This window comes from Nyctibius grandis, chromosome Z (genome assembly GCF_013368605.1).
Source record: "Nyctibius grandis isolate bNycGra1 chromosome Z, bNycGra1.pri, whole genome shotgun sequence".
NCBI lineage: Eukaryota > Metazoa > Chordata > Aves > Nyctibiiformes > Nyctibiidae > Nyctibius > Nyctibius grandis.
Window position 1 is genome coordinate 65,281,009 of NC_090695.1, and position 144,179 is coordinate 65,425,187.

Below are 144,179 nucleotides of genomic sequence, written 5' to 3' on the forward strand. Positions count from 1 at the left end.
AGGAAATTTGAGAATTGATTGGTGCTAGTGTGCTGTAAGTGGGTGGATGGTTTTTTTTCTTCTTTTTTTTTTTTTTTTTTTTTTTTTTTGCTACAGGAAGTGATTTGCAGTGTTCACTGAGCCTTTTGTTGAAAAGGGTCCTTCTCATTTGTGTGAGTCATGCTTTTGCTGTGAGCGAGTTGGCAGCTCTAAGCAGGACTGGGATCTCTGTCACAGAAAACTCTTACTTCACCCAACCTTAACGGGGAACCATAAGAAATTTCTTAAAAATATATATTTTTTTGTTCTTCCTTATACTGTCTTCTTTTTTACCCCAAAATCTTGTTATCCGTCCATGTTGTTGTGAATCGCCTGCTATGTTAGCACAGGCATCTCCTGCGTTGGCATCAGATTTGCCAGAACGTATGCAGGAAACCAGATAGAAGGGCATGCTTCAACGTACCAAGTATAACCGCTTCAGGAATGATTCGGTGACATCAGTTGATGATCTTATTCACAATTTGTCCATAAACAGCAAGGTCTCAGCAGTTGCTACGACTTCAACAGCACCTTCGTACCTGGTCTCACCAGAGGTTCTCCGCAAGGACCAAGAAGATGGACCCACCACCCTGTGTACCCTCATCCATAAAGTGTCCCACTTGAAACTGTCTAACACGAGCAGCCTTTTGGGTATCAAAAACCTCTCCTCTGCAGTAAAGGAGCTTGCTGCCTCCAAGTTGCAGGGAAGCTCGAGTGCTTCTAGCTCAGCAGCAGGGGCTTCAGACAACACATGTAACGTTGTCTCTGCCACTTCGTGTTCTCAGCAGGACGTGAGCAAGATGAGTATGGGGAAAAAACCACGGTCAGAGGAAATGCACCCAGGAGGTGAAGACTGGAATCAAAGCAGCAGCTTTGTCAATAAACCCTCTCGACGATGGCTTCACTCAAGTGAGAAGATCCTGGGACCTGGTGTGACGTACATTGTGAAGGTTGGTCCGATTTCTTCCATTCTCTGTTTTTATCAATGAAAAATTCTCTACTGATTTTGATGACGGGCTAGACAGGCTGAAAGGATCTCTATTTATGTATTCCTTTTTTTTGTGCATAATGCATGGTATGTAAATGCAGGAAGGCAGTGTTAGGAAACTGTGTTAATGTGTTAAATTAGAGCATACCTGCAAATAGGTTCTTTGTCAGACAATGTTCTACAGCTGTGTAAAAATACTGTTCCTAAACTAAAAGCTGGTTTTCTTACTTTTTGTTTTGGGGTTTTTTACCTTCTTCTGAATTTAGGTTTTCAGTCTTACCTAGCATACTGTGTATATCTTGGATACATAGGCTTTCAATATGTCTGGTGCAATATACAGGAGGAAAGAAAGACTCCTTGATGTGTGAAGAACTGTTAATCTTGCATGATATTCCAATTTGAAAACACCTCTAAAGACATGTGTGTTTTTAAAGTGAAATTATAATTGAAATCTTATAGCAGTAAGGCACAGAGCGCAATTCTTATCATGTTCCACAAATAGAAATACTGTTGTGGGTAGAGCAGGAAAATGCAGCTTGTTTTACATAATGAGAATGCAGCCACCTTAAATGTTATTGCTCTTTTCAGTTCATTGATACAGCATGTCAAGAGCAGAGAATCCTAGGTTTACAGGGTAATGTTTCTGTATGCTTTGTAAGTATTTTGAAATGATCTATTAAATTAGAGCCTTTGAGAGAAGGGTATGTGCAATGTTTTTGCAGTCAGGTAAGATTCTGGTTACACCTTCCAGCACAGTGTGCAGAAAGTGTAAAAATAACGTTGTTTTCCAGAATTTGTTCTTCAATCACCATGTTTTATTTGCCGAGTGGCTTCTGTATCTTAAGTGTTAAACTGTTTTGTAGCAGACTATTAATACGATTGCAGGTCTACTTTTAATCTCATCTTATTATGGGTGTAAAAGTCACAGTGTGACTTTATATCAGGAGGCTTTAAAACTGAGTGACAGCCTTGTTGCTTAACTCTCATCAGTTTTTCTCATCTCATTATCAAAAGCAGAGTGCATATTTAACAGTTGGAGCACCAGCGAGCAGTTTTCATTTCTTTCTGTTAGTGGTGGTGGTAGATTTTGCAAGTGGTAGTAGATTGAGTAAGTTGGCCGATTCAGAGCACTATTGAAATTGTACTGTCTTTTTTTACCGCTCTGAAATTTACTGGAACTGCAAAAGAGACAGTGCTGCCTTTCAGAACACAAATTGCTGCTCTGTTACTGTTCGAGAAGTGTCTCGATAAAAATAACCCACTGATGCTAGATATAGTGGCATTGAGACTCTATCGTTCTTTTGCATGGAAATATTCTGTTTGATGGAAGGTCATTTACCATTTTCCCATTAGCTCAGGGAACTCGACTGGTTTATTTGTTATTTTGCTTAGGATATTGTAAGTAGGCAGATGATGACTGTGAGAATTCACTGCTGCTGTTTGTTTTACCTGAAGTGATCATTATGAAGCAGAACAAACACAGTATTCATTTTCTTAATTTTTTCAGTGATTGACCTTCTGCATGCTAGAAGCAGCTGATATCCTTGAATTGAAAAGCAAATTAAAATTATATACAAGTGGACTTACATTTAAAGTTAATAATTAACCCATATCTAACACTGATAGTAGAACAAATATTTTAATTAGAGCAGCTGGTGTCAAATGTATGAAAGTGTATTTATACACATTATGTATATTAGAATTTTCAAAATAAATCGTTAGCACTATACAACTTACCTTTTAGGTGTTTGTTAATTTCATTAAAATGTATGCAATCTAGATTATTGTTTCTGTTAAAAAAATAGGGTAATATCATTAACTTCATGCTCTCCAGCATGTAGAGTCACAGAACAGTGCTCTAAATGTAAAAACAAAGGTTAAAAATAAATATAAAAATCACTGGTGAATGAATGAATGAAAATACACCTGTCCTGGTTAGTTCATAATTTGCCTATTCATTAACTACCTCAGAATTTTGCTCATCAACTGCAGCATTCATATAAATAAGAATAGAAGTGCAGTTCCTACATCATTAAACATTGTTAGTTCCCAGGACTTTTACACATTCAGACCATCAAATCAATAAATGGATAATGTACACTGAAGGGAAACATTCCTTGGATACTTCATGGCTATATTGACGAACTGAGGGACTCGTACCATGTTTAATTAGTACCATATGCCTTGCAGAAAATTCCATATGCCATTAGTTAAATGAGACAAAAATTAGATTTATTGTTAACCAGCAAAGCTTTTATCATTTTGTGTGTAAATGTGCACTGAGTTATTATTGTCTCATTACTTCACATTCAAAACATGAAAATTATGTATGGGACAGGGTAAATTGTAAGTACTGGGCAGTTTGATAACTTACATTGCAATCTTCTGAAGTAAGAGACACAAAGTTCCTATGTGCAGTGTATGACAAATCTGTAACCTTACTGCTGTCCCCACGTTTTCACGTATTACCCATTTTTAAAATGGGCAGTGTAACTCTAATGTTTAAAAATGAGTGTAGGATTATGGTAAACAGGAACTGTGTTCTGATCTTCATGGCCTGCTGCGATGGAATTCTTTTCAGCCATAAAAATACTGGCATTTCCTGTATTTTTTTCTCTCCCTGTACATTTCATGTTGCATTTTTATATATAATTTTAGTGGGAATATTTTCACAAAAATAAAAAATATTTGCGTAACAAATTAGACAATGACTATAGCCATACTATAGGACATAAATTGGTGAGGTACTGATATTTCATCTAACACTACTGCTGAAAGCAGTTTAACAAATTATGGATTAATGAAAAAAGAAAAAGAAATATTTTGCTGTGATGGAAGTCATTGAAGAGCTCAGTGTTTTCCCTATAGAGGTACTGATTACTATAGAGAATGATTATAAATGTTCATGTTGTCAGAAAAACAAATACATATGATAAAAAAGTGTAAAACTGTGTACTGTAACAGTAGTTAAATGTTTCAATGAAATCTGTTTGTTTCCAATGATAAATGTCTACTGATGAGTTTAATTGGGTAATGGCATAGACGTTTTGGGTTTTGTTACATTTAATTAAGAGCACAATCAACAGTCAAGAGGCATGTGTATGTCTGTCTTTAGGTAACTCGTGGCTGGGTTTTGTAAAAAGCGTTGGTGAGCTTAAAATGCTATTTCTCAGCAGTTCAAAACTAAATAAACTGAAAATACTATAGCATAATTTTATATCTCTATATACAGTATATCCAAAAGAGCTAACGAGCCATAGACCAGGACAGTGGTATAGAACAGACACGGGTAAATCTAGTGTTAAAAATCAGTTATAAAGCTAGTGTCTGAGAGATGGGAAGGAAAAAGAACTTCATCTAAAAGAAGCACCACAAGCCAGGCAAATAATATTTCAGTGAAAAACATATTACATTATTAATATTATAGCAAAGTATCTAAAGAGTATAATCCTAACTATAATTATTTCTTTAACATTTTAACACTTTCATGTCTTGGGAGGGGATAACAGTGATTTACATCTGGTGAGGAAAACCAGCATCTTTTGTGAAGCTGTTCAAACACATTACCAAGTAAAGGCTTCAGTTCTGCAAACATTTTGCACGACACTGTTTACAGGAACATTCTCATTGAAATAATTGAGGCTACTCCTATATGCTGAAAGTTAAGTATGTGCTTAAGGATGAACTGAATTGATGTGTTGCATGCCCTTACTGCATCCTTTTACTCTGTGTATTCCCTTCAGTGTATATGCAGAGCAGCTGTGATTTTAGCACATCTCTGCAAGTAAATGCAGAATTTACAAAATTACTTTTCTCTTTAGTGGCTAACCCAGACTGCAAAGCGTAGCCTCAAATGGAACTAACATGGTAGAAACTGCAACATACGCGGCCTTCCCCTGGAAGACTTCAGGGCTCTTCGGAAGAATGTTTCTCTTTTATTTTTCTTTCTGTTGTAACCAGAACTGATTTTCTGCTGGTTTAAAGTAGGAGCAATATACCACAGCTTTGTGGTGGTACTCTTTGCCCACCTGTTTGAAAGGTATCCAGCATAGCCTGTAAGAAAAAAAGAAGAGGGTTCTTGCTTCTTTCTTACTCCTTTAAATAGACATAAAGACAATTCACAATCTACTTGTTTGGTTTTTTTTTTTTAAAAAAAAGAATATTACATTACAGCAAGACTTTTTAGTTTCTCTTTTTGGTTGATATTAAATTTATGTTCCTTCATTATAGAAAAATTTGTGAAATTTGTACAAGGTTTTTTTGTTTCGTTTTTTTTTTTTTAAACAGATTTAAATTCTGCTTCTATCAGTCAAGTTGCAGTAGTGTTAATGGTTAATCACTGATGGATTGACATGGCCTGAGTAAAAACATACTCAGTAGGATTTTGTGCATGTGATTCTAATAATAAGGAACACAGTCCCAAAGCATCCTGTTTGTAATGAGGTTTACATGTTTAAGAAGTGGGTTGTGTGTTTCAGCCATATGGTGATAATAGGACTGAACACTGATCCTTTAGTTCAGAGTCTGCTATCCTTAACCCCAGTACCCGAACAGTGTTAGCCAGAGCTCGAAGACTTATGAAACTGGCTTATCATCAGGGATTTTAAAGCTGCATGCATGCAGGTTAGGGGAGAGAGAAGTAAGTGACAAAAGACAGCATTGGTTTTAGCAACTAATCCCTCCAAGTATGCCATATTCCTTTGCAATCAGTTAGTATCCTTTGCACTTTGTTTCACTGGTATTTAGGCTATGAAAGTACGATATTGATGCCTGTTGGATCTGTCGAAAACCTATTTTTTTGAGCTCCATGGATCTGGAACACCGTGGGTCTGTTGTACAGCCCACTGATATGAAAAGACCATTTCTCACAGAAATTAAATCACATCCTATGAGCAGAAATCATACAGTATAGTCTTTAATTATAATATTATTCTAATTACATGAATCGAGTACTATTACTGTACATTTGCACACCTTTCATAGAAAGCAAAGCACGTAATGATTTTGGTACTGAAGGATTCAACTCTCAATGTGAATGTCTGCTCTGCAGTACATTTGGAGTGTTTGCAAAATGCCTTGGAAGCTTTGGCATAATTTCCACACCTAGGGTTATTTCATGAGTGACACAATTTGGGCACTGTTAATATTGATTTGAATAGTTAAAGTCAGAACTGTATTTATTTAAAGCAAAATTTATACAGTCCTGCTAGTTATTTTCCCTTTTTAAAATCCACAGATGAATTTAGCTCGTCGGTTTATGAGGTAAAACTGCATTCAGACAGAATTCCTTCTCTGTTTTTCCTTGGAAATTGAATTGTTTGTTTCTTTACTTGTCTTCAAATAACGATTACAGTAAGAATACCATGTGCCCATGTAAATATCTGCTGCTACAAACATAAAGAAAACACATGGATGAACTGAGATCTTCAGGGAAAACCCATGCCTGCCTTTGCTGCTGGAAACTTTGTGCCTCTGTCCCAGTGACACGGCACTCCTTTGTCCCATAGCCACGTAACCCATTGAGGAACCTTGACTCCACTAACACACTAGCTATACTTGTGCTGCAGCCTGGCTTCATTTTATAGTAGAAAGTTGAAGTGAATGCACAAAGTATCAATCTTAAATTTTCTTGGTGTTTGCAACAGGAAGAAAATGCAGATCTGCCCTGGGATATTGCCAGAGACAACCAGCCTTCCCAGCTACTGACACTCTTTCAGGGTGATTTACTCCCCTAAGCAATGAAACAAATACCATAGTGGTAGAGGAAGAGGAGTTCAGTATTGCTTCTCTGCAGTTCTGCACAGTCATGCAATATTAATATTTCTTTTATTCTATATATTTATGACAAAATGCGATGCAGCTCTTCCTTTGGCTGCTCCAGGCACGTCTGAGGCAGAGCCTGTCCATTTGAGTTGTGATGGGAATAATGATGGGACTCAGTGCAACCACATTTCCGGTCGTCACTTGTTTTCAGAGGGAGATGGGTGCAATTCAATAAGGGTAATCTAGAATGTTTGTTTAATAAGTGATAGATAGTCCTCTAGATTTTTCAAATAAGTTTTCGTAGGGCCAGGAAAGATTTCAGTCTCAAAAGGCTGACTCAGACGATCCAAGTCACAGCTATAAGTTTAAAGACTAAAAAAAATCCCTTTGAAATTAGACAGGAATGGCAAGCAAAAAGATAAAAGGTAAAAATAAGTAGGGTATAGGGAGATGCAAAGAAAATAATGTTCAGTAAACAGAAAAAGGTGTCTATTTGCTGACAGAGGGATTTTTGTCTTTTTCTGTTATCTCAGAACAAATCCTGAAATTAGAGACGTAAGTTGACCCAATACCTTAAATAATAAGGACAAGGCTGAGAGAGAGGTATTTTATCTTAAGATATTGTCTTAACTTGCTCAGCACCACTTCTGTCCTTCTGGATATGTTTTTGTACTAACATGCCTTTATTCCCATTTTTGCTCTTATGAGTGTAGGAATTATACAAGGGAGTGCATGTCTCATTGGACACCAGCGTCCTGACTGACATTTGTCACTGCATACCTCTGATGAAGTAATTATCTGAAACAGAATTGTTTCTCTTCTTATAGAAAAGCTGCTTTAATTAACCACGGTACCCTTATCTTCCCAAGAAATTAGAGTGTTTCAGAAACACCACCTTTGCCACCAAATGTAGGGGCCATGTTTTGTTGCCACATGTCGAGGGCAGATACTACAGCGTCGTTCATTTTTACACTTTTTTCTAAAGTCTGAGCAGGAGGGAAGAGAAAAGGCCAAGCGAATAAACTGTGCAGAGTCTCCTTCTGAAAGGAAATAATTAAGTGTGAAGCTGCACTGCAAACACCCCAATAAACTGTTAAAAACGTATCAGCCAAGTGTTTTGAATCCACCCAAAGACTTTTATTGGTTCAGAGGCAGAAACTATGAAGGCAGTTCCCAGTGTGGTCCTGTTCCTAGATGACTGTTATCCTTAACAACACTCAGGCATGATGAAAACCTTCAGAATTAATGAGTTTTACAAGGGCCTGGTATGAAATCAAGCTGCACTGGCAGATGCATTGAACCTGTTTCTCTTACAGCACTTCTGCAGCGTTAGGAAGGCAACGAAGTCTGGCTCACTCTATTGTAGGTTCAATAATAATATTAATAATACCTAGCTCCTATGGAACACTCATTGTTAATAGATCCTCAAGCTCTACAAAGTGATGTTTGTTTACAAGCTTAATACAAAGTACTCTCTAATGCAAAATATCTTTTGATTTTACTGAAGAGGAAATAAAGATGTAGAGGATTTAAGTCATTTGCTTGAGGGTGTCCAGGAAGTTATTGACAGAGGTGAGACACTTCACCTGCTGTGCTCTTCCACCAGTCCTGTAAAGCTGCTAGAGTGCAGGTCTGGTGCTGTAAAAGGTCTCCAGCTGGGTAGGCAGAATAGGCAAATCAGAAAATATCTTTTGTTTGCAAACTGAGCACGTTTATGACAGGAATTAGAATAGAAATTTTGAAGGGACAGAAAGACAGCTTTGCTCAGGTCAGCAGATGCTGCCTTTGAATCCTGGTCTTCTGTGATGCACTTGCAATAGCTGTCGAAGAAGGTCACCCAGCACACAGTGCATGCCACAGCGGACAGGGAGAACAGAAGATTCCCTATGAAATGCATACCTAAAAATGTTTTGTAAAAAACAATAAATTGTTTATAAGCTGAAAGTTCATGTGATGTATGGATATTTTGCAGGATCAGAGTTGTGGAGAATACCCTCGATACAGTGAGATACAAGATAGGTTTTGTTCGTGTTAGTGACTTTGGTATACGTTGTGAGTTTGACGTGAGCAATATTTATGAATGTATTTGTTAGATCAGCATTATGAATTGCAATTCAGGTTGCTTGATGATACGCAGAAAGAGCAGTAAGTTACGTGGGAGGTGTCTGAAGAAGTAGAATTGATGGGAAGCCCGTAGTTAGGTGCAGCAGACTTTTCAAGTTGAAACAAGATTGAGACTACTTAAAAAACTGTTATTTATGTAGTGTGGATTACCCCTGGATTTGAGACTGTTCTGTAACTATTCATTTGTTACAGCAGTAGTTGTATTGGATAAATAGCCTGCACATGAAGCAGGCCCACTCTGGAAGAGAAAACTTAAAATACTGATTGTTGAAGATGTATCTTTCTGTCATTTTGAGCCTTTTGTACTCATAAAATAAGCAGAGAGCACTAAGTAAATAGAAGTCTCTCTTGCAATATATTTATTTCTGCTAGGGAGCTGGAAGAGCAGGTCTGCTCGGTGCGGGGGCACAGGCTGGGAGCTGCAGGTGCCCATCCTCAGCTGACACTGACCCTGGGCTTTTGGGACGGGGTGGTGGGGAGGGGTCCCAAGCAGGGGTGGTTGGCACCATTAGGGCCTGATGGTGCCCCCAGTCCCCCAGAGCTCCTCTGCTGGCATTATTTGTGGCCTTCATGCTGCAAGAAGACCTTTTAGAGATTTTTTTCACGTTTTAAATCCAGCCTGGGACTCCTCTCACCTTATTCCTCTGTTCTGCACATTGGAGGGCATCTTTTGGGCATTCTTACTGTGAACACAAGTAATTATAGCTTAAGCATATCAAAGTTAAAGATTGATAACGATTCAGAAAAAAGATGTGTTTTAATTGCTGGACTCTTGTGATGAAGATCAGAGGTACATGTAGCATTCATATAAAAAAAGACTCCCTCTCCCTCCATGTTTTGTATTTTCAGTTTTGACAGTGACAAGTCCTTTCTAAATAACACCTGCCAATGTACAATTTTGAAAGCATAGCCATATAGTGTTTCAGATACCTAGCGTAGGTTTATATTCAGCATAGTGGAAAAGCAGCTGTTAGATCTTCCATCTTCTGGGTCTGTGCTTTAATAATACTCCTCATCAAGCAGTTCTACTTAATGACTGAGGTAGTATAAGTTCTTAATAACTAGATATATTTACAGTGTCCATATTTATGGTTTCAAATGTCTAATTATGATTTTCAGCTATTGACACATAACGTTTTGGCTGCAGAAGCTTTTGCGTGTTTGTGTTAAAGGAATTCTGATGCAGAACATAAGCTGCTAGAACTGATTTGCATGGTGCTTTAAAAGGAAATATATCTTAGTGGATATTCAAGGTAGCAAGCAAAACAGTCCTGAAAGTGTTCACTGAATTAAAGTATGTAACTGTGAAAATGAAACAATTCGTCTGTGATACTGCAGTGCATACTCTAAGTGGTTCACACCGATTAATACCACACTGCAATAATTGCATTCGCCCAGTATTATATATTTTAAAAATTAAACCTGAAAAGTATAGAACTAAAGTTTTTTTCCAAATTGAAAGTTTTTTTCCAACATTTTCCAAATGTTTCTTTTTTAAAGAAAACTTTTGGCACATACAAAAAATTGAGGCATAGTGCAGAACATGTTTACATTTAAAATAATAGAATACATCATTGTCCACTGTGTGCACTTCTGATTCTAGCATTTCTGAGTTTTTGCATGCAAAACCATATATCTGTAAAATAAGAATGTAAGAAATACTGTACATGCAAAAATACCTATATGGGATTTTTGTAGAAACTTGCGAAAGCCCAGTCCATTCAGCATCTGTACTGTGTGAATAGTTTTGAGTGCGATGTTAGCAATCTTATTGCATCCACATACAAGTCAGAAATAAGAAAAAGGTATTTTATTTGAAGATGTGATGTTTTCAGCGTCATTTGAGATGGAGATTAGAAAATTGTCAGAAGCAAAATTTTCTTCCCAGTGGTATCTTTCCCCTTGCTAGCAAGAACTGAGACCTTAGAGTTGACTTAAGAAATTGCTTTTCAAGATAAAATAAAATATATTCTTCTTCCCCTAGCTGAATCCTTCACCCTTTTTTTTAAGGGGTTCTGAATCCTTACTGTAGTAATTCAGTCGTGAGATGCTGCCAGAATGCTTTCACAGGGGACAGATGTAAAACCACTATTAGTATCTAGTGAGAATGGTAGACATATCCTGAATAGAATGGGTTCTTCTTTTCTTACGGAGGTTTACGGAATAGACTTTTAAATTGTTTTCTTACTGGTAAGATGCCCCATATTCTCATGTTGTGTGGAAATCTCTACAGCTACTCCTCTCTGCAACTCTGATAGAGTAAAAGTAGAAAAAAATCCAGTTTATTCTAGTAAAATCAAGTGAAAATACATTCTATCAACGGAGGGAAACTATACTGTGAAATATGGTGCAAATATTGCATGTTGTTGCACAGCTTTTCTTCAGGTATCTCCTTTCCCCAGCAACTGATAATATTTAGTAATGTAAAATCTTCATCATACTCCAGAGATGTGTTAACAGACATGGAAAATATTGCCTAGTATTCTTCTACCTTCTGTCCTGGTTTCTTTTGCAAATACTGTGCTCTCTCAGTGCCTTGTTGTCAACAAGATACGGAGGCATTCAACAGGTTTCCATATCTTCTCTAAGACCTCTTTTTTAACATGAATCCTTAGCTCCTGAAGAAGGACTTTACAGGTTTTCTGATCTCTGTGGTAGAAAAAGGAATAGCCTATTTCCAGCTTTTTCAGTGTTGGCAGATCTTGGTATCTTTTTCTATGTAATTGTATTTGTCAGTTTATTAATAGATATATACAGCTGCCCGCCGAAACTTTACAAGTTATAAATATTTATATACTACCATTCAGAAATAATAAAAAAATAAGCATTTCCTTAGACATAAGGATTCTTGATAAATATTCTTAATAACAGTAGCACCGTATATTTGTGCATGCTTGAAGTCAATATATATAGGATTTGAAGGTCTGTGTATACATTAAAAAATACATGCATATACATAATGTATATAAAATAAAAGTAGGTATGCATAAATGAAAATTATTTTTTTGTCATGTTAAGGTGGATTGATTATTTTTTATCATTTAAGAACTCCGTGCAAGAAGGGTGTGTGAAATAGAACAATATAGTTGCCTTGCTTTGTTTAGAGGCTGATTTTTCTACTGGCAGTGGGTTAGACTTAGGATGAATTTATTTACATGAAAAAGTTTCGCAGCCTTTCAGAATTAATTACTCAATGCTAGGCACTTTGTTTTGTAGTTGATCCCAGAATCCCTCTGGAAGTCAGTCTCACTTTACTTACGATTGAAAGCCTTTATGAAACTCTTCAGGAAATTCACTGTAAAAGGATTTACATGATTAAAGCTAGACATCTAGCAAATATGCAGTGACTCACAGTCATGCAGTGAAAATTTTAAAACGTGACCTTTCTTTTTATTATTTTGTACTGTGGATGCTAAACAAACACTGTTTCTTTTTGGTACAGTGAATCAAAATATATCAAGGCACAGATATATAGAGAAAGTCTTATTTTCATGCATTACGAAAATGTTTTATAAGTCTGCTATGATAATTAAATCAAGAGCTTATGAAGGCTACCTCTTTTACCAAAATAGTTTAATAGCGTAATTTTAGCACATTCCTGCTATTGAAAATCCAAGCATTCAGTTCAAAGTATAAAATAGAGAAGCAATACATTGTAAATATCACAAGTTGCCAAAATAGCATTGAATTATACTAAAAATAATGTGTTAATTAACAAATCAAAGTATATAAATCATAGAAGTAATTTCTGGGAGGTACTGATCTTATGCACAAAATACATGTGTTTGCTTCCTAAATCCCTTTATTATTACAGTTGTGCACATCTGAGCCTAGTGTTCAAATAGGATAAGGAGTTTGTTGAAAGAGTAGGCTAACATTCACCAGTTAAGAATTGTTAAAGTCCACATATATAGGGACATTTAAAATATTTTTATACTACAGAAGCCAGTTATTGTACAAGAGGAAATAGGAAAGAGCTAGGATTCAGACAAAATTTAGACAAAAATGGAGGTATTCTTGGAAGAACTGTGTTCTCCTTTCACTCATTATTGAAGAAGTGAACCACCTATTTCCAAGAGAAATGCAACTGACAGTCATATCCATCATCGTTTGTACTAGTTCAGAAGCTCTGTTGGTTTACTTGTCTCATGGAGCAATTTGTGATGATAAATTTACAGCCGAAGGGTCAAGGCTTATTTGTAGCTGAACCCCGAAGAAGACCTGTTTTTAGATTTTCCGTTCCATTTCCATTCAATCAATCCTTACTTAGAGTTTTCTGTCTAGATTAAAACATGCATTCTTTAATGAGAAAAAACCCTTTGGGGGAAATATTGATTCACTGTAAAGCTCTATACATGATTACTTACTGGTATAAAAATTACCAGCTGCAGAAGTATGAAAGCACAGAAGAGTGCCATTCTGTTTTTCACAGCAGCATATGTTTATGACACATTTTTGGTGTTAGATTCTGACAATGTCTAAATATAGGGCCTTTCCCTCATTCAGAACAAGGCTGCAAGCTTTTCTTTCCTGCAGGATTGCTGCTCCCCCGAGCAGGTGTGCCCTTGTGCAGACACCAGGGAAGCATGGGGCAGAGATACAGAGCAGGTCCCTCAGGATATGCTGGTAGAACACAGTCATCAGGTGACCTCAGAGATCTACCTCTTCAAGTAGTCCTGAAGATGTGGCTTGCCCCAAGGGGAGGGAAGGGCAGGAGACTATGGCACGGCTGGGAGAGTTAACACTCAAGTAAGAGCTCAATATGCTGCTTCTTGATAGCTAAGCAGAGCATTTAAAGACAAATATTTATATCCCAAACTACCAGAGAAACTGAAATCTCTAGCAGCTGACTTAAAGCTCTGTGACTACTGCTCATACAAATTTATTTCACTCTGAATATCCAGTCTTGCTTCTGCCCACAGTTTTTTCTAATATTGTAACTCACCCTACATTAGAAATGTCACAGAACTAATCTTCCATTCCATCCTTCTGCTTAAAATATCTAGGTGCACTGACATAAATCTGAACGGTTGTGTGCATGTAAGACCTTCTTCCCACTGCGCTGCTGTCTGCTCAGTCAGTGGTAGCCAGTATTTGCCAAAGGCTGCCTCTTCTGCCCGACGAGTGCTTTGCATTAGCAGTAACAACTGCAGTGAAAGAGTGTCGTGCAGACTTCTGCAGTGCCAGAGTTTGGGCTGGATGTTGGCCATGGTGATGGCAGGACAACGTACAGTGGTTCTCCACCTATGAGGAAAAGGTTTGCCCAAGGTTTGGCAAACACCTTCTTAGCACTGGGCAGCTATTCAGGTTAAAAAAAAAAACAACAAAGAAAAAGGTTTATTGCACATTAGAGTACAGGCCTTCAGAAAATGCTGACTTTTTGGTGACAGAAAGAAGTACTTCCGTATACTGCTACTTTTTGTCCAGTTTGGCCTCAGAAGTAGTTCCGATGCCCCAGTGGGCTGGCTGACTGTTGAGTCCAGAAAGATTTACCGAACTCCCACCAACATCTATGTCCCAGTCGGGTAGCTGAGCCACATCCTTAGGTCAATGACCAGCATCATATGTATAAAGACCCTTTATATATACTCTTTTTCAGTCTGAATGCAGCACCTCTATATTTAAAAGATCTGAAGTGTAAATTCAGCCTTAGGAGCTTCCCACAGTCTTCAGTCCTCATAACTGCTCATGACATCAGCTTGTGTCCTATCTCTTGTCTGCTGTACTGATGGAGTATGCAAAACAGCTTCAGTCTTTGCTATGTAGAGATGTCTTCAGAGTACCCCTCCTTCTAAAGCGATCTTGTTACTCAGTGTGAATTCAAAACATAGGCTGCCTCCATACTTAGCCTGACTAAGTGAACCATTTACCTGTTTTGAAAAGGTTTGAAAGTCTTTCTGGTAACTGTCGAGAGGATTTATGCTTTTCAAGCTGATGTATAAGCACATCCTATTTTATATCATTACTATTATATATTGTATATTATACATTGTCCAGTTAAGCAACCTGGACATCCATAAATCCATGGGCCCTGATGGGATGCACCCGCGGGTGCTGAGGGAGCTGGCGGAAGTCATTGCTAGGCCGCTCTCCATCATCTTTGCTAAGTCGTGGGCAACGGGAGAGGTGCCTGAGGACTGGAGGAAAGCGAATGTCACTCCAGTCTTCAAAAAGGGCAAGAAGGAAGACCCGGGTAACTATAGATCGGTCAGCCTCACCTCCATCCCTGGAAAGGTGATGGAACAACTTGTCCTTGGTGCTGTCTCTAGGCACATCAAGGATAGGGGGATCATTAGGGGCACTCAACATGGCTTCACCAAGGGGAAGTCATGCTTAACCAACTTGATAGCCTTTTATGAGGACATAATCCGGTGGATAGATGATGGTAAAGCTGTGGATGTGGTCTATCTCGATTTCAGTAAAGCATTTGACAGAGTCTCCCACAGCATCCTCGCAGCTAAACTGAGGAAGTGTGGTCTGGATGATCGGGTAGTGAGGTGGATTGTGAACTGGCTGAAGGAAAGAAGCCAGAGAGTGGTGGTCAATGGGACAGAGTCCAGTTGGAGGCCTGTGTCTAGCAGAGTCTCTCAAGGGTCGGTACTGGGACCAGTTCTATTCAATATATTCATTAATGACTTGGATGAGGGAATAGAGTGCACTGTCAGCAAGTTCGCTGATGACACAAAACTGGGAGGAGTGGCTGATGCACCGGAAGGCTGTGCTGCCATTCAGAGAGACCTAGACAGGCTGGAGAGTTGGGCGGGGAGAAATTTAATGAAATATAACAAGGGCAAGTGTAGAGTCCTGCATCTGGGCAAGAACAACCCCATGTACCAGTACAAGTTGGGGGCAGACCTGTTGGAGAGCAGCGTAGGGGAAAGGGACCTGGGGTCCTAGTGGACAGCAGGATGACCATGAGCCAGCAGTGTGCCCTTGTGGCCAAGAAGGCCAATGACATCGTGAGGTGTATTAGAAGGGGTGTGGTTAGCAGGTTGAGAGAGGTTCTCCTCCCCCTCTACTCTGCCCTGGTGAGGCCGCATCTGGAATATTGTGTCCAGTTCTGGGCCTCTCAGTTCAAGAAGGACAGGGAACTGCTAGAGAGAGTCCAGTGCAGAGCCACAAAGATGATTAAGGGGGTGGAACATCTCCCTTACGAGGAGAGGCTGAGGGAGCTGGGTCTCTTTAGCTTAGAGAAGAGGAGACTGAGGGGTGACCTCATTCATGTTTCTAAATATGTAAAGGGCAAGTGTCATGAGGATGGAGCCAGGCTCTTCTCAGTGACATCCCTTGACAGGACAAGGGGCAATGGGTGCAAGCTGGAACACAGGAGGTTCCACATAAATATGAGGAAAAACTTCTTTACGGTGAGGGTAACTGAACACTGGAACAGGCTGCCCAGAGAGGTTGTGGAATCTCCTTCTCTGGAGACATTTAAAACCCGCCTGGACGCGTTCCTGTGTGACATGATCTAGGTAATCCTGCTCCGGCAGGGGGATTGGACTAGATGATCTTTCGAGGTCCCTTCCAATCCCTAACATTCTGTGATTCTGTGATTCTATTGGAAACATAGTTTTATACAAACTTATGTGAGTGCTGTCAATACTGCTAAGTATTAGCTGTTGTTAAAGACTAAGCATTATTAGCAAATGACTGCAGTTAAAGGTAACCGTGCTTAAGAGGATAGCCCCTGAAGAAGCTTACTGGGTTTGTGGGTAACATGCAATGCATCCCCACTGTTATTTAGCACACTCTCCTTCTTTCCTTTCCTTCTTTCCTTTTAATTTTGCTTTGCTAATGGGAGAATCTGGATGAAGAGGAACTCAGGAAGATCAGTTTTCTCTGTTTGGGCCATTTGTTGTGATCAGGATGAAGAGCCGCTGTTTCATAGTAAAAAGAGGATTCCCACAACTATCTGGGTGCAGAGCCATGCCTCCAGACCTTCTCTGCCTCCCACACAAATCCAATGAGCTAGCCTGGTACAGGGCTGTGCACACTACGTCACATTCAAAGGGTGCAAAACTATTGGTATGGAGTCTGTATGTCCTTATATAGGCTGCGTGAGTAAGGATAGAAGATTTGTCTGAAAAAATGCCAAGCAGTTACCTTTCCTCCTGAAGATCTGGAAGGAAAGCTCCTCCTGCCACATGCCAATATCTTCCCAGCCTTCTGTGGAAGTGCTTTATCATAGGCTAAGGCATCTTGCTATGGGTAACTCAAAGGATAGTTATGTGCATTAAATGCTAGGTATAACTCTGTACCCAGTTTATGTTAAAAAATAGCAAGGACTGTATTGTTACTGTATTTCTTCAGAGAGCTTTTTGTCCATGACTTCTTACTGCCTCTGTTAGCAGATGGGTACTATGAAGTACCATTTGGTGATGGAACAGATCATCCTGAGTGCCATTACACGGCACACGCAGGACAATCGGGGCATCGGGGCCAGCCAACATGGATTCATGAAAGGCAGGTCCTGCTCGACCAACCTGGTCTCCTTCTATGACCAAGTGACCTGCTTAGTAGATGAGGGCAGGGCTGTGGATGTAGTCTATCTAGACTTCAGTAAGGCATTTGACACTGTCTCCCACAGCATCCTCCTAGACAAACTGGCTGCCCGGGGCTTGGACGGGTGGACTCTTCAGTGGGTTAAAAACTGGCTGGATGGCCGAGCCCAGAGAGTGGTGGTGAATGGGGCAAAGTCCAGCTGGCATCCGGTCACTAGCCGTGTTCCCCAGGGCTCAGTTCTGGGGCCGGTGCTGTTCAATATCTTTATAGATGATCTAGACGTAGGGATTGAGTGCACCCTCAGCAAATTTGCAGATGACCCCAAGCTGGGTGGGAGTGTCGATCTGCTGGAGGGTAGGAAGGCCCTACAGAGGGATCTGGACAGGTTAGATAGATGGGCCGAGAGCAACGGCATGAGGTTCAACAAGAACAAGTGCCGGGTCTTACACTTCGGCCACAACAACCCCATGCAGTGCTACAGGCTGGGGGAAGAGTGGTTAGAAAGCGGCCCGGTGGAAAGAGACCTGGGGGTGCTGATGGACAGCCGGCTAAACATGAGCCAGCAGTGTGCCCAGGTGGCCAAGAAGGCCAATGGCATCCTGGCCTCTATTAGGAATAGTGTAGCCAGCCGGTCTAGGGAAGTGATCGTCCCTCTGTACTCGGCACTGGTGAGGCCACATCTTGAGTACTGTGTTCAGTTCTGGGCCCTGCACTTCAAGAAAGATGTTGAGGTGTTGGAGCGAGTCCAGAGGAGGGCGACCAAACTGGTGAAGGGTCTGGAGGGTCTGACCTATGAGGAACGGCTGAGGGAGCTGGGGTTGTTTAGCCTGGAGAAGAGGAGGCTCAGAGGTGACCTTATTGCAGTCTACAACTACCTGAAGGGAGGTTGTAGTGAAGTGGGAGTTGGCCTCTTCTCCCGAGCAACTAGCGATAGGACAAGAGGACATAGCCTCAAGCTTCGCCAGTGGAGGTTCAGGTTGGACATCAGGAAGAATTTCTTTTCAGAAAGGGTTATTAGACATTGGAATGGGCTGCCCAGGGAGGTGGTGGAGTCACCATCTCTGGATGTGTTTAAGAAAAGACTGGACATGGCACTTAGTGCCATGGTCTAGTTGACAGGGTGGTGTCAGGGCAACGGTTGGACTCGATGATCCCAGAGGTCTCTTCCAACCTGATTGATTCTGTGATTCTGTGAAGTACCCGTCAGACTGGCAACCACCAATCAGAGAGTTATTTTATGGATTGGCAAGGATTTTGTATTGCCAGATGTGCCTGAAGTATTTCAGAAAAATGTATTTTTCTCACTTTTTCTCTCAACATAAAAGTTTCATGTTTTCCTGAGTTTATAATGCTTCTAAGATTCCACTGTCTTCACAAAATTTATAAATTTACTGCTACAGGTTACTATGTACTTTAATCAAATACATATCACAGCACTATGATCTCCTTATCAAGTAAAGAAGCAAATGTATGTTGTGCTAAGCTATCTTCTCTTTTTGTGATCTTTTCCTGCTGATTAGCTGAGCTAAGTAATTTGTGGTGCATTTCTCAGTCAAATTAGTAAGGTATTCAGGGCAATAAATGTTCAGTTAAAGCGCAGTTTAAAAAACTAGGAAATATTGTGGCACTTACTATTATTTTTCTTTTACTTATTTTATTTTATTAAAGGGAACACCTTCTGATTACAGTTCCTTGTTCGTTTTGGGTTTTTTTCACTTCAGTGGTTTAGAGAGTGAGTATTGTAAATTCAGTTAAGCTGGGAAATTAATCTAATATGATAGCAAAAGGATTCAGTTTTACTGTTTCATGTTAATTTGCTTAAGAGAAAACTTCATTTTGTAAGATACTTGCAATTATCAATCCTGCAGTTTCTGGCTATGACTTGGGTTGCTTTTGGTTTTTTTTTTTTTCTTCCCCTTTTCATGCATCAATATGGATATTGAAAAACCTGACTGGGTCCACAGTTACATGCGAACAAACTTAACTCTGGAAATCAAGTCCTAGGCTGTTACTATTTTCCTATTCTGTCGTCCTTGTTAGGGTGTATCTGGGCTTGAATCTTAATATGATTGAGGGTAGATGGCAAACTTGGAAGTAAGTTGTAAGTATTGTAGAACATTGCAGAACTCTCAGTGCTCATTTTACAAGCCCCCTTGGCTGTTACAGGTGATATGTGAAATTAGAAGGAACTGTCATTTTGATATATAAATAAATGCATGTTGCAATAGAAGCAATATAATCTGAATTTGAAATAAAAGCTCTTATTTTTAAACAAGGAAGTCCTCAACTGGAATTAACTAGTACTAGTCAATTCATACTACTTATTTACTTTCATGGCATACTTTAATTCTGTACTAGCTCTTTGGCTAACATGAATAAAATGCAAAACAAAAAAAAACCACAAAACCAACCAAACAAATAAACACCCCCCCTCAAAAAGGAATCGGCATATGTAGGCATATGACTTGAGATACACATGAGGAACAGATGTGGCAAGTACAAAGATGCTCATTTTTGCACTTGCCAAGTAAAAGCACAGCTTAAGCACTTGCAGCGAATTGACCAGCTTATTACAGCGTATCTTATGTTTCAGAGATTTCTATATTCAAAAATTCAATCTATACACCACCTAGAGCCCTGGGAATCTGAACCTATTTTTTGAGCCCCCAGGCTGTTATCAGCAGCTATGCAACACTAGTGCAGATTTCAGATACATGGATATTTGAAGGCATGGGCTAATTTTTGGCTGGCACTGCCGCTGCATGCCTGTTTGCTGATGTAACCGTGTTATTTCTTACGTAACTTGCACGAGGCTCTGTGTGTTGCAGGTACAATCTGCAATATTGTGAACTACTCAGATTTGATGACAGTCACCTGGTTACACAGATTAAAAACCAGTCTATCTTAATTTACTAAAAGACCCATGCAGTTTTGGTGAGCTAATGATACTCCAGTAGTTCAGACTCAGAGATTAGGAGTCCTTATTTTGTTTGAGAGTAGGTGACGGGCAGATCTTCATGCTACTCGTGTTCTGGTCAGACACTTGTCTGCTATTAGACATGCACATGCCATTCAAACGTTCAAGCATTCAAGCATTTGTCACTCCTAGGTTGGACTGCTGCAGTGCTGTATGGGGCTGCATCTTGCTACGTTTTTATAAAAATATTTGTTGCTGTTGTTATTACTAGCTTCTGACTCAAACAATGGAACGTTTCTTCCAGTAACTTGGTGTTTTGAAGAGCTTGTTAGGAAATACTGAACAAGGTTGTTCATGTTCATGGAGCAAAAGGCATCTCTGACAGTGACCACCCTTGTTTACCTTTTCTTTTCGCTTCAAGCACATGAATGCATTCAGCGCTCGTGTGTTGAACTGTCTGTTTCTGACAAATGTTGGGAGAACTCAATACCTTTTCTTACACAGGGTACAGTAAAAAATTTTAGTTGTTAAACACAAATTTTCTGACTGAGTCATGGAGAAGACAGAGGTACTTTAGGGAATATGGAAAAAATCTTCACCTATGGGACAAACCAGAAGCATGGGATATATGGCCTTCTCTTACATTTACCTGGAAAATGGTAACTAGTAAGGATGTTGAAAGCTCATGCAATGAGAGCAGTGTGCCAGGAGTATGTGGCACTCTGCTTTTAGATTTACATCAGCGTCCTGCAAGGTACTGTTTAGCATGCAAAGGACTAGTACTAATCTGAAACCTCTGAATGGGAAGGTATTCATTCATATGAAAGACTTTTTTCCTCAGGGCATAGTATCATTCAATGAAGGTATACAAGCTGGGAACTCATTCAAATATCAGAAAGGAGACAGAAGGCAGAACTTTATCTGAGAAAGCTTGGAACTGGTAGTCCCAAATCTTTCTAATTCAAGGTGGGCTGCGTCTCGGTATATTTGTTTCCTGAGCAATGAGAGGGAGGATGCTAGTGGGAACTCATAAATATCACAGTGCACAGGAGCTGATTGGTTGGCATATACTTTAAGTGCTGGGTGAAGAGGAGCTTTTTTAGAAGTAGACTGTTTTATAACTATATTTTAAATGTTTCATGGAATGCCTAAAGCAAAAGATAGCATTTCTTTTTAATCAAGATATTTATTTGTTGAAATAAATGAATAATTTATTTACTTGCTATCTTGGTTGTATGTCTCCTTTCTGTGGATCCTTGTCAGGATGTACTTCAAATGGATATTTTTAGAGAGCAATGTTGGTCTTGGGGAATAATTGAAGCATAGCAGTAGGTGAGTTATATGTCCCTGTAGTTGGCCTTTGGAGCTTTTGAATGTCAGTTTTTATAGTAATTTTGTTACTTGAAAACATGCCGTGGTGATTAAGTGTTCGCATCTTTTATCCCAGAAAATCAGTTGCCATCTTTGCCCTGATCAGTCAGGAATACTGCAAGCCTTACTATGTTGTGTTCAGCTGTCTCCATGCTATATATAAAACAAGTACAGGGTAATTTTTCCGTCTGACCTTCCTTCAGTCTGGTTTTGTCTCTACTTTTGTTAATGCAGATCAGGTAGTATGACTCAAAGGAGTTAAATGCACGCCTTCTAAGTATATTTGTCGAATTATTTGTGTATTTATTTTGACAGTGATGTGTATTCGCATGTGTTTGTGTATTTATTTGCATGTCTGCATGTACTTGTCAAACTGCCTTCCAGAGTTTGCTTCTAAAATGTTGGACCTGGTTCTCAAACTTGTACAATTACTTCACTTTAAAAGACTTGTGGCAAATATAGATAACTGAAGGAGCAAGTGCAATCCAAGAGTGTTTTAGTATTGAGTGGTCTAAATGAACATGTTAATGAAGTAATGAAAACCAAGTATTTCAGTAACAAAAAAATCACAGGGATACCTTTGAATAGTTATACTATTTACAGCATATTTAATTATAAAAGTATCTCATATGAAATAAATATTTGGAAAAATTTATCTATAAAAGCATCCCAGAACTAAATCAAAATGACACAAAAAGAGTACAGGAAAACATCTTTCATTGCTCTATACTGGCATAAGTTACCTGACTTAGTTGATTATCTCAATTGATGTTTAATGAACTTCATCTCCAAGCAAATCAAGTCACCCTCTGAGATACTTAAAAGTAGAGTTGATGGCTTAACTTCCTGCATCAGAGCATGAAAATGTTGTGCTGGATGCTTTAAATACTCAGGCAGAAGTGTATGTAAAAAAGAAATCTACTTGTAATAAGGTACAAGGGTTACCTAATTTTGCACTGATAGTGGAGCGGTGATAATCTGAACAGCTTGTGAGTATGACCCTTAGCTTGAAAGCCCCATGTGCCAAGATCTCTATAGACAAGACATTTTCCACGAGGATTTTACAAGCTTTTCAAAAAACATACGACTGCAGGAGATTTCTAAAGAATTCTAGGAAGTCGATCTTGAAACAACCCTTCCCAGAAACCGTGAGCTATTCTGATCCAAGTTTGAGCAATTTAATGAATAGGAGTCACCTGATAGTCTAGTTTCTTTTATTCAGTGTTGTAATGACTTCATAACATTTGATAGCAATAAATTAAATAATAATGGACATGTGAAAACAAACTAGATACTCCCTCAGCTTGTAAACAGTTTGTGACATACATGTTTCTATAGAAAAAGCATAGCTGAAATTCTAGATATTATGGTTACTGATGTAGTAATTCTCTAATTAAAAGATAATTTTTTCAGTATAAAATTCCCAAACAGACACAAAATGGTGGCCTCACTTGATTTTTTGCACCAGTTTCTTATACAAATAGATATAAAAACTGATATAAAACTGATATAAAAACACAACGCTAGAATAATATTATCAGGCTCATTATGTAAAGAGTCATCCCTGTTTCCCCTGACTTTCAAAAGCCAGGTGTGTGGTTGAATACTTAGCCTACATGCCAAGATGCTGACATGGGATATGCCAGTCATGAGCTGGTTTGTACAAAGCTACTGTCCAAATATCTGACAAGAGCTGTAGCTACATATAGACTTTAGCACATGCAAATTATGCCCACTTTTGGAAGCAAATCTAGAAGATTCACCTGAGTTTTTCTCACTCCTGTGATAGATACGGTTATATTTTAACATATTTTCTGACAGTACTCCCTCTTTTTCATAGAGATGCAGGGCAGAAATCTGGGTCAATAAGTCTGGTCTTTTCCTAATATTAGCTAACCTTCATGTCATTCCTCTCTTGAATGACCCTGTTGAAGCCGTCTCCCAGCATGGTTTATTAGTATATTTTGTTAGCATTTTCCTATATCTTTATACTAGTGTCATTAATGAAAATATTAAGTCCCATCTATTCCTAAGCTGGTTATTATGGAGTCCTCTTTGGATTGCTGGTGCTTTTTTCAGCTTTCCCTGCTATCATTTACCTTTCTTGTTCTAAGTCTTAGTTCTCTCCCTCTTAAATAAGATTTTCCTACTAACCAGTGCTAAATGAATTTGCTTTACTATGCTTCCTTTTTCATGAATGTTGTTTTTTACTTTGATTAGTTTATATCTAAAATGGAAGAAAATTAAAAAGCACATCAGCACATTACGTACTAGGTGTATTACAGTGATTAAATTAAACGTAAAAAGATATGTTGAACCAAACTTGAGACTTAAATGAAATAAAATGTTTATGGAACAAATCTGTGACATACAAGAACATAATCATAAAAAACTACCTGACACATAGTATAAATCAAATGTAAAAATAAGAATTGTACAATGCCTTTTAATGATTATCTGTATTTTCTCCCAGAACTCAAGAATAATTATAATACGCTTTCCAACTGTCTCTTTTTCCTTACAGTACTTGGGGTGTATAGAAGTCTTGCGCTCAATGAGATCTCTTGATTTCAATACTAGAACACAGATTGCAAGGTAAGACATTGTACAAGTATGTTTTTTAAAGTAACTTCTGAATTGTGTTCCCAAAGTGGAAAGGCCAGGAAGATGGCAAAACATGTAGTACACAATTTTTTGATACCGTAAGTCCACTTTTTTATTTTGGTTTTACAGGTAAATCTCTTGCCTGGTATTAAAGTATCTCCAACAGGGCTTAAAGGATATTTCCTTTGTGGTCTTTTGATATGCCAGGAACTACTTTAGAAAATTTTTGCCTGTTTGTTATGCCAAATAAGACTCTCATATGGGTACCAATTTCATGACATTTAAGCCAGTGAGAATTAGAATACACTTAAAATCTACAATACATTTGTCAAAATTAGTCTAGGGATCTGGTTTGAAGCCGTGTGTTCATAGGTTTTAATAGTAATTTCTTACAAAAAGATGTCAGATTACAAACTGGCTGTACAAAGGATATAAATGAAAATATATCACTGCAATGATAGCAGAGACAAATGAAGGAATGTGGTCCTTTCCAGACTATATGTAAGAAGCAAATATACATAAGTATAGCACTATCTTAAGAAGTGTCCATGAATCATTTATTTTCTAGGAGACTATTTTCTGGGAACTATAGGAAATAGTGTTTTGCAGGCATTTTCACTTGAAAAGTGGAACTCATTGATTTCAGAGTACTGTAACACTGACGTCTTCTAGCAACTGGAGACCGAGCTTTCAAATTCTGGCATCGAAATAATAAAGTAATCCTTTCCAAAGGAACACATATAAAGTGATATGACTGGATACAGTGCTTGAATTTCACCTCTTTGAGGTGTCTTACAGTTGCTGAGAGTCTGTCATAAACCATTTGTCACACCATATACAGCTAAGTATTTCTTTCAGTAAATGAGAAAAATTACTTATTTTTAGGCTTGGATGCCAATGCTATGATCTATATGCATTGACTTTGAGTTACACTTGCACACAACAGCTTTGAACTGGACCCTGTAAGTCCTCACAAAATGTTCATCATTAATTTGTCAAGATACTGCACTGATAAGGGCATAAAAGCACAAGGACAGGTAAATGACAGAAATCTGTTTTTTGGGCAATGTAGACTATGGAGGCATTTGAGAATTTTACTACTGCACTTTTTCGAACCCATCGTGTACATTTCTGTGGTATTTACAGCAGTGACCTTTTAAAATGATTTCATGTCTAAGCAGACTTGTAGTTCCAATGCAGGTGGCACATTTGCGTTTACCACTTGGAAGTTAAATGATATTGCTTATGAAACAGTTGTGATAGTTATTGTTTTTGTATTCTATACCTGAAGGTGAACTGAATTCAGATTTATTTTTCTGCAGTCTCTTTCACTATATGTCTTCATTGGAATGGTGTTGCACTTCTCTTATTATCTAGCTTAAAGGCACAACTCTCCCATTAATACTTAAGCATATTTGCTGATATAAAGCAATATGGTCTACACAAAAAATGTATCTTTGTCTTATAGTTCTTTCAATAAAAAAATGATTCTTGGCTTTTACTGTGAAACAGACTTGGAATTGTATTTTTTCTGCTGAAGTTATAGCATATTTGACTACATAGTGAGCATTTTCTTGGCTCATCTTCCTCTGACCACATCTAGAGCACAGGATATTTTTTCAAGCAGGAAGCCATATCTTCCTGTTTTGCTTGTTATTTTGCATTTACAATTTTCTGTTTATTGTAAAACAATGAAGACTCATCATTTTGATCATGTAGTTCCTGATCTAAAACTTTTTGGAAAGCAGGAGTTTTTAGGTGACTTTTGAATCAGGATCTAGCATCTTAATCTGCATTTCATTAATTGATCTGTCTCTAGAAATCCCCATGCTGTGTCTTAAGTACCCACACGAAGCAGTATGTGCCATGCTTTGTCACGTAGCATTTCACATACAAGCCTATTCTGTATTAAGACAATATTATTAAGGAATTATTAAAATTCGCATTTGCTGATGAACTCACATTAAGAAACATAATATAGGCCTCAGGGTATGTACTGAATCGATAAGGCTGGTGTTCTGATATTACAGGCACAAATTCCCTCATAAGAAGACATCTGGCACCAAATGGTCTGTGTAGCCCTTTGATTACAAATAGAATAAAAGCACCGGAAAGTTACATTTATGTCTACTATGTCATATGTTTATATTTATGTATGTCCATTGCTGATTTTTCTGCAGCCTGTCACCAGTGAGAAAACTGTCCTTGTAACCTGACGGCTCGTGATGCAGTGTGACTGAGGCTTGGATCTGTAGATCTAGTAATGTTAGCTGAGACTGCCCCAGCTGAGGAACCTAGATCCATAGCTGCAGTAAAAGCTTCTCTGTGTATGGGGCTGTGTAAACTTCTCTGTGCTGTTTGCCATAACTGGAGAAACAGATATTAAGGCAACTCTGATCCCTTTCTGACCCATAACTCTATAAATTGATCCTACTGCATGCGTCACACCTGTTTAACCTGTTATTTTTTCCAAGTCCTTGCAAAACCAGTCATAGAAGAAAGTGATCTCTCTTGGGCCAATATGACTTCTGGTATTATGCAGTATTTACTAAGTATGATTAAAAAACAGTTAGAAAAGATGAGCCAAGTTACCTGATTTAGTGTGGGAGTCCGGATGCATCTCTTCCTAATAAGCACACATTGTGCTGGACACAAACAAAGCACTTACTCCCTTTCTAGCACTGCATCACATCCCTGTCCCTGCCTGCTTTCTTACTCTTGCTTTTCCTCCACATTGCAGAGCTCAAACATAGGAAGTTAGCCATTAGCAATCCTACATTTGCCTTTATTCTGTCTTCCAGTTATTGCATATGTCACTTTATCTTTCTGCTAGCCTTGAGGAGGAGCAAAACCCCAAAGTAAGACAAGCAGCACCAATTCCTAGAAGAAAAAACTTTTGTGGCTCAGTCATAGGAGGGTGAGGTGTGTAGTCTCTGGCTCTGCTACAAATGTTGGGCATTATTTTGAAGAAACCATTAGCCCCAGTCGCAGACAACTCTGTGATTAAATGAATTAGTGCTTGTAAAGGACACTTAAATTGTTGGGTGAACATTTAGAAATTACTTAAAAATTGGGCTAAGATTTCCAGTTACCTAGTGAATTAGACACCCATTTTAAATAAGAAGTTAATGGGAAAAGGTTGTCCAGATATTTTGAATGGCTTTGAAAATCACAGCTGTTATAATTAATACATTAGGAAAGCATATGCATCAGTGTGTATACATGGACCAGTCTGACAAATGAAGAACTGTGACTTCAACTTCAGGAACTGGCTTGAAGCCCCAGCGTAAACAGTTTGGTCAGTGGTCTTTCCTTTCTTGTCACAGTCATGAAAAATCAACCTGTGCCATCTAACACTGTTGTACCTGGCCTGTAGCTTGTTTTTGTTTTGCTTTCTCGCTTTTTGTGAATTAAAATGCTAAAACTTGCAGCAATACATGTATCTTCTGTGTAAGCAGTGAACAAGCACTTTCATGTGTCATACTCTTCATCAGATCTTAACAACCTTGGTGGTGCCTGACAAAAGGTATTGTTGTCCTAATTTTGGATCTGATTTGAGGAAAAATGAATAGCTATGTATAATTTATAACAGATTTTTCCCTTTATCGTTACACATTTGAAGTCTCAAGATTCTTTCACTACAGGAGAAATAGGAGACCTAGAGTAGTATTAATAGGTTGTATGGTATTTATTCTTTTCTGTAATGAATGTAATGTCATGTGAATTCTTGAGCAAATAAATGGATTTGCAAGCCAAGAGTCAGCACTTATGCATAATGATAAATAAAAGCCAGCTGAATCCACATGTTGCATCATTAATTATCCAGTGATAATTCTTGTAACACATGTGAAGTCAAGATGACTTTCCTAGGCAGCAAGACGGACAGAAGCATTTCATTTTCAACATAGTGGAGGAACAAGAGGACTAGCAGGCAAGACTACTGAGCTAACCGCAGGTGGCAAGTGGACCTAAGTTCATCTGAAACCTACCATCATCATCACAGAAAGAGGCCACTCCTAAGCTTGTGTGGCCAGGGCCTTTGTGCCCTCAGGCTGTTTATTAAAAAAAAATTTAAAATCAGGTAAAATGCTTTGCAACATGTGCAGTGTTTGCAGTTCATATAATATGTTTGTATGCTTATTGTTAAATCTGTTACAGTGTAATGAGTCTTCACTACTGTGTTGTATGCATGAGTGTAGTTATGCACTGTTTGTCATACAGCAGTGTCTGGACAGCAAGGCTGCATGTTCATTGGTATTTAGTTGAACGCAATCAGTTTACTGCATGCAACTTGAGAAAGTCACACCTCCCTGTGCTGAGTAAAACACTATATTGCATGCTGTGTTAACAGCAAGTAGATCAGAGGACTGAAATACTTTGTATCAGCAGTGGACTCAAATCCAAAATCTGATCCCAATCCTCCCCATGAATTCTGTTGGGCTGAACAATTTGAAAGCGATTCCTCTCCAAATCTGGGGCCTGAACTTTATTAATTGTGAAAATCAAACCCATTTATGACAATAACCCAAGCTTCTGGAGGGGAGATGATGGAAATCCAGATTTTAGAGCTGGGTTTGAGTCCAATGCTAAACGGTATGGATGAAGTTCAGTTGATGTAGTGTTTCTTTCAACCGTATCTGTATTCTTTGCAGAAATTCACTGTCAGCAAGCATCACTGAAAAAAAGGATGGAAGACATTGAAAAGGAAGAATGTTTCCCCCGCGATTTTTGAAGGTGGACGGGTAACGTGTTATCTGCAGTGAATTCTGTATTCAGTCTCCTCCTTAACATGCCCTCTTGCTTGGAAGGTGAGTGTGGTTCAACCCTGCTTTCTGCTACGTGGACTCTGGATGAAGGGTAGCGCTTTGGGGATGGCAGAACACGCATACCCACACCGCAGTCTGGATACACAGCTGTGTGCAGGAAGTGGTGTGAATGAGAATCCTGTTTCCTTGTGCACAGTTACTTCAGGGCCAAAGCTCTGGGAAGCACGGGGTGCTGACTACTGCTCAGTTCACCAGGAAGCAGGATTCTCAAAAGTGGACAGGAACATCCTTATAATTCATACAGCACACCTCTAAGTGGGACAACGACAGCTATAGTGCCTGATACTGTCAGAGAATAATTTATATTTGGTAGTTTAGCTGTCATTAGCACAGAAATGGGTTAGAATAAATAGGGTTTTGTATACTTTACATTGAAATATTTAATTTTCAAGGTAGTATTAGCTAGTATTTGGATTAATTCGACTAATACATGGTAATGCAAAGCCTGAGTGAGGGTAATTAATTGAGCTGCCCCGTTCCACTTGCCTTTGTGAGAAAACAAAGAGCCTCTCAGGGGATGGGGAAGGTGGAGGGCTGAAAGCCAAATGGTCAGGGAAGCAGTTACGGGTATAGCTGTACCCTGGGTTTTCAGAAAGCTGGTCACTCCACGGGGTTCCTCAGAAGCAGAAGGACAGAGGCAGAGTGGTCTTAACATGTTTTAAATGCAAATTGCAATGCAAAGTTAACAACTGCCTAGCACCTTGGAGACTTGGACACTTTCAAGTTCTTCTGTTAATAGCACCTAGCAGTTTGATTACACAGTGAAAAAAAAAAACAAAGGAACAAAGTCATAAAGAATATGAGTGTCTTTTGTATATGTCCAGTCACACCAGACAGTTCACCACCACTGGATGGTCCTTTTTGGTAAATACAGCTTGTAAATTTATAAAATGTCATATATCTTATGGGGTTATTCAAAAGGGCAGTGTTAGAACTTTAATCCTCTAATAAAAAAGAGGTTTTGTAAGATATCTATCTCCAAAGCCCTGCTTTGGACATGAAGCCAACTGGGGGTTAGAGAAAAATATTCATTAGACTAAATTTTTTCATTTTACTTGTATAAGGTTTCCTGTGCCTTCCTTTGAAATACTTGCTATGGTCTACTCTTTGAGGGAGAAGATACTATAGTAAATGACCTGAGGCTGGACCCAGTTTGGAGGTTACTATGATCCTGATTTAGCAACAGAAGGCAGTTTTAATTTCTCTCTCTACATCTCCCTGACCACTACTAGGATAAATACCTAGAGACCAGGCTGAGTGGAAAAAAGCCTGAAGGTCATAGAAGAAGTTAAAGAATTGAGCTGCCTAACAGATCTAAACCTCCCAGTACATTTTTCTTTAGTTTTTTGTTGTTATTGATCTTGTTCTTGACAGATGGAGGGTTGTGCAGAAGAAAGGCTTTTGTAGGTGTACATTCGACACCATGGTTTTGTATACCCCCACTTTTGAAAGGTACTCCAAATTTTGTACCAAGATTGTCAGAGTCTAAATAATGGTTAATTGCATATATATGTGACTGTGTTCTCTGCAGTGGAGGAGCAGCTGTATGATTCTTTGGCATGGCCTGTTCATGGCATACCTTTGCCATAGCTATAAGGAAAAAATGAATATATTTGCTCCAGTTTTGCTAAGCACAAATCTGACTGTGTAGGCATGCAGAGTGAAGAGATATACCTAAATAAGGTGTGCTACTGGATAAACAGTTTCACTCTACATTTCTAAAAATAGGACCATTGTTCGGAGCTACTGTATTAGAAAAAGTCATCAAGATGAGGTAGAATTCTCTGTTACTGATGAATGAAACAATTAGTTTGTGAAACTTTCTTGCATGTTATAAAAGAAAGTACAGATTGTACTGAAATTGCCTCAAGTATTCCTTAAAGTTAGATCATCTATAAATACTGAGAACAGAGCTGTCATTGAGCATACCAATGGATAAAAAGTTTCTTTGGCAGTAAAAACAAGAGTCCTCTCAAGTGTATTGGCTTCTGTTAGCAGATTGGTGTAAGTAAGTCTCACACTGAGATGCAGGAGCGTAAGAATAACAACCACTGGACAGATTGCATACTACATACCTAAATAGCATGTGGCACTCCATGTCTAGCCGTTGCCAAAGCCAAGCCTTTTACTGTATAAAGTTTATTCAATAAACCAAAAATGAAGTTGGCCAGCTTCCTTTCATTTTCTGCTTGTAGATTTTCCACATGTGAAAAAACTCCATTTCAAGAAACAAAATGAGGAGCTGAGGGGAAGAAAAGGAGGAGTCGTCATCTCCTTGCTCTATGAGTGACAACAGCTTGCGTGCCACATCTGCCAATATCGCCTTATTGCACAAACCTTTTCTACCAGGCTTTCCGTCACTTGTGCAGTCAGGACAGGCTTCACTTCAGTCAGGCTGGTGTGACAAATGGCATTGACTGGTCTCTGCGCCACTTCCTGGGGGGACTGCCCCGCAGGGTTACTCCCTGCACAATACCCTGAATTCGTGGCAGTAGGCACATCCATGCCACACAGTTAGCCTCCCCTTCCCACCCATGCTCTCTGTTCTGTTTTCCTTAGCTACTTCTCCAGCCTTGCGTCTTCCAGACATGGTCGATTTGCCAGTTGGCATTTAAAGTTCTGTAAACAGTAATATACTGGTTTAGACTCCAGAGCTTGCGAATGTCCCCTGTGGTACTTCAGACAGGACACGCTCATTTTGCCTGTTTTGCAAATGAACAAATAATATTTCAATTATTAAATGGATTTGTAAAAATGTATTTTTGGTGTTCATTTTTTTCTTTTTCAGAAGTAAGTTATTTTTATATTTATTATAGACTCTGTTTCTCCTCAGCAAATACTGGTACAACACTTGGTAATGATTTATAAATTATTTTTAAAAATTGCCAGGAATATAATACTGTTAAGAAATAACTGGGAGCCTTCTGTACAATTCTTCTAGACACATCATGCTTTTATTTAAAACGTCCATCTTTTGATGTCTGTTTTTTTAACCTGTGAAGCCCTATGCTTTGGAGGTGGCAAAGATAAACTTGGGAACTATAGGATACTAGAAGATATTAGCAAGAAAATACTGGTAGGTTTTAAGTCTTGTCATACAAAACATTTCAGACTAAAAACTAGTCACAGTTTCTCATCTCAATATTTGAGATGGCTATACTTTTTCCAAATATGTTGAGAAAATTTGTGCAATTTGTATGTGCCTGTCATTTCCGTGAAGTATGAGTTCCAGAATTCTGTTTTTTAATCAATTAAATCATATTAATTAAAAACAGCAACAACAAAATGTAGCATCACAGCCAAAAAAATCTTTGAAACCACAAGAAGGGAGGGTATTTTCGTGTGATGGTGTTTCATAGAGGAACAGTTGTGAGCTTCCTGAGTGGGCTACTTTGTATAACAGTCAGAGTAAAATATGACTAAAGCTATGAAAAATATCAGGGCATTAGCCTTTTTAATGGAACAAAATGGCAATGTAAAATGTCTTTTTTTTTTCTGTCTCAGATATTAAGTCACTTTAAAGCAGAATAGGTCAGCCTCAGAAAATGCATATTGGTAATTTTTCACTGGATACATTTGTGTGCTGAAATTATATTCAAAATACACAACATGTTTTGTGCCAAGAAAATGACTCCACAGTATGACCATCTGCAAAGCAGAAAATACTTTTGGATAGATTTGGAACTCAGCATGTTGTCCCTACTGCAGACAGTGCAGTAGCTAATTTTACAAGAGATCAAGATAACTCTATACTGGTATTTATCTGAGCCTATCTAATGAAACAGCATGTGGCTTAGAAAGGTGTAATGTGTGTCTGTGTTGAATAACTTTCTTACTGGAAGGGAAGCAAATGTAGTCACATCCAACTTTTCTAAACTCTGTGCAACTGTTTAGCCATGCAGCTATGTCCAGAACTTCTGCTTTTGCCTTCCTTAGACAAGTGTTTGTGTGCACAAGTCGGGTAATGGCACTCTCAACCTAGCAGCAATATCTGTTTCTGGGCTTGATTTGTGGCTCAGGTGTTCGTGCTGCAGAGGCATTTGCAAATTTGATTTGCTGAAAAAAAAAGCTTACGTCTGCCCTGTGCTGTCTGGCAATACAAGCTAGAAGGATGTCTTTAGGATATCTTTTCCACATCACCAGGCTATCTGTGTAAAGACAGATCCAAAAATGATCCCGAGTATTCTGAACAGAGAGATCTGGGAACCTTCCCCTGGAAACAGTGCATGTCAGTGCAGTGGCAGATATTCAGCTGTCCTTTTTCTTCCTGTTTTCATTAGATACTTCTTTAAGACTCCTTAACTCCTGTGTGGGAAAAGTACCGTGCTTTTTGTTGCAGGTACAAAAAGAGTTGCTCCCAGGCTGCTCTGACCTTGCCTAAGCAGAACTGCTCTATGAATACCTTTTCTGAAGTTTCCAGCATTTTCACCAAAAGCATTGTTAACTTAAACGCTACAGTTGCTTGAGTACATTTAATATTCACAGAGTTTCAAAAACAGAAGTTAAAATAATTATCAAATTCAAGTTCAGAAGCCGTGCCTCATCTGGCGTGTATCTCAATAAGCTGTCACCTTTCTCAGGTCCTTCCCCTGACTTTCAGTCTTCCTGCAGACTTTGGGAACACCGAATTTGGTAAAACTGAGTTATTTTACTAAAAGGAAGACAGGTAGTTAGAAAATCTACAGCGCGTTGTTACTGAGTGAGAGGATGCATATCCTAGCTTTTCAGATGCTTAGTGCTTTCCCTGCTCTGCCGAGGCAGAATGTACAAACAGTAACCAAGGCTGCCTTGCTAACCCTCAGCCCTGGGCTTCAGCCTTTTCAGCTGATGCCGATTCCTGTCCTGCACTCAAGTGGCAGTTTTGATCAACAAGGTCCTTGAGTCAGATGGGTCTATTAAGTAACACACTTTATGTCTGATTATCAGGAGCTGGCAGGCAGAAGAAGTAGTAGCAAAACCACTACAAATCCCAGACCTGCACCAGGAAAATAACAAGCTTGTAAATGTTTTTTGTCAGGTGCAGTGCCCTGAAAATTCCCTTTTCTTCCTACCTGCTCCATGTGGCTGCTAGAGAGAGAGGGTGATGGAGGCAAACAGGAACAGAAATGAAGTTACAGGCTGATTTATCTCTCAAGCACAGTTCATATCTCTGAAATACAAATAGTTTTTGTGAGAGGCAGAACCTATGAGGGACCTCAATGTGCTAATCGGACCACTGGAGGAGACAAAGAGGATGAAATGCTGGTGAGAGCTCTGTGTCAGCAACTTCCAGCCAAAATGCCCAGGAAGCTAAGACACACCTGCTGAAGCAAGACGCATGGGTCTGAAAGACAGCGATGGGCTGGGGAGTGCCACAGCCCTGGACTTACCACCTGTTGCCTCCAAAGGATTTGGTTTGGTGCAAGCAAGAGATGGGAAACCACAAATTTTAGCTCAGTAGCAAGACTGAGGGGATGGCTCTGTATAACATAATGTTTGTTTGCTTTTCCTGAGTCAAAGAAAAGCATTTTTGGTGGAGAAGAAGAATATTTCTTTTTCCTGATTACATTTTCAGGATTAACCTATGCCTCAGTATCATGATGATTTCTGGGTGTGATGCTTGCTGTGCTGTATTTCTAAGATGCATCAGGGCTGCTCTTTTAAACCAACTGCTTTTTACTTGCTCTGTAAGAAACGTTAGTAGCTACTTTAACTAAAACACTCATTTGGAGTCAAAGCAGCATTGTGGTAAATGTGGGAACTAAATTCAAGCACTGAGCTGTGAAATGGAGTGCTGTTGTAGCTGTGATGGTCTTCAGGCATGTGCAAGGCAGGGTTTGCAGTGAGAGGCAGTTTTATTAGATGAGCAGATGTAGTTGAGAAAAAAAAAACAGAAAAAGACAAGCTGTGGAACAAACAAGCTCTCCTCTAGACCTGAAGAAAAGATTGTGTGCGTGAAAGATTTTTGACTCTCTCTTGCTATAAATCTAATGCTTCATGAGAATGACAGGCCTTTAAACCTGCTGCAAGGCTTATTCCACCTCCACAACCACCCACCCCGAATAAATTCATGTGATTCCTTCAGGTGACTCGAACTTTGGATTGTGCCCTAGGTACCCAAGGCATAACTATATAGCGATTACTGATTGCAACCAGATAAATCTGTGACATTTGCTGAGCCATTTTATGTTGAATGTTGTTATGTGTATGGCATTTATCTCCTGACTCACTTGTTGATCCTGTGCATTCACCTAATGTGTAGTTGAAATATCATCCTGCATATAGCATAAAATTAAAATAATTTATGTTTTTATCAAGGTGATGTTTCAAAGTTTTGATTATTTTGACTGCTCTTTAGCTTGTAGTTCATTGTTTCCCATTCTGTGGGGTTTTTTTGCATAAAATATGTGGTTTTTGCATGTTTTTAGGTCTAAATATAATGTGTGGTTAGTCTCAATCCATATTTAAAACAGTTAAACAAGGTTTGGAGTCACCTTTGCTTGTCGCTGTGCAACTGTTCTGTCTTACAGTATCAATGGGACAGGTCTATTCTGGCTTTGTAGCTAATGGTCACAGGAAGGTCTCTGTGTGCATGCGAGCAAATTCTAAATAATGACCAGATTGACTACTCAGATAATAAGTTGTTAAATACTGAAAGGATCTGTAAGATTCATTTGTAGCAGTATGATTTCAAGAGTTTTTGTACTATACAGTTGCTCTGCTATGAGAGAGTATGAATTCAAATTCATTTTCAGTGTGCATTTCTTTCATTCAACCTGAGTGTGATGGGAAGAATGAAGCACTATTAGAAAACTGAAGCAAAATGTTAATGGCATTAATTTTGCTTACAATATAACAATAGGGCTACAAGTAAATTATTCAGATCGTACTGAAGAAATACGAATTAAAACTTTGTACATCGTATGCATTGTATAAAACATGCATATTACCAGGAGTATTTTAGGGTTCTGATATTATCTAAAGCCAGATGGTTTTGCTCTGACTGGAAAAGTGCATAGTATAGTAGTGAGAAAAATGATAGTTACTACCCCTTACATTACAAGAAAGGTTTAAAAAAAAGGTGTAAAGCAATGTTGATTAAAGATGTCTTATGATCAGATTCCTCATGGCTTAATAAGGTACAAAAATGAGACTTGAAAGAAGGTATTAAGACAAATATTCTAATTTATGGTGAGAACAGGTCTTTTTAATAGTATGAGAAAACATTTTTATCCTTTGTAGTTCTCAAGATACTCTTCCTTACACTAACATTGACTATTCACTGTCTTCTGCTTCACACTGAAGTAATCTGAATTTGAATGGCATCTGTTTTAGCCTTGAGAAGAGAGCTAACTGACCCGTTCTGAGCCGTTTAACTATCCTCACTTGTGAACAGAAATATGGTCTGAAGCAGTTCTCTCCCAGTGCATTTCAAGTATAAGAAACGCACACATTTGTTTGCCATAAAGCTTTTTTCTGTCTCTTCAGGGAAGCAATCAGTCGTGTTTGTGAAGCCGTGCCTGGTGCCAAAGGAGCCTTCAAGAAACGAAAGGTATTTTTCTTCTCTTGTAGTTCAGTTGACTGTACTTTCTTAGTTCAACACAGAGGAGACCAGGCACAGTAGGCAGGTGACTTCAAAGAAGCTTTGAGAATTGCAGATCATAATCATTCAAGTATTGGTTGTTTTCACCCACTGTATGTTGCCTCTTGCCCTTTTGGTCAGGATCTGCTTTTATAGGCATCTAGAAGTACGAGTACATCTAGGAAAAAGATTGTGACTTGCCTTTATGTGCCTACTGTAGAAACCCCCTCCTTTTTCTTTTTTTCTTTTGTAGATTGCAGGTGGAAGGCTTAAAAAAGACAACAAGTGATGCCTTTTCGTAAAATGCATGAGTAAATTATGGAAATAGGTGCTGGAAGCTATTGCAGAGGCCAAATATATACATAGTTTTGAAAGTGATTAGATCTGTTCTTGGAGCACAGCTCTACTGGTGACAGTTAATGAGTTTGGAAATCACTGATTTCTGGAAATGGAGAGAACATACCAGGTTATCCTCTGTTCCCTATGCTCTTTCCATAAACACCTGTGACCGATGCTCAGTGGCCAGCACTGATGGCGGGTTCAGTGGGCACTGGCCTGACACAGTTATCACCATGCTTTCATTCTTATTTGTGTGGTAGGGGTTATGATCTGCAGGCAAGGAGTGGAGGAAGCCTCATCTCAGCTCTGGCACTGATGGCTCTCAGCAGTCGTGCTCTGCCTGCACTTCCAGGGGCCTGCTACCAAAGCTGGGATTTAATGCCAACTCTAAGGGAAGGAGCATAGAAAGCAGTTAATGATAGCCCTTGTATGTGTGTTGTTGGGCGCAGGAGGAGAACCAGGCACGTGAAGGAAAAGTTCTGCCTGCTTCCCCAGCTGCTCCACCATCTACGCAGAATCGCAGCAGAAAGGGATGGGATTAAATGCCACTTGTTTGCAATGGAGAATCTTTCCCTGGTGAAATGAGGCCTATGTGACAACATATGTCACAGCATAATTGGAAATTGTCTCAGAAATTAAGGTTGTGGTTTCCTCACCACCACCACCAAATTTATCTCATTGGCATTTCCTGGTTCTCTGGCTTTTGTTTTTAAACCTGAAAGTAAAGAGGAAAATATCTTTTTCCTTGGAAAGCAAAATGATGCAAAATTTCATTGAACAAGTAGGTTAAACAGAGTCCCAAGTACCTAGTGAGACACCTTGGGGCTGCTCCTGGTTTTAGAAGCAATGATGCTTATCAGTTATTGACAAGAAATAGCGTTTTTAAAGTAAGGGTACTGGCTGAGAAGAAAATTTGCCCAGCAACAGAATTTCAGATAAATGTTAAAGACAGGTAGTCTTTTGCCAGTCTGTACTTTCATCATGTTTTTGCCACTAGTACCTTATGAATTTGGTTAAGGTGACATGTACTTCTTGAGGCCAAGTTTTCACACTTTACCTACACTGTAGGCAGGTGATCCTTAGGCACAAGCTGTGAATCATGAAGATTTAAGGAAAGAAGAGAAACAAGAATATTCAAAAGGCCTTGTTTTAAAGAGAATTTCATGGAATACTAGCTCTGTAACATGACAAAGTTAAAATAGTGCAGCACAAATGTTACATATGAACAGTATGTAGGTAGCGTATTTTTACTCAATTAAACAGAAGGAAAAGAAGGTAAAACTGAATATATGTAAGCTTTAAGGAGTAAAGAAGCACAAGTGTGTCCCTCCTGCTAGGGACAAAACTTTCCAAGCTTGCAGGCAGCTTAAGACAAATGCAAATACAGTGGTAGAAAAACACTGCCTCCAGTCACAGCTTTGCTTTTATATTCCAATGACCAGCATAAATATGCATCAGTGCAAGTCCAGCAAGTGGAAGGACTTGATCTGTTACTGCTGGGCAGCCTGATTTTATACAGGCTGTGGTTACCTGAATGAGGCTGCTCTCATGCACCTCTGTGGTTCTCCGTAGCTGTCAAGGGTGAGAAGTTTGTAAATTTTGCTTTGGCATCATAACTTGTATTGCTACAAAACATCCTAACAGCTAGTGAAAGGCCTACAAAAGTTATCAATATTATTACAACCCCTTTATTGCATTCCAACGCCTTGTACATATTCTCTGAGTTAGGAGTAATCTTTAGTTGCATGTTATACCCCAGCATACAGAGGTTTTAGCCTATGTCTGGGCTTTTACCTACTGCTAACAAGTCTACAAGCATAATGACACTGTATCCCTTTTTGTGAGCATCCCATCAGTATCACTGGAATCCTGCTTTTCATGTGGGAAGGGGGTAGAGCAGTCAGTAGATGCAGAGCAAACAACAGATTTCTTTTCAGGAGCTGAAGCTGTTTTTACAGAATAAGAACATGCCATTTTAAGATACTGACTTAAGGCATTCATCTTAGTCTGCTCACTTGGTCCCTTGGTGAAGATGAGACTTTGCTGTCTCACAAAACCCATGTTTTGTTAGGTCAAGAGTGGATGAATACCTGCCTAGATATTAGTAGTAGTAGTAGTAGTAGTATCTCCAGACAAGAACAGCTGTTGCAATGAAATGATCTTTGAAGGGTCAGCAACTTTTTAGAAACCTTTGAGATTACAGCTAACTCTGCATACAGTGGTTATCCCAAATAAAAATTGAACAGAAATGTGCTTTTTTCCCCTCCCCTCACAGCCACCAAGCAAAGTTCTTTCTGGCATCTTGGGAAAGAGTAATCTTCAGTTTGCAGGAATGAGCATAATGCTGAATATCTCCACCACCAGCTTAAACCTAATGACTCCTGATACAAAACAGGTGAGTATAACTGCCATATTAACTTGTGAGGCTTTTGATGAATACCCTATTGCACAATTATTTGCTGTCTGACAAAATACTCAGTTGCTCAAAGTTATTATTCCTCAATAATGTCTATAAAATGAATGAAAACAGGATATAAAGCATAGTAGGAGTCATAGTTTATTCCCGTATTCAACACAGCTTTGATGAATTATTTTCTTCTTGCCATGTTTCAGGTAGCTCGGTTTTGCTCTTAAGAGTCCTGCGACATGAAACGGCATTTTTTGGTCGTGGGAGTTCTTGTTGGGTACATTTGCAAGCATTCACAGTGTTAAAAGGGATGCCTTTGGAGTAAGTGAATGCGCATCCCTGATTTTGTTGTCGTTCTTCCCATTTAGAGCCTTGAAGGGCAATCTATTCCTGAGGCACTGCTAAAAGTACAGCCTCAGGGATTTTGCAGTGCAGTGAAATTCCAGTCTTTTAGAGAGACAAGGCAGCCTTTTTCAAGCAGCCCATTTCTTCTTCATTGTGCTGAAGGTACAGACAGACTTTGGGGAATCGCCACAGTGGGTTGTGAATGATGTATGAGATGAGAAAAATCCTTTCTCAGGGTATATATAAAGAGAAAGCAGAAAGACATGCGTAGTCACTTCTGTGCTATTTGCTGTGAGCCACATGCTGCGTTAGGGCATGCAACTTTCCGCCTAGATACAGCTAGAGAGAGAAAAAAAATCCTGCTGTCCTTAGGAGCCTCAGGATTAAAGAATAAGAAAGAGTACAACATTGTCTATTAAAAAGCTTGATGTTTATTATTAAGTTTTCACTGATTTATCTTCATTCTTAGCCTTGTTTAGAAAACATCATAATCTTCTGCTGTGAGCACTGAGACGGTGGGAGCAGCGTTATGGCTGGTTGCAGTCATTTGGAGCCTTATTATGTAATATACACATCAGTGCTTTTCAGTTGCTCCCAGTCAGAAGCATAGGAACTTGATGTTAATTAGATCTACTTAAAAAGTGCCAAACCCCAAAAGTCGCCTTGTCTTCAGCTGACATCAGAGTAGAAATGGAGTTAAACTGATTTATCCCAGGGAAGAATCCTCCCTCAGATGTTTTGCCTTTTCTCTGAGTTGACAAAATGGTTTATCTTTCTCTCACTTCATTCTTTTTGAGATAAACTTGGTCTGGGTGCTGCAGGCCTAGGAAACGTCTGGTTTCTCAGAGATTCCCAGTCTGGCTGTGGTCTCCCTTGTTTCTTGTTTGTGCCAAGCATTTGATTTGAAAATAAGCATGGCCCAGCAGCTTTGCCCTTTGAGGCCCCACCCAAGAAGATGGCTGTGAACTTCTGTAATAGCCTCTTTTTTTCCCAGAGGAGCTGGAAGAAAAGACAAGACTGTGTTGTTGGCCCTTGGAGTAGCAGGAAAGAGATTGCATGGATCCCTGCACAACGGTTTTGTGAACATGTTAAGCAGGGATGTGTGGAATATGATTTTGTTTTGTTTTGTTTATTTGTTTAAAATGCAGTTTTGGGTAGACTGAAATGTTTCTAAACTATGTGCCAACATTAGTGAATCTTCATTTTAAGCAATGAAAGGCATTGGTAATTTGCTATGCCTTGTTTCAATATTTTGGTATGGCGGGGCGGGGAATACCCCACCTCAAACTAAACTAAACTGTCTTGCTGTGGAATTAAAAAAAAAAAAAAGTGACTTGAACTGATGGTTTCAAGCACTTTTCAGTTTTTTTAAAATCTGGAAAAATAAGTTTTGAGGTGGTCTGAAATAATTTTTGTTTTTCATTATGCTGAACTAAAAGATTGGGTTATTTGCACAATTCAAGGTAGTGACAATATTAAATGTGTAACATCTTCATTAGTTAATCTCTGTTGTTAGGATCACTTCTTTATGGGAAAAATAGAAAGAAGCCCTCACTTGATGAGTAAGGGAACGATGGCTCACCACCGAACACTTAAAAATTAACCGCATCTTCAGAGACTGCTGCGAGACAAGCAGGGGTATTCAAAATTAAGCACTCTTTACATGAAAGAAGCACCACAAATAGTTGTCAACTCTCTTTGTCTTAGTGAAGCAGCAAGATCCAGAGAAACCTATGTCAGGCTTTTTGCTTTCCAAGGAAGATAGTTGCTAGTTCAGGTCTTTAAGATGCAGGATGGGAAAAGCAGCCCAGAGAATATCTTTTTAGCCTCATTTTTTTTCCAGAATGGTTTTCTAAAGTATGTGGTACCCTCTCCAAAGTGAGCAATTAAGATCCAAACGACTATTATCACATGCTCTGAGGCACTAAATAAGGGGCCTGTCCTATGCCAGACAAATTCCGTGGCATGGTTTCTGTGACTCAAATGATCAAGTGAAATTTTCTTTCAAATGACCTTTTCTTTAGTGGTTGTTACATGATTTCATTATTAAAAGATTTCATAAGTTAAATCTCAGAATAGCAGTGGAACAGAGCTGTTCTCCTTGTATTAGAGGTTCATGACAATTTGTCCCTTCCCAGAGAAATACCATTTTAGTTCAAATTGTACATAAGCAAATTGAATTTCAAATGCTCTGGAGTATGCCTGAGATTTTGTCCACAATGCTACATTGCAGCTAGATTCAAAATTCTGTTTGCATATTGCAAGCATGTTGGTGTTTGAAACATAAAATGACACAGTAGGTATTGGACGCAGTGCTAGGATCCTTAACTGGTGTGCAGATTGGCATGATTTCATTGATTTCACCAGAGTGGCATCAGCAGAAAAGTATTTTGATGAATAGGACCCTTTGCTCCATTCATCACTATTTGTAATAAAGAAAGTGAGCTTTAGCAGATTAAAATTTCTCCAAAGTTACTGTATGATAGATCTATATGATTTACTGGAGTTCTAAGCACATTTAGCAATTTTGCCATGTCCTGCTAGGCTTTAAAGAACACCAGAATAGATACTTTAATCCTTATGTTTGTTTATATTATCATGCTACTCTTTGCACTCCTTGTAGGTGAAAGGCAGACGTCATTTTGATCTTCGTTTTGGATTTTCACCCCTATACAAACCAAAAAAGAAATCAAAAGGGTGAACTGTAAGAAAACTTACTGACTCACACTTATTCTTTCTGATTCACACAGATCATAGCAAATCACCATATGCAATCTATTTCCTTTGCGTCTGGAGGTGATCCGGTAAGCATTTCTTTGAAGCTTTCCCCCACATAGATATTGCTTTATGAGGACTGTGTGGCAAAATTTATTGCATAGCTTACTGAAAGAAAAATATAACCACAATAGCTCCTGTTTCTTGTTTCATAAATTCTTCTTGATTGGTGCCATCAAACTCTTTTTGAGGGAAACAACTGACAAGCAGTCATAAGTCCTTCTCCTTGAAGGACTGAAACAAAAAGTATCAAAGCGCTGTGAGCATTCATATAATAACTGACAAGCAGGGCTCTGGTTTTCAGATTAATGTAGTGTAGTCATTTGGGTGTTGTGTGAATTTTTGTCCCATTTTTTATTTTGTGCTTTTTAGAGTAATAGACTATGTTGCAATTATATTTATACCAATGCATTTTTTTCTTCTCATCTTTAAGTGTGCATTGAGATGACTGTGCTAAATGCTGCCTTCAGGTATATTAGCTACACTCATGCAACATGAAGACAGGCTTTCAGGAAAAGTCCAGATCTTTCTTTCTCGTTTTGCTAAGCTTTGAGATACACGTACACATTTGGTTCATTTAGATCAAAGGGCAGACTCCTGCTTGTTGCGCTTTTCCCTGTTTTTATAAACAGTCCATCCAAAGGCATATTAAGGGTGCTTAAAAAGTATTTGTCACCCAGGAAGCAATGGGAGAATTATAAAACAGGGACATTGCTCACCTCTTACCTTAGAGGTCTGAAAGCTTCTAAACCTAGATTAATAGAATGAGTCTGCCTTTTCCTCCATCATATGATTGTCTGTCATTTATCAGTCATGTACTACAGGTAAGGCAATTTCTAGCCTGCTTTGTGAGTTAATTCTCTCAGTTCAGCTCTGTTAAGTTGAAGATCCTTGGCACTTTCTCTGTTCATTTCACTGTCCTCAGAGAACATAAGGGTAAACGTCAGTCTTAGTGTAGCTCTGCTGAGCTCAGTTCAGTTCCAGAAGGGAAAAGGACATCATATCATAATAATATGGGGAACAAAAAATGGATCAACAGCAGCTTTGAAATACAACAGATTGCAATGGATGCTGTAAATGAACAATTCCTGAAGTGGGCAGAGGAGTGATTAGCACAGTTCTCTGCCTCCGTAAGAAGATTCTTCGCTCCCCATCTGCCATCCCAAATGCTAAGTCCTGGAGGCACCATTGCACACTGCCCACTGATAGAGTGATTTACCAGGAAAGAGGAGAGGAGCAGCAGTAGAGATTGAATTTGGAGTAAACAAGCTCTTCCAAATGTTTTAGAGAGAGAAAAGTCATGCTACTGAGTCAGTGAGGTACCAGAGAAATAAAATTGCATGGTGTAAGGGAGCCTACAAGAAACAGTGAAATTGTAAAGTTGCATTCCCAATAAGAGCACTGCATGGTGATCTCATTCCGGGGGTGGAGAGGGTAGGTATGAGTACCTAATACGCTCTACAGGCTTGTCTCAGTGGGATAGTACGTGGCACAACTTTAAATCAAAAGCTTGTTCATAAAGCAGGTGGTTCCTTTGTCCTGCATGCACACGGCAGAAGAAAAGATGCAAGGATGTGATTTAAGTCACAGTTTTATTAACCCATCTGAGGGTCATCCAGACATAACTTTCATCAGCCCTTAATGATTTCCACTTGGTGCAGGACTGCCACCACCAAACTGTATCCCCTGAACACAGCTGGGCTCCAGCCCATAAGCTCATCTCCTCACAGGAGATTTAAAGTGGATGAAGAAAGGCCATACTGAACTAGGAACCCAGATCTGTGCCCGTGTTTCTTCAGGAAATACTTCCCTTATTTTGAATTTTGAAGTCCAGATTATTTAGAAGCAAGACTGCCCCCACTTCTCACCCCGTTCACTTTTCTGCTCTGGATTATCTGCCACACTTTCGCGCCAGCAATTAGCTTTGCAACTTTCCTCCCACTTGTTAAGCGTTAATTACCTTCATCATTCAAAATATATCCACTGGAGAAGTGTTCCACAGTCTTGGAGAACAGCTTGAGTACCATATATATTTTTGCAATATTCTGCTTTGCAATGAGTCAGTTTCTGGCTGTGTCAGTACCTGGGAGCTTAAAAATCTCTCCATCCAATCCTTTTACACACCATTTCGGAATAATTTTTAGTTCACTTCCAAGACTGTGTTCTGGATCTGCTTTAACTCTCTTCAGCCCTCCTGATGATACACTAAACAATTTTCATCCATAGTCATTTCAGGTGTCTGTTTCCAGGCTTCTAGACAAGACATCTGTTTTTGGAGATGCCTGCTGAAATTTCAGAGAGGCAGATCTCATAAAGTCTAATAAGGCATGTCTCTCAGAGGTCCCTGAAGGCACTAGTTTTTCAGTTTCAGCCCTGCCTCCAAATTTTAACACCACAATGCAATTTCTTTGAGGTGAAAATTATAGCTCATTCATACTTGTCTGCAATCCTTGAAAGTCAGGGACCACTTTGCTGTGTCAGCTCAGCCCTGTATAGCCTTTTGATGGGAGCCTTCTAATTTAGTCACTGTGAAATGTGCCCACCTTAGGACCTTAATGGTTTGTCATAGTCAGCCTGAATCTAAGAGCTTTAGATGAAATAAAGAGTAGGTGGTTCCAGTCTCTCACACCCATGCTAGCTATGAGATAGGTCTCTGATTTACTCAGTCATAAATGTATCCATTAGCTATGTCTGTACTAGTAAATAAAATCATCTGTAGCCTGTTTTCTGGTCCCAAAACTAAATAGCACAGTGCAATTTGCATTCACACATTCACTCCCTTCCCTCCCAGTGGTCTCTTGGGATTGATGCTCAGCATGTGCTGGTCCCTCAGAAAGTTTCAGAGCGTGGCATGGGAAACCAGCACAGACAGGCAAGGGAGAGTAGCAACAATTAAACAGTATGGACAGCTGTGGGACAGCTCTCAGGCCTTTATGTTGGCTCTGTTTTATTTGCTACTATAGACAAAGCCATTTTTCTCATCCCCTTTCTTGTTGATATGCATCATGACTTCCACTCAAGTCATTGCACAGACACTGTGTCACTGAGTGCTTAAGAAATTATTGGACAAAATGCTAGGGCTATTCTTCTCTGCTCTGCTTTTTTTACAGACCAACATCATTACTGCTGTGTCTGAGTGCCTTCCAATAGTGCATTAAGTGATACGGCTACACATCGGTCAACAGAACCACGAATGTGCTTCATTATTTCCCTTGCTCTCTCCTTATGGCAGAAATTGTATATACATGCAACACAGTGATTTGTTTTGGGTGGGTGGTGGTGGCGTGTGCTTGTGTTACCGGAAAATAGTAACCAAGAAAACTCTCCAAACCAAATGATAGTTGAGAAAGCCGACATTGGTTTATTGCAGCGCTGGGTGCATGGGGGATATCTCCTCCTAGCATGCACACCTAAGAACAAAAGCTTGCCCCTTATATACAATTCCAAGGGAAAAACCCACCCAATTAAAAAACAACTTATACATAGCACATTATGTAATGCATTACGTAATGTCTTTACACATGCGTACTAAATTGGGGAAGGGGTCTTTGGTGGTCTCTGGGGGTTGCTGGTGGTCCCAATCCCCCTTAAATCGTGCTTGTGCGCAAGCGTGGTCGAGGGCTTCTTGTTTACAAGTACATGTGTTCCCAAGAAGAAGATATCGTTTTAGACTTATCTCTCCTCTGACACAAGAGTTTATGAATCAAATTAATGTAGACATCACAAAGTTGTTCTTTACAGTTTTGTTTTGTCTTTTGGCCTTATATAATTAGCAGAGACCTTTGTTTATCTAAGAGCGTAAACAGCATGAATCTTTGTTTACTAGAACCTTGTTATCAATCCCATAAACAAACTTTATCTACAAAACACGTAGATACTTCAGAACCTATTATTATTATTCTATATTATTCTTAGCTAAAAGGAAGATTATTGACAGGAAAGTTTGTTCTGTACAAAGGTAACACAGAGCAAGCCTTTAGAGCCTACTCTGAGGCCTACTCTTGCTAAACTGTTGCTAACTCTGAGGCCTACTCTTGCTAAACTGTTGCTAACTTGAACCGTCTGGTATCAATTCCCCCCTTTGGAAGTGGTTAGATTTATTATCTCACTACTTCCATATATTTTTCTCAATGATTCTCTTAACACAACCTATGCAGACCCCTATAATAACTATAATAACAACTACATAAACTATTCCCTCTAATAATGCGGCTAACCATCCTTTTAGAGACAATCCACCTAATTCTTGCAGGATTTTGTTGAGCCAACTATTTTCTGCTGCATCCCTGATTGCCCTGCTGTCTTCTGCTACTCTCTTCATTTTGTCCAATTGCTCTTGCAGGTTATCAGTGATGTTTGGGATGTGGATGCAGCAGTGCTCTTTGTCTAACTTAAGATATCCACACACTCCTTGTTCTTTGACTAATAGCAAGTCTAAGGCTGGTCTGTTTTGCAGAGTCATTTTAGTATTGGCTTGGATCTGTTTGTTAACAATTTGGAATCCCTTTTGAGTGGCTCTTGATAAAGATTCTACTTGCCACGTTTAGATTTTCTATTAGCATCCGATTTTCTAAAGCCATCAGTCCTGGTAAAAGAAAACTTTGAAATCTCCATTCAAGTTGTGACCCCAGGGGATAGACTGACTAGCTGAATGAGGAATTGGGATACATGCTGTTACACTAGTCAGATTGTTTATTCTATCAAACCCTTGTATCAGAGTTAGAATTAAGTTCTCATTTATGACTGTATTGGCCTCTCCATCTGTATCAATTTCTGCATTTCCGAACATCACTGCAAGGGAGATAACCCAGAACCTTGTGATCCCCGAGTTAATCTTAAACATAAAGGTCCTTGTTTTACAGTCCATTCTGATTCTGGTGATGAAGCTGGTTTGATCCTGCTGTGATGTATCCACAGAGTGACTCCCTCGAGCTTGACAGCTGTGTGGGTGGTGAGCAAAATCTGGAAAGGTCCTTTCCACTTCTCTTTTAGCAGTTCATCTGACCATGTCCTCAGGTACACCCAGTCTCCAGGTTGGTATTGATGCACAGGCACGTCCAGGGATAATGGTGTTCTCACAGTGATGTTCCTGTGGAGGGAGGACAAAACCTTTCCTAGAGAGATAACATATTCTTTCAGATAATGTTTCCCCATGATCTCAGGATCAACTCCTGTTTCTGTCACCTCATAGGGTTTACCATAAATGATTTCAAAAGGACTAACCTTTTCTTTAGTTTTAGGATTCATAGCAAAGCTAAGGGTAAAGCACCGGACCATTTTATCTGAGCCTCTTGGCAAATTTTTACTCGTCTGTTTATTTAAGCTTTGATTCATTCTTTCTACTTTTGTACTTGATTGAGGTCTCCATGGGGTACGGAGGTTCCATTTTACCCCTAACACTTTAGCCAAAATTTGAACAGCTTCTGATACAAAGTGTGGGCCCCTGTCTGAAGATAGTCCCATAGGTACCCCAAATCTTGGTATTATTTCTTTAAGCAATATTTTTGCTACTTCTCTTGCCTTGTTGGTGCGACAGGGGAAAGCTTCCGGCCAGCCTGAAGAAGTACCTATCATTACTAAAAGATACCGATACGCATTTTGCCGCTGTAATTCGGAAAAGTCTATTTGCCAATAGTCTTCTGGATTGTTTCTTCTCTTTGTTGCTCCTGATGAAGGTCTCTGCTGGAGTATGTTCCATTGCCTGCAAACAGTCATGTGTTATTTTTTCCTACCAGGATATGTAGTCAGAAAGGTTGCTGGATTCAGGATGCTGGTTACTTTCAGTTCCACATCATCTTGTTCCAGAAGGACGGCTTGATATTTCAGCATCTGTCCCGGTGACAGCCAGTGTCCTCCTTTTTGTTCTAGAACAGTTGTAACTGCATGGGGCACAAATACAGTTCACTTTTGCCCGAGTGTCAATTTTTGGGCTTCTTGGATCAGTAGTACTGTAGCTGCCACTGCTCGGAGGCATGCTGGCCATCCCTTACTGACATTGTCTCTTTGTTTTGAAAAGTATCCCACAGGTCTTTTCCATGATCCTAGTTTCTGGGCTGACACTCCCAGAGCAGTATGCAGTCTTTCATGTACAAGTACTTCAAATGGTTTTTCTAAGTTCGGGAGGCCCAGAGCTGGAGCACTCTTTAAAGTCTGTTTTAGTTTTGCAAATGCACCTCTGCATTGCTGAGTCCAAACAAGGAGGTTTCCCTCCCCTTGTACAGCTTCGTATAAGGGTTTGGCAATGAGTCCAAAGTTCATTATCCAGAGGCGGCACCGTCCGGTCATCCCTAGAAATGCTCTAAGCTCCTGCTTTGATTTGGGTTCCGGGATTTGGCAGATAGCCTCTTTTCTTTCAGTTCACAGATTACGTTGACCCTGGGAAATTGTGAATCCCAAATACGTTACTTCTTGCTGGGTTATCTGTGCCTTTCTCCGGGAGACCTTGTATCCTGGCAGTCCCAGAAAGTTTAGAAGATCTATTGTTATCTGTATGGAATCCTCCCTGTTACTTGCTGCTACCAGTATGTCATCCACATACTGCAGTAAGGTGATGTTTTCATGCATCCTCTGCCAGTTCTCTAATTCTTTGGCCAATTGATTTCCAAAGATTGTAGGACTATTTTTAAATCCTTGCGGCAACACTGTCCAGCATAGTTGAGTTTTTCTACCAGTCATGGGACTTTCCCATTTGAAAGCAAACAGTTCCTGACTCTCAGCTGCCAGTGGGAGACAAAAGAACGCATCTTTTAGGTCTAATACGGTAAACCATTTATCTGTTTCCTTCAGAGTGGTTAAAAGAGTGTATGGGTTTGCCACTACTGGGTGGACATCCTGCACGATTTGATTTATAGCTCGTAAGTCCTGAACCAATCTATATTCTTCTGAACGAGGTTTCTTAACCGGCAGTATTGGAGTGTTGTATTCTGATTGGCGTTCTCTTAGTAACCGGTCGGGCATCTGGTTTCAGCTGGATGATTACCGGCTCTGCCGCTCAGGATCGTCCCGGTGTTCCTGAGGCCCATATGAAAGGTGACACAGCATCTTCTGGTATCTCCTGTAACTCGGCTTCCTTCTGTAATATAAAAACTTGAGCATCCAAAGCTTTATTTTCAGGGATATGGTTTTGGATTTTTCCTTTTGTAAAAGTAATTTGTGCATTCAATTTACTTAGCATATCTCATCCTAACAGCGGCATGGGGCAATCTGGTATGTAGAGAAATTGATGGGTTAACACCCTTTTCCCAATTCCAAATTTTAAAGGCTGGAAAAACGGCCGATCTTCTTTCTGCCCTGTGGCACCAATAATTGGCATGCTTTGATCACTCAAATTACCCTTGCCTGTATTTAATACTGAATAGATAGTTCACATGTCTACTAAAAATTTTACTTTCTCATTTTTCAATCTTACTATAACCAGGGGTTCTGTTGGGGAGGGTTTCGATTCAACCCCCGGTCCTCCTCAGTCTGAATCCACAGCCATCATGTTAACAGCTTTCCTTGGCATTTCCCAAAGGCCTCGCCGACCTGATTGCGGACACTCCCTTTTCCAGTGCCCTTTCTGCTTGCAGAAAGCACACTGATTTTTTTCTAATTGCTTTGCAGCACCTGGTACTTCATAGGAAGATTTTTCTTCCCTTTGTCTCCCCCGATAATTCCGTTCTCTAACCCTATTATTTTCCTGGACTATAGCTGCTGCCAGTTGCTGGTTGTTTTTAAACACCTCTCTTTCTTTTCTTTTCTTTTCTTTTCTTTTCTTTTCTTTTCTTTTCTTTTCTTTTCTTTTCTTTTCTTTTCTTTTCTTTTCTTTTCTTTTCTTTTCTTTTCTTTTCTTTTCTTTTCTTTTCTTTTCTTTTCTTTTCTTTTCTTTTCTTTTCTTTTCTTTTCTTTTCTTTTCTTTTCTTTTCTTTTCTTTTCTTTTCTTTTCTTTTCTTTTCTTCTCTTTTCTTTTCTTCTCTTTTCTTTTCTTCTCTTTTCTTCTCTTTTCTTCTCTTTTCTTCTCTTTTCTTCTCTTTTCTTCTCTTTTCTTCTTTTCTTTTCTTTTCTTCTCTTTTCTTCTCTTTTCTTCTCTTTTCTTCTCTTTTCTTCTCTTTTCTTCTCTTTTCTTCTCTTTTCTTCTCTTTTCTTCTCTTTTCTTCTCTTTTCTTCTCTTTTCTTCTCTCTTTTCTTCTCTCTTTTCTTTTCTTTTCTTTTCTTTTCTTTTCTTTTCTTTTCTTTTCTTTTCTTTTCTTTTCTTTTCTTTTCTTTTCTTTTCTTTTCTTTTCTTTTCTTTTCTTTTCTTTTCTTTTCTTTTCTTTTCTTTTCTTTTCTTTTCTTTTCTTTTCTTTTCTTTTTTCCCTTTCCTTTCCTTTTCCCTTTTCTTTTCTTTTCTTTTCTTTTCTTTTCTTTTCTTTTCTTTTCTTTTCTTTTCTTTTCTTTTCTTTTCTTTTCTTTTCTTTTCTTTTCTTTTCTTTTCTTTTCTTTTCTTTTCTTTTCTTTTCTTTTCTTTTCCTTCCCTTTCCTTTTCCCTTTCCTTTCCTTTCCTTTCCTTTCCTTTCCTTTCCTTTCCTTTCCTTTCCTTTCCTTTCCTTTCCTTTCCTTTCCTTTCCTTTCCTTTCCTTTCCTTTCCTTTCCTTTCCTTTCCTTTCCTTTCCTTTCCTTTCCTTTCCTTTCCTTTCCTTTCCTTTCCTTTCCTTTTCCTTTTCCTTTTCCTTCTTCTCTTCTCTTCTCTTCTCTTCTCTTCTCTTCTCTTCTCTTCTCTTCTCTTCTCTTCTCTTCTCTTCTCTTCTCTTCTTTCTCTACCTTTTCTCTGTTGTTATACACTTTCCAGGCATTCTCTAACATTTTGTCTAGCTAGTGGGCATCTGCCCCCTCTATTTTCTGCAGTTTCCGTTTTACGTGTGCACTAGATTGTCCCGTAAAATTGTGTATTAACGAGACAGCACATATATCATTTTCCGGATTCAAATCAGTGTATTTTCTTGCAGCCTCTGTTAGTCTTTCAAGGAAAGAGGAGGGATCCTCAGTCTTTCCCTGAACGACCTGATATAATTTAGACCAGTTCTTTGACTTTGGAATAGCATTCCAAACACCATGCAAAATCAATCGTTAGTATTCGGTCAATAACAACCTCTGAGCAGGAACGTTAGGGTCCCAATCAGGATTATTGGGAGGAAAATGTTCATCTAACCGTCCTGCTTGTGCAGCTTGAACATGCACTCGTTCAGCCTCCTCTCTCTTTTCTCCTTATACTTGTTGCACTGCCTGCCGATGCTACATGCTGAACAACAACACTTAGGCACTTTCTTTTTCCCTGCCTCTAACGCCAATACCTCACCTTCACTTACAATCAAACCACATTCCTTACACACATCATAATCATCCTGTAATGCAAAGAACAAATTCACATACGTCATCTCATCCCACTTTTTCTCTCGTCTACAGAACAGCATTAATTGCAGTATTGTGTTGTAATTTATACTCCCGTTCTTTGGATTTTTCTCCTTATCATTTAGGATATACAAAGGCCACCAGTGATTACAATATTCTATAAGCTGCCTCTGGGTGAAAGTGTCTCCCCCCCCCACCTTTTTCCAATGTTTCAATATACATCCTAGAGGAGATTTTTCAGAATGCCCCTTCCACCAAGGGTTTGTTACACATTGCAAAATAATATCAGAACACAAAAGCAATGTTAAAACACAGAGACACAAAAGCAACGATTTAACACAGACACAAAACCAATGACTTAACACAGACACAGACACAAAACCAGCAACTTAACACAAAATAACAAGATGCTGGGGACTCAAACCCCTTATACCATTTTCAGTGGGACTCTAACCCACCCCTTCAGTAGACTGTTTGTTTCCCATTTTACAAAGTTTTAAAATTAGTACGAATACACGAACAAAGTTATACGAGTACCACAATTACCACAATTACAAATAAATCTATCACAGTTCAAAGCCGGACTGGCTGTTAAATTGATAGCAAACAGTAAACAGCAAAACGCCGCTCGCCTCCCCCCTTTCTCCCTTCCCTCCCCCGAAAGGGAGGAACGGAGAACACAGAGAGAAAACTTGCAAGCCGAAAGTCAAAAGCAGTTTCACTAAGCGGCAATGAATATACAAATATATACAAATATGTACAAAACCAATATTCAACCCAAAATCCGGACTCCGGGCGTCCCCGTAGTAGCGTACGGATTATCACAATTGTGCACACCAAAACCAACAGCTTAACAACGTGCACTTAATTCAAGTACGGCTTATTTGTAAGCAACCCAAAACCAATAGCTTAAGCAACCAAATTAAAATACCAGTACCAATACTCACAAGCAATGTCATTCATCTCCCAGATAGCTGGTAGCTGTCTCGGAAACTCACCCGACCAGGGAGTCGGAGGCTTCCCTGAAAATAATCCAGTGCGCGCTGGAGTCCTCACGATTCCTCTGGTCTGTGGAGATTCCGGAGAGCTGGTCCCATCTGGGGTGCCAAATTCTGTTACTGGAAAATAGTAACCAAGAAAACTCTCCAAACCAAATGATAGTTTAGAAAGCCGACATTGGTTTATTGCAGCGCTGGGTGCATGGGGGATATCTCCTCCTAGCGTGCACACCTAAGAACAAAAGCTTGCCCCTTATATACAATTCCAAGGGAAAAACCCACCCAATTAAAAAACAACTTATACATAACACATTATGTAATGCATTACGTAATGTCTTTACACATGCGTACTAAATTGGGGAAGGGGTCTTTGGTGGTCTCTGGGGGTTGCTGGTGGTCCCAATCCCCCTTAAATCGTGCTTGTGCGCAAGCGTGGTCGAGGGCTTCTTGTTTACAAGTACATGTGTTCCCAAGAAGAAGATATCATTTTAGACTTATCTCTCCTCTGACACAAGAGTTTATGAATCAAATTAATGTAGACATCACAAAGTTGTTCTTTACAGTTTTGTTTTGTCTTTTGGCCTTATATAATTAGCAGAGACCTTTGTTTATCTAAGAGAGTAAACAGCATGAATCTTTGTTTACTAGAACCTTGTTATCAATCCCATAAACAAACTTTATCTACAAAACATGTAGATACTTCAGAACCTATTATTATTATTCTATATTATTCTTAGCTAAAAGGAAGATTATTGACAGGAAAGTTTATTCTGTACAAAGGTAACACAGAGCAAGCCTTTAGAGCCTACTCTGAGGCCTACTCTTGCTAAACTGTTGCTAACTTGAACCGTCTGGTATCACTTGCACTAGAGAAAGCTAAGCTAAAGCAGTCAATCTTTTAACTGAAGATTGATGTTTGTTTTGACATTAGACCTTGACATAATTGTCAATGGTCTTGGATCAGTCACGTGAAAAGGCTTTATTATAATGGGCAGATTTATGCAGCCAGCTGTAGTGTATCCTATATATATCTCAGTTAGGTTTAGCAACACCTGACTAGCCAGGCATGTCAGGAAATACCGGCTCTAACCAGGACTTCCTGATTGCATCAAGGATATATGGCATTTTCCAGATGTGCCAGCAGGCCTCGCGTTTCCCAGAAGAGCTGGCCTTTCTGTTTCATCTGCACAACGATAAAAGCCTGTGCTGCTTGCACACAGCAGCGTGAGTGTGGCAGGAGAGCAAGCAAAAAATCCCCAAAGATGTCAGCCTGCTCTTGCCAGAAAACCCACCTGGCATGTGGCAACGGGGATGGATGGGAGCTGCCCATGAGCTGGGGCAGTGTGTCCTGGGATACTGCTTGTCACAGACAAGCAGTGGCTGAGCACCTCTGTGCCATATGGCATCGTTGTCAGTAAAGTAAACACACCCGCTTGTCACACATGCATAAACTCCATTGCTCAGTATTTCTGGGGAGCAGGGCTGTTACTCCCACTCTTTCTGCCACAGAACCAGTCAATTATTCATGTTCTGAACCAAAATCTCTGGGTAGTTTGAAGATGAGGACTTGTAATTCTACTCCCTTCTGAATGAGGCCTGATCCAAACCCTACTAACTTGGTCTAATTAATTTTCAAAGGCCTTGGAAGAGATTTTTAAGTTCTGCTGGAATAGATCACTCTCTGGAGAAAGCAAAGTGGTAGGATCACTACCAAAACCCGTAAATGTTTTTATGGGGTTTAAGTAGTATGCAACTGTAGAGCAAAACATGTCATTTGAGGCTCTACCCACAAGAATATGCATGCTCTGGACTGTAATCTCTTGCTATGATCAGTGCAAAGATTTTTTGCGTTCATTGTAGATATCTTAATTTTTTGACAGGATACAACTGACTATGTTGCATATGTAGCTAAGGATCCTGTTAATCGGAGAGGTAAGTTAGAAATATCTATGTGACATCTTTTTTCCTTTCAGAAAAATGAATTATTCATGGTATAATTCAGTCAAGTTTTTTTTCCCCAGAAAAAAATAAATGCAGCCCAATAAAAAGATTGCCTTTGACAGAGTCATGGAAAGATCGTGTAGCAATAAGGAACAGCCATGCGCAAGTTCTCAAACTCGGAACGTTTCTTGCCTGTAGTTCATCTCCAAATATCACTTTGATTCTCTCTGTCTCTTAGATCGAACACTTGCCTTACTTGGCTGTGTGAGCTTCTAGGCAACAGCTAGCTCTTACCTACACCCAATCACTATGCAAGAACTAAGCAGTCCTCTGATTAAGTCCTCCGATGAGGCATCTGAATCTGTTAGGTCTTCTCAATACATGCCTAATTCTTCCTGGCAAAATCAGATTCTTTACCAAATAGTGAGCTTTCGAGCCAGCTTGCTGGAGGCTATAATCCTCTTACTAACTGAAGTTTTATTCAAGGTTGTATTGCTTTATGAGCAATCAGTCAGGAACAGGGAACCTCTTGTTGATTGTCTTCAAGGACTAAGATCCAGTTCAGATTCTCAAAAATGAAAGTAAATTATAAGAAGTGTAAACTACAGTCTGAAATAATAGGTACAGAAAACATTCCTGCTTGTAATGCAGAAAGCATCAACTAGGTCTTAAAGCTAGATACAAAGTATTGTATAATATACCTGAGAATCTATTTATTATTCATAGATTCATAAAGGAAAAAAAAGACTAGCTCCAAAAAAAGACTCGAGCACTTCCAACAGGATTTCTGCAGAATTCAGACACTTTAACTCCAAAACACCAACCCTGCAAACCCTGAGCTGGCACCTTACCATGGGCACAACTGATTCAATAGCTTCTGTATTTTGTTACGTTTAATTATTTTGGTTACCTCAACAATCTGTTGTGTCCATGTGCAAAGATGTCCAGACTTCAGAGCGTTAGCTCATAAACAATACCTGCACTAAACATACTCATATGTTTAGTGCAGGTATGCTGAATATTAGTGAAACACCTAGAAAACTTATTGGAGTAGGAGGTAGGGAGATGGTCCAGTTCTTTGCCATGCTTGTTATGTTCCAACATCACATGTTGCTATCGTTCAGAGTAATCTAGTATTAATGTCAGCAATCTATAACAGAGGCTGGACCTTCCTGTTCTTACTTGCTTTAGTCCTCGTCATTAGTTGGTTTCTCATAAGCCCTTTTTGCTGCAGTGAAGCACTGTTATCTCATGTGAAATTCTTTCGTGCTGTGATCTTTAAGCCTTCTGTGAAACAGCTTTCCATGGGAGCTTTCCCCAGTTGTGTTTGTACATCAGTGGTTTGCAGATCAGTGACTGTATGGGACCAGTATTAAAACACATTTTTTTAAAAGGTCTAGTTTAGGAAGGGATCTGGATTGCCCTCTTTCACCATCACTGGCCATTCTGTCAGTCTTTGTGTTATCTGCAAATTACTTTAGAAGTAAGTTCAAATTTACTTCTGTATCTAGTGAAAATGTTACTGCTGCCATTAACAAACACTAGCACCGATGCTGTGGTATAGCTTTCCTTGCATATTAGACTCCTTTCTTCCCAAGGATGGAAAAGCTCTCTTCATGCTTTTTATTCTGGATCTAGCAAGCTAAAGGCTGTCTGTCTTCTGCTGTAACATCCACAAGAAATCATCTCTGTGTGAGCCAAACCTTCTCATGCTTTTACAAGAAGCATGTCTCCTACCTGCTGAAAGTCCATTCACGTATCCAAGGAAACAGATTACTCATTATGTCACCTACTGAAACTACTTAATGACTCATGCTTCATTTCAGCTCCAGACAGGTTTAGCAGTGAGCAATGTAGCCTCTTTAAATCCCCACTCTGAGTTACAGAGTGCAAAACTTATAGCTTTGTTTGGCCTAACTACTTTCGGTCCAAGTTCATAGAGATAAGTCTGCACCTTACCTGCAGGCTGATTGTTCGCTGCTACCACTAGTGGTGCAGAGGGGGCAAACAGCAAATATCCTGCTGCTAGCCAGGGATGTTTGCCTCTGCCTTTGAACACATGGAGATCCTGTGTTTGGCTGCTGAATCCACTTTCAACATGCAGCTAAGGACATTCAGGCGTTGCCTCAGAATGCTGGTTGGCACAGCAGATGCTATAAGGTGAGAAGAGAGCATCACTGGATCTGTTTAGCAGGGCAGCACGGTGACTGGTGCCATCTCATGCTGTGTGAGGTGCTGCTGAGGGAGTCACCACTTTGTGCCCTGGTCATTCCATACCTGCATAACTGCAGGTTTCTTGGCCCTTTATTCTGGCCTCTTCAGAAGTCTGTCCAGGCAGATCAGTCTTTGAGAAGTCATTGCTAAACCTCCTTAGTCTCCCTATATTGCTTTAACTAAATTTATGTCACACTATTGTCATGACCAACCCTTATTTGTATGACATTGGCATCCAAAGCAGTTGATTCCACTGAGCTGAACCCTGGGCATATGCTAAAATGCAGTTTTTCAGCTAAAGAATTTATATTCAGGTTATTAAAGCAGTCAGGGTGATAGTAACTTTGAACAAGATCCCACCGTACTGTGGCAGGACTTGGAAAAGAACCAGAGTTTCAAATCCAATCCAGGCTCTAGCCAGTAGACCATGTGCTTGACCAGCACTGAATATGGAAAATGAACTCACCTGGGCTTTTCTGAATGTCACTGTGGCGTTGTTCATTCAGATCTTTAGTTCCCAGCTCTTAACACCCATCTACGTTCCTGCAGTGTTAGGTGAAGTCTTCATGAGTTCGCCTGTTTATGTTGTCACATAAAAAGACACCTCTGAGCTACTCTCTGATTTAAAACTAGGATGGATTTGGCTGCTTAGACAGGTGATAAAGGTTTCTCGGTCTCCCACAGGAAGAGAGCTTGTGTTGCCAGCCTCCCTCCTTACTGCCTCTGTGACAGTGGGTTCAGAGAGGTGGCACATGGAGGAGTGCTGGAGTTAACCGGGGCCCTGGCTCTGTGCTCCCCCGTGATCCCGCAGTTTGATAGGAGTGTCTCCCTACAGACAAATAGTAAAAGGTACCCGTCTCTGCATTACTGGAATCAGAGCAGGGGCTGGGATCTAGGAAGTATCCTACTTACTGCTCCTCCCTCAGCCTATGATTTGGGAAATTCTGGAAACTCGAAGTGAACTGCTTGCAAACTTGGGGTGATTAGACATAAAACTGAAGTGGTAATAACACTGAGGAGAGCAAAGAAAGCTTTTTTTGTTGTTACTATCTATTAATGTTTTTATAATTTCAACTTAAAGCTTAGAATTCTCATACAATCTATTGCATTCAGGTAATAACAAGTGAAATTTTATAACATTTCCTGTCTTTATGGACTTGTTGAAACTGTGGAACTGATTTGTGGTCTTGCCTATTGCAATTACACACCAGAGTAAAAAGACCCCATTGCCTGAAATTCACTGTGCCAGAATTGGGTTTTATTAAAATGTGCACACCATGAATAGGGCAACTATGCCTGACGCGTAGGTGTTTTGTCATATGTCAGTGCATCCCAACACAACATAAAAAATGATTTGTATGTGCATGTGTCAAATATTTTTTGTTTAGCTTGTCATATACTTGAATGCTGTGATGGCCTGGCCCAGGATGTCATCAGCACCATAGGTCAAGCGTTCGAGCTTCGATTTAAGCAATACTTGCGATGCCCCTCTAAGATACCTACTTTCCATGACAGGTGAGTATGATTGCAGAAGACTGCTAAAGGATCTTCTTTAGCTTTGTATTTACTTAATAAAATGTGCTGTGGACAAAGTTGCTGGAGACAGACAGGATTTAAATACTTTAAAAAGAGATTTCCGCTGAATTAGCAAAGCAGTGTTTGCCTAATGTGTATGAAAGGAGCACAGTCATTTTAAAAGAATGGGTTAAATATGGATTTCACAGTGAACTTATTGAAATGATCATGCGTTTTCTGTTGCAGTTAGTAGGCAGAGTTGAATGGCCAGGAATGGATGTTATTTGCGGCATTTCCTCATTGTTACTGTCACAGCAGCTCTGTCAATTTAGATGAAGTAAGCTAGAGTTGCTGGGCTTCCAAAATGACTAGTGATGTTTCACTATTTCTGATATTAGCCAGGGTAAAGTTTTTAGGAATGTGATGTATTGTACAGAGGTGTTGACTGCATTGTTCTCTGGAGGATACAAAATCTGTCTGCTTGTATATGTTTAAAAGGCTGGGATATAGCATTCTGTTTTCTTTGATGAACTGTGTTTTTGACATGGATTGCTATATGCTTGCTAACTTTAGTATAAATCCCAGTGAGCTGCTACTGTGTATACCTCTTATATCAGAGTAAAATGAGTGTATGATGAATATAAAATGCTACTCTCCTAATCTGAAAGCATTCTGTACTCACTTTAGACTTGTGTAAATAACTGTTAAATGTAGACTGAAACTACAAATCCGATCTCTTGACTTTGTGAAGTACTTCCAGATTTATATTGGTGATAGAGCAGCCATAATTAAAGACAAAGTTTTAGAGCTTAGACAATCAATCAAATAATAATATTACAAATGCTACTGTAAGGTTAAATAAAATTGTTTGTTAATGCAGTTTATAATGGCCTTTAAAGCTAAGTAAAAACATCCTTTACTCAGCATAAAGAATTTTATCCATTGCAAAGGAGGTTTAGATTAGTTTGTCTAAATAGAGAAGGTCTGCTGCATGATCCATCATTGCTTCCTGACTTATAATGGTAACTGAATTGTCAAAATAATATGCAACAGTGATCCCCTGATAGGCAGTCTTAACATGCTGCAAGTGTCTGTAAGTGCTTTGCAAGCAAGGGGCAAAATAAAGCACTCTCTTTCAGGATGCAGAGTTTTGATGAGTCATGGATGGAAGAAGATAATGAGGCAACAGAACACCCCTATTACAATAACATCCCAAATAAAATGATCCCCCCTGGCGGCTTCATTGATGCCAGGCTCAAAGCAAGACTTCCCACTGCTGCAGATACAGCTCAGGTCAGTGCAATTGCATCTCTGCACTCCTGCTGACAGATACGAAATTTTTAAAAAATGTGTATTTTAAGATGGATACATTTGGACCATTTATAGCTCACAGCCCTTCAGGTATGGCTGGTTTCCTTTTCAATGGGCATTGAAGATCTAGGGAGCAACAAATTAGGCAGCTTTAGAACAAACAAAAGGAGGTGAGTTCCTCCTGGTGGTAAAAGATTACACAGGTTCAAGGAAGATAAATCCACTGAGGGCTACTGCATTTGTAGAAACCATGTCTGCTTCAGAGAGTATGAAACAGTGCATACTAACTGGGAAATATTTGATGCAGAATTGCTTAAACAATCTAGTGCAGTCATTACTAACAGTTCATTACGTTAATAACTCAGCAGCAATCAGTATTCAGCAGGTTCCTAGGTAGGCTTTCCACCTCACGTTGAACTGAGGTCAGCGTGGATACGTCTACCAACATTGCTGTCGAAAGTTTGACTGCGGTATCAACGTAGCCACCTAAGAGGAGTTTTCAGATCCAACACAACTCTGCTTAAATCTGGAGGGGCTTTTTTTGTAGACAACATCCTCCCTGCAGTACCCGAGTGCCTCCCCTGGTACCAATGTGAGTCTTTCAGCTCATGCTTTGGAGGATGCTGGGGGTGTCTTCTGGTCCCAGGTGTGTTTCTGTGGAATGCTTTTCCCAGGCACAGTTTGTCAGGGCTTGCTACGTGAAGACAAATGTACTAGAGTAGATGATGCATCATTTGGGATTGCGGGGGTTAATAAAAGCAGGGAGCAGGGAAGTTTACATGAAGGTCACTGGTAATATCTTACTCCTACACAAATGCATTTGTGAGATATATATTCTGACACCATGATGAATCGGAAATGAAGAGTGGGAGTACACAGAATACATCCACGGAAATTGTCAGAGCCACTCATATTATATCTGAGCATTTTAAAGGTAATTTGAAAATTGCTTTGCACATATGTCCGTTCTAGTCTGCAGCAGGAGTGGGAGGAGAGCAAACCTATTACCAGAGTCGTCACTTAGGAGACAAATTCAGTGAAGACTGGCATCATGGTCCTGTTAAGCAAGGTGAATTTTGCTAGTTTTAACTGTAATACTGCAGGAGGTCTTGGGTGGGCAAGGCATGTGGAAGTCTGATGCTTCAAAGTCTTAAGGCAATGAACTGCACTTTGTTGGTAGATTCCCTTTGTCTGAATGTTAGTGTTGATATCAGTGAAAAGCATTTGTTAATTACCTCTACATAAATTATTAAATGCACACTTTCATAAAATCTTATCTTTTGCAGAGCAGTTCATAATCAGAGTTTCCCCAAACCTTCAGCTCTCTAGCTTGCCATCTCTTAAACCCCATGGTATTTAAAGACAGGCTGCACAGTCTGTTCTGAAAATCTGACCCAGAATATGCAAGATGGAGTTTACAAAGGAAGAGCCTAAAGTCAGAAGTTTTTTTTTAAAATGTGGAGCAAGGCATGATCTCTGGTCCATGAATAACAAATAATGTATAATGCTATTTTTGTTGTTGTCTATGAATTTTAAGCAAATCACATCAAAACATATGTGTGAAATTTCTCCCCATCCACCTTTATGTGGCAGCTTTACTGTGTTTCTGGGAATACTTTCTTTTTGAATGCCTGAATATGTTATCTGCTTTTAATCTGCAAAGATTTGAGGATTTTATTCCATTTCCTCCTCTCATGACTCTCCAACTGAATATAATTTTTGAAACTCACGGTCTTTATTTACAAAAGTTTCCCTTTCTCCTGAATAATAACCCCCCCCCAACCTCTCATTGAAACACAGTTCTGAATCCATTCATCAACATTTTTTTTCTACTAGAACCTGCAGTTATTGACTTTACATATCCCATTCTAGGGAATTTTAAACCTGTGGTGATGGGGTGTGATGTTATTTGGTCATTATAACAACACTGTTCTGTCAAATACAAAAAAAGATGAAAAAAAGTCTTGATTTTTCTAGGATCTCTGGATATTTGTAGTATGCTGGAAGGGAAATCACAAGTAACCCCAACAGCAGAGATGCCAATGTATGTAAATACCCAGCATATAAATATAGAAGCTCTACTGGCACTTCAGGCAGATGCTGAAAGTACCTTCAGTGGAACAGCAGATGATACCAAAGAGAGCAGCCCAGGAAAGGATCTGTTTGACATGAGTGAGTTCCCTTCCTATTCACTCCCTTTCTAACAAACAAGTGAGCCAATACATTTATGCATCAGTTCTGTATAAAAATAGTTTTAAAATTCTCCAAATTTTAGCATTCCTGGTGGAATTATGGTGAATTTTAGAATTCATGGTGCTTTCATATCAGACCGAGTTAAAATAAGGGTGGCCAAAGATTTGAAGCTAGTTTGTATTGTATCTGAGTTAAGGTGAATTGCAGTCTATGTTATCCTTAGCATCACTGGCAACTATGTCAGAAGGAAGATAACTCAGGAGGATTGTCATGCGGGAAAGTGAAGGAGTGAATGGCTGGAGAATTAGCTCCAGCCTGTCCTGTAAATATGTTACTAGGAAGTCAATGCATACTACAAAAACTTTGTGCAACAAGAAAGCTGGGAGGGAAATTAAAAGGCTGAGTTATCTCTTGCTCTGGATAGGCCTACTATCCTATCTATCTTTCTGTTCCAACTTTGAAATCAGCTTTTCCAAAATTAGAATCACAGCCATAGCCATAAAACAATGCTTTAAGCATCAGTTATAAGTCAATGTTGGTGCTACCAGTACACATTGTTTTCATCCTTGAATCGATACTTAAGAGGAAATATGGGGAAAACAGTTTGATGCACAGAAAATTTTCTTGGTTTTTCTACTCTTCCTACCTCAAATCAATTGCTGGCACATGACTTATTTAATTCAGTTCACATAATTAAAAGAGAGTGAGACAAAGCAGTTGGTGTCTATATGTTATTTGTAAAATAACATATCTACATTTCCGTTATCTCAGTATACATAAAATTGTTTTCCTGGCATGTTTTTGCTGAGATATGGCTCTGTTTCCACAGCTTAGGGAGATTTTGGATTGAAAGAAGGGGGGAGGGAAGAAAGTTGAGGGAGTATCTATCTGTGAATACATATCTGAAATGAGAAAAGTCTGCTGTCTGAAATCAGGGATGTTAACCTTGATTTCTAACATGATGTGCCCTTAAAACATGCACATACTTATTTCTATTTTATACACATTATTTTCCTAAAAATAGGGAAAAATAATTTCTCATCTTCCAGCCTTCATTTATCTTTATTAACCATTGGATCATTGGGGAAAAGTAGTATTAGAAAACATGTCAACTAGCCCTAAGTTGGTGGTTTGTCAAGCTAAACATGTGTTGGGCTTAGTGTAAACTGCAATGTAGTGAAGACATATATAAGCTGGTTTTAAGAATTAGCTGAGGTATCAGGAAGTTGTGGCAGCACAGTATTTACCCTATTTCTCCAAGCTAAATTAAGCTCTCTGTGGCCCCATGCAAACATGGCTATGTACTCCTTGCATCAGAGCAGTCTATTTAGAGCTGGTGTGTTGCTTTATGGCACTGCTCTGCAGATGTCCTTTCGTAAGTCTAAGGGCACAGAACAATATCTCTTTTTAATATGGACTAGTTGGCCAGATGAAGGCCTTGCAAGGGAAAATAGCTTCTGATAGGTCAGTACAGCATATAATGAAGGACGCACTGACCTATTTACTATTTCTGTAAGACTGTTGGGATCTGTAATGACACATCTTTCCATCCTACTCTACAGAAAGTAACACTGAGTTCAGGATTTAGCGGTGGTTTAAAAGATGCTTTCCCAAGGCTGATTTCAGCTAGGTAAATCACGTTGAAGGTGTTAGCCTGTGTCTATGTTGCAAAGTCCTCTTCCTAGGTGGAGGCTAGGGGTAGGCTGAGTGGTAAGGGCAACTGATCCCTTCTAGACATACCCTTGGGCTGGAGACTCAGTACCTGATAATTTTTAAATTAATATGTTGTTTGAAGAGGGACCAGATACGAGTATATTGACATTGGGTACCCATATTATGCGATTTATTTGAAATGAAACGGTCTGATGTACCTGGCCAGACAAAAGGAGAGCTCTGCCTGGTACCAGGGCATATAAATGCAACTGTTGACAATAACCATTACTGAAATAAAATCAGTACCTTTCAAAAGCTCCTGCCAAGGTTCGCTCTGGTTTTTATCAGCATCTTTCTGCGCATAACGTATGTTTTTAACACATTACACTCCTTGGTCTTAATATAATCCATAAATCAGTAGGCCTAGCAGTACATCTTCCCTCAGTTCTTTTTTAATAAAGATAAAGGGAAGTAGCTATAACACAAAATAAATCCAGTTTAAAACGACTGGAATATCACCATTTTGTAACATGATTTACCTCTGAATGGTCTTGCCCTTGTTTCTGGTTCCATAACCAGAACCATTTGAAGACGCCCTCAAGAACCAAACGTCTGAGGCTGCACTGAGGAAATCCACCTCCATGGGATGCACCAGTCCTCTTTTATCCAGAGCATCTGACTGGACTGTAGCTGAAGAGCTGAGTACAGAGCCATGGTACCAAGGAGAGATGAGTAGGAAAGAAGCAGAACAGCTGTTAAAGAAATGTGGAGACTTCCTCGTGAGAAAGAGTACCACGAATCCTGGCTCCTATGTGCTGACAGGCATGCACAACGGACAAGCCAAACATCTTCTTTTGGTGGACCCTGAAGGAACTGTAAGTGCTGACTCCTCAGTAATACAGGAGGTTTCTGATTCTACACATTTTCTCTAAATGTGTTTAATCTTGTTTACAGCTTATTCACAGCTGATCATAAGTACAGCCTCATACCTCTAATATGCCATCACATCTCTAATTCTCTCCCTGGTGCCTAGCAGAAGACCCACTGCATGATTTCTGCACGTTGCAGGGAGACTTAGGGACCTGATTCCCCAGCAAGGTCAAGCTTTGGCCACTGCAGTACTATCTTAGTCAAAAGTGCAGCTAAGCCACTTCTTTCGCCTTCCTGCTGAGAAGCTGCTGGTGGCTGTGTGACTTCTGCCAGCCTGCATGCCGAGAGTTCCCACATGACATCTCTGTCAGCCAGGATATGGACCAGACCCTCCGTGTTTTCCTGCACATGAGCCCAGGAGAGAACTGGGTTAAACCTGCTCCATCTCTGTGCTGCACGGGGACTCCCTTAGGCGACAAAGGGGCCCTCCCAACAGCAGGGTGGAGAGGGCAAGGGAGCTCCAGCTTTCTGCAGCTGTCCCATCCTGCTTCTGGGGAGGCTTAGTCTCATCTGAGGGAATGAAAGCATTGCCACGTGTTTTATTCTTGGCTACTGGTAGTTGAGAGGGGGCAACTCCTTTTCCTCTGTAAAGGACAACTTTAGGTGCCAAGCTCCAAAGTGATGAGAAACTCCCGCAAAAGAGCTGGCCCGGTGGCATCTGTTTCAGCTGAGAAAGCTGAGGCAGGATTAAGCCGGTCCTGCAGAGCCCGTAGCGCTGCGGTGAGGAGTGCCCGTGTTGTAATTACACGTGCCACAGGAGGGCAGCCAAAGAGCGGTTTTGCACTACAGTCTAGTCCCAGGCCTGGCCGCGACACCGGCCTGGGCAGGGGCCCTGGGCCTCTGGCGGCGCGGCCTCCCCCGCTAAACTTCTGCCAGCAGTTTTGTGACTCCTGCAGCAGGGCCCCCTAATTCTCCCTTCAACATAAACCCACAAATAGCTGTTACGGGCTACTGCAAGGAAAAGGCTGCTGTGTGATGTGGCAAGGGCAGGGATGCTATGTCCCACCCCGAGCTCTGTGGCTCTGCTGCCCGGCACGGAGTACTCAGGCCCTGCGATGGCTCCCGGGACATTTTCCTCCCGCAAAGGACAGAGGTCCCCATCTTTTCTGCACTGCCTCTAAGAGCAGCATTGGTTTTCTGACCTCCCTGTGTAGGGACCTGCTTGTTCTCTGCACTTATCCCCTCCCTCAGCTTACTTGTGATGTGCCATCATGGCCCAAATGCCTCTGAAACCCCTCGCTTAGGAGGTACCACTGGAGAACAGCTTTTCTGTGGCTGTATGTGGGTTAGCTGTGCTGTCTATGTGATTTGTGGGATCCTGACACAGCTCCTGAGCAGCCCTATTTGTCATTTGTCAGAGCTGAGGATCGTCAATCAAATGCCAGTGTGTGGCCAGCCGCAGCAGCCTGCCAGTGGCTTGCATTTCTTCTGCGTGGCCTCGGCGTGATTATTTGTAAAAAATGATTCACACAAAGGCTGCCTGAAAATTCATTTCACACACAAATTACCCAGTGACACATTACAGCTCTTAAGGGTGTGTTTTTAGAGCAGAGTTAACTATCCCATTGCTTCTGCTCTCATCCAGCTGACAAAAAAAAAAAGATCTTTAGTTCAGGTAATTGGTGCTTAAAATGGAGGACTGCGGGATTTTTGCTGGATTTAGAATTAGGGCTTGAACTCTGGTGATGGCAAAGCATATTGCTTATAGCGAGAAAAATCTCAGCCAAGCTGAATGGACTGAAAATGTGTTAACCTGAATACAGATAAGGAAAGTTCCTGCTGTTTTAAAGATATATTTTAATTTTGAAAATATAGCTTTGAATAATTACAGAAAGTGATGGTTCAAAGCAGTATGTTTCAGAAATCAGGAGAGCCTGTTAGTTTTCTTCAGTGACGCAGATACATGCAGACCAAGCAGATAGCATCATTTGCCATCAAAGTTGTTTCTTTTTTCACGGTGTGACATCCTGTGCTAAGTTTCTAGCAGTTTTGCCAGAACTTAATGATGAAGACTGAAATATTTCAAGCAACGTGCCCACCATAGCATAAGCTGGCTTTGGAAAGTTTTAACAAAAGTTGTTCTCTCTTTCTGAGAAAAGTTCACAGAAAATATATGACATGACTTACTTCAGAGCAGCGTTCACAGGCTTTTGCCTGAGGCAGCGCAGAGCCATCCCAACACAAAGCTTTACTGCAGCATGACATTTGCCTGAGAGGACCTCTGCTCTATGGAAGCTGTATGCCTAAGTAATTTTTAACATAGGAAGGAAATGTTTTGTGAAGATGTGGTTAAATAATTAAAGATTGTTTTGTAAAATAGATTAGGTTTTGGCATGTGCTGACAATTTTGACTGTTTTACCTTGCAAAATCAGTTTCCTCTTATCATGGGTGTAATAATTTACTTAGCAGGATGCCACTGCAGAGCGCTCGTAAATGGGCTAGAAAAATCATGTTCCCTGCCCTGAAGTGTTCCAGTTTCAAAGGCACAGGGGTGTACCGTGCAGCATGGGGCAAACCCAAGCCAAGCACACGTGGTGGCTGGATTGCTTTGGGGGAAGGGAATTTTCCAGCACCTGAAGAAGAAAGTATTTGTTAAGGAAAGCACAAAGATGTTGAGGCGCACAAAGAGTTGGGTTCTGGCATCTCTGGAGGGACACCTCTTTCTAATGAACTTTTAAGAAGCAGGTGGTCTCTCGAAGAAGAAAGTGTGATCTAAAAATCTGACTGACAGTGAAACAAAATGTTGTACAGAAAGCTTTCAAGCAGACCTATTCAGAAAGCTTAATAGTAGTAGACTGGACCATAGGTAGCATGCAAAATACCTGTTTGGTGCGAATAGAGGGAGTAAGAGACAAAACAGAAGCAAAACTCCAGAAATGCCAAATTTCTACTGATTTTGATGGGTGAAAGATCAGTCTCTAAAACTGATTAATTGTGTCATTTTATTCTTAGAGAATTTTAGTGTGAAGTTAAGGGAAAAAGCATTTTGCTCTTTAATCTATCTTCTTGCATCCTTTTTTTGAAGGTTCGTACAAAAGATCGTGTCTTTGACAGCATAAGTCATCTCATCAATCATCATCTCGAGAATAATTTGCCAATAGTTTCTTCTGGGAGTGAACTCTGCCTGCAGCAGCCTGCTGAGAGGAAACACTGACTCCAGATAACTACTTTAGTTTTTGTAATTTGCAAGCTATAACTGGTAGAAATTGCAGATCTGAAAAAACATGTACATTAAAAAAAAAGCAACCCATATTCACATATATTTCACCAGTATGTTTTCTTTAGAATTAAGAAGCCCCATTTCACATGGTACACTTGAAAATTCTCAATGCTTTATGTAGACATGAAGTCACAGCAGAAGGCTTTCTTAAAAAGTAGTTTCAATAAAATTGTCAGATTCTCTAATGTGAATATTGGTAGTGTACATATACACATTATATATATAAATACAGTATATATTTATATTTTTCAAGTCAGTCTGTTGATGGTATAGAACTATCTTCTGTGCCATGTGTTTTTACCAGAAGAAAAATGCCAATTGTGATTGTTCAGATAAAAGTAGAATCCAGCAGTCTCAATTTCTTGAGAAAATGAATATTGGGATTCTTATTTCTGATTTTACCTAAGAAGCACAACTATGGGGATTACAAGTGAATTATGCTGGTTAACCATGGAAGGAGTCTGAATTCAGCAACTAGTATTCCAACTCGGAAATTTAGCATAAAATGATTTTTAAAGCATTGTTCAGTGTCACTGATATCAAAAGCATTTTATCTTTCTGATGTCAAGTTTGAATTCTTATATGATGCTACCCAGAACATTTGTATCTTGCTTTAACAATGATTTGGTGTGATCTCTGTGTGTACGAGGTGTGTGCATTTGATTTTTCTAATGGTAATATAACAATATTCTGTAACTTTAAATTATTAATTCGAGTGCTAAGGTTCTTTATAAGTAGTTCTCTGCTTATGGTGAAGATCTACGTGACCTTGACTACCAGTCTCCAGTGAGATGTTACATACCTATTAGGCAAGTTCAAATAACTTGCGTTTGATAGGTTTAATACAAGATGTACGTGGTTGTTCAAAGACATATCTGAAAGAATCTTTTCTTCTTATAAACAGTGAAAACTATCATGACTCAGTGGTCAGTTTTGCAAACGACACCATTTGCATTTACCTACCAAAGCATAACTTGACTTTGGCCTTCAGCAAGTGATAGGTATTGCAAATATACTGCTTTTCTCTAAATATCAAGTTGAAAAATGCACATACACTAAAGATACATTTCTGGCAGAAATGTCCTTGGCTTTTGTTACTTCGAAATGTTTTAAGGAAGGTCTGTACTATTCAAATGCAAGCATTATATGAAGTTATTTTCCTATTTTATGAAGCTTATCAAAAGCCAAATTCAATAGACACAGTCCCTGTAAAGGCAAAGTTTGTGCCAGAATCAGGATTTGGCCTTCAGCGTTCCAAGGTCTTCTCTAGCACCAGGATCTCAAATCACATCTTCAGACTTGATTCATAAAGGCCAAGCCTCAGCAGCATAAGTCTAGGTTAAGCAGCACCTGCTCACCCTGATGTAGTCAATACTTATATCTACTTAAAATTAGATTTGGTTTTAAGAATTTGCTAAGTTTAAAAATTTGTCAGAGTACAAGCAAACTGACTGAAGGATTCACTTGGAGTACATTCAGGTAGGATCATGATATTAAAATTCTGAAATAATTTTCCTGTACCTTCTGCTTTGAAATATGGTGAAGTTGCAACTTGGGAAGTTTGGTTTTGGTTGCTCTCAAGAACAAAAAAGATTGAAGCACCTAAGACTAATCATGTGATCTGTGCAATAAAAATACACTTGATTCTGTAATCAAGACATTCAGAAGCCAAGCTAAGACATTAGTCAACCAAATGCTTGTGATTAATTTTATTGCAGATAGATAGTTATTAGTTGGTATTTCTAGGTCTGGGTGGGAGCTGAGAGCAAAGGAAATAAATTAAATGCTGCATTGCAACCCAAATTAGTAAGACACTGAAGTCAGTGGAATCCTTAAAATTTGGGTTGTCCTTTTATCGAGGTTGGAAATTGCAAGGGAACGTGAGGAGATTGCCAAACCACTCTCGATTATCTACCGGCAGTCCTGGTTAACTGGAGAAGTTCCAGCTGACTGGAAATTAGCAAACGTAATGCCCATCTACAAGAAGGGTCGGAAGGACGATCCAGGGAACTATAGGCCTGTCAGCCTGACCTTGGTGCCAGGCAAGGTGATGGAACAGATCATCCTGAGTGCCATTATACGGCACATGCAGGACAATCGGGGCATCGGGGCCAGCCAACATGGATTCATGAAAGGCAGGTCCTGCTCGACCAACCTGGTCTCCTTCTATGACAAAGTGACCTGCTTAGTAGATGAGGGCAGGGCTGTGGATGTAGTCTATCTAGACTTCAGTAAGGCATTTGACACTGTCTCCCACAGCATCCTCCTGGACAAACTGGCTGCCCGGGGCTTGGATGGGTGGACTCTTCAGTGGGTTAAAAACTGTCTGGATGGCCAAGCCCAGAGAGTGGTGGTGAATGGGGCAAAGTCCAGCTGGCATCCGGTCACTAGCCGTGTTCCCCAGGGCTCAGTTCTGGGGCCGGTGCTGTTCAATATCTTTATAGATGATCTAGACGTAGGGATTGAGTGCACCCTCAGCAAATTTGCAGATGACACCAAGCTGGGTGGCAGTGTCGATCTGCTGGAGGGTAGGAAGGCCTTTCAGAGGGATCTGGACAGGTTAGATAGATGGGCCGAGAGCAACGGCATGAGGTTCAACAAGAACAAGTGCCGGGTCTTACACTTCGGCCACAACAACCCCATGCAGCTCTACAGGCTGGGGGAAGAGTGGTTAGAAAGCGGCCCGGTGGAAAGAGACCTGGGGGTGCTGATGGTCAGCTGGCTAAACATGAGCCAGCAGTGTGCCCAGGTGGCCAAGAAGGCCAATGGCATCCTGGCCTCTATTAGGAATAGTGTAGCCAGCCGGTCTACGGAGGTGATCGTCCCTCTGTACTCAGCACTGGTGAGGCCGCACCTTGAGTACTGTGTTCAGTTCTGGGCCCTGCACTTCAAGAAAGATGTTGAGGTGTTGGAGCGAGTCCAGAGGAGGGCGACCAAACTGGTGAAGGGTCTGGAGGGTCTGACCTATGAGGAACGGCTGAGGGAGCTGGGGTTGTTTAGCCTGGAGAAGAGGAGGCTCAGAGGTGACCTTATTGCAGTCTACAACTACCTGAAGGGAGGTTGTGGTGAAGTGGGAGTTGGCCTCTTCTCCCGAGCAACTAGCGATAGGACAAGAGGACACAGCCTCAAGCTTCGCCAGTGGAGGTTCAGGTTGGACAACAGGAAGAATTTCTTTTCAGAAAGGGTTATTAGACATTGGAAAGGGCTGCCCAGGGAGGTGGTGGAGTCACCATCTCTGGATGTGTTCAAGAAAAGACTGGACATGGCACTTAGTGCCATGGTCTAGTTGACAGGGTGGTGTAAGGGCAACAGTTGGACTTGATGATCCCAGAGGTCTCTTCCAACCTGGTTGATTCTGTGATTCTGTGATTCTGTGAGATCTTATACCCCAAAGCAGTATCCATCAAAATGACTTTATTTAAGAGTATCCATGTCCCACCATATTCCAGTTTGAAATATCTCAGTTGCCACCTTTTTTGTCATGTATAACACTTGTCGTTCCATGCTCCTACCTCCCTATAGCCATGTCCTGGAAAGTTTTTAGTGTGATATCACTAACTATAAGATAAGGCTTCTTTTGTACTTTGAATGTTGTATATCACCTCAGTAAGAGCCAGGTGCCTAACTCCCTTAGGTGCCTTCAAAAATCTTAACTGCTGCCTATGTCTGTTTTAGATTCCTAAATACCCTGTCAGTGTATGTCTGGAAAACCGTGACAAGATATGGATGTATGAATGAAGGTGCTGAGCATACACTGAAATAAGCATCTGAATTTTTCTGCCATTGTCCTAGCTGTAGCTTTAATAACTTAGCAGCTACCTAGCTGCATGTTTTGAAAATTAAAGCAGGTGGCAAGGAGACACAAAATGAAACAGCTTGACAGAAATACTAAATTCCCCAGATGACATTTCACAACTCTGCCTCCAGGAAAATGTGGCTATTTTAAGCTGCTCTGTCAGCACAGCCAGTTTTCCCAGCTCAGCATGCCCATTCATGACGCAAAGGTTACACATAGCTTTATCAGGTGGAGTTTGGTCCTAGGTAGTGGTTGTGCCTTTGGGCTGTGACAGTGCCCTGCTGCTGCTATGGCCCAGCTGATCCTGTCTGGCCAGGTCTGGTGACCCAGAGACTTTTCTAAGTCACTGGAAACCAAATGATGTCAAAGCTGTCCAGAAGGAAGGGCATGTGGGCCAATCAATGCTCCTTTTGTGGATCCTGCCATTGCTTTTTGTCACTGTCACTCCGGTAGATTTGGCTTTCCCCTATATGAAAATGGTATAAAAACTGTATAGCCATTTGGATAGCAGTTCCAAACCTGTTGTCGTTAGAGTCAAAGACCATTTTACAATGAGCTCAACAAGAGCGAATTGAACCTGCTAAAGAGGCAGAGCTCATTTCTGTGGGAAGCCAACACTGCCAGCAATTTAAGAGATGTAGAAGTTATGAGATGGGCTCGAATGCTGTGCAATTGGCTGAAAACCAGACAACCGGCAGCATAATAATTTGAGCCTTTTAATTTTTGCCTTTGGTTTTGAGTCCATTCACCTTTTGTTTTTATTCTCTTTTACACAATCGCAATGGCTAGACACTTGCTGGAGACAATTCGGTACCATGACTTCAAGAACTGGGATTTTACTGAAAGAATAAATGTACTATACACAGTAGAAATCACTGAGATTAGACAGTATTATGGTATCCTTTGATATTTTCCCAGGGGATAGCTGAGAAGTCAGAACTGAAACTTTAAATATCCTGCAAGACTGTCTACATTGATTCTGAGTCCTATCTGATTATCAGGTTTGATTCCAGTTGCGTTGCAACTATGCGAACTTTGAGCAATGAAAATGCATTTGATTCCTTTAAACAAAGAATTTTCAAAAGTGAACGAAATGCTTCCGATTCATTTTATTGCAGATCTAGAGTAATTATTAGGATAATAAAATTTTCCAGTGAGGATAACAGTGATAGGCAGGACATTGAGGTACAGTCATGATCCCAAACTTTCAATTATTTCAGATGCTTCAGAAGAAATGAAACCTCAAAGGTAGAAAATGTGATTTGAAAACTGAATTACCTTCTTGACTTCAATGGGAGTTTGCTCATGTGAGGACTCCCAGGTTCCCTTCCCTAATGCAAGAAGAGGACGTTAAAATTGGCCATGCCTGGGGTGGAGACCATGGGAAGAGATGCAATTTCCATGGCTTACTGCCTGCCTCCCTGCCCAGGGCTTTGCACACACAGTGAGGATAGAAGGTTATACAGTAACTACCCTCTGCTTCACATCCTAGAGTTCACAATGGGAGATAACACTGGTTCTGCCAGAAACCTCTCTGCCACACATGTTCAGTACAAGCTTGAACAAAGGACAGAGTCCTGGGACCAGGATTTGAGTGCAAAATGTGCAGTGTCACCAAAAGTAACAGTCTGGTAAATGTCACCTGCCAGCACTAGTTCTTCTATATCCTGGGTTCATTCTTTTTCTCCTCTGCGGAATAATATCCCCACGTTTCTTATTATCATGGTCCCCAGGCACCACGCTGTGCAGTAAGATGAGGGGAATTTATACAATTTATACCATAGTGCAATTGCTGTTGGCACATCAAGTGCCAGATGCCAGCTACAATGTATTAGTAATAGAATTTACTCATATTTAGATATTTCTAAGTAGCAAATGCTTCATTTGAAAACTAGCAGAGTTTTGCAGCCTCCAGGAAATTTACAGCTCTAAAGGGGAAATTTTGAACTTGTGAATGTTCCGACAACAAGTTACAAATCCTGCTTTCAAGCCTTTGTTCTTGGCATCCAATGTCTATCTGAAGTAGGTGGCAGAAAAAAAATTTATATTAAGTGAACCATATTTGCATAAACAAAGTCTAAGCTGAAGTAACAGACACACTTCCCTTTTTATCTTCCAGACATTTTCAAAATATGTCTGCCTAAAATCCAAATTCAGATTTACCTTAGTGTACTGTCAAAAACATGTTGATTTGCATGGTCTTTTTGCCCAAACCTAGGGTTACACTGTCCGCAAATCTATGCTTGCTCAAAGCTGTCAGGACATGGGCAAATTCCCACTAAAAGCTCTGTGCTCAGCTGTACTTACTCACTCACACACAGTGTCTGAACCTTGCTCACATCTGCATTTGATGCACCTGGAAGGAGGGCAGGCCTGTGGAAAAGATAACATGGACATACAATTTGCCTGCAGTTAACCAGGGGCTTGGATAGCGAGTGAAAAGCTGTCTTGAGAGAGAAAACCCCAGAGATAAGAAATGTGAAGCCTGGAAACACAAGCCAATAAGCATATAAGCCACTAATGAGAATAGAGAGCGGTCGCCAAATTGTAAACATGCTAATTTGTTGATAGGGTTAAAGCAGAACCTCTGGGGAGGGGAACTGCAAAATACTTAGGCAATGCCTACTGCTCATCTCTTTTCGAGACATTTACGTTCATAAGCCCTGATCTGTTCCTCTGCATCCTCCAACATAAGCATCTTGTATGGCTTCCATAGAGAAAAAGCAGGGTGTGTTTTTTTTTTTGTCTCACTAAGAGGGATAAGATTTCAGAGCTACACATTCCTAGCAAAAGCACTATATAGGGGAAAAGCTAAGACAAAGGGTGTTAAAACCTTGTTCGACAACAGAACAGGCCGTAGAAACCAAAAGAAGAAAGATGCTGAAGCTGGGTGACTCATTCTCCTACCCCACTTTGTGGGAGACAGCACAGATGACTCAGAAAAGGAGCTCAGCATCAGATTTTGAGATTAAGATGCAGATTTACATTTTATATAGCTATCATGAAAGTCGAGTAACATACAGGTCAAATGACATTTTTTTTCCAGCACTACTCCTTTTTCTTCCGTGAGGCAAAACCCACCAAACACATCCAGGCAAATATTCAAAGTAAGTAAAATTTTTTATTAAATGAAGGATGTAAAGATTATAATTGGTATATATTTGTGTCCTTTGTGGCTGGATTGGTGTGATAACTGCTTCTCAGTAAAGTCCTGCAGAGTTAAACCTCGAAAGAAGCCAGGTTTCTTCTTTTGAGGTAAATGTTTTTCTTTGCGTTGTGTGGGCAGCCACAACAAAACAAAGAAGTGACTATTTTGCTGTAAGAGGGAGTTTGACTGTACATTTGTTATTTATTAATATTTATTACTTTCAGAAACATTTTTAACTGAGAATTGCAGGAAAAGTAATGTATGTGGAAATAATGTGATCATTTATATTCCAAACAACTTTTGTGAATCTCAAGTTTTTGCCTGTCCGCTGATTGTGGTATTTTGGTTATAGAGGCAAATTTTGTCTCTGAGGAGTCCTTGAGCAACTGAATTTGGAATATAAGTGTCATGCAACTGTTTTCTGATTATTCAGTTTGTAAATGATTAACCAAAGTAATAAAATAATGAGCACTACTATCAAATTGAAATGCATGTAAAGTGGGCTTGAGTCTGTTTTCCTACGCCCAGGTTCCCTACCGGCCTAATTTGTTTTTTGGGTATTTTTATTTACCTGAAGGGATGCCCATTTTGTGGCAGAACAAATGAAATGCTACAAGGTTTACCTGGATATTGAATATTAGTAAGTCAATGAACTACTCATCCCAGTTGAGAGAGAGATGAAAAATGTCAGAGGACCACATGGCACATGAGAAGTTTGACCTCAGTTACACTGATTTTACACCAGAGGAGCTCCACTTACTTTGACAGAGGCAATGTTGGTTTCCACGAGTCCATTTTTGACAAATACCATTTTCACGATGCAAGTAATGACTCGTACAGGCTCTCTTTCTGGGCCAGATTATGTCCTCTCCTGAAAAGGTAGCTTTCCTGCTTGGCACACTGAATAGATGAGGGTAGCCAAGGGTAGCCAACTCCATGGTCTTTCCGTGGAGAATGACTGCAAGCACAAGGTCCACGCAAGAGCTGCTAGTGTATTGTGGAGAGGAGAAAGGCTCCATGTCAGAAGGAAACTTAGCCGTGCTGATGTTCCCCAAATCCTCTTCCTTCACTGCCCAAGTGTCTCCTTGCAAAGGAGAAAAGCTGAGCTCAGAGATGCCCTGGGAAGTCACATTGCTCCTGGGGAGAAGAAATGCAGCTCTGAAGGCAGCACGGGCACCAGCACACCTCTGTGTGCCTCTGCATTGTGCCTCCAGACCAGTTCAGGTGCCAGGAGGCCTCAGGTCTGCGGCAAGCCTCACGGCTCATTGGTGGCCAAGCAGAAACCCCTGATCACTGGTGCTATGCCAGCCCCCACCCCGAGTTTTGCCATGAGAAGGATGTGTCCCCAGGCCTGGGACGGCTGTGGTGTCCACATCTCCCCGCAGAGTCAAGGGGCCAAGCTGTGCCCTTGGTTGTGTTGGTGGGTTAAATGGCAGTGACAGGGGTGGACATCAGCACAGCTCCACTCAGCAGGGGCGGACCAGCTGCCCTCGGGACCCCAGCTTTTTGGCACCTGGCACTTCATACACAGCTGTGTTTTCCATTTCTTTACTAGAGCAGTTGGAAATGACAAACCTTGCAGGCAGCGCAACACCCTAATTACAGTCGCTCCTCGTAAAATGTGCCTTTCTGAGGCAGCTGCCATGCGCAGTGCTGCTGGAGCAGAGAGCCCTCTGAGCAGGGGGCCGAGGGACCACGTCTGCTCCCGGGATAGCAGGGGCAAAGCCTGCCCCGACCCCGGGGGTGGCGGAGGCAGAGCCCACCGCCTGCAGCTACACAGCCTTCCCACAGGTACTGCTGCCAGGCATGACACACAGAGTTCAAATGCATGTTTTCCACAGAAGGCTAAAACCTTTTTTACAATTCTTTGAAAAACGACTGCTAGGCAACAGCTTTGGTTCAAAGGTTTGAGATTTAATTAAAAGTTTTCAAAATGTTTGTGGTACCTAATGAGTTGAAAATACTCTGTAAGACTGTTGGCAATAAAAGACTCCTGGAAAGCATCTTGTGAAAGCTTTTTTTCTCCTTAGGTGGTTTGATTTGCATTTCTTTTGTAATCTAGAACCAAAATAAATATTCCAATTCATGAAATAATATGAATGAAATGATAAGTCTCCTTTGCAGGTATTGCTCCATGTAAAACCAATTGGCAAAGGGAGATCTGATTCAGTTTCTCATATGCTCACATCAGCCTAGATGATAAAAAGCTTGGATTCTGGGATGTATTTTAAGGAATTTTCCAATATTTTAGGGCGAAAGAAGCTATTCTCCATCTTTTTCCAGCTTCAAGGATAGGACATCTTCCTGGTCATTTACGGTCCACTGCTGTTAATCCCTTGGCTCTGTCTTACTTTAAAATTTTGCTCTAAAATCTTCCAGAATCTGTGCTTTACCTAATATGTCGCAGCAGGATGTACCCACTGAAGACTGTATTCACAACGTTTTTTTTCTCTTCAGTTGTACATACTTCATAGATTATATTATCAATGTTACATGTGAACCCATGAATCTAAGAAGCCTGCTTCAAGTACAGCAGGGTAGTGAACTAACAAAGTATCCCCACAGCTCCAAAATAAAGAAGGAAATCAAAGTAGGTTTTTGTATTGACATGCAATCACATGGCCTCCAACACTGGAGTTGCTTGCATTACTTGCACCTTGCGTCAACTCTGACAATAGCTCAGGCTAGAATCCAGATGTTAAAACTCACTTTTATGTGCATGTTCTTGGGCTTTGGCTATTAAAAATATTCTTTTTTTTTTCACCTAAGTAGTGAGAATCATGTAACACCCTTGACATGACAGTTGATGTGGGGTCAGCCAGCCCCAACGTTTTCTCAAATCGTTGTGTTGCTAAGGCCTTTCTGCACCACAATAGCAAGGAATGCAGCCACGTGCCACCGCCACCTCATGAACTAATATTTAGAAGTAGACAAATATTTTAGTTGGCAGTTTTCAAAGACACAACTTCAGGGGAGAACTTCCACACTGAAAATACAGCCAAATAGCACTGTAAGATCTAAAAACCTAAGCAAGCCATGGCAATGCAATGTCACCAGTTCTATTTCTCACAAAGCTACAGAGCTGCTGATGCAGCCTGTATCTGGAGTTCATATGCTTATATCACGCTCAGCTTAGTTTAGCTTTTTCTTCTTCTCTAAGTGCACTGCTTTTCAACATTTTTGGTAGAAATTATTTCGTATTTACTACTCTCTTTCACAGTTATTTCATTCAAATACAGTTCTTCTTTGTTCTTACACTTTTCTAACAGCATATAACGTTACCAAGCAGACTGTTAACATGTAAAAAATAATCACAATGCAAACCTCTACATTTTAAAGGCTTTTGCTACACACATTACACAACTTATACACTGTACATACTTTGCAAGAGTCTAATGCTGCTGCTTTAAATGATTAAGACTGGAGTAAAGCCAAGGATGAGCTCTTTCAGGCTGTGTATTAAAAAAGCCTCAACTACTTCTGATTGTGTATAAGGCAAGGTGTGGTTTGAGACATTAAGCACAAATTTTTGAAAGAGCTCAATAAAGTTAGATGCTTACATTCTTCCTGAAGACAATGCAAACTGATCTCAGAATTTCCCATCATCCTCCACTGAAGTCTCTCGCCATAAAGTACTATTGATGGAAGTACCATGTGCCACTTCCATGGGGACTTGAAACCAGATGGTTATGAAGTCTTAACTGCTCTAGGCCTCGGGGAATCCCTCTGATGCTGAACACCATCTTGTACTGAGGCTGGTAAGGCAGTGATGGACCATGAAGTTGTTTTCATACAGGTTTCTCTGCAACAGCCTCTCGAAAGGGTAAGTCTGGGGCTCCAGGAAAGCTGGAAGGTCTTCCAAACTAAACAGGCCTTCATTCCAGATCCAAGGCAAGGTCAGGTATAAATGGAGATATGCCCTTCAGCATGATCCTGTTGTACCGCACCTTCCCTCTTGTATCTGCAAAAGAGCCCAGAGATGGTAGGTGTGTAGGGTCCCGTTGCCAGAAAATGGGATCTTCTCCCACTGGCTGGACTTCTTCCCAGGAAGAATTTCTAACACAATCCCACGCTGTGGTAGTGCCTGGAGAGAAAAGAAGGAACTCCACAGGGAGAACCCGTTTGTGGTTCACTGCTTTCTGAAATGATACATCTCTGTTTCAGAACTGAAGAATCTCAGCTTAGGTAGTGCATTCACAACGTACACAGGTTTACATGAGTTTGACATACATTTTTAAATACATTGGAAATAGTAAGCAAAAATATACGTATTGAAACAGTACATACACTTGATACACGTGTATTGTTGGGTCACATTTTAACTACTTTAAATAGCAAACGTATATAGCCTCTCTCAATGGTTATTTACTACTGCTTGTTTAAAAGAAGTTGTGAAATGTCACAGTGACAACTGTCATGTTGTCTTTCATTAAACATGAAAAGTTTGAGTAACAGTGGAAAAAATAAAAATACTGCATTGATATGACGTTAAAGTTTCTGTCAGTTAAAAGCTACTACTTCATATATTTTAATATCCCCATTGAAACACATTTATTTGTATAATTTGTCACCTTACACTGTATACTGCAATACAATGTTTAGCATATTGTAAACTTTTATCAAACAATGACTTTTCAATAAGGAATTGTACAAATATACAGTTATTTATAACACATACATGTAAGGCCATTAACATAACAGCAAGATACATATAGAGAAATATAATCACCAAGATATGTAATGAGCTTTTCTCCCAGTCGGCAATAATCAGGCTCATTTTCCAATCGTCAGCAGCGTTTAGTGAATGCTGAGGTTTCTAACAGGTTTTCTTGGTGTCTTGCAAGATCAGGCAGTGCCAAATGCAGCCTCATCATGCAATGCTATCATGGTGCGCAATGTCATAAGACATGCATGGCCTCTGTCCTGGCTGTTGAGTAGCATGAAAGGTTTTTTCTGAATCAGGTGTGTTACTGAATGAACACCCAAAGCAAATGATTGTTCATAAATAAGTCCTCAAAGTTAAATAAGTGGTTAGTGTTTTCTCCTGTGACTTAAGTGCATGAATGCTTAAACTATGCTTGTAGTTTAAATCTAAAAGACACAGAAAAGTACTCATCTCGAGGAGTCCTTTACTTACAGAAGTTTCCGTTCTGAAATGAAGATTCTTTTTTCTCAGCGATACACGAGGGAACATTCATCGGTGGGAAATCTTCCTTTGGCTTCTGGGTATTGCTGCTGCTGGATTTACTTCGACTGTGATCTGGCGTGGGCTGAATAGGCAAAGATCTGGCCACCTTGGATTTCACCAGGCAGCCACAAACAAGGCGAAAGAAAGCCCGACGCATTTCCTTACTGGCCAGAGTGTAGATGATGGGGTTCATTGCAGAATTGATGACTGCCAGAGCAATAAACCAGTTGGCTTTGTACAAGATAGCGCACTCCTTGACTCTGCAGGCCACGTCGATGAGGAACAGGATGAACAGCGGAGACCAACACGCAATGAAGACACTAACAACGATCACGACAGTCCTAAGGAGTGCCATGGACCGCTCGGAGTTATTGTGGTTAGTGACATTACGACTACTGGACTTTACCAGGATGTAGATACGGGCATAAAGGATGACAATGGCAACCAAAATGGCTATGAAAATACTAATGCAGAACACAACATACTTCTTGGAGTATAGAGGCAAAATTGTTGAGCAATCTGGTAAGTTGTTTATACAGTTCCAGCCGAGGATGGGTAAGGCACCCAAGGAAATCGAAATAAGCCAGCATGTACCAATGAGAAGGAATACTCTGTATTTTTTATTCGCATCGTAAGGCCTCATTTTAATCATGGTCAAATGCCGCTCAATAGCTATTGCTAGTAAGCTGAAAGTGGAGGCTCCCAAGGCAACAAACATACTGCCTTCCCTAACGAACCAGATTGTGGAGGACAAGCTCAGAGTTTTCTTCCCAGACATAAGAATGTTTACTTTGTAAACAATCCCAGCTAAAAGATCACAGAGAGCTAGATTGCCAATAAAAAAGTACATGCGATTGTGAAATTTATTGTTTTTCCATATGGCAATCAACACCATCAAGTTTTCCAGGACTATGAAACTACATAGGATCAGAAATGCAATAGTGGGCAGGTCTACATTATCAGTTGCCTTTTCCCTTAACATAAGCTTTCCTGTGTAATTATAATGCAGTACGATCAGAGAGTCCATCTCTTCATTTCCTTGAGGGCCGAAAAGAGCACCAGGTGGCACGGTAACTGCTGCCATCATTTGTTCGCTGATGCTGGACTTTTCTTCTTCAGTATCACAAGAATTTAGTTCCGATAATTTTCCACAAGAGGGAGATCAAGCCACGTTCCTCCAAGCACTCCTCTGGGCAGGAGGTGGGTATCCCCAGCTCCAGCAAGCCTCGCATATTAATTTGGGAGAGTGGCTCGCAAACCAGGCTCTGAAAATAGAAACAAAAAATGCAACGTAAATCTCACTGTCTTCCCATGTCATCCACGGCCCGTGCAGGTGCTCAAGCCACAACATACACCCAAGAGCTGAGAGAGACGCTGACTATGACGGGGCATCAAGGTCTAGCATTGCTGCATGCTTATCAAGGTAGCTGTGGGTAAGCCCTTGGTTATGCTCTGCACAGATGCAGCTCTGCTGCAGAAATGCGAGGGCAATGTGGAGAACTGCTCATAGGTGTTTCCTCTTACAAAATCTTCATGTTGAAAAAAAAATGCAGCGGAGTGGTGAGAAGGATTAGCAAACGGTCCCAGTGAGCCCCAGCACAGCAACTGGCTCACTCCTTCTGAAAAAGACCTAAGTGCATGGGGTGCTACCAAAACACCATCCAGCCACCGCTGCCTGAGCAGCAGCAGTGTAAACGCACCGCCTTCTAAACTTGCCCCCGTTACCCATGTAGACCGAAGGTAGCAAAGAGCCTGAGAAAACTGTTGTCAAGTCTTGATGCCAGTGTGCACGTTGCCAATACCTAAAATAACCTCCCACCCTTAATGGTACAAAATTATGCTATTTACAATTAAGGAGATGCTCTGAAAGCCAGTCATCATAAAACCAATCCTACTTCCCATTCAAATTGGTTGGATTTCTGCTACCCTCTTTAAAACAAACATAGCAAATCACATCTTGGTGAGCATCGCTTTTCTTGATGGTTCACTTTTTTTTCTTTGCATGTATATACAAGACATACATTTAACGTTTTTTTTTTTTTAAACAAAAAATAGTTATACCAAGTTTAATTGTCCTTCTCAATTTATTTTTGTTTTTCTTTAAGTTATGACTTAGATTAACTGCAACGTTTTCCCACCGACTTTGATAGGTTGCATTTTTGCAGCAGATCCTCCTGTCTTTTTTCCATTGCCATATATAAATATTGGAAGAGATCTGCACAGCTTTGCAAAAATATCAGATGTCAGAAGCACTTACTGTTTTACCACAAATGTTACAGTTTAGTTGCTGCATACTCCAATAAGAATCAGTGCTCAATGCCCCAAACATATTGAGTATGAACAGAGAGCCAATTTTTCAGCTTGGTAACCAAACCAGGATGGGGATGAGCAGAGAACTGATTCCATCTGAACCAAATTTGTAAAGATTTAATTTTTTTCTGGGAAGGGTAAGAAAATAAAAAGTTGTCCTGGATGGAAGGACACTTTCCATTGGCCCAAAATTAAATAGCTTAGCTTAGGGAACTCTCTAAGAGCTAGAGCTCCTGACCTTACTATTTATTTACTCAAGGGTCACAAGCATTTCCCAAACACGTGGAAGACACTTTCAAATGATGGGTATCAAGGGAAGAAACTGAGATCTCAACCTCTGCTAGAGACCAGCACACCAACAGTTTTCAACCTGCAGCCTGTACATCCCAACTGATTTACTCTGGATAATAGAGTAGGCTTACCACCAACAGGCTTAGGTTTAATACAGAAGTGTCTGTACTTTCATTGGAAAATAGCAGCCTTCCAGTACTTAAAGGGGGCCTACAGGAAAGATGGGGAAGGACTCTTTATCAGGGAGTATAGTGATAGGATGAGGGGTAACGGTTAGATTTAGAGGGTAGATTTAGATTAGATATTAGGAAGAAATTCTTTACTGTGAGGGTGGTGAGACGCTGAAACAGGTTGCCCAGAGAAGTTGTGGATGCCCCTGCCCTGGCAATGTTCAAGCCCAGGTGGGATGGGGCTTTGAGCAACCTGGTCTAGTGGAAAGGTGTCCCACCTCATAGATGATCTTTAAGGTCTCTTCCAATCCAAACCATTCTATGATTCTATATACAGGTTTCTTAAGATCACAAAACCATGTGAGCCACTGCTGTTCCAGTGTTTTGAGCACTTGAAAAATGGGAGATGCATTTTCAAGTGCCTTCTGGAAGAGGGGAGGAGCCAACCACATCCCAGATGAATCTAAAGGGATTTAAAGGATGACCCACACCCTATTTTCCCACTCTCCCTTTTCCTGGGTTCCCTCGTTCAGAAAAGAAGTAATCTGACAAAAGCCTACAGTGAATTGACTTAATTCTTTCGTACATTCAGGATGTTTTAAAATTATTTTCTGAGAAAGTAATTTACTGTTTATCCCGTTATTATTACTATTTCCCCATTTTAGTTCTTAGGTCCCAACTACTTTGGTGAAGAGACCCACTGGGAGAGACATATTATCCAAGAAACACAGTTGTTGCTTGGTGCCTTCAGTCTTTTTTACTCTGAAGATCACAGCAACCATCTCATTCATTTCCCACGAGCAGAAGTGGGCCTTCGAGTTGTCGACCTCTTTTCTGAAGCATGGTAACAGTGAAGCTCTTTAACAGAACAACTTCACTTCAGCTAAGGTTCAATCTAATTGTAATTCAGTTACAATCTGCACACTGTTATCACACAAACTATCACAGTCTTTCATTGTATTGGCTTATAACAAAATGCCACTGTGTTCATATGAATTGCAAGTGCTTTCCACTGTAAAATAAACAAACAATTACATTTGACTAGAAAAGTATTTGTTAACAAGAGCTCAACTAGCAATACTCACCAGACTGGCTGAGGGCTGCCTGAAAGAATCATATTTGTATCATTTAAGAGCGCTATATGCAACAAAATAAATGTTTCTTTAACTCTCTTCCAAACAGAGTTATTATACTTGTCTATCAAAGGACAAACATATTTCTTTCTGTGAAGAAAATGATATGTCAGACTTAGGGCTAAATCAGCCACAATTCAGGAGCTGTAAATTGCCCTGACTGTGCTAAAGGCTATGGTGCTATACCAGTTCCCCTGGCTGAAGGCATGGACGATGCACTCAATCAGCAGAAATCATACAGGGTCTCTTCCATTTTTTGTAATTACTTCCCCTCTTAAAATTATTACAGCAAACTTAGTATCACAGAAGTAAATCTTTGCCTCTGACAGGCTAGTGGCAAGGCAATGGAGGCTGTAAGATTATTATTTGCCAGGAGTCTCAGGGAATGAATATCACTCACAAGCCACTTGAAAGTTAATATAAATAATAATGTAGTAAATTAAAATTTATTCTCTTCTCGCAGTGACATTCCCAGGTAATATCTTTCAGCCATACTACTTTTTTGTCTTCCTCCTGCTTTGTAGCCAGTAACTCAGCACATTTGTTTTTTAACAGTTAAAAAAATTAAAGTTGGTTATATATTAAAATAACAAGACAGCAGTAGCCAGGTCCAGGATATCTGTGTTACTGCTTCCTGATAGCTCTACAACTCATTCCTCACAACATCTTTGTCCCAGTCACATACAGAGGACTAGTCACTAGCTGTGAAGTACTGACCTCAGCTTGAAAGATTAAAAAAAGGACCTGAAGAGCCTGTCTATGGCATGTTGCGTATTGAGCATTGCCTTGGTTAGGTATCTCAATACCCCAAGCTCTTGATACCCCTGGAAATCAGCTTTATTCCCTCTAAAGCAAACCGGAGGATCCCTATCACTCCAGGTACCACTAGAAAGATAAACCTACCAGCAGCGCAGGGGCAATCTGGCTATACTTCCTCACCGACGTGATGGCCAAAACAGTGTTTGCTCACTTGCTCAAATAAAGGCAGTGGTACGATGTCAAGAACCACAGTCATGTGGAGGACAATTCAGTCACCTCCTTCAGCTATTTGGCAGACCTTTGTCCTCCTGCTCCAAGGATGGAGGGAGCAGTTGGGATCAGCAGCAAGCACCATCATTTGCCCCTCCTGGGAAATCTCCCTGCCCACCACCATGCTTTGGGGTTTCCACAGCAGTTAGTGTGCTCTCCTGCAGAGGTCAAGGATCCTAGTAGGGTCGAGCACCCTTCCAGGTTGGAGCAGGGGCTCTCCACCATGTCTCACGTCCCTAGGGTCTACCAGGGTCTGTATGGTCCCTGTGCCTCATGCGCCATGAAAAGGGCAATGCTGTGTGGTGGGTCACGACCCCTTGATCTGCCCTATGGCAAGGCACACCTCCACTGCCCTCTCCAGCCCCACCACACAATGGTACAGGCAGAGACTCAGGCCTGTACCTCTCACCAGCTCCCCACAGATAACCCCCTTGGGTAAGGCAGCGGAGTCAAGCTGCAATTTTCTTCTGGGAATGTGTAATTCCCAGTGCCAGGAGGCAAGAGGGAACTGGTGATAATGGGGATGCCAAAGCCCTTCAGCAACCATCCTTAGCACATCTCCACTCTCTGCTCCCAGCGGGTGCTCTGGTAAGAGTCCCACGGGGAGCTGAGGGCTTTTATTGTCTCATGAGTCACAGAGTACTTTACAGCTGGAAGAATAAGAAATTTCTATTTTCAAAACAGCGAGGCAAACTGCTCTCAATTGTCATGATATTCTGAAGACAAAGCAACAAGTAAGAATACAGCACAAATGAGGACAGGACTTAACTTTCCACTACCTACTTTTGCCTACACAAGCACGTAAGATGCTATGTGGTAAGTACACTCACTATAATTCAGCTGGAATTGTATTTTCCTGCCTTCCAAATATCCACAAACAGACTTGACCAAAGAGATCAAACCCCCCTTCACCACCACCACCACAACACACATTCCAGTTCTCCCCTCTCTTCACACACAGCCATACGCTTTGGCCACCAATGACCATTTTAAGAAAGGCAAAGGGAAAGTCAAGAATGCGTATCTGAAGCCAAACTTTTGTATATTTTATTTATTTTTAAAGCCTCTCCAGATGAAAAGTAAACACGTGTAATTTATCAGGCACGCCCTGGTAGTGTTAAATTTAAGAACAGAAAAGGCTTTTGAGAACAGCAGCACATTTCAATACACATTTTCACTCTGAAATTAAGCTGTGCTAGTCGCAAACGAAGTTTGGACGACAAACATCTGCTGCAAAACGCTGTCTTGGACAACTCAAACTTTGAGAAGATTTTTTTTTGAAGTGACTGTGCTGGCAGCTTACAGCCTCAGAAAAGTCTTTAATAAATGGTTATTTTTCTTGGCTTCTGGATTTTAGACATCAGTTTGTATTTTGTAATTCCGAGTAGCACACATGCGTATCTCACACAGGAGCTCCCGGCTGGGTTAGATCTCGCACGTTAAAGGCAAGCTCATTTACTTCTTCCCCCTCGCCGGCTCCCAGAGCTCCCGACCTATTTCCCCCGCACCAAACTCCAGTATTCCGTTCGCAAATTTGCGTTACTGTAGCGACATGAACTTCTTGGGGTGATAAACATCTGGTCTAAGCTACCCAAGACTATCCTCGACGTGTCCGCAGCCTGATCGTCCCACACGGGAAACATTACTCACGGTCTCGGGCTCTACTCAGCCCGCCGCCGCTCTGCGCCCGCCGCTCCGCCTGTATGTGACCTCCCGAAGGAACCGCCCGCACGGCGGCTTGCCCGCTCCCACGACAGGCGGCGGGGCCGGCAGAGCGGCGCCGCTCCCCAGCTCCACGGGCCGGGGACACCTCACCCGTCGTACCCCGAAGGGGGACTAGCGCGGCCGCGCCGACGGCCCCGACGGGCGGGCTGCGGGGCGGCCGGGCACCGGCAGGGCGCAGCCGCGGCCCGGGCAGAGGGACGAGGGGCAGGCAGGCTGCGGCCAGGGCTGTCCCGGAGGAGAGGCGAAGTACCTGCTGCGTCCCCGCCGTGTCCCCCCGGCGCTCTGCGGCCGCCGCATCCGACCTCGCCGGCTGCACGGCGCCCGCTCGGCCCCCGGGGCTGCGCTGGGCCGGGCCGGGCCGGGCGGGGCTGGGATCGCTCCGGCCCTGCCGCGCCGCCGCTCCCCGCGGCTCCGCGCTCCCCGTCGCCGCCGCCCGCAGCCGCCCCGCCCGGGTGCCCCCGCTCACCCGCCCGCCCTCTCCTCCGGGCTTTACTCTGCCCCCACCCTCGCCCCGCGCCCGTCACCCCGGCTCCTGCCTCCAGCACGCCGCTCCCACGCCGCCGTCGTCCCCGGTCAGGCACCGCTCCCCTCTCCGGCCGTGCCTGCCTGCCTGCCCCGGCCCGCCCCGCTTCACCCCTGCCCCTCCGCCCCTCACCACCCACTCGTGCCCCTTGCCCGAAGGGCAGCCCTGCGGGGGTGGGCGCTGCTGCCGTCAGGGCACGGTCGCGGGTGAAGCGCCAGCCGTTACGCGTAGCCAGGGGTGAAATGTGAGACAGCGCAGCCCGCCGCCGGGTATTTGTATCGTCCGTAAAAATGCGAGGGGGAGGGAGGAAATTCTGGGTATTCCTTGCTCAGCTCGAGCTATTAGCATGCGTGAGTGAGGTTTACCTCTCCTGCATCTGCCTCTCTGTTTTACTGTGTCTAATAATGTGATCTTCAGAGAGCCTGAGAGAGGTGACACAGGGTGAAGCATTCAGAAACTCTGAGCAAAAATACATCTGGCTTGACCCTGAGTTCCAATTGCAGTATGTTCCTAGTAAGGTACCTCTTGACAGAGTTATTTACTGAATAATAGAAGGATAGCGGTAGGCACGCAGATTGCCTCAGTGATGGCAGCAGCACTTTGGAAAATAAGTTGAAATCTGGATCCTACAACTGTCTAGTTTAAACGTTCTTGTAAGATGCCTGTGGGTACAGCAAAGCTTTCTGTCAGAAACCGATACAATGAGCTGGCAAACGAACACTACAACAGCCTTGCTAAGCGCAGGCAGGCGTGTAGGGCTGCCTAGTCGTCTTGCTGCAATCAGTGTTTTTCTTGGGTGCCTCCTGTCTGGAGCTGAGCATCGTCACACTGGGACTCATGCCACGGGCTCGGCTGTCCGGATGCCTGCACTGCTACTCGGTAGGGAAGAGAAGTCCTGAACGAAAGCAGAACTAGGCGTTTTATAGCCAGAAGTTTAAGCTGATGTAGCAGAACAAGTGGTGCGTTTCTGTGATTGCTTTTTATCTGCTGAAGATGAGTAATAAAAGTCTTCTGGTTTAGGACCTTGATAGGAAATAAGGACTACACAGGGCACAATGCTGGTAAAATCACTTTGAAGATGATGGACCCAATGGATATGGCCCCACTTAGCTATGGATAGGGCTATACTGAAATATGTGGTGGTCCTGGCCTTATCTTCTTGTCCTTCCATGGCATGTGCTGTGTGAAAGCTGCTCTCTTATGTGGAAGGGAAAAAGAGGGGAAAGTTTCTACTCCACCTAAAAGCACACACTGCTTTTTGGTGAAGGGGAGCCTGGGTCTGTGAATCGGTGTTCCCCCATTGCTCTGCAAAGCCTTGTCCAACAGTTTCTATGCGAAAGACCCCAGGAAGCTCTGTGATCCTCCTGGCAGCCACTTGCTACTTGTCATCAAGGCAGAGCAGATGTTTTAGTAAGCGGCCTCTGGCCTTGCTCTATGGTCTGCTACTACTCCTTGTTCTTTTCCCTGTATCCTTGTTTTTTCTTTACTACCTTTTGGCTATTTGGAGAAGGAAGCCAGAAGAAACAGTCATTTTGATCAGACTCTAGTAGGTGTCACCAGAAAGATTTTTTAGCAATGCGCCAGGAGGTGGCAAACTGTGCCCTGTTGCCTGTGATGCATTTGATTTGCCTTCCTCAGCTGGGCTTGCCACCACCCTGTAGGAGCAGCCCATAGCAAGGCTCCACTATAGTACAAGGACATTACTCTCCTCTGCAAAGCAGTATGCATGGGAAGTGATGTATTGATGGTGCAGACTAGATGTTATCTCTGACTGAGACCTTTGATGGTGGTGCCTAACATGGTGGTGTCTGAAAGCTCTTCTGCTGCCTCAAAGTACCTTGAGCAACGTGGTCCCAACAGTGAGCACAGGAATCTCATGCCCCAGCTCTCCTCTCCATTGTGAGAAAGAGACCTCAGCCGCGGCTGTACCAGAGGAGTGTCCAGCTCCGTCAGTGGGCAGTGATTTCTTGCATCTGCCTCTTGGCCCCTGTGGTGGAAGTAGCTGCTGATGGCATGGGAGGAGGCAGGTAGCAGGACACTGAAATGCAAGCTGAAGAAGCCACCCAGGAGCAAAGTGTGGTAGACAGTTCCTACACCGAGGCTGCCAGGAATATGTCTGGGGTGGCATCTCAGGCCAAAGCAGCTGCCAACAATAAGCTTTGGGGAGCTCAGCCAGTTCGGCCATAGCGGATACAACCCACGGTTAATTTCTGAACATCACACAACAGCCTGTGAGACACGCATACTGTACTCAGCTTTCCATGAAGCTCTTGACCTTGTTGTAGTACTCTTAAAATAAATTGTATTTTTGTGGAGTAAAAAGATTAATAACCAAGTAAGAGAGAGAAGGTAAAGGCCAGGAACAATGATCAATTTTCATAGAAACGGGAGGTTAACAGCTGAATTTCCTGGGGATGAGGAGTCTGTTCTGGAAATTCATGAGTGAGTGGGCAAACAAGACGAATAATGGGAGAGCAGCATTTGCTGATGTTATTGGGGGTACTTGACAGTGAAACTAAAATTGAGGATAAGAAGTTGCTGAGACCTGAAGGTCCTGAGTGACCTGCTGATAAAATGGTGTGTTCATTTCCATGCTGCTAAATGAAACATAAGAAAAACAACTCTAATGGTACATGCACAAACGTACGTGGAGTGTTATCACTCAGAAGAGAGGCCTTTGTGGATAGTTCTTCAAAAACATCCTATATTCATTAACTGCCAAAGCAAAACTGAATACTAGGAATGATTAAGGAAGGAATGAAGAACAAAACGGAAAACATGGTTAAGCTCTTCTGTGAGCACTGCACCTTGAGTACCACGGGTGCGTCTGGTTGCTTCATCTCCTCATGAATGCAATAAAACACAAAAAGGCACAAAAGGCAATAGAATGGCTATAAAAGTTGTCCCTGCAGGGAAAATGTGGGTTGGCTAGGTCTAATCAATGGTCTGAGGAAAGGCAAAAACCACAATGAACGAAGACAGAATAGTTTAAAACAAAGGAAACAAATTTCCGTCAGTGTACCATTAAATTGTGTAACACATTACTGCAGGAGAGAAAGGGGAAAAGGGGTTAAACAAACCGCATGGAGTAAAGGCCTGTCAACGGTTGTTAAATGCAATGAGAAGGCAGGGTACGTTGTGAAGGCTGAGGGACCCAAGCAGGGGCAGTGTGTGCCCTGCATGCTTCCGTCGCCAAAGTTAGCATGGGCCAAATCCTATCCAGGGTCTTTTCTCCTGTGTTGCAAGAAGGCATGGTCTTGGCTAAGAGGACAAGCTGTGGCACAGGTAACAGCATGACTATTGTCCACTTCTGCAGGTATTGAAAAAAGGAGAGGTTTCTGTAGGGGATTTACACAGGGTATGGCAGAGGAAGAGTCGCAGAGTGACTCAGAGAGAGGTGACTCAGCTAAAGCAATGGACTCGGAAAAAGACCTAGTGAAGTTGTCCGAATGGTCTTGGGCCTCACAGCACACTGTGACAGCCCATGCTTCGATTTTCCGTCGTGTGTATTACATGGAGAATAACTGATTAAAAAAGGCTTCTTTTTACTTCCATATGTGGCATTTGATCCAGTGAATGCAGTGAAAGATGGATGCTATTGATATAAATGGGTTTTCAGCACATGCTTAGGAGTTTAAAAAGTGCTTATTTTTATTTAGAGTTAGATAAAATATATAAATATGTGATAAAAGCTGAAGTTACTCTCAGATGAAAGATATTTTCATTTCTGTACAGACAAAACAGATCATGTTTCAAGATTACTATTACCCTTCTTGTGTAGTAGTTACAGTGAAGTCCTTGAAGAATCTCCTTTTCCTGTTAACTGCTTAGGGCATGATAAAATTGTGGTAATTTCTGTCTCTCAAGAGTAAAAATAATTCATGCCATGTTTTATTAATGCCTTAGTTATAATTTCCTCGTATTGACATTCATCCAATGCTTTACAGATCTGTCATTGATTTACTTCCTGGAGTTCCTGAAGGAATGCTCCATCATTTGGAAAATTGGTCATTTATTTTTTACTGCCTTGGTATGTAAACAAAACAGCAGCAGGGCAATTTTAAAATTACAATTCAAAACAGTGTGATATTTATCTGATTATATTGTAATATATTTTAGCTCTCTACTTTTCTACTGCTACTGAGCTACCTTTTTTATATTAACAAGATGTATTATGCATTGTTATGTCTAGGTGATGAAGTGCTGCAACATATTTTTGTTTGTAACACCATTTCTGTGCTTATTTCTGTGCCTCCAACTCAGTTTTAAGCCAATATTGAATGCAATATAGTTTAGAAATTATTAAAAGAGAAGAAATAAATTTAATTAATATTTTGATTTAATATAAAATAAAATAAAAACAACCAAAAAAGAGAACATCTCTTTGGAATGCTGTTGAACCATAATCTCCAGTGATCAAAATAAGTTTGGTTACTACATTAAAGAAGTCATCTGTTAATCACTGTTAAGTATAAGCAGAGAAGATTTTTGAAACTTCAAAAATTATGACTTTTTTCACATCTTCATGTACTTGTATGTCATGGCTATATGTATTTGCTGAATTCTTTTTACTTTCTCTATTTGTTTTTAAGATGTGTGTTCTCCTTTCTTTAGCAGCAGTAAGGCTGACACACTAACTCTATAAATCCACCACAGGAATGATTGAGGCCAAGATCTTAAAAATCCTGTTACCTCAACATTTCTAACATTTTATCAGTGTTGTTTGAATCACAACATCTCATAATGTATTTGAATTGATGTATTTAAATTTGATATCTTTAGAAGATAATATTCTGATTCAAAGCACCTTAAAATATTGACATTGCTTTACTACATAATTTTGGAGTTTGTCTTAGAAATGATCCATAATCACAATAACCAAACAGATACACCTCTTACATTCACACCTACATTCTGTTCCCTCAAATCATTATTTGTGATGATGAAAATGGAAAGAACTTGACTTTTACAAGCTGAATACAAGCTCGTATGAAACCTGTAGCTTTAGATGTCCTTTTTTCTTCATCTTCTTTTCTATAACAGTAATGGCATTTTCGAGAAGTACAGTCTTGCACATATCATGTATAAATACAATATATGTGCATAGGACATATTTCAGCTGCATGTTGTATATTAAAGGCAGGAGCAGGCCATTCCCAAGTGCTGAAAGATGAGCCAGTGGGGAAGAAGAACAGCCTGGCTGAACAGAGAGCTTTGGCTGGAACTCAGGAAAAAGAAAGGAGAGTTTATGACCTTTGGAAGAAGGGGCAAGCAACTCAGGAGGACTACAAAAAGATCATGAGGCTATGCAGGGAGAAAATTAGAAGGGCCAAAGCCCAAACAGAACTTAATCTGGCTACTGCCATAAAAGGCAATAAAAATGTTTCTATAAATATGTTAGCCACAAGAGGGGGGCCAAGGAGAATCTCCATCCTTTACTGGATGCGGGGGGAAACATAGTGACAAAGGAGGAGGAAAAGACTGAGGTGCCTTATTTGCCTCAGTCTTTAGTAGTAAGACCAGTTGTTCCCCAGAGTATCCAGGCCCCTGAGCTGGAAGACAGGGATGGGGAGCTGAATGAAGCCCCCCATAATCTGAGGGGAAGTGGTTTGAGACCTGCTATGTAGCTTAGACACGTGCAAGACTATGGGGTCAGATAGGATCCACCCAAGGGTACTGGGAGAGCTGGTGGAAGTGCTCACCCAAGCCACTTTCCATCATTTATCTGGGGAAGTCCCAGCTGACTGGAGGTTAGCAAATGAGACTCCCATCTACAAGAAGGTCTGGAAGGAGGATCCAGGGAACTACAGGTCTGTCAATCTGACCGCGGTGCCGGGGAAGGTTATTGAGCAGATCATCTCGAGTGCCATCACACAGCACATACAGGATAACCAGGCGATCAGGCCCAGTCAGCATGGGTTTATGAAAGGCAGGTCCTTCTTGACTAACCTGATCTCCTTCTATAACAAGGTAACCCACTTAGTGGATGAGGGAAAGGCTGTGGATGTTGTCTACCTGGATTTTAGTAAAGCCTTTGACACCATTTCCCACAGCATTCTCCTGGAGAAACTGGCTGCTCATGGATTGGATGGGAGTACTCTTCACTGGGTGGAAAACTGGCTGGGTGGCTGGGCCCTAAGAATTGTGGTGGATGGAGTTAAATCCAGTTGGCAGCCAGTCACAAGTGGTCTTCCCCAGGGCTCAGTACTGGTGCCAGTTCTCTTTAATATCTTTATCAATGATCTGGACGAGGAGATCAAGTGCACCCTTAGTAAGTTTGCAGACAACACCAAGTTGGGTGGGAGTGTTGGTCTGCTTGAGAGTAGGAAAGCTCTACAGAGGGACCTGGACAGGATGGATCGATGGGCCGAGGCCAATTGTATGAGATTCAACAAGTCTAGATGTTGGGTCCTGCACTTGGGTCACAACAACCCCATGCAATGCTACAGGCTTGGGGAAGAGTGGCTGGAAAGTTGCCTGGCAGAAAAGGACCTGGGGGTGTTGGTCAATAGCCGGCTGAATATGAGCCAGCAGTGTGCCCAGGTGGCCAAGAAGGCCAACAGCATACTGGCTTACATCAGAAATAGTATGGCCAGCAAGGCAAGGGAAGTGATCGTCCCCCTGAACTCAGCACTGGTGAGGTGGCACCTCGAATACTGTGTTCAGTTTTGGGCCCCTCACTACAAGAAAGGTGCTGGAACGAGTCCAAAGAACGGCAAAGAAGCTGGTGAAGGGTCTGGAGAACAAGTCTTCTGAGGAGCAGCTGAGGGAACTGGGGTTGTTTAGTCTTGAGAAAAGGATGCTGAGGGAAGACTTGATTGCTGTCTACAGGTACCTGAAAGGAGGTTGTAGCGAGGTGGGTGTCAGTCTCTTCTCCCAAGTATCGAGAAATAGGACAAGAGGAAATGGCCTCAAGTTGTACTAAGGGAGATTTAGATTGGATATTAGGAAAAATGTGTTCACTGACAGAGTTGTCAAGCACTGGAACAGGCTACCCAGGGAAATGGTTGAGTCACCATCCCTGGAGGTATTTAAAAGATGAGTAAATGTAATACTTAGGGACATGGTTTAGTGGTGGACTTGGCAGTGCTAGGTTAATGGTTGGACTCGATGATCTGAAAGGTCCTTTCACACCTAGACGGTTCTATGATTTTATGATTAGCTACTGGGATCATGTACTTAGCTAAGCTGAACTCTATCTGCTTCTGCAAGTGACACCTTCCTCTAGGGATAATGGAGCAGATGCTCGGAGCATGGCCAGATATTTATTGTTAGCATTACGTTAAGACAGACTCAGCTCAATGTACAGCACTGTGCAGACTGCACATGTTAAAAGAAAGATAGTTGTTATCACAGCACTTCCAGCCAGACATGATGTAAAAAGTGAAATACAGAGAAAGGGGAAGGGGAAATTATTTCAGTGAAACAGCGCCTTGGGTTTCCCCATCTGCATCCTGCGGCTCAACACTCCAGACATGAAGACCGTAGGCCTACATCACTGTCTGAAGGCTTGTCCCTCCTTGCTTTTCTGCATATTGCTCCCGCCCTTCCCCAGTAGCTGTGGTCCCCTCCTGTGCAGTGAGCCTCAGGGCGCCGGGGGGAGACCCCTGGGGTGACCTGGGCAGCTCGCATGAATGCCACCGCTACAGCTTCACTCTTCATCCACAGCTCCTGCAGAGCTCCTGCTCCCCAGGCTGCCTCCACGGGACCCCGGCCCGGCCACGGACATCTCTGCACCCCAAAAAAGGTGGCAGAGCACAGACAAGGCATGGTATCTGCTGCCAAATCTGTGGGCATAGCACCATACATACCATCCCTGGAGGAATGCTATGCCTCCCTAATGCAGTGTAACATGGTAGGAGCAGACTGCCCCATTTTGTCTGTCATTTAGTATATATGGTTACAGAGGGACATGTTTTTTCTGTTGAAACTGATAGAGATGGCTGAAAGAATGGAAAAACTCAACTGTCAGCAAAGGTGGCAAAATGGAGGGATTATTTTGTTTGAAGGGAAAAATAACTAAAACAGTAAGTGATCTGATTGAACTCCTTCTAAACTAGCCAGGGACTATGGTATGATTAAGAATTAAAATAAATTTGAGTTTTTTTAATTGATTGTACAGTAAAAAAACAGATTTAAATTCATAGGGAATGTAAGGAAGCAGAGGCTAAGCAGATGTTATCCAATGAAGACTGAGATGCGTACATGGACAGTTTCATTGCCAGGAAGGGTCTTGGTTCAAGTAGCAGTCACATTTGCAAATGAAAATGGCACATCCACAGAATACAGAATTAACACATTCAAACTTTTTTAATAACTTCAGTATTCAGAACAGCAGAGTAACAAAGCGCTATTTTGAAGCAGCAGGAGATGGGTTTTGCTTATTATTTTTGCAAGAATTTTAGCCAGGTGAAAAGAATTTCTTTCCGTCTGAGATCTGGTCAAGAACTGAGCCAAAGCAGCAAACTTGAATCTCTGGATTTCAGATGGAAAGCTTTCAAAAAATGCCAACAAAGTGTCTGCCAAGACCCTGATATTGGTGGCAAAAAGTCTTCAGATTAAATTGGGCAGTTTAAATTTCAGAGACAATTGGATCCCCCTGTGATAAAGTTCATTTGAAGCACAGTTCGGGAAAGTTTCATTCCACTGAAGTAAAATGCAAATCTAGTTCCCTGGCTGCCATCTGCCATCATGTACTGTGGCAGGCTTTATTCACTGAAACATTGCTGCTTTGCATCAGGGGAGGATGCAACTGTTTAGATTAGGAGTCTTGAAGGCCTGGGGCAAGCAAAAAAAAAATAATCAGAAAAATACCGAATTCGGCAACGGTTGGGTTCTTGGGATGTCTTGCTGAAAATGGACCTCTTTTGGGACAGCAAAGAAGCTAAAGATTTCTCCTGAGTTCGTACTGACACAATGTTAATAATATTTTTGCAATGCTGGAAGAATGGACTTTGTTTCACTGTGATGCTTGATGTGCATTATTTAACCGTCATAATACTGGGGGCACTGACTTTCCAGCCCTGCTGAATCAAGCTGAAGCTATTGCTGCCCAGAGCTGTGTTATCAACCACTTTCCTGGAAGCAGTTGTCTCCTCCGTAAAGACAGTCTGCAACTTGATCTGTTGCTTTAAACCATCAGTGACCATGTTGTACCCTGGGCTGTGGAGCGCCATGGGTTAGGGTGGGTTTAGCATAAACCTTGCTGTCTCCCTTGCAAGGAGCCACAAGAGCAGTTCAAGCAGGTATGGTCAAGCTGTGAAGATAACATCTTTAGTGTCTGGGAGCTTGGAGAGGGGCTGCCCTGCTGGGGGCCACCCCACACAGACAGGCCCTCGCCCACAGGTCTGAGCAGGAGCTGGTCACAGGGCCACAGCCACCCTGGGCATGGCCAGGGGACAGCAGGAGATGGGGCTGGAGATGACCCTCTTCAACAATTAGTGCCCTCAGGTCCCTGACATGGAATCACCTCTGCTGAGCTCATGAGGAGTCATGAGTCAGAGCTCTGTGGTATGCCAGTGCTTTAAAACAACATGGTTGTGTCCCACATTGAGTTTATTCAGTTAACAAGTGACCTTTCCGCTAATTCAGTTTCCTCTAATTGTCTCCAAATTCTCTCAAAGCTTATTCTGGAAAATGCAATCCGGGTTGTGTTTTGAGGCTCGCCAGCAGTGTGCAGGGACTGTATGGCCAGTTACATCTCGGCTACCGGCAGCTCGGACAAGTCACTGCTGATGAGGCATGTCAGGAGCTAAGAAGGAAATTCGTAGCAGGACATCTGGAATTCAGCTGTGGAAACCTAACACGTATTCCCTTAACAGCACAAATAAATAGACACCTTGGCTAGCCTTAAGCTGTCCAGGTAACAGAGGGTTGGAAAGAAAGAGGCTGCTAAGGTTCTCCATGTCTGCAGAGCATTTTAGCATACCTGCAAGTGCGGGCAGCCTGGATTAAGGCTACCTACACCACCCCTAAGACCTGCTTGGGAAGACCAGGACCTCCTAGGAAACACACGTTACCTCATAAAACAGCTTGCCTATTCCACAGTGGCCATGGGACATGGCCACAGGGGGAAAGCACTTCAAACAAAGGCCACTATTTGTATTAGTAGCATGCTAGTCTAAAAAACGTACCTACGCTTATATCTAAACAGGCTGGGTGTAAGGTCAGTCTAGGCACTGAAATGCTAGCTGTCTCTGCCATGAGTAATTTATATGCTGAGAATGATTATAAGGAAGGAAAAGAGAAGTGGAAGAGGGGAGGAGAAGAAAAAACATATTTTAAAAGAGATAATGGACTTGGTTTTCAAAGCCATTGAGAAATTCTGACTCTTACCAGAGCTAACAGGGGTTGAGAGTGCTCAGAAATGTTAAAAATCAGGCAGCTGTATTACCTCTATAATAATGACTCAACATTATGATTTAGAAAAGTATAAACCAAGCACTGTTCAGAAAAGAACCCTTGACCCCTCACAGCAGCCCCTTAATGATCTCATGTCCTGCTCCCTTCGACATCTGTTTCCCTTTATACAGGAGATAAATTCCTCCCATACCACATAGCATTCTTAAGAACTGTTATTACTCTCTGAAACAAGTAGTTCCCCAGAAGCATTGCATGCCCCTTCTGTGAATCAGACTTTAAGAGCTTCTTAGGAACCAATGGATGGCTTATTTGTCGCCATTTCATGGAACATGATGGTTGAAGTGTCACAGTAAGGATCTAGGTAAATAGTGCCCAGCTTACAATATGGCCTGCAGGCCAGACTGAAGATCACTTGACCCAGATAGCGTCACTGGATGGAGCGTGATTGCTGGTGGAAGAAGACCTGAATGTGAGTGAGGCTGCCCAAAGCCTGCACACATAGTCGGGTGATGCCATACCTGCACATAAAGTAGTGGTAAGTTGTTTTAAAGTTTTGAATGTGCTTTTCACTGTTCCTCTTGGGCCTGTGTCCTGGTTTGGCCTAAACCAGGCCGATTTTCCTTTCAGTGATTTTTACTTTCAGCTAAGTCTCCTTCCTGTCTGTGTGGTGTGAGGCAGTGCTGTGTGGTAACACCCACACTGGCTCAGTCAGATACTGGCAGCCTTATTGCTGCTCTGTCATGGGATGCTACTAGGTTACTAGCTCTGTTAAGCAGTGCATATTCTTAGTGACTTCCTACCACCTTTTCCATCCTGTCTGTAACATTCTCAGGGTTGTAACTCAGGGTCACATCCTTACTGCATGTTATATGCTTAGTTTTGTTTTGGTTTTATGTGAAGCCATTTTCTGGGGCTGCTGTTATCAGTTGACCCACACTAGCAATCGCCACATGTCCTAAAAGTTATCCATCCTTTTTGCCAGGAGGACCTTAGTAAATTCACTGGCTGGGCTCTGTTAGCAGAGATCTTTGTCACTAACCTGTGGTTAGGTCTGTTGGCCACCTCATTTTCTTTCATGTATCATCTACCAATTAATGCAAATGGGGTGAAATATTGGCCTTATTTTTAGCCGCCAGAAAGATCCCCATTTATATGAATGGTCCTTGTATTATTCCTATTTCTTAAGGCTCCTTTTTATCTACAGCTTCTGCTTTCTGTTCTCTCTTACACTTCAGCTTTTCGTATGTCTTACCTTTCTCAGAAAATCAGGGTCTTCTTTTCCTATGCAGTTTCCTATATTAATTATTCCTATATTCCTACTTTCTTCTCTTACACTTGAAACCTCTGACACAGATTTTCTTTTGCCAATATTCAAACTCTCCACACCTTCTGCCTGCTCCTTTCATTTCTCTTAGCTGTTCATTGCTACTCTTTTAAAAGCCTTCTAAGAATCACTGGGACAGCAATATCTAAATCATCAGTGTTACCAAAAGTTAACATCTTGTCAGTTTTAGTGCTACAGCTTATAAGCTCCCAGGCGTCTGCTGGAGTGGGAACGACTTGCCTAATTGTGGTGGTGTCAGTCACACCTTGTCTCCTGCGTCTCTGGCAGCACTGAAAGTAAACGGATGCAGAACTAGATGTAGCTCATGGGTCAGCTGATGTGTGAGGTGGTGGATACATATCACCTGAGGAGAATCATTACTTATAGTAATTTCTCCCACCTCCAGAGGAAAGTAGGAATGTATGTCTCCAGGGCACGTTGTTTTCTAGGATGCTTTTTGAATAGTGTTATTTATGCCCCATCCATTGGCAAGACTGGGAATAAGAGACATAATCAAAGCCTTATTTAGCTTAAATACGGAGCTCTGTGGTTCTGGAACAGCAAATCCTTCATTTTCATCTCTGCTGATGGTCATGTAGAGTGTGTGGGCACAGAATCATTACCAGTGACATCCTTCCAGTCTTGACTGGGTAACTGTGCATGCACTGGGGAGGGTTGTGAAAGGGGAGGCAAAAACTCTAACTGGCACCAGGACCGTCACTGCTATTACACTGTAAGTTGCTGTAATAAATTAGTGTAAAAGATACAAGTATATGTCTCAGCATCCATGAATATCTGCTCTATGCAATTTCAGATCTCTGCCAAGTTAGACACCCTCTCCACCCATCCCGCTGGCATAGGAAAGGGAATGAGTCCCAAGGCGGAGGATCCCTCGCTGAGGGTGTCTTATGTTTACATCTCAGCCCCGAGCAGCTGAAAACCTTAGGAGGTCAGGTTAGCTGTCAGGGAGGTCCAGAGAGCAGAATCCAACCAGAATCAGCATGAGATTCAGCTTAAAATCTGTCATATTTCTCTGTATTTTCTTCAATGCTCTTTCAGCTCTCCCTGGAGTTGTGTAAAAGCTGGTGAATCTTGCTGATGCTGTCATTTCCTCCAAAGGAAAGTGTCCTAAAGAAAATCACCTAAGTTATATGTCGGAGAACATTTTTCATGATGTGACAAAGATGTAGTAAGCTGTTTACATCTCATTCTGAGAGCTGTTTGATGTTTGTGGTATTTATTTTTTGGGAAGTCTAGACATACTTTTACAAGCATCTATCATTGTTCTATTTCATTGATGAAAATCAGTTACTGCATTAATTTTTTTACTACTATATCTGTTTTCTCTGTATCTTTATATTTTAGTATTTATGTTCAAGTGGCTAATGGATAAGCTGCCATTACAAAAATATGGAGGGATTTGATGTTACAGTACTTCTAAGAGCTGTGGGACCTGGACCAGCACAAGGTAGTAGTCAAAGACCAGTGTGTGTAGGAGTGGATGTCAACACATGAAGATGGCATTGAAGTTGTGCACATATCAAAAATGTTGTGCTGCTAATAGCATATCAGGAGATCTGCATCATATTTTGTCAAACAGCAACGTAGTCTTTTGGGCTACAAAGGCACAGACTACCTGTACCAGACTCAAACAGAAGGAGCAGTAAAGTCAGTAACTGTGTTCTGTTCTCAGTTAAAGCACTTCGCCGCTATTAATTCTGATGGAAACAGTATGTGCACATGTACTCTCACACTGGGTATAGGGGACTGTGGCCATGCAGATAACCCTTGTATACAGATACAGCTCTGTCTATACCAGTCACCCTTTCTCTGTAAATGATAGTTTATGTCCATTCCTTTTCTTACAGGTCATTGTCTTGTGCTGCCTCCAGACACATTTGTCCTTGTTCTGGAAGACAAAGGAGTAACACATGATAGAGGCTACAGTGGAAAATAATTTACAGCATTCCTTTTTATTTTCAGACTTTGGAGATTTGTTTAAGAAATGAAACCTGTCAGTTTTGCACATTTAAATCAAAGTGCAATTTTCACTTAATTTCCTCACTCACTTTCTGTAAACGGAAAATGAAGTGCTCTTATTCTCAACTATTAGTTTTATTACGGTCCAGAAATGATGGGCCACAGCTGGTCAAAACTTCAACCTGAAGACACTGAAACTGGTAGACATTTTCCTGCCTACTGTGGTCCACACTCTCTGACTTCAGCATCTAACTCTTTGAAGCCTACTTATGCATAAAAAATGAAATCTTGTCAGTGGCATCACCCAGCATATCCTGTGAATCATGAGTTTTGAGGGGCAGGACAAGATATAAGAAAGACTAAAATAAAGGTCTGATGCTCTTCATGACACCTTTCTTCAACACATAGCAGATTTCCAAAGACTCTGGGCAAAGAGAAAAACTGTTGAAAGAGTATTTCCTCCTAAGAAATCTCATCCATAATGTATGCGTGCAACAGTTTATAGGTGGGCTTTAGAAACAAAATCTGTGTTATTTTGACTGCTATTTGGTGATTTCAAAATCTGCTTCGTGGCCATATTTTTACAGGTGTTGATTTTGTAGTCACAGTGAAAATAGCCACATTATTTAATTTCTGTGTGTTCATCTTATACCTTTTGCATTCTTCTCTTACTTTCCATTCTCTGTGGTTAGTCAGTGGGTTATCTTCGTCAGAGTCTGAAAGCACCAACTGTTGCGTCACTAAAATGTAGTTCGTCTGTCACTTAAGAGCAGTTTCTTAAGATCTCCATAAGCAGAAGTTTTTTATGTGAACAATTTTAGATTTTTTTTAAAGTTCCAGACAGAGCTTCATCAGGATCTCTTCATAAATTAGTTCATTTGAAAGGATTTACATGTTTTTTTCCCAGCCATTTAAATAGAAGAAAGGAAAAGGTATACTGCTTGTTTTGGAGTTAAACCTGATGGACCTTGTGCCTCTTGCTCTCAGAAGTTCAGCATATTTCTGCAGTCCTTAAGAGATGTGCATATGATAGGAAGGTGGACTATAATAACAGATACCAGAAGTGTATGATGTGAGGCAGCTACCTACCACTGTAAGCTCTGAAGAGACTCATGATTTTATTCTGGAGGATTTCTGTGATCCACATTTGCTGTCTTGCACTAACTAATGTTCATGCTGACAGTGGCTGATGTTCTTACAGGCTTGTTTGGTGAGTTTTCTGTTGAACCTTTGTTCTTGTCCTATCAGTTAACATCCTCTAATGTATGGCCAGCTTAAAATAATGTGGCTTAAAATAGTTTGCTTGATATGAATTCTTCCTGTTACAAGAGTGGAGAATCAGGCACGATTCCCTAGCACAGAAAAAGAAGAAATGACACAGTGTCTTAAAAGTTGCTGTTGAATGTGGCATGATTCCAGGTATGTGGCCACTGGTTAGAGATAATGGAGTCGAGAAGCTTTCCCCATGGATGCTGTGCTGTGGGTCATGTGAGGCTGCAAAGATAAAGCATCTGCCTATACTTCTTGTACAAGCCTCTGTTCCTTCGCTCCCAGTTCCCCAGGAGAGCTGGAGAAATGCACCTCACTAATTTTATTTCAGCAGATACTGTAGTCTCAGCAATATCCTCTGCAAGTGTCTTCTTGTAGCAGTGAAGAGGTCCCTGCTCAGAAAATGAGGACCAATGTATCTGAGTAGGTTAGGTCTGTTTCAGAGAGGGGGAAGGGATGTGCTGACCCACTCAGCTGTGTATTTATAGCTCTCATGAATAATCACAGGATGCAGGGGAAAGCATATCTCAAGAGATCACCCACAAAAAGAGTGAAATAATAACAGAAGTACTATAAATATACAGGGGGTGGGTGACTCGGGTGAGAGTGGATGCTTTAATGGATGAACTGCGGCAGAATTGCAGGAGGGGGATGTGTGTGTGAGTGTATGGCAAAGCAACAGGAGTTTTCATGAGCATTTTGTCTCTTTCTTGGAGACAAAACCAGAAGGATTTGTTGGTAGGAAAGGTCTCTTGAAGAGTATTGTTTTTTCTTTTTCCCTTTTCTATAGCATACACACTTAACTGTTGTGTTCTGCTCTTCCTTGAGCTTTGCGTTGCTCATCTTTTCCACTGGCTATGGAGTGAGTATCTTCTTCATCACAGTCACTCATTAGTCCTTCATGTCTTTTACTAAGAAAGCAGTGCAAAGACAAATGGATCCTTTCAGGATCCTTCAGGAACAGTGTGATATGACTGACATGGAAGAGGAGCTTGAAACCAAAGGGAAAATCCTCTCAAGTCTTTCCTGGAGTGGCTGCACTTTCTGAAGAAATGCTTCTGTGCTTGGCTGAAAAGAAATGGCATCTGGAGAAGGATGAGGCCGAAGACCTGCACAGTGAGCAGGAGCAGGTTGATTTCTGGATGTCAAAGGCCACTTTATTAGTGATGTGCAGAGCTGCTCCCAACACTTCCCCAATGGACACCTTCACAGGAGCCCTACTCGGTGCGAAGGAAAGTGCAATCATCATCTAGAAATTTACCATCTCTGATTGTAATTAATTTGTTGCTAACTGGTTTGGTGTGAGTAGTCAGTACTGTGGTTCTGTGGGACCTGGTGTATGCATTGCTGTTGTCCTGCATAATAGGACTAGCCTTTCACCCTGGGGCCTTAACAGATTTTTCACAGTGGGAATTACTGAGTAATATTGGGGCAACTGATAAAAAGCATATAGCTATTCTTTGCTGAGAAACATCTGTTTATGTACAGAAAAGGTTATTAGCCCTCCTTATTTTAAAGTCCATATGATTGCCATAGAAGAAGTCCTAATGTTTATGTAGGACATCCTAAAAGATGTATGATACCAGGAACTTTAAGAGGTCTGAACTGTTTTTTGTGATGGCAAGTGGAAGATTTGTGCTCAGAAACACCTATGGCATTCAGATTCTTCCATTCATTCTGGGGCAGTGAAATTACATTTTATTTCCGCAGCTTATGAATCTTTTTGCTGGGCACTTGGGTGGGAGAAAGGAGCTGGTAATTCCCACCTGAGTAGCTGCAGAAAGAAATGCACTTTTAGAAGATGGACAGATCTTCCTGCTAGGGTTCTGTGCTGTTTACAAATATCTGCCTACTATGACTGCTTCTCGCTATAGTTTGAAAACTTTTTCAAAACCAGGGGAAACTGTGTGGCAGGAAGAGGTGGGCTGGCTGCTGAGCAATTTTGTCAATCACATTAAAGTGCCCTGGAAAATGCTGTAACAGCTCCTGCAAACCAAGTCCTTGATGCTCTGTGCCCTTCCTGCTATAAAGAGGACACCTGGGAACAAGGTATATGCTTCTCTGACAGGCTTTGGTGATGATTACTGCAAATATCATGTCCTGTGTAAGAACATAACTTTTTTTTTTGGTGATGATTTCAGTATTTTGATTGTGGGTTTTTTATGTAAAGCATGTTCACAGTGTATGCTGTTCAAAGTGGGAGACAATGAATTGCTCAAGATGCAAAAATACAAATGTAAAGATAGCTTCAAAGATTTTGAAATAAACAGTGAAGACTACATAAAACTAAATGTTATTAATAATAAAGGAGAAAAAACACTCTGGTTGGATAATAGTGCCATGAAGAATATAGCTCAATGACAGGGAAAATTTTGTTGCAGAAGTGGCATAGCAGGCAAATGCATCATGGTTTTGTACAGCAGAGAGATGCAGAAGTGAAAGTGAATCCTGTGCTGCATAGACGATGAGTCTGCTGTATGGTTTCTGGGACGCTTCGGATGCAAGTTCTCTTCTTTCATGTCTGTGGTATCCAGCACTGGATCAAAGCCAAAGTCTCAGCAGCTGTCAGCCAGTAATACCATCTTGGCACTTTCTCTTTTCTGGATTTCTCTTTCCTTCAAATCCTTTCCCTTTTAGGACTTCCCATCTTGGCTTGTGACAGGTTAATCAGCGAGGAGAAGGTGAAATGGGCACAGTAGCAGCCTGCACTGTGAGTTACAATTGGTTGCATTTGGAGGTGGAAAGAGGAGACCAACTACCTACAATTGCTGACAAAGCTGCCATTTTGAGGAATGAGGAGAGGAATGGCTTTAAAAGAGTAGTTTGAGAAGGAGGGCCAACATGACAGCCTTGCAGAGTCCCCTCAGAGGTGCATGGTGCCTGGGCCTCCCAGGCTTAGAAAGGCAAAAGGTGGCCAAGCTGGGGCTGCCACTGTGGCATCACTTTGGGTACCCAGACTCACTGGCATGTTGGTGTGCAAGGGACAGAGCAGGTCTCGGTGCCTGCCAACGTTCAAGCAGCAAGCGGGTGTTTGGAGAGAAGAGTGAGAGGGGCGGTGGGAGGAAGGCAGGCAGGATAAACCAGTGAGCCAGGAAAGGGGTGAACCAGACATCCCCCTGGTAGGACCAGGCAGGTATTCACACCGTTTTACCACGTGCCTTCATGTAAATCTGGTTCTGAAGTGGATTAATAACATGCATTAAAACACCGTCTGATTTGAAATAAAAAAAAAAAGCTGTTTATCAAAACATTTTTATGTAGAACACCTCAGCCTGACCAGGCAACCAAGTGTAAATAAGCCTTAACTCTGAAGTTTGTTTAAATTACTGCTTGTCTACAGTGAATCAGGGGTGGTTCCTGTTTCATTGTTAATGAGGGCAAAATTAGCTGAAGAAATTTTACAAACTGACGTTTTGTTCACTCAAAATATTTTGTAAATTGTGTTGAATAGATGAAAGGTGCCAAGGTGATTCTATTTGTGGAATATTTTATTTTCTCTTTGTGATTTCCTATATGCCTGTTAGGTCCCTGTTGTGTCTAAAATAAAAGCACAGGCAATTCCAGTGAGCCTTTGTAATTTTATTTTAAAAAGTGACCAATGTATTAGCATGCAAGTTGGCTGAAGTGGTATGACAGAAGTTTTCATTATGATGTGATGCAAAAAATCGATTTACCTTACCTCTCGTAGCGCAACTTTTGAACAAACACCACCAAACCACCACAATCAAGGGTAAACATCTACTGTGTCTTTGACAATTACAAGAAGTGCTGTAAAAATAACTAGGATTAAGTGTAGCACAATTGCTGGCCTGGTGCAGTGTTCGTGCAGGGAGTGCTGCATGCTGCCGTGGGAGAGGGAAGTTTCTAGCTTCTTGGGCATCCTGCTGGCATTGTGGAGGAGAAGCACTAAAGGGTAACCCTGAGGTTTTTGAGGTAGAATAACATAGTGGCAGCATAGCTGGGACAGCTTCCCTGGCCACCCTGGGAGAAGACACCCCGGGCTGGCTCTGAAGGGGCTGCCAGCCCAGCCCTCTGAGCCTCCTTATGCAGGGAGAGCCAGAGGCGCCTTCAGACACAGTCCAACAGGTATCAAATCTGACAGCACAACCCTGCGTAAAGGGTGTGATAGGCAAAAAGCAATCAGCCAAGCAAATCTGTGATAATGCTTGCTTTCAAGGTCTCTTCTTTGTACTAATCTCTCTTTAACTCTGCGTACAGCTAGCACACACCAAAGGCAGTGGGGAGGCCTGTGTGGGCATGCAATGATTCCTATTTGCTCATCACTGTGATCCTTGGCACACGAAGAAGTCTTGTCTGAATAAGAATAAATATTCATTTTTTGTTATCAGGAGTTGTTTGATTGATTGTCATTTTTAAACAGCTTAAAGCATAAAAAGAGGTATCAATCAGCAGACATGGTGCTGCGAGGGGAAGGTACAATGTGTTTGCTAAAGTTTCTCTGACATACAAATTTTCATGTTGTGAAACACCTTTGTTATTTTTCCGAGAATTAATTTTTGCTCTTGCAATGAGTGTGAGGAATATGATTTGAATGAGCTCCGGACTCAAGCATTAAAAAGGCAATGTGAAGTGCCAACCAATAACGAATTTCAGGCAGAATGCAATTACATCTGAGTCTCTTGCTTCCTGGGAATGTGCCTGAAATAAATATTTAAGGAATCTGATTTCAGAATGAACCACAGATGTTACAGGCTCACCCTTTGTGCTTAGAGACAGCTCTGAACACAGGCAGGTTGGAGGAACTCTCAAAATGTCTTCAAGTGACAAGAGGATTGCGGAAGAATTAGGGAAAAGGCATACAAATCCCTGATGTTACATAAATACTAGCTGGAGTGTGCTTTACGGCTCGCAAGCAAATATTTAACAGGAAACCCCAATGGCTCCTTCCATGGTGTCCTGGCAAGAAGAATTTCCTTTCATATTTTCGTAAGCTGACCCGGCTCACACATAAATGAAGCTCCCAGGCAACTTCCTTCCTTCTCTTTTGGGATTTCCACTGGGAAAAATTGCAATTAATGTCATCTAAAGCATCTACACATGCGACTGCAGCCTCCCAGCCCTGCGAGAATGGTGGAGATGGAGTGTCTGGGCACTGCTAGCTCTGGGACACATTTGCTGTAGCATGAGGCCATGCAGTTCCCAAATCACTCCTATGTCATCTAATGCATCCAGACCCTGCTGCCAGGATGCCTATATCGTATATTTGTGCTACGCTGGCGAAGGACCACGTGAATCTGTTAGCATGGCGCCAAGCTTCAACTAACCAATCCTGTGCAGAAGTCCCCATTGGCTGCTGTTTTCCCCAAATTTTCTTTTTTCCTTAATTTTCACTTTTCAAGGTTAAGATCTATGTTTTGATGAAGTGCTCTGTGCACTTTTCAATTTGTGTCAGCCTGAAGAGATGCCCATGAGCAGAAGGATGCTGGGACTGGGGTCAGAATCAGGGCAGCCCACATCAGCAATGCCCTCTGAAGTTAACTCTGCTGCTGCCTCTTTTCCTGTGCTGCCTCTTCTCCTATGCTGCCTCACATAGCATGCAACCACCAGGCACTGGAGTCACTCTCTGAATGAGTTACGTCAAGTACTTGAACATAAAATATGCAATACAATCCGTGTCCAACACACTGTTCCCCTCTCCTGTGTATGACTGTTTTTTCCACCAGCCTTTGGGATTCAAAAATATTAAACTGTCCACAGCTGGCATTTTGTGTGTTGCTCCTGAAATGAAAATGGTCAAACAAAATGTTTCAAATAGAAGATTGTTCCTGGGCAGCACCACAGAGTAATGTGTATGTAATACACTTTCTGGTTTTGATGCACTGCCCTTTAATTTCTGTGCCAAACCACGTGGAATACATAGATGCTCCAAAACTTTCATATGCTATTTTGTATTAAAGAACATAATATACTATAAATTGATAAATAAATGGAGAGCAATATGGCAGATGGAATAAATTACAGCCATCTCTTAATTTTGAGTCTAGGTTCAAAACTGGGGAAGTTGGAAAGAAAGGACAGTATTTTCAAAGCACTTAAGTAAAACAGGAGCTTGTGTCTTAGAATTCACCAAATGTCGAATGGTGTCTGTCTCTCTTCATCTGGTATACAGTGACACTAGGACAAATATATCTCAGTTAGGTGCTGAAGCTAGGTGGGATGACTCAGAGCTTTAGGACATACTTATCTATGGCGGTGATGCAAATGCTGGCTTTAACATCAGTCTAAGTTGGAATATCTACATTGGATGGATACTACCTGGTTCTGAAAAACTGCGTCTGTTTTACTAAGCTAATCAGGTTCATGGAGCAGCAGCACTGATGAGGTTACATTGCTTCCAGTTTGAGGTCTGTCTAAGCTTAAACATTTCTGTTATGCAATACAAATAAACCACTTGCAGCACATGGTAGTGCTGGTTTTGAGACTTTGAAAGGTTTAAGACATGCTACTATTGCAAAAAAAAAAAAAAAAGACACAAGAATGAAACGAGTAGCATGGGTTATCTATTATCCTCCTACTTATTTTGTAGAAAGTACAAGAGGGTTGTATTTTATGAAACTATAATGTATAGGTAATAAAATAGTAGTTGTCTTGTTACATAACAACTGCCCACTGTCACTTGACATGGAAATAATATATCTCTTGATGGAGCAGAGTTATGTAGCTCATGCTAGTGGTATCTGGCAAAAGCAAAAAGTTTTAGAAGCTTTCTACTATATCTAGTCTAGCTCCTACTTCTACCTGCAGTTTTTTGTCTAACTGATTGGGCACAGCATCCAGCCACTTCCAATTCTCCTTGAGAAATCTTGTGTTAGTTTCTTTACATGCTTATGGTTAATAACACAGACGGATGCATCCTAATGATCAGATTTTGACTGCTGATTTTGGAAAGAATCAGATCCTGGATTTCTGGCCATGATTGCATAGAAATACCCAACAGGTTGGGCCAGAATGCCTGAGTGGACAAACAAGGCTCATCTTTCCTTACACTCCAGTCTGCTAAGAGCAAAACTGAAGTAAAGGCTTTGGTTATTTACAATACACTTACAGTCATTCGGGAAAATTCTCCTCTCAAGACTCATTGACCTCATGCCATTTGCAAACATACATCAGGGCTGTAAAGGTTCATTTGGTATAAAAAGAGGTCCTAGCTTTTTAATTTTGTAGAGAAATAAATACAGAGCTGTAAACCATGTCTGCATCCTTCTGCAGACTCTTAGCGGCTACCAATTATATAAATATAAAGCCAATACTTCTCTACTTATAATTCTTAGCCCTGTTGTGGCAGGAAAGCCTCTGACTTCTCACTGCAGAATTTGTCCCCCTACTGTAGGTGCTTAGTTGAGGTGGTTGGTTTGGGAGGGAAGCCATTTAGTTAGAGGGACACAGACACGTGCATGCACACACATATGTCCCATAAGCTGTTCAACAAGCCTCCCTGTAGGGCTTCTCTCTCTACCAACCATAGTGAGACAATCTCAGATGATGATGCATCTATCTTAGGTATCTCAGTTAGCTGTCCAAAAATTAGCTGGGTTATAATGCCACTTTTTTGTTCTTTTGGTCTAAAAAATGTAAAATGTGTTTCTCCAAGGTGTTGAAAGCCTTAACCTAAAATACACAAAATGCAAAGTATAATTTAGGTGCTGGGCAATGGCTTCCTCTCCTGCCCTTCACTAATGACCACTTCATCTGATAGTAGAGGAGAAGATTTTTAAAAATAGGCTGGTTGCAGACCAAATAGGGTTGGAGGGACACAACTACCCTCTTGAGATTTACAAACATCCAGTGATCACAGAATCACAGAATCACAGAATCACAGAATGTTAGGGATTGGAAGGGACCTCAAAAGATCATCTAGTCCAATCCCCCTGCCGGGGCAGGATTGCCTAGACCATATCACACAGGAACGCGTCCAGGCGGGTTTTGAATGTCTCCAGAGAAGGAGACTCCACAACCTCTCTGGGCAGCCTGTTCCAGTGTTCGGTCACCCTCACCGTAAAGAAGTTTTTCCTCAAGTTTAAGTGGAACCTCCTGTGTTCCAGCTTGCACCCATTGCCCCTTGTCCTGTCAAGGGATGTCACTGAGAAGAGCCTGGCTCCATCCTCTTGACACTTGCCCTTTACATATTTAGAAACATTAATGAGGTCACCCCTCAGTCTCCTCTTCTCTAAGCTAAAGAGACCCAGCTCCCTCAGCCTCTCCTCATAAGGGAGATGTTCCACTCCCTTAATCATCTTCGTGGCTCTGCGCTGGACTCTCTCTAGCAGTTCCCTGTCCTTCTTGAACTGAGGGGTCCAGAACTGGACACAATACTCCAGATGCGGCCTCACCAGGGCAGAGTAGAGGGGGACGAGAACCTCTCTTGACCTGCTGACCACACCCCTTCTAATACACCCCAGGATGCCATTGGCCTTCTTGACCACAAGGCCACACTGCTGGCTCATGGTCATCCTGTTGTCCACTAGGACCCCCAGGTCCCTTTCCCCTACGCTGCTCTCCAACAGGTCTGCCCCCAACTTGTACTGGTACATGGGGTTGTTCTTGCCCAGATGCAGGACTCTACACTTGCGTTTGTTATATTTCGTTAAATTTCTCCCCGCCCAACTCTCCAGATCTCTACCTCTGTCCTTTTGGCATATGGCCTCATTTAGTTTTCAAAGACAAATGATGTTAAAATGGTGTCAAGCTGGAGAGTATATGCACACATAATTTTGGGTAAAGTATATTATGGGAATGTTTTAGTTGTCAAACAATAACGCTTTGTATAGACAGGAAGTTTTCAGCTAGTATTAAGTTTAATAGAAATCTAAACAACCTTAATCTTTTCTTGTAGGTATGCTTAATAGCATTTATGCAATAATGCTTAGTTACTGATTTTAATGGATTTTCCTTTTTTTTACGTGCAGTGTGAGTCTCGTTGGAAGTGAGAAAAGACTGCTAGGTTGCTCCAAAATCTTCTGAAATAAATATAGGGCATATCTCTCAGTCATTGCAACCATTTTTTTCCTTGAGTGATTCAACATCTCCCGAACAACTCTGGCTACATAAATGACTGCTCTGAAACTGGTCCCTCTGGAGTGGTCTTCCTTCATTGATGGACTTTTTTTTTTTTCTGGAGAGAAGAACAGAACGGAGGGATGCCAGGATTATTTACAAGCAGTCTAATCTCCCTAACAACTCTTCCAAACCATTCATCTGGTTCAGAATACAAAGGATACTCAATTATTCAATGAAAAGGTTAAGCCTGCGGTAAATATGCATAGTCAGTAATGAAATGTACTTCCCCTGGGTATTTTTTTAAAAGGATGCAGACTGACAGATGTTTACCACATCCTTTCTGGATATGTTTTCTGAGGTTTTAGTTTGTGACACTGCTTATGCTTATTTTCAAAATGCAGTTCTTTGGCTTCATTGCTTTACTGAAGTTGTAAGTGGGTGAGAGTGAAGTAAGTCAGCCAAGAAAAATCTATGTGCATTTAAGCCAAGGCAATACTTCCCATAACATTTCTGTGTAAGTGTGAGCACCCTGCTGCATGAGAAGGATCAGGGAACAGCCCACCTAACTCTGCTGACCCCAGGCTTGCATCCATCATTACATCCATCCATCTCTTTGCTTTCATTATTATAGTTTTTCTGCTAGGTATTTTGTACATAGCCATCAATATACACTATAATACATATACAGGAGCTTGTAACCGTACTGCTGTTGACATATTTGGTTCTGGTGCTTGGAAAGGAGCTGTTTTTTGTCTTCAGTAACGGCTGCAGGTTTGTTCTGTTAATAAAAACTTTTGCTGAAACAGTGGGACTCTAAATTGATAAATGACTTGGCTGAAGATAGACCCTACCTTTAACCAAAACTATTTCCAGCAACATCTTGCCTTGAATAAATACAAACACATCATACTATGTCAGTGTGGACGCCAACACAGGTTTCTGTATCACTTTTCTGTGTATCTTTATATTTTAGTATATATTTTCAATGGCTAATGGATAAGTTGCCATTACAAAAATACAGAGGAATTTGATGTTAAAGTACTCCCAAGAGCTGTGGGACCTGGACCAGCACAGGAAGGGCCTGTGGCAGCAGTAACATTTCAGGTGTTTGCGTCCAGAGGCCACACATCCATGGGTTTTTCTCCAGGCTGTGGGGCTATATCGAGCAGTTCCCACTTGCTGCCTCCTCCTTGCTGGTCCTTGCCTGCTCCCTCCCTCCACAGCATGGCCCAGCAGCCACACCAGTGCAGGTGTGGCTGGTGGGTTAAACCCACTGTGGAAATAATTTAGGTAAAAAAGAAGGTGGCAAAAAAAGGAGTTATTTTTAATGCAATCATTTTCCTGAGGCAGTGCGCTGAGAGCTGAATTGTGCTTTGGATCAGTTTCCCCATGAATGAGAAGGCCATCATATGGGCAGGAGATGGCTTTGGCCAGCTGTGCCTGAGGTATTTGAATAAACTTTACAAGAGAGAGAGAGGTGAGGGGTGTTTAGCCAGAAACAAAAGGTTAAAATTAACACCTTGACTGAATTATGTTTGTACAGAGCGTTCAGGGATAGAAGGACAGATTCAAACAGGAATGCAACGTCAGGGAAATTTGCATAACCAGTTGGACATTCCCTGTATCTGATTCATCTCTTCACAGGCACAGAGAACAAGAGCGTGCATAAAAAAAGCACTAAGTTCAGGTAAAGGTCTTGAAAGACAGAGGATTGAAGTCTTCTGGAGCTGACCTGAAGTATAGGTAGATATAATTATGGTTTTATTTCTTTTTACTGACTTTTAAATCTTTTGTAACAGTTGTATTTTGATTGTGTAAGTATATTTATTATTTTTTACTACATCTGAGGTTTGTGTTAATGCCGGTTTCTAAGTGATACATATCATTGTTGATCCATCCCCATGTTTTAAAGCTGGACTCCAGGACCACCTGCCTGCTCCCAGTGCTCCTATATGTTTTTTAAGCATAAAAGCAAATGCAGCATTCCTCCACTGAGCTGCACGGGAGTTGGCAATGCAGACATCTGTGTGCTACAAGTGTCTTTGGGTGACTAGTGTTAGCCAGGAGCACCCTGACCCACGGCAGGACACTGGGAAGAGTGGCCTAGGCTCAAGGGCTCCTGGCAAATTAGACCCTGTTCTCCCCATCTACTCTCCTGAGAGCAAATCTCCGATATTGTGTCTGATTGCCAGTGTACACAGGAGCAAGCAGGGTCTGGAGTTAGTGGGAATGGATGTGAGACCCCTTAGTCTTCCCAGAAATCCATCACAAGGAAGCAAAGAAAAATAAGGGAGAAGTTTATAATTAATTCAAGCTAATCCTCAGTCTGTGGATTTGGAATGTTGGGTGGTTTAGGGAGACTTTTTAGAATGCCTTCATTTAAGTAGCACCTCATTTGCTGCCTTAACATTTGCAAATATTTGCTCTGAGGGCTGGTCACCAAGGTCTTTGGTTTCATCTGTTGCACACTAACAAACTGAGATGCTTTTAATACTCATTAAATTCCCATACAAAGAGAAACAGTTCAATTAGACAATCATGTCAAAATGCTGATGATTTTTCTTATTTCCTGTGGAATCTTTCAGTGGGAAAATGTCTTTCTCACAGTGTTTCAAGGATGCTAACTGCCTTTGTTGTGAAGGGAAGAACTTACTATATGTGGTTGGCTTTTTTATTCTCTTATTGTATTCTTATCATTGCTTAATGTTTATGTTGCAGTAATGCCCAAAGACTCCAAGCAAACTGAGGATGCTATTGCACTAGGAAAAAACAGAGGCCCAGCCTTTGGGCTGAAAGGCTGGTGAACCAGTTTTTTTTGCTTTTTTCCATCTTACAGAAAAATAGATCTTTGAGGGCTCAGCTTCAGTGTTGCTGATAAATGCAATCAGTCTGGACAGCTTGTAGGTAATGGCCTACAGTTACAATAAATTACATTACACATTGCTCCTCAGCTGTGGGATAGTCCAGAAAGACCTAAAATACACGTATAACTAGAATCTCCTATAGATGTACAGCTAATATAAATGCCCAGATATCGTAATGGGTATGTAATGAGCACATACCTAGAAGGAGACATAAACTGAGAGGGGAATTTAAATGCATGTTATTGACTTTTTTTTTTTCCCAGTGAAAACTATGAAACACAAAATTGGACTCCATTTTACAATAAGGCTGAGGTCAAAGGAATTACACTGTTGCAAAAGAGCAGGATGTGGTTCACAGGCAAAAGAAGAAATCTGTAGAAATACAGAGAATATTACATAAGAAAGAGGAACAAAGTTGGATGGGTTGTATGTCTGAAACTGACCATGATCTTTTGCTCTCTTTTTAATGGGTGACATGCCATATGACATACAGATGGACATTCACACAAAAGCGGTGCTGCAGCATGAGAGGTTAAAACAGCCTCACAACTGCAGCAATGGAAACCACCATCATAATGGTTGTTTCAATTAGAGATGAGAGGAAACTGTCCTCTGAGCGGACCCTGACCAAAATGAGAAGTTGCTAGCTTCCTTTTGCTCACAGCACATCAGAAAGCAGCAGAACTCCCTTAAATAGATACTTTATGCTGACAGTGGAGAGCTTATAGAACTCGAAGCTTTACTTAAATCAACAATAAAAAGACATGAGAGGGGAAAAAAAAAAGTTAATGTGTTATCTATCTGCTGTGGGGAAAGTTTCTTGAAGTACCGGAGTGTTGCATCACCATGTATCACAAAGTATACAAATGGAGAACAACATGCTAACCAAGCAGCGCTCAGCTGGACGCTGTTCGCAGTTCATGGACACTAGCTGCATCTTCACAGATACAGAAACCCTGTGTCCCAACTCAACTGCCAGGTTTCCAAGCGCCAGGATTAAATTTGAGGGTTCACTAATAAAAGACTAGCTCAAGATCTCACCCAGACATTTAGGAAAATTAAACTAAACTAGTTGCTGCCTAGTTAATTAATTTTCCCCATTTATGAAGAGGAAACAATTGCCTCGCCAAACAGTATTTTACTAAAAATTATGAGGTCAAAGCAGCAGGAAGATAAAGGAGTGAATACAGCAACACTGGATTATTCCTCACCCAAAGTACAGCTGTAGCTGTTCCTAGTCCTGCTCTCATCTCCAGTTCTTGCTGAGGCATCGCCCTGGCTGCGTCCACAGAAGCAGCCCCTGCACCCCGCACAATGCCAGTGGCCAGGGCAGGAGGCCCTGCCCCACACACCACCCCACATGCTGCCAGTCTCCCTGCACGGCTGCCCTGCTCAGGTGCTTTAACAGTGTCTTTGTTTGTCCAACTATTTCAGCTCTTCCACAAAACTCCCTGTATCACCAAGTCGCTTTCTCCTTTCAGCCCTCTGAAGACTCCTAAATGGATTTTCTTTTTGTTTGCTTGTTTTTTTTGTTTGCTAAAACCTGTGGGCCTCAAGGCAAGGAGCTTTTCCCTGGAGAGGGGAACCACTAACGTGGGGCACACCTGCAGGTCCACTGGTGGCCCAGGTTTCTGACCGTGGCAGCTGTAAACTTCCCGCCACTCTGTGATGCACCTCCCTGCTTTTTCTTTGCTAGAAGTGCCTCCTGACCTCAGCTCAGCAGCTTCAGTAAAATAAATAAGCATTGGGTCTGGCTATTGGTTCCTTTCAGCCATGTCTCTCTCTCTGCCAGATGTGGACAGAGAGGTCCTCTCCTCCAGGGCAAGCTGGTGGTGAGTGAGAGAACGAGCTCTTTCCAATTCTAGCCCCGTATAAGCTTTTTTTTTCCCCTGAAGAACTACGGAGTCTAAAATGTTTAAAAAGTTTGAAAAATAATTAAACGTTTCTTCTTCTTTTCAATATTCAACTTCTGAATATCATGTTGATTCAGAACAGAAAGTCACATGAGCCGAGATTTGCAGGCGGAGATAAGGAGACCTCAGACAAAGCATCTGTGCGCAGCCCAAAGTAGCAGAAAATTCCATCCAATCACTTTGCCTCAGATTAAATCTATACAAAACAAACTTTACAAACATGCATGCAACCACAGCATTACTACCAGTTTGGCTACAGATGTCTTCTATTCCTGGGAGTATTAGCAGAGGAAGTTTCCCTGGGATCAACAGCTGAGGTAGCTGGGACTGCAAAGTAAGTACAGGGAAAGCATAGGTGGTAAGGGGGGGACATACAGCAATATGTCCCAGCTTTTAAAAGAAAACAGAAAATGAGGACCACCGGGTTTGCTGCTCCTCACAGGGCCTGGGAGAGTTGGACTTTGTTTAAATACAAAAACATGGGAAATTTAGAAAGGGACTGGTTTGGCTGTAGCGGCTAAACCCGAAGCCCCATTACAGGGAACCACAAATGGCTGGGATGCCAGTTATTTTATGGCTGCCCCAGGCAAATCAGCTGCTGTATCTCATTTCACTGTAGTGGTGCCACAATAGTTCAAAGGTTGTCCAAGTTTTTCTTGTATTCAGATTTCATCAGTGGAGCAGCAGCTTAGTAAATATATGGATATTTATTTAAGTCTCAGCTTTCTCAGCCATGGCTTAGCTATAGTACTGACAAAAACCAAGCAGTTGGAGCCATGAGTTAAAAGCATGTAGTTTATTTATGTCACTTAAACTATCAGGAGACTTGGGACAGGGAGGTTAAAAAGTCCAGGCTGGTGTTTCCTAAAAAGCCAGGAACACAGGAACACCCAGCCCTATTTTAAGATAAAGGGGTAAAGGCTGTCTGGAGGAGAAAGGTTGTTTTCAAGTTGTTGATGTATTAGAAGTTACTGTGCTGCAGGGAGATTACTGTAAGGTGGTGGCTTCTCCATCAGTATTTACCCCGACAAAAAGTCAGGGAGGCTGTTCCTGTCATAGTCTCTGTTAAGTGTGAGCTTGAGGGCATTTCAATGTTACCAACCTTTGCAATTTTACTGAAGTTCCCACTGTTAATGGTGATTTCTTTGTGAAAGTCTTAGCCCTATCAGTCAGGTTATTACAGAGTCTTTCCAGATCAAGCTTTTAAAAAAATCACAGTTTTAGCCCATATGGTTACCTGGTAACCAATCAAAGCGCATGTGAAATATTAATGGCAGGAAAAGAAAAGCAGCACATCTTTCATTATGCTTTTCAAAAACCACAAGTTTTGAAGCTAATCTCTGTGTTATTCTGAGCATGACTCATGATTTCTGCATGTCTGGGGTTAGCTGTAGCACATCCTGATTTACTCCTTTCTCTGAATCTGTGTATCTACACTAGGCTACCTCTAGGCCAGCTGGCTAACATCATGGTGGGAACAGCAACCATGACTGTCTCATTTTGTAGGCATGTGCTGTGCTTCTCACTGTGTTCCCTGGACTGTATAAGTGCTGCATTTTCAGTGGGCGTCCAGAGTAACTCTCAGGGGCCAAAATCAAAATAAGAAAGAAGGATATTTCTCACTAACGCACTCTCTTGCAGTGAGCATCTGGGACAGAGCGGATTTGTGCATCTTCGGTAGTATCTGTGCAGCTCTGGAGTCATTTGTTCAAAACCTCCATGGTGGCAGGGAGATCCGCATTTCCTCATCTGACAGTATTCCTCCCCGGTCTGTGGGGACAAAGAGTCACAACAGCTTCCCTGGGGCAAGAGCAGTACCTGTCTATTTGGTGGCTCCCTCCTCCCCTCCACACTAGCTCAAGTGGCAGGTAAGCTTGGCCCACCTCTGGGCAGCCGGTGTTTCTGTAAAAATGCAGTCCCTCCTCCCGGGAGAGCTGCACCAGGAGAGTGGCTGCAGATGGGAATCAGGCACTAGACATCCTACCTACACATTGTTGTGGTGCTAGCCTGCTTGCCTCTTATTTAGAGTGTAAACCACTTCAGTTTTCCCTGGGTAAAAAGTCACTGCTTAAATATTAGCTATGGTCCCTTGGAAGCTGTTTCTGCCAAAAAAAATTTCCTCCATAAACACTAACATCTGCAGGTCCCAGAAGCCAGGTCCATCCTTAGAGCAGATACTGCCCGCAGTCCCCAGAGTAGAGGGGCAAGCATCCCGCAGCGCCTGAGTGCGAGGAGCTGCCCCCGCTGCCCCAGGGATGGGGTCTTGCATTGAAATGCCTGATATTTGATCACTCAAGATGAAGTTAGCCAAAAATAAAGCTTCATGCTGGGTCCCACGCTTCACGCAGCAGCCTGCCTTGCTGCTGCTTGTACCGTCTGTAAGCACATGCTGCAGGCATGGCCTGGGGCTGTATATTAATGTAATAAGCAGGACAGCTAGTTGACCTTGCGTCCTTTGGGTGACACCAGAATCATGTTTAAAAGCTGCAGCAGGGCCAAAGGTCTGTTCATTTTGGGGACTGTAGAAGAAAATTGTGTAGGACTGCAAAATGCGTTTTTCCAGCAGGAACCAAGCTATAAAATAAAATATTGAATTGCTAGGTTCGGCTCTCACAAATTAATTAGATCAAAAAGTTTCTGTTGGTAACTAAGTACCTTAACACAGAATCACAGAATCACAGAATCAACCAGGTTGGAAGAGACCTCAGGGATCATTGAATCCAACTGTTGCCCTGACACCACCCTGTCAACTAGACCATGGCACTAAGTGCCATGTCCAGTCTTTTCTTAAACACATCCAGAGATGGTGACTCCACCACCTCACTGGGCAGCCCATTCCAATGTCTAATAACCCTTTCTGAAAAGAAATTCTTCCTAATGTCCAACCTGAACCTCCCCTGGCGAAGCTTGAGGCTGTGTCCTCTTGTCCTATCGCTAGTTCCTCATAGGTCAGACCCTGCAGACCCTTCACCAGCTTGGTCGCCCTCCTCTGGACTCGCTCCAACACCTCAACATCTTTCTTGAAGTGCGGGGCCCAGAACTGGACACAGTATTCAAGGTGCGGCCTCACCAGTGCCGAGTACAGAGGGACGATCACTTCCCTAGACCGGATGGCTACACTATTCTTAATAGAGGCCAGGATGCCATTGGCCTTCTTGGCCACCTGGGCACACTGCTGGCTCATGTTTAACCGGCTGTCGATCAGCACCCCAGATAGTCATATGCTTGGGGGGGTCTTTAGGGTGAGATTCCTAAAGTAAGAGTGGAATTTCACAAGACAGGCAGTGGAGAGAGGCAGAGACCTCTGCAGACCTCTAGTGTGTGTTGAGACCAAGAGGAGATGTGAAGAGCTGATACACCCTTGGCATGTAGTCTGGGTGAGGAGGGAGTGGGTCCTCTGGTACCTACAGCAGCAGGCCCTGGATATGTCCAACAAAAAAGTAGGTGGCAAAGCCCCAACCTCTTCAGCACCCAGTATTTTCTTCTTTGAGCAGGTTATTGGCTGAATCAGTCTAACATAGCCACTAACAAGAAGTTTCAGCTACCTCCTACAAAGATATTGGCATTCTCTTTTGCAGAAAATCAGAAATCAAAGGGCTAGCATAATGGACCTTACTTTCCATGGGATTTGAGAAAAGGTGCTGGGGAATTTCTCAGTGAAAGAGTCTGATCTGAGCTGACAGCTGTCAGTGTCACCGCTGGTGCTGCTTGAACTGCTTACAAAACTGAACTCCAAATGATACACTTGTAATGGAAATCATCTCTGCCCTGATCATAGAATCATAGAATCATAGAGTACCAGGTTGGAAGGGACCTCAAGGATCATCTGGTCCAACCTTTCTTGTCAAAAACACGGTCTAGACAAGATGGCCCAGCACCCTGTCCAGCTGAATCTTAAAACTGTCCAATGTTGGGGAATCCCCCACTTCCCTGGGGAGATTATTCCAATGGCTGATTGCTCTGATGAAAAATTGTCCTCTTGTGTCCAATCAGAATCTCCCCAGGAATAACCTGTACCCACTACCCCTCATCCTCTCCACGTGACTCCCCGTAAAAAGAGAGTCTCCATCTTCCCTGTAGCCACCCTTTAAATATTGGAACATGGTAATAAGGTCTCTTCTTTTCTCAAACCAACTCTCTCAGCCTTTCCTCATATGGCAGGCTTCCCAGCCCTCCGATCACATTTGTGGCCCTTCTCTGGACCCTTTCCAGCCTGTCCACATCTTTTTTGTATAGTAGGGACCAGAACTGAACACAATATTCCAGGTGTGGCCTGCCAAGCACTGAGTAGAGTGGGATAATGACTTCTTTACCTCTACTGGTGATGCCCTTGTTGATGCAACCCACCATCCTGTTGGCTTTCTTTGCCAATCTGATACACTGATTCACACTGCCAGTGAATTATGGCAGTAATTTGGGCATAGCGGGGTGCAGCAAAGGGATGCTGTGGGAGACACAACCACCCTCTGTCCTCTGCCAGTGGCTGCCTTGAGTTATGATGGCTGCTGCAACCTCAGGTTTGTGGATCCTACAGCACTGAGTTGTGACTGGGGACAGTTTCAGCCAAGAAGGTCACAAGAAAACATCTCCACAAGCTTGTCTGGAAATTCAGCTTCAGCAAGTCTTCTTGTGGTTGACTCTGAGTTCAAGACAAGTGCTCACTTGCCAGTCGTTAGGATTCCCATCAGCACTGCTCTCTGCTCTCTTCTCCTGCAGAGCTAATTTGGTTTTGCTATTAATTCTCCTGCACAAAGCCCTTCTGAAAGCTCAATACACCCTCCCTTCTACAGCAAGCAAGGGACAATACCTGCAGCCACAGGAAGTTTTTTTGTAGTGCTACACAGAGGCAGAAAATCATATAACTTCTGGTCTACTAAACTTGCGTACTTTAGGAAGTTTCTTCACAGTCTTCTAGTATGTTTTATTTTGTGCTCTCAAATACCTTGTAAACTCATCTGCCTCCTGTGTTTGCATTAGCAAACACTCAGGGGTTCTTCAGCCTCCAGGACTATCAGGATACCTCAAGATTTATAGAGCAATTAATGGCCTTGATGAAATACATGACAAAATATTGAGTTTTACTGAAACACAATAAAACCGTTATTCATAATATATAACTGACCAAGTAGTATATAGCTGACCAAACGCAGTTGGTCCGATTTAATTTTTTCTGTCCTTCATAAAGAGTTATTCTCCCCTCTTTCAGACACTGAGTACAGCTTGTGATCTGTTTTTTTTTCCTCTGATTTATTGTTCCTTATGATTCCTGCTGAGGAATGTTTTTGCTTTGGAGGGACATAATTGCGTGCTGGAAAGCCATTCTCCCAAGGAGACATGTAGAAGAAGAGAACAGCCACCTGGCATCAGTGGAAACATTAAGAACAAGAGTAAGAAAGATATGTCTTGGGACTTGTGAGAGCTGGAGAGAAGCCAGCTGTGGACAGAGGGACTGTGTGAACTTGAACATCAACCCATGTTTTGTTTTTTTTTTTTAAGGGAATGTGGAATAAGGTTTGGAAATACAAGAGAAAATGCACTTTGGTCTGAAGTAGAAGGGTCTTGAGAATGACAGAGTAGGTTGAATTTATTCAGAAGTACTAGATTTCTTTTTTATGTACTGCATTTCAGAGAGCTGTAGGAGAGAATAAAATATGTAATTCCAACCAAAACAAATGGTGAGTAGGAAGTTGTTCACAAAATCAGGTGGTCTGGGTAAAAAAGATTTGACAAGGTGTTTTGAAGAAGGGAGAAGAAGTGAGAAAGACACAAAGTTTCAAAGATAGAGAAAAATTTTTCAAAACTTCCAGAAAAACACCAATTTGGCACTAAATAAAGGCTTGATAAAGGACATTTGGGTCAGATTTCTCTTAAGCAGGCAGGAAGCCATCAGCTGGAAAGCTGTTCCTGGATGTTGGGTCCCCTGTGTGCCCTGGAAAGCATGAATTTGTTTATTCTTGTAAATAGAGGGAGGGGTTTATGTCCAAAAATCCCATGTCCTTTCACCAGTTTTTCTTTCTAACCCAAAAAAGTTCCAAAGTTCCAAATGCTGAGCTAGTCAGGGAAGCCAAAACAAGTAACAGTAATGCTTCACAGTAATTGCACTGCATCTAAGAGGGGGAAAAAAACAGTATTGAATGTACGACAGTAGGGAAGAAAAGCATGTGTAGGGAACAGATGCCTTGGACACCGCCTCATGCAGGTGCCGTGTGCCAGTCTGGGGCACAGATCCTGCCTCCAGCCATGGCCCAAGCCAAGGGCTGCAAGCTGTTCTGTGACAAGGCACGACTAACTAACATAGACATGCCATGCAATGAGGATATTTTGGCTGAGGGGTACTGACAGAGAAGGCTGTCACTGGTTATACCTGTTTGCTACTTCTGGTTCTCCTAGGCAATTTGAAAATAAGCTACTTGAAACCTTACTTGCATCATTTCCCAAAGCAGGGTTTATCTGTTCTTGCCTGGCTGGTTGCTGGATACAGTTTGCCGCAATTTATGCTGACTCAGATCATTTCAGCCTTGGGTCAGCCAATTCAGTTCACAACAGTGTTCAGACAGTAACATTACATACCGTTCTCCAGACATTAGTATCTCCTTGTTAGCCTTTATCTAAGGCTTGTGTGCAGTCTACAGAAATGGAAACATCAAAAGTCTAACACTTTAAGACAGACCTTGGTTTCAATAATTCCAGTTTAAATTCAGGCTCCTTTTGCCTTCTGGAATTGTGTCTTGATGACAGCTTTTCTCCCATTTAGGGAAGAAAAATGATGTAAAAGATCTCTACTTCCAAGTAAAGAACAATACATTAACTTGGCCCCTCCTACTACACTTTTTTACCGTTCCAAGAACTATTTTCTATTTCTTTTGTTTCCATGTACAACTGCATTATTCTGTTTTCATTTGCTACTCCCATTACTCAGTTTAAGCCTTCTCTGTTGTGCAGCCTGATTTGGAAGATTTTCTTGTGCAAGACTTTGTGCAGATAGGAAATGCCTGTGCATGTGCCATTAATAGATGTTTTTAAATGTTGTCCATCTGATGCATGAAATATTACATTTAGTTTTCATGACAGCTAAAAAGGGAGAAAATACCATGAGACAGAACAACAGTAGATGCACTAACTCACAGTGGAGGTAATATGGTAGACACTATATGTACGCCATGTCTAAAATGTTTGATATTGCTGCTTCTTAACGCTTGCATCCTCATATTAATCTCTGTAGGAAAGATGAGAAGAAGCTGAACAGCTACAATCTCATGACTTTGAAATGATCACTAACTATTTCCAGAGAGGTATGGCAAAAAAAAAAATCTGCTTTGTGACAGTCCATGTTGTATTTTTTACTTCATGAAAGCAATCACAAGGTGATTTTTACAACAAGGTGACAGGTACTGACATTTTCTACTTAAACTGGTATCACTTTAAAAGAAACCAAACAAAACTAAATGATCCACTTTTTAAAGAGGTTGAATAAAATGTTTTGTGCCACAAAATCTCTGTAAGGTTTTTACATGCTGGAAGCCTTCTTTGTGAGCGTTTCTCATTCACAGACAGTTGACTGAGAGTTTAATGCAGAAAACTACTTGCTCCTGTGGTACACACTAATAAAAGCACAGTAAGGATTTGACGATGGAAAATTAATGCTGTTAGCAACAGAGAGCTTGACTCTCCATTTTACTTCACTTTATGCAGTTGTCCAGATTACTGCAAAAATGATGCAAACCGTTATTCTCGCTGGCATTATTGTATGCAAACTCAGCACTGGTGACTTAGCACACAGTGGTCCAGAATAATACCAGAAGAGTATGCAGGTATTTGCTGATTTGTAAACAAGGCTGATAGTTAGTCTTCACATGGTGTCTAGACAGCAGCAATTAGTAGTAATTAGTAAGTGCATCTGCTGTCTGCTGAGTCGATGGCAGTTCACCTGCTGTGGAAGTAAGGGATCAAAGGATTTTACTTCAACACTGATACTCTGTAAAATAGAGTACTGCCTTGGATTCCCATATGTTGAGTGTCTGCTTTGCTCTGATGTTCTGGTTTAGAGGTTTTGAGGTGCTTGTTCCCCTGCTCAGGAGCCAGCCTGGCAAATAAAAGTGATGGATTAATAGTAAACAATTTAATGTCAAAAGAAGTCTTGAGCTGGGTTCCTGGCATGTCAATAAAATGGCACTTCTAGTTAAGACCCAGTTCAGCAGGTCGCAGCTTCACAAAACATACTCCAAGGTATAAATTCATGCCTTTGTTAGGTACTTGCAATCTGCCTTTACTGGGCTTGACCTGGTAGAAGACAGCCTTCGTTATGCCATCGTGCCACCTCGTAGGTGCTAACTGTGCCCTTGCCTTGCTTAGGGTGGAAGGGAGGCGGGAATCAGTTGCAATATGCTCTGTGTCAGAAACAGTGCAATTAAACAGGACTCTCTACTATTGGTATTGCAGCTTCCCTGCTATCTGAGAACAGCCCTATGTCTGACTCTCCGAGTGGAAAGCCACTGCAAAACAGTTGTGGGAAATGCTGTTGTCCACTGTTCATGCAAAGAGGGAGGAAGAATGTAAAAAAGAAACTTCTTGTTGGTTGGGGTTTTTTCCTCCAATTTGCTTTCAGATGCTTGTATATGTGTCTACACACCCCCATGGGCATTGCTGCTAGTGGCTCACATACTTCTAATAGCATCTACTTGTAATAGAGTTGCTGCCAACCATACTAGGTAGTTGCAAGATTAAACCAGACTTACTCACAAAGCCTGTCAGCTGTATGACATACAGCTGTGTGGTATCACAGTGGTGGAAGGAAGGTGGCCAAGAGATGTAGAGACCTGTGTTTTTCCTTGACACTGACACCTATCTTTGCACTTCTCTCCCCTAAGCCTGGAGCTGATGCTTCCAGGAGCTACTCTTAACACCTGAATATTTTCAGACCTAGCAAGTAACATTTCTGTCATGTATGAGAGGCAGAAGACCCTGATGTGTTTAAAACCAAACTATTTTATATTCAGTAACCATGGTCATTCACAAACAGCCAGGACGTCTTTGTTCAGGGAAGACATCCTATACACTAGGCTACAGAATGATTTTTTTTCTCTCTCCTTCTTTTTCAGACCTTGTAATAAAGCTTACATGAGGGAAAGAAGATTGAGGCTGTCCCAGAACTACCCCAGGCTGGTGCCTTGAACGTGCTCCGTGACGAAGAGCTGTAGCTGCCACATTGCAGGTTTTGTCTCTGTGTTCCTGCCACACTGCAGCTGTTTGATGAGGAGTGTTTGGTGGGATTTTAGCAAAAACTTCAGCTAGCTATATCTTGTCTCTGACAAACTACTGATGGCCCAAGAAAATTTTCCAGGGTTTGGGGACATGATTTTTCTTAAAACAAGGACTGAGAGCGTCTCCTTGCAGGAAACTTCATCCTATCAGCAGATTGCTCTGTGGAAAACCCAGAGAACTGTGGTGCTAAATATAAGACTACTTTTTAAAAGCAGATAGAGGAACAAGAAAAAGAGAAAACAATGAGATTTTTTCCAAACAATAAAAGTCTGGTTTATTGCTAATGTTTTGGTCAGTTGCACTAATCGGCCTCAGGGAGTACGGTTCCTGAAGCAACTGCAGTCCATAATGTAAATCAATGTTTTAACATCACAGCTAAAGGGCCTCAAACTGAATCTGCAACAAATTTCAGATCCGAACTGTGATACATATTTGGGGATTCCCAAAGTGTCCGGAATGGATTTGCTGCTCTTCAAATAAACGTTAAGCCAAATCTGTAAGTGTTTTGTTGCTCTTATAGGGTGAAAGAGTCCAGAGAGCCAACCCGCAATAGATCAATGCGTTCCATAAAAAACGAGTCTTTCCATTGTATGCAAACTACAGTTTCCTAGCTGATTTAATGGCTAGGCTAATTCAGGGTGCAGAGCAGTAATCCAATCTCAAACTGAAACATAGGTCATGTGAAACGGTCACAGTGTCCCAGTCTGCCATAGATTAAAAAACACTCATCCTGATCTTTGTTGCTACATGAATATCTAAGAGCATTTTTGCATCCAAAAGTATCACCAGATTGTGAAATCTCCTGAAGGATAAATAAACATCTTTCCTCAGTCAAAGAGGCAGAGACAGTCTTCACAAGGAAGTTCTCTGTGCTTCATCCTTTTCCTTTACTTTGTGTACACAGCGATCTGAAGCAGAAAAGGTGCTCAGTGGAGAAGCTGTGCTTTGACTTACATTTACTCGCTGAACATGAGAAAGGCCCATGTTTTTAACACTGACAAGGATATATGGAATGAACTTACAATACAAAATGGGATAAGTCAATTTTACCCAAGACTGGAAGATTCAGACACAAATAACAGTGATGTAATCTTTTGGAAATATCAAATATTTAAAGGAGGAAACTGCAGCTAGTCCACTATGATAAATCTTCAATTTTCCATTTAAAGAAGCAAACACCATTGAGAAGTACTTGATCTAAACAAACGATTGCAATTGTTATTACCAGCTACTCCTTGGAAAACTTTTATAAACCCAATAAGCAAATTCTGTGCAAAATTAATTGCTCAAGTGGTAAACATAAACAAGCTTGTCAAAATTAAAAGTGGAAGGGCATTCTTCAATATTTTGTCAAATGATTGACTAGCACTGGAGATGCAAACATCCACAGGCTGGAAAACTTATGGAATGGGAACATTACTTTGAGATGCATGAAATGTGCTGTATAGTCAGTTCAATATTCATAGTTCTCTTTGTGGCTAATGAGTGATGATGACTCTCTATATCTCACAAAATTTAGCCTTATTAGAAGATTTTTCTCCAAACGCAGTTTTGGCAGAATCCCCATTTCCCTACTAACCTGTTTCGCTACTATCCTTTTTTTTCAAAGATGTTAACTAGTCAAAGGCGTCTAACTCCTTCTGTGGGACCGGTATACTTGTAACTGGCACCTTTTCTAAGCAGCTAAAAGCATTTCTATCATTCTTGCTTAAAGCACGGGGAAAGATAGCTAATTCCACTTCTGCTTTGTTTCCTCTGTGTTACTCCTTTTATTCTAAGTAGTGGGGATGCAATTCCTTGCTCCTCCTGATCTGGACCCTTTGGAGACAGCTGGAGCTGTGCACACCATCTCTTAACACAGGTCTTCAGTAGCTGAATATACCCTACCTCAGTCGATAAATACAACGCAACTTTGGCTGTTGATAAGATTCGTTTTGTGCTGGTCTCATCCACAAAGGTATTCTTGTGGCCCCTTTTTGAGCAGATGTTGATGATATTCTTCATTCTGTATATTTGTGTTCTACCATTCCCTTCCAAATAAAATGGACCTCACGTCCTTGTCACATGGCGTGCTTCAGTCTGATACCTTCTTCTCCCCAGCACCACAAGCATCTCTTTATTTTCTGTCCCACATGAAATACTAGCACTTTGCATGCTTTAAAGCCTTAAAGTGATGCAAAATAAGTGGCTGGTCCAACTGACTGCTTTGTGGCTTCCTGCTTTGCAAACTCTGACCATGGGGCTGAGGCTTGCAGCCCATCAGATGTAGGTGTAGCTGCAAGAGGTATTCCCTGCCCACAGTGGGCATTGCATGACCAGAGTCACCGCATGTGCTAAGTGGCTTATCTGGCTGTAATTGGTGGCGGCTGCCTTTGCAAGGACTTTTGTCTTATACCTTATAAAAATTCTCTGACTGTTAATGAGAAGACTTATGGTTTCTCTGTGCTATTTTCATTATTTAGCTTTATGAGGCTATTCTTTCTTGGACTCAGGGGGTCCCAAATCTTATCATTCCATACAAAAAGCAGTAACTGTTTTTACAGCCTATAAAAGTTAACATTTCAGTGTGCAGACACATCGCTGTTTATAGTCTCTGTCAATTTATGTTTCCCATGTGTGTCACTTTGTTGCTGCAAGGCAGAGAAGAGAGAAGAGATGTATAGCAGCATTAATTTCTTAATAAGGCCCTACTTAGTGGGCTGTAAAATATGCATGTAGTGAAGGTTGATCTTTGATTTATACCAGCTCCTGGCACTGTTCGTATTACTGCAGAAGCAGTAAGGAGAATGGTTTTCAATTCTTTTTCTTTGGAAAGCTGGGACAAAACTCCTTATGCGTACATATGTCCCAAGCCCATTGTTTCCCTCAAATTTGATATACATAGGAGAAAAACAACCCCCCATGGTCTGAGGCTAGCTTGAAGGGTTTTATCTGATGCCAGTTCATAGTTCATACTTGGCAGTCCTAGGAAATTTCAGAGAAGATTTCTAGGAATCTAGAACTGCTGCAGTTCAAATTGCTTAAAGGAAATCCATTCCTTAACTGACATCAGGGATGATCACTGAGTGTAAGGAGGCTGTAAACTGTTACAGCTACTCAGTCCTCACCCTAGGGTTGCTTTTTTTCCCTGGTCTCTGTGCAGTTAGCTCATTACTCACAGCTGCTGGGAGAGTCTGGGACCCAGTTTTCATGGATTCAGGATATATTGCTTCATTTATAAAAGAAAAGAAAATAAGACTAAAAGTTTAATATCCCTCTGATGAAAAGGAGTGAAAAACCTGAAGATTCCTACCCCTCTGTGGAAGCACTCTATTTTATGTCTTTTTTTCTCAGTCACTTACCCATCGCAGCAGCTCCTCCAGCTCAAGGTGATGCATGAGAAATAGGAAATAGGGTAAGGGAATAATATACTGCTATTGCTGCACAGTGTGACACCCAATGTCTCATCAAATTATTGCTCATGTTAGACCTGTAGGTTAGGAAGGAGCACCACAGAAGTCTGTCTTGAGCTGGGGACATCACCTGGCTTTAGCCTTACAAAATTAACATTGAAGTTACCCACATACCAAATGAAGTCTCCTCACTCCCTGCTCTGCCTTTTTATCAGGTTCCATCACTATGTGCATGGGGAATAGTATAGCTCAGCTAGCTCCCTGTCCACTTTATATTCCTCATTGCCCAACATTCACCTGCAATTAGAAATCTAATTGATTTCTGCTTGTTATGGGTGTTTTCTACATTTTAAATGTTTGCTGCTATCTTTTCAGGTCTGTGCCTCCAGTCTGACTGTGACAAATTTTCAGATCAGCATCTCCCATTTCCATGAAAAGTCTTCTATAGCGTCTATAAAAATGCCCCATTTAAAGATGATGTGGAGAGTTTTGTTTAGTGAGTGATGAAAGGGATGGAATTTCCCAAGTTTTCAGTTCAGTTGTGCTTGGAATTAAAAAAATTCACCTTGGTAAAATACTAGGGCATAATTCAATCTACTTCAAAATTGCTCTGTTTCTGTGTCACTATACCTATTTCTACTTCCATTTCTCCTGTTGCAAAAGCATTACAGTAATGTTTATCTAATTGTAACTCACATGAATTAATGAACATTTGTGAAATATCTCCAAAACTCTCTGGATGTCAAAGGTGGTAGAAGCATCACATTTTTAAAGTTTAACTTTTTAATGAAGTTACTCAGATGACTATTTAGGGCAATTGAAATGAGAGTAAGACTATGGAAACAGAACTCTGATGGAATAATTCTTTAATAAGACCTACGCTTTTCCTGTTGCACAGAATTTCTACAAAAATCCTGCTAATGAGTGTTATTTTGCAAAAAAAACCCCATATGTGAACGTAACATAAATAGGACATGTGAGAAAGGCCACAGAAAAGTGATTAAAAATCCAAAGTCAACACAAAGGAAAGCAAATGCGAAGTTTAACCCAAGCCTTCAGCGATGAGTAGGAGTGCTTCTCAGTACAAAGTGCTGCTACTGTTTTCTTTGCAACCTTCTCTAGCTGCTGTCATGACTGCATTAGCTGCCACTTTACTGAAGTGTTTGTACTCCAAATACAAACATTGCTGTTCTCATCTGGCATTCATTTGTGTGAGTCAGGACCAAAGCGTTATGCGTTTTTAAAACCCTTTTGTGAGTTCTGATTCAGACCCAATATCCTTAATATTTCCATAACTCTGCCTGACTGTGTACTTTATGTGCACCAATAACATCTTATGCTTACTAAGAGTTTCTCTGAAAGCATATGGTCCTTTGTGATTTTGAAATGGCTAAAAGCAGAATGACTTTGCATCTGAGAAATTAAAATGCATCCTTAATGCTTCTGAGCAGGATCCTGGATAGGTGAAATGTGCTATGTATGATCGATGGATTTTTCATCTACCTTCTCAATCTACTTTGTCGGTACCTTATCCAACAGGGATGCTGCTGAGCAAACTGGCTTTTATCCACCAGACCCCTTAAGCTCATACTCATCTCAGGACACATGAATATCTCCATGGAGATCTCCTAAATAACAAAGGAGCACTGCTCTTTTGAGCCACCAGTCCAGAAACTCTCATGAGGAGAACAGGGGAGCATTTCTGGAAAAACAATTAAAAGTAATACTACATCCTGTTACTCCAACTGTTCAGTACTGAAGTATCTCAGTATCTCCTGAAGCTAGCAGGAATTTGGGGAGCTGCTCCAGAGCTGCCCAGCACACCAAACAGTTAGGAATTGAGAGGAATTAAATGTTCGTTACTGAGTAAAATTTGTTGGTGTCAGTGTGAATGGTTAGAAATACCTCCTACACGCAAATCCACAGCTTCCAGAAAAGCTCACCATCACTCTTTGGACCAGCTGTGTTGGGCACTGTCTCTGAGAAAAGGCTGCACCACTGGCAGCACCATCTCTGGAAGACCTCATCCCAAAACCCTTGTTCAAGGAAAACTTCCCTACATCTGGAGACAGCTTTCCCCAGAGTGACTGGGAGGCTCAGGAGGCAGCTCCTGGCAGCATGCAGGTGCAGCACGTGCATTCCTGTGAGGAGAAAAAAGATGCTGACATACTTTCCATGTTTCTGATCAGTCCCATTTCCTCCGTGCTCAGTCTATAAATGTGCACTTGGTTATACTGGATTAACTGTTCTTTTCTGCCTTTGACTGAGCAGCGTTAAAAGGCTACCATCTCCAGTCCCTCCCGTAAACACTCATGGCTCTATCTTCCTCTTAGAGCACCTATATTGACAAGCATCATTTGTCAAAATCAGTTTGGGAAGCAAGTGCACTTACTCTTAGCCATGTAAGGAGTAGTCTCTGAATAATGGGCAGTGAATGAGGGGGAAGAAGGAGAAGAGGTGATTTTTTAACTTGTGTTTCCTGAACTCAGATCAGAGCCCACCTTGACTTGCACTGATTTAGACAGCAGGTCTTCAAGTGCTTGGCTGTATCCTGTAAGGTTGTAGGACAACAACGATCCAGTTTCCGTCATGAGCTCAGAAAAACTTAAAAAAAAAGTGTGTCTTGAAACTAGGTTTGGAAAACAGCTTTTTATATGTAGAGAGAAACTGCTTTAAATGAAAATCTTGTAGATGCGAGGACTTTATCTGCATGTACCTCAGAACCTGTAATATCACAGCAACTCAGACAACGAGAATTTGTCATACTAATTACTGAATAGATGGTAACCTCCTCTTGTGAATAGATATGGAGATCTACCTCCAGAAATTTTACTCATCTGAATAGCATTGTTTTAAGGGGGGTCTTTTTTCTTTTTCTCATCTGTGAGAGAAATATACTTTGTGTCAGTGTAGTCTGAAACTTGTAGATGCTAATGATCAAAAAGACCTGTTAGATTAATTCTGGTCCAGGCCCTCAAGGTCCTCTTGGGAGCATTACCTGCAGTCTATATTCCAACATGCTCCAAATCCATTTTTAAGTGATTCATTGATGTTCCTCCCCTAGCCTTGAGATAATTTTCTACCCCAGTCTAACGGATCTTACTATTACTAACCTTTTTTTCGTTTAGCACCTAAGTATTCTGTTGTCTTTTCCATCAAATCCCTCTTAGTAACTCTATGACCACAGCAAAAATGGGATCTCAGTGGATGAGTTTAGTTGGAGTCCCAGCACAGAAGCAGGATGAATCATACATAGACCAACCACAAGTAACATTTCTCTGATCACCTCTTAAAAATACTTAATGGTGTTTTTTTAAAGGGATGTAAGGTAGGTGGACACACCCCCATCCTGCAGCAGGCTGTGTGGCTGGGTCAAGAACTGGGACATGAGAGGTCCTGACATCTCCCTTGCTATGGTACTGGGAATGATTTTGTTCTCAAGGCTGCAGCTTGACAGGAAGAGACAGGGAAAATCTGGTGTCCTGACAAAACTTCAGGAAAAAAATAACATCCTTATATTTTGTCAGAGTGCCAAGATGGCCCCTGCGCTCTGGGACTATCAAGCCAAGCTGGACATGTGGGATGGGGATTCATCTGACGGAATGAGGGTGACTACATCCGAGTTAGTCACTTCAGGCTTTCTTCAGAGCCCATGGGGAGAAAACGGCATTTGGGTATTTCCAGGGCTTGAATCGTCTTATTCTAACGTAGTTGTCTAGAAGTAGATTACATTAATTGTCCCCCAAATATGCCCAGGTTTCTCTGTGGAAATAGTTATCCCATCCCTATGTTCTACCATGCTGACAGCAGAAAAAAATTGTAACATCTATTATAAATGTCTACTGTAACAATTCAAATTTACTTCTCACCTTCCCCCATGGTCACAAGAGAACAGTAGGTCAGCCGACTCTTAACAATAAACCTTTAAGTATCAGACAACTGTTATCACGTCCGTCTGTCTTCTGGATGAAATAAACATTTTTTCCCCTCAACCTTTCCCCACAAGACATATTTCTTAATTTCTTATCACTCCCACTGCTTTCTCCAGACTTTCTCCAGCTTGCCTTCGACATTTAATATATTCTATACTGCTTTAATAACTGAGGCTAAATAATAGGTCCTATTGTTCACACCTCAGCCTCTACTACAGTTATGTCCCTTTAGTCTCATACTATAAATATTAAGTATTTATAAATATTGAGTCTCAACATATATTTTGAGATATGTAAATTTCTGGTCTTTCCTCATGAATCTATATTCATACAAGCCTTCAAAAATTAAGCCAAACCGAAAAACTTAATTCTTCCTTCCTGTGCTTGGCACTTATACAGTTGTGGTGCTGACACTGCCAGTCCAGCAAAGAGGAAGCGAAATAATAAGATCAGCAGCAGTGACTTCGACTCCAAATGCCTTCCAGGATATTGGCTGCACTTGGGTTTGAATTTACATCTCAGCAGGAGGCAGATTTACATTTCAACCATTAGATCTCCGTGAGAAACTTCTGTCCTACTCCCTGTGCATCTGTGATTTTTCTAGCTTGTTGTTAATGAATACACACAGATTTAATACTAGTGGTAACAAGTGAAGGCACAGGGAGCTCCCTGGAAATGAGATAATGAGAAGCAAGAAGCACACAATTTCCGTGAACGAAAATGTATGTGGGTGTTCATATTTCTCAGTCGGAGCAGAAAATCATGGAGCTCAGTAAAAATAAATGTTGCTGGATTATCCCTCCTAAAAACCTCCTTCTGAGAACAGACAGTAGCCAGAAGAGCACTTCAAAAAATCCAGGCGTGGGTCAAGGTTACATTGCTCTTCTGTTCTGCATAGCCCTGGTGTTGACTTTAATGGGATCCAGGCTCTGAAAGAGCTTTGGAGATATGGACGGAGGGGTGACTCATGTGCTGGGCATTAGTTGCTCACCTTACGTACCTCCTGTGTGGGGCTACAAATGGGAGAAAAGCATTTCTTCATTTCCATAAAACTATCCTGGATCACAAGTGGTTCTTTGCTTTATTTTAAACTGAGGCTGTATTTCTTTGAAGTGAACATGTCTGGTTTTTCGTGGTTTGATTTTAGTGTTTTCTCATAGGTGCTGTTCACCAGTCCAAAACCAGTCTTGTTTTCAACTTCCACTGCCCTGAATAAGCTCACCCTGGGGACCAATGTAACATACGGCACCAAAATGCAGTGCAAAAAAAAAAAAGCGAGTGTCTTTCAATTTTTATGTCTGTGGCCCATACCACATCACATGCGATATGAGAAACATTAACGAGCAAGAACTTGTGCGGGCAAGGCTGAAACAACAAAACAGGCTGTCGGATGGTGCCTGGACCTTCCTGGGCTTGTCTCAGCTACTGCTGAGACAATAGCTCCCGCTATTCAATGCAAATGAGATCATTACATGTATGGAGATAGTGGTGTGATCCTACCTCACAACTTAGTCTTCCTTAATGGAGCTGAAAGCAGCCAAATATTTTGAGGGACCTCGAACCCTGAAGGCAACCACTAACTATCTTAGTATAGCACTTTCAGGGTAGTCACTCACATGTGCAGGCCTGTGGGCTAAATCATCTTGTCTGTCTTAATAAGGAACACAGCACAGACAGCAAAAGTGAATAAGGAGACGTTTGATCCCTGAGAAACAAGCACTCTGCTGCTGACTGGGGAAAAGGGAAAGGGCAGCTAGAAAACAAGAGTGCAGAAAAGAACACAAGCCAAAAAAAAAAAAGTAAAATCAAACTAAATCAAACAGAAATATAGCAACAAAACCCTGTTCACTTCTCCCCTCCCCAGCAACAGCAGCAAAGAAACAAAATGGGATGGAAGCAGAGGCAAACAGAAAAGATGCTTTGCCCTAGATTTCTCCTAGCTAGAAATGTGCTACAGAGGGCAGTGCCTGGTCTTTAAACCTCTGTTCTCTCCACCTTTTGTTATGGCTCTTTACCTGCTCAGCCTGTTTCTTGTTTATCCTTCTCAAGGCCCAAGCCACATCTTTTCTCCTCAAGCCCTTGATTCCTGTTCTTTTTCCACAGAATCACAGAATGTTAGGGATTGGAAGGGACCTCGAAAGATCATCTAGTCCAATCCCCCTGCCGGACCAGGATTACCTAGATCATATCACACAGGAACGCGTCCAGGCGGGTTTTGAATGTCTCCAGAGAAGGAGACTCCACAACCTCTCTGGGCAGCCTGTTCCAGTGTTCAGTCACCCTCACCGTAAAGAAGTTTTTCCTCATATTTATGTGGAACCTCCTGTGTTCCAGCTTGCACCCATTGCCCCTTGTCCTGTCAAGGGATGTCACTGAGAAGAGCCTGGCTCCATCCTCATGACACTTGCCCTTTACATATTTATAAACATTAATGAGGTCACCCCTCAGTCTCCTCTTCTCCAAGCTAAAGAGACCCAGCTCCCTCAGCCTCTCCTCATAAGGGAGATGTTCCACTCCCTTAATCATCTTTGTGGCTCTGCACTGGACTCTCTCTAGCAGTTCCCTGTCCTTCTTGAACTGAGGGGCCCAGAACTGGACACAATATTCTAGATGTGGCCTCACCAGGGCAGAGTAGAGGGGGAGGAGAACCTCTCTTGACCTGCTGACTACACCCCTTCTAATCCACCCCAGGATGCCATTGGCCTTCTTGACCACAAAGGCACACTGCTGGCTCATGGTCATCCTGCTGTCCACTAGGACCTCCAGGTCCCTTTCCCCTACGCTGCTCTCTAACAGGTCTGTCCCCAACTTGTACTGGTACATGGGGTTGTTCTTGCCCAGATGCAGGACTCTACACTTGCCCTGGTTATATTTCATTAAATTTCTCCCCGCCCAACTCTCCAGCCTGTCTAGGTCTCTCTGAATGGCTGCGCAGCCTTCTGGTGCGTCAGCCACTCCTCCCAGTTTGGTGTCATCAGTGAACTTGCTGACAGCACACTCTATTCCCTCATCCAAGTCATTAATGAATATATTGAATAGTACTGGTCCCAGTACCGACCCTTGAGGGACTCCGCTAGACACAGGCCTCCAACTGGACTCTGTCCCATTGACCACCACTCTCTGGCTTCTTTCCTTCAGCCAGTTCACAATCCACCTCACTATCCGATTATCCAGACCACACTTCCTCAGTTTAGCTGCGAGGATGCTGTGGGAGACCGTGTCAAACACTTTACTGAAATATGTTAGATTCATACATATAAATACAATATAAAATTAAAGAACTGCTGCTAATTATCTATCAAAATCCCTGCATTATTATACATTTATGCTACATAACATAAATTTAAGCATAAATTTATGCTGGTCCTAGAAGTCCAAGAAATGAGCTTATTCTTGGTAGATCTGTGCAATCATTGGAAACAATTTTTTAGATGTTTAAAACACTGCTAATTGACTTATTTGTTGGGAATACTATATATCCTTCTTGAAATCTGACAGCTGAACTAGATTTTCTGTAATGTGTGTGTTGTCTATGCATCTTCCCCAAAACTTTTGAACTTCCAGGTGCTACATTACCAGCATAAGGGTAAGAGTCTGAAAGTCACAGGACAACCATGGGCCTGAGTTTCAGTCTTCTGTTTCATGAAAGGGTAATTATTTAATTTAAGCAGGCTTGTTGTAAGATATAGTTGTATTTCAGGTGAAATATAATTATTTTACATTTGGAGAAAAGAGACTGAGTGTCCTATTTTCTAATAAAAATCTACCTTTTTTTCAGTCATCAGTTGTCAGTTCTGACAACTGGGGACCGGAAACATCTTGCCTAAATATTTTAGAAATGGTTAGTATCCTGCAATTTAAGACACAATTTTACTTTTACAGCATTGTTCATTCAGTATCTCACCATTGTGACTCACAAAAATCAAAATTTAAGCTGTACTTCATTTTGCTTCCTTATTAAGTCTTCTGGAGGAATGAGCTTGAAGTGAAATAATGATTCTGTTTTCTGCAAAATTATCCTTACAGCACCGGAGTCTGAAGGCATTCTGAAGTGCTTTGGATAAAGAAAGGAAGGAAAGGGCTTGGCAGAGAAGGGCTACATGGAAAGATTTGCAGTATAAATGTTCAGGAAAGGGAACAAGCACTAAGAATGGGTGATGGAGATGTGATATGGTGGCTTCGGGCAGAGTTAGAGAAAGTGTCTGGGATTTTGGAGAACATCAGAGAAGGTCAGTGCAGGAAGAGCTGGGATAAGGACCAGTCAGTTCATGGATGTTTCAGCGAAATTTCAGTCGAGCTCAGGAAAGACTCCACACTTAAACATCAGTCTCTTACAGTGACTGCCTGGTAAGAGTTTCTCAAGACAGTAAGATCTTGCAAGCATTCCAGGGACATTTCAGAACAAAAATACACTTATTTACAGTCTAAACAACTCCAGTCTACTTGTTGCTGGTTGGTATTTTGCATGGAGGTTATGAAGGCTGCCTACTTCACATCACCCTGTCTTTCCAAAATCTGTATCAAAGGTCATTAAGCCCAGTTAAAGGCCAATACTGAAACTTTATATGGGAAATGCATCACCACACTGAAACAGAGATCAACATAACAAAGGTACAATGCTTAAACTCCTGTAGATACAATGAGACAATTTTTCATTTTTTAGTCAAAGTGGCACTGTAAGCACTACAAGGTATATACTGTGTGAGGAATACCAATTTTCCCAGCAGACAATAGACCTGCGTGCTCATCATTATGATGAAGAGAAGAATCTCCTAAGAGGCAGAGGGCTTTTTGTTCTTTAATAACCGCACAGCTTATTTCTAATTGGTGGGAACTGGAACATACAGTTTCTTGTATGGTGTGAGCTGGAAGCTAATTTGTCAAGACATAAGTACCAGCTGATACGTATGATTTGTGACTTCAGAATGAATGTTTTACTAACACCTCAGGAAAGACTGGAATAAGTGGCAATATTTAGAACATTAATATTAGAGTTTTCAGAAGCAAACAAAACTAAACAAATGTACTTTACAGTCATAATAATTATGTGAGAAAGAATACTTTCCTGTTTAGAATAATTTCTTCCCATAAAGGCAGGACATGCTGAGAAATGAAAGCACAAACTCTTTGGTAACAGAGTTCAGCAAATGCTGCAGCTGTTTTTTACTTATTTCCCTGGTAAGCAATGACACACACACAGCCTTGACTGTTTCTATTTACAGATCAGCACAGACTATTTCAGTGTACAATATAAATCACCTGGCTTTCTTGTGATCTAGCTTGCAAATCTTGAAAATTTACAGGAGTTTCCGTACGCTTTCCAGATGCTGCATTTATATCAGTGAAACCAAGGCCTGAGCTGTAGCCAGAGTCATCTTGATTTCCACAGGCTTTGAGTTTTCTCTTAGAGACCATGGGTCTATATTAGGAGGGGACAGGGACCCACTGGCCACATAAATTTGTCATCTGTCCCTGAAAAGCTCACACCAAGGTTTTTATGGTTCTGTTAGTCTAACTCGGACATGAGGGTTTTATTGCTTTATTTTCTTCATTCCAGATTGATTTGAAAAATCCTGTAATATGATTCAGTTTGGTGTTTCTGTGATACCGAGACAGACATGTATGAGTTGGGACTTGTAACCCTCCTCCATGTTGACAGAACTATCCCCACTCCATTGATAAGTGTTTTGCCATTGATACCGACAAACATCAATCATTTTCAGCCACCAGTGAGCATGCAGAAAAAAATTCATTTCTACCAAACACTACAGGGCTGGCAGCAAACAAAACTTGCAGTATTTTGGGGAAACAGTATAAAATAAAAGAGGCAGGAAGATGTGTGGGTTTTTTGAGGACTTTATAATATGATCTGCCCAAGTGGATGTGATGGGAAGTGCTGGGATCTTCCAACACAGTTTTCATTCTAAGTACGTGTCTTCTCTTGGCTCTTCTTAATTATGCTGTAAACTAACTATAAAGTATCCCTACTTCTATGTTCATAGAATCATAGAACGGTTTGGGTTGGAAGGGACCTTAAAGATAATTTAGTTCCAACCCCCGAAATGTTCTGGACTGTCCTTTAATATTTTTTCCCATTAACATTCATGTCTTTCCCCTTCCTTATTTCTTTGAATTGATTAATCTGCTTATATGATTAACTAGTGATTGTCTGCCAGTGACTCACAAGTCTTCCTTTTTCCCTTCATTCATAGCGCCTTTGACATCATCCCTCCATTTTGGTCTCTCTGTCTGGCACATCTTCCTCAACATCCAGCTATCAGATTGCATTTAGCATGAATTGAATAAAACTCTTGATGTTTTTCTGAGGCCTTGCTTCCTCTCACTTATTCTAACCGTTGATGTTAACATAACATTCATATTGCTGGACGTGTAGTCCATTTTCTCATATCTAAACTGTTATTGTCCATATTTAATTTTTAAAGATCTGATCTTGCCTTTTAGACAGCACACATGGAAGTCCCAACCAGAGCCTTATCATACCCTGTTTTGTCATCTCTTCCTTCTAATTTGCTTCCTCCATGTGTGTAACAACGTGATGCAAACATTACCATTTTTTGCCCATACCTCCATTTAATTCGGAGCCTAATACATGGAGAGAGGTCGTCCCAGAAGGCAAGGAGGACTTAGGTGCTGAAATTCAATGCTCTGCCTCTCTCTCCAGCAGCCCTGGAGAAAGGGCAGGGAAAGCACTGGTGTGACCAGTTCCCAAAATCTCCCTTAGAGTTCATCAGTGATGGCTCACAGGGCAATTTACTGCTCTGAGTTGTATTCTTGGGGGTAACTGAGCCACAGCTTCACCTTTGACCTGTTCCTTTCTTGGCAAGTTGCTCTTATACTCAGGTGGTCTCATGTCCACTTGTGTCCATTGGTCTCGTGTCCACTCGTGACTGTTGTGGCACCTACCAAGTTAATCCATAGAAGTTTAGAAGAGCAAAAAACAAAAACCAAGACCACCTATGAGAGAAACAGTTCAGAGTAGAGACAGAAGGATTTAATTAAAACTGGGACTGACTAATCAGGCTATATTTGAACAGAACATAATTTTTCACACACATTGGCAGTTTTCTGGAATTACAGCCTTTCAGGGGAACACTCCATGAAAAAGTCCTGGAAGATTTCGTGTTTCACTGCTTGCACCTCCCTGTCCCAAGAGAGTAGAACAGATTTCACAAGCGTAAACTCCATGGTAATGTAGGGGGCATGTGTCATACCCTGTCAGCAGTCCTGGCCAGAAACTAATCAGAGGTGGGCAATAGAAAGAAGCAGGACTGTGTGAGGTGAGTATAGTGCTGATCACATATTACATTACTCTGAAATGAGAAATTACTGCTCCTGAAAGTATAACTTGTGGAAGGCTTAATCACCACATATAATTCCTTTATGGAAACACAATCTGCAGACTGCTGGAGAATACAGAATTTCCAGTTCATTGTTTCACAGGTTTTAACACATTGTCATTAATGAGCTAAATTAATTTCTCCAAGAGCCGAATATGGCCTTTAAGAGCACCTCCAAACATTATCCTAATTGCTTGTGCAAAGCAAACACTTACTGATAACGTGAATGTTGCTTTGTAATAAAGGAAACAGTTCAACTCTAAAGCATAACTGATGAAAGAACAAAATTCTTCTGGTATTTTCACTTTAATAAAACTTCTCTGGACTTACACATGTGAAGCCCAAACTGTATCAGATCTTATTGTTAGGAAACAAGCAAAATGAATATAATTTATGGCATTATTGTTTACATTTTTATTTTCTGCTGCTCTTAAATCTGGCCTTTGAAATTTGTAGCTGATCTGAATTTGTCTCTTTCTTATTAGCATGTTTGCAATAAAAAAGCAAGCAAGGTAGTAGACAACAGTTTAATTTCTTTTTAATGAGTTTCATCAAACTAATTGGTTTAAGTAAAACATACATGATTATAAGCACATACAAGTGGAATGAATAAAGTTACACAGGCAGCCTGTGTGTATTCCACAGCACATTCCACACCAGTGTATGGAGTTTAAGAACAAATATGAGAATAGTGTTAAGAGCAGCAAAAATTACTTTTGAGATACCATACCCCCATATGTAGACAGCAGGCAGATTCCATCATCTGGAAACTGAAGGGTGTGCTGCCTCTGCGTAATACATTCAACAGCAAAGATATTATAAAAGATATGAGTAGGTTCTGGTGGGGTCAACTAAGTAATGCCTTTTTGTCAACTACCACTGTTTAACTGTGTGTTACAACATTAAGTTCACTGCAGTCATGGTAATCACAGGTGAGGGGCACTGCTATGAAGGAGCTCCAGATCAAAGCTCTTTGTAATACCCCTTAGTAAGTTTATATCAGGTTTATTTCTTGTGGAGGCTCTTGGGAATCTAATAAATCTGTAGTGAACTTCAGAAATAACTGATGTATCTAGGGTAACACAAAGTATTTTCAAAGGCAATGCTTTGTTGTCATAAGGCAAAGTTCTTAACAATTCTATAAATAGAAACACGTATATTTTTGTTCACTTCCCTCTGGCAGAGCCCATCGAGAATAGCAGTTGCTCACATGGTCCCACAGCTCCCTTGTGTGTTCTTCTACTGATTTTCCTGTCTTGCTAATACGTGAGGGTGTGGAGGTGATCAGAGAGACCTCATCATCCCTTTCCCTTTTCACTTCTGATACCATTATAACTTGAAAAATAGACAAAGCACATTTAGATTTTTCGAAAGTAGCTCGTCTTTTTGGATACCTCAGTATCTCAATGATTTTTCTTAGATATCTGTAATACCCTGAGAATCTTTGCCGCCAAATTACAGCTCATTCTGGAAAACCCAGCTACTGCCTGTATACTACCTGCGTACTTGAAAGGCTGTGGCTAAGCTCCAACTGCATGTTGTCCCTTTGCTCGTTTGCTGTGGGGAATACAGAACATGCAACACATTCCTTTGAGTTTTAATTTTACTTTCATTTGAAGTACTTGCAGAAATATGAGACAAGAAAGCAGGCTTTTATATTTAAACAAATCCCACATTGATCTCATATCTAAAGGTAAGGCCATGCATGGTAAAAGATTTCAGTCCCCTTCCAGCCCTTCTGTGACACATTCAAGTTATATGGAGCCAACTAAATACTCTGCATCGCAAATGTTGTATTCTAGCCAATAGAGCTGTGTTGCTCAAAGAAGTCTGTGTTAATGGCTTTTGCAGAAGTTGGAACACACTATGGGAATGTTATCCTAGTCAATGAGAGATTCAAGCCTTCCTCAAAAAATATTAATGGAAATAGTTGTCCGGAGATTTCCCAAAAGATTTGAAGACTTTTCCCCTCCTCTAATAAAAGACTTGCTGAAAAACTGCAGACCTTGCAGTGTTCAGAATCAAGAAAATACTCAGCAGATGCTGTTTCTGTCCCAAAGAGAGAAGTTCGTGGCTTTTTTTGGCAGCCCCCTGCCTGTGTTGGTGGAGTTCACACAGCCTTTCTGAAAGGATGCTGCGAGGTGGAGTGGGCTTCAGAGGAAGCGTGCGTCACGGGGGATGACGCACTCCAGCCCTGCGAGAGAGCTGAACTCGCCCTGCTCCTCGACACTTCCCGCCGGCCAACACACGCAGCACTGCTCTGCTGGCTCTCTGAAGAAATGCTCGTTTGTTCTGTGGGAATAAATGAACTACTGTCATTGTCAGTCAAAATTAAAGCAGAGCTTCGGATGAAAAAATGAAAATGCATCAGCCTGACGGTGCACCCTGAGCACCCGTTTCATGGCTGCCCCCAGTGCAGAAGGCTTTGCCAGACCTCAGCAGTTCAGTGATTTGAGTGCAAAGTTTTTGGCAGGTATTGGGTGCCCAGATAAGGAATGGCTAGTAACAGAGGTGTTCATGGGAAGGAGACTGTCTGTCTCGGTGGGAGGGCAGAAGTGGTGCAGAGGGTGTCCCCATGTACCTGTCAGGCCAGCCTGCTGTGCTCTCCCCAAGAGCTTTTTAGCTGTTTCCTCACAGTGGTGATGCCAATCCAAATGATTACAGCGCACCACCAGATACTCAGCATCCTTCCATATTTCCTGTAATCATCAGTGAGCATTTCTACAAGACCTTGTACTGTGTCATAGGGACATACCACACGAGCTCAAGGTTTCTGCATCATGTGGGATAGACACACACAGCAATAAACTGGTGAACAATCCCAGTTTGTCACATCACAGCATGGCCACCTTTGGCTGTTTTGGCAGCTCTTTCTATTCTGATGATTACTTTAAACTCTCTTTAAGTATATTTTGAGGTAGGAGTGCAGAACCACTGAAAAACGTATTCTGGATTCTGCAGCGATGTGTGCTTTGTTATCTAGTGCGAGGGGACCTTCAATTTTAAGGGCATGGATTTCTTCCTCTACTCTGATCTAAAAAAACCCCTTACAGTCTAGCAAAGGCTCTAACAGGCATATTTTGTCTTGCATATAAGACATATCTACACAGAGAGACACACAGCTCTTGTTTCTATCAATGTTCACCAAAACAAGTCCAGTGAAGTTAAATGGTATAAATGTGATCAGGGCTTTCCCCTTTCCATTCCCTTTTCTTTCATATCTATGTCAGCTCTGGGAATCTCTTTGCCTGCTGGCCAAAATAAAGCTCCTAGCACTTGCTCATAGTGACATGGCATCTGTTTTTTCACCTTTTTTTTTCCAAATTGTATTCTGACAGCTATTATTCTTCTTGCATTTCTGTATTATCAGTGTAAAGGAACACAAAAGGTACATTGTAGTGCTTGCTCTGCTTGAAATGATCTAGCACTGCTTTGGAGGAGTATCTTACTCTCCTTTAGACCAATGGATGCTGCGAGTACTGCTACTAGTCCATTTATTCAGCACAGAAGAAATGAAAGCCTTGCATTACAACCCTAAACCCAATGGCTAGCCATATAATGCAGCTCCCACCAACTCACATATGCACAAGGACACACACATGCAGGGAGTGAATTCCTGTAATGGTATTTCTGACCTATATCTGGGCTTGAAAAACTCCATGTGCAAAGGCTGCTTCTGAAAATTTGACCTAAACTTTCTTCTAAGGTAAAAAAAAGAACAGCAGCAAAACACTAACTGATCTTGTATTAGGAAAAAAAAATCAAATATTGGCAACAGTCATGGTATTTCCCAGAACTGTGATATTCTTGCTGGCAGTACTTCTGGAAGGGCCACATCTCCACCTGAGTGTATAAAAAAATCTAAAGCTTTTATTTCATATTTTGAAACAAGATTTCCTACTTCATCTGACTTATTTTTGTCTTTAGTATTTGTCAATTGTCTTTTTAAAGGGGAATATATTACGTAAAAACTAAACTCTTTTAAAGTATTTCAAAAGAGAAAAAGTCAGAGCTATTGAAGGAAGAAAATTAAATGAGAAACTCAAGCGATCTGGCCTTTTTCCTCCAATGTTGCACCAGCCACTGAGACAGTACAAGTATACACTATAATTCCCCATTTAAGTAGAGAGGACGAGTTCAGAACTGTATCATTTAGCAAGAGGAAAATGGCCAGCTATACAGTGCAACCTGGTGTACGTTGTGTCTAAAGCTGCTTACAAATCATACATTTCCAAATAGTTATGTGCTGTCTGCTAGTGGCTCATGTGGTCTGAATTAAAACAAAATTGCCTGCATCTGCATTTTATCAGG

At 41.3% G+C, this 144,179-nt stretch overlaps 2 protein-coding genes across 2 annotated transcripts; one reads left to right on the plus strand and one right to left on the minus strand.

Moving 5' to 3' along the window:
- The first annotated feature begins 428 nt into the window (after window positions 1-428).
- Window positions 429-67,816, plus strand: SHC3 (SHC adaptor protein 3). Its single transcript, XM_068423198.1, has 12 exons — window positions 429-968; window positions 24,208-24,278; window positions 36,581-36,644; window positions 39,289-39,408; window positions 42,516-42,569; window positions 54,785-54,836; window positions 58,448-58,574; window positions 59,714-59,867; window positions 60,858-60,954; window positions 61,863-62,057; window positions 64,311-64,606; window positions 67,688-67,816. The coding sequence occupies exons 1-12, from the start codon at window positions 429-431 to the stop codon at window positions 67,814-67,816; spliced, it is 1,899 nt and encodes a 632-aa protein (XP_068279299.1).
- Window positions 67,817-79,955: 12,139 nt separating this feature from the next.
- S1PR3 (sphingosine-1-phosphate receptor 3) lies at window positions 79,956-81,101 on the minus strand. The gene has a single exon (XM_068423570.1). It carries the CDS (start codon window positions 81,099-81,101, stop codon window positions 79,956-79,958), a length of 1,146 nt encoding a protein of 381 aa, XP_068279671.1.
- Window positions 81,102-144,179: the final 63,078 nt, after the last annotated feature.

Coding starts and splice junctions, on each gene's coding strand:
- SHC3 (XM_068423198.1), top strand. CDS start 429: ATGCTTCAACGTACCAAGTATAACCGCTTCAGGAATGATTCGGTGACA. Junction 969..24,207: donor GTGTGACGTACATTGTGAAG/GTTGGTCCGATT, acceptor TTTTCCTTACAG/TACTTGGGGTGTATAGAAGT. Junction 24,279..36,580: donor ACTAGAACACAGATTGCAAG/GTAAGACATTGT, acceptor CTGTCTCTTCAG/GGAAGCAATCAGTCGTGTTT.
- S1PR3 (XM_068423570.1), bottom strand. CDS start 81,101: ATGATGGCAGCAGTTACCGTGCCACCTGGTGCTCTTTTCGGCCCTCAA.